The following is a 121,896-nucleotide window of genomic DNA, read 5'->3' on the forward strand; positions in this document are numbered from 1 at the left end:
TGTGAACTCATATGAGCTGAGATGCATTATTTGATATGTTATTCTAAATCCGTTATTAAAATTAAATCTTATGACCTTATTTTATTGGATGGATAAGTGCTTGTTGATGTCTAAAAGATCAGATTTTTGCTGTACGATATGATTTGTGTCAAGATGTTTTGCTCTCATTATTGCTTAGCAGTGTTTGTTGTATATATCATTGTTCACGTGAATTATGACTGTATTATGAGTTCTCTCAGAAGTCGTATTGGTTATATTGGCTTTTCACATTTAGTGCACAGCTAATGAGGCCAACCTCTACTTGTTCACATAAACCGAGTTTGAGGGATTGTTCAACATTTCATCAGTTTTTGAATGTAATGAATATTTAATTTTTAATATTAGTATCAAACTTTCTTGAATATTTACTATAAAACAACTTATTTTGAGACTCTCTTCTCTTTTGACTTGCTGAGAACTGACCATTCTCAAGTATAAAAATTGACATTAAACCAATTTTACTTTAATTCTTAGAAATATAGTTTGTGTTCTGCAGAAGAAGAAAAATATATATATAGGTTTGGAACAACATGGGGGATATTAATGATGACAATATATATTTTTCCGGGGGGGGGGGGGGGGGGGGGGGTATTATTTTAAGGTGATGACTAAAAATGTGTAACAATTATTTTGTTGAGTGTCTCTCATCAGACAGATGCCACAATGGCAGTCCAGTACAAGTGTGTGAATCTGACTAAAAATGTATGACTAATTAATGTATTTGTCTCATTATGATCAATAGCAATATGTTATGCACATCTCTGCTGGGGCTCAATTATCAGAAATAAAAGGGCTCTCTGTAATGACCATTCTTTTTTTTTTTTTTTTTTTTATGTTGGCTGGAATAAAAAAAAATAAAAAAACACAGCTGAAATCAATGGTATAGATTGGCCATAAATAATATGAAAAGACGTTTCAAATGGGAACATTTATGTTTATACAGTCATACATTTATGACTATTATTGAGAAATTAAAATCTATGTAACTCTTCATTTTATTGTCCTCGTTAAACATGTACTAACTTTAGTAATAAAACTAAATTAAGAATAATTACATGCAACTAACCCTAATCCTAAACCTTCTGTAAGTATGTTAATTAATACTATTCAGTACTTTAATAATTTTACTGTAATATGGACATCATATGACCCCTTTAAAATAAAATTTAACCAAATTCTGTCAGTATTAACTTACCCATGTTTTTTTAAACCTGATTTTTTTTCTCCATGTGGCAAAATAATAAACTGTCAAATGCCAAAAAAGCACCATAAAAGTGGTCCAAATTATATGTGTGGTACATTTAAAGTTTTCTGAAGCCAAGTGCTTCCATTATAAGTGTTGTGTCAAGTTTAACATGCAAGAGCCAATGCCATTTAATGTCACTTTTATGGAAAAGAGCGACCAGGATGTTCATATATGATGCTTCAAAAATTGAAAAGTTGTGCAACTTTTGAATGACATCAGTAAATAATCAGAGTCAGAGACATCAGAGTCAGTAAATAATGACAGATTTTTCATTTTTGCTGAATTATTCTTTGTAAGCTCCATTCTGTTCCTAGAAACCATATTAATGTGTGCACAAGGAGCACATGGTCTCTGCACCTGGGTGCTTTCAAAGGGCTCTAAATGAGGTGTCTCATACCGACACTGTTGAAAGATATTCATTTCTCTTCTTCATCATTGACCACACTTCACACACACACACACACACACACACACACACACATATGTTAACATGAAGACTATCTAGAGTGCCCACAGCTTTTTACTAGCAGTTCAAAGCAAAGGCAGGGATATAAATATACAGAGAGGACTGTTGACAGAAATCAGCCCGATAGGAGGAGATACATACCAGCTAATTAAACTGTATTTGTACTTCAGTATGTTGGTTTATTAACATTAGAACATTAGATCAGTTAATGAAATATGGTATTTTATTGTGAATTTAAGTTAAATCTGTAAAACCTAAAATGTTGCTACCATATTTGTAACGTTGTAAAGTTCTGGCAGCCACAGATTTTTTTATTTACAGTAAATTACATATACCACTGACAGTGATCACTTTTAACAAAGACAAACAATAATTAACCATTTTCCCCTTTCGAAAACAACTGCCAAGCAGAATTTACATAAATACCATGGTTATAGATTACTATAAGGCCTTTAATCATTTGACCTTAAAACAATGAATACAGATTTTAATCAATAGAAACATATACAGATAACAATGTATTTTGATTTTAGCCTACATATAGACACTTGGCAGGAAAATATTGACTTGAGCATGTGATGTGTAGTGAGGGCTGTGTTTTTTTATGAGAGAGAGAGAGCATAAAAGAAAATGATGCTGAGTTTGAGTGATGATTTCATTGAAAATTCTGATTAAAATTATATTTCAGTGTCACACAGTGGGCAGTGATGATTATTATTAAAGCGATTGTTCACCAAAAAATTTAAATTGTCTCATCATTTACTCAACCTCTGTTGTTCCAAACCTGTATGAAATATGTCTAACCAAATAGTCACTATGGAAGTCAATGGGCACCTGTTTGCTGGTTACCAACATTCTTCAACGTCTCTCCGTACAGTATGTTCCAAAGAAACTCATATAGATTTGATACAACATGAGGCTGAGTAAATGATGACAGAATTTCATTTTTTTTGGGTAAACAATCCCTTTAAGATCTTAAAGAAGAGTGTTTTTTTAAATCTTTATAGACTGACATCATCATTGAATGTATCCTTTTGTCTTTTCTATTTGTCTTATTTTGTGTGACTGTCAAACAGTCACACAAACACATCAACAATCAGAATATGAACCTCAACAATGGTGACCATAAAAAAACATGCTGCAATGCATGCTGGGTACTACTGTAGTACAAAACTCATCCATGGCTCCCAGCATACTCTGCAGCATTTTTTTTATGGTCACCATTGTTGAGGTTCATATTCTGATTGTTGATGTGTTTGTGTGACTGTTTGACACCATAGAAGACCACACTATTTGAAAAGTCATTCAGATTAACTGATTATCACAGAACCACTGGCTTTTAGAATCACTTTTACTATAATCAATCAAATTACACAATGCCTATTTCATCAGAGATTAGACTCCGTACAATTCAATAATTGATTATTACCATCGCCAATATATAGTATAACAACCTACACCTAGGTACAGGTTAGCACCTGATGGCATTTCTTCTGGGCTTTTGAGTTACAACAAATGTGTTTTAGAAACACATGGTTATAACAGCCAGAGAAAACACAAAGACTGAAGTCAAAGGTCAAGAGCCCAACTAAAGCAAACACTGATCTCTAACATGGTAACTTCAAATGAAACAATAAATCAACATCTAAACCTTAGTTCATTCTCAATAAGATCTTCTGTAGACGTCTGACAGAAATAAAGTCAGTCTGGTTATTAATAAGTGCAGCTGGTGATGCTGTTTGTGGGGTTGTTTAATCAGATCTTGAGTGATTTAATGTATTTTATTTCAGTTGATTTCATCTAAGACTGTGTCTGAAGTCAGTTGTAGTAGTTCTTGTGTTTCTCTTTTCTTCTGTGATTCTGTTTGTTAACAGCAGCTGTTCATCACTAATACTCAATCAGCACTCAGTTAATCACTTAATTACTTGAATGCAAAGTTTTAAAACTTACATGGTTTAAATCAAGGCAATCTGTTTACTCAAACGGTTTGAGTTAAGTTAACTTGTCGGGTTTTACAGTGTATAGAGCCATATATATATATATATATATATATATATATATATATATATATATATATATATATATATATATATATATATATATATATATATTAATGTCTTGGATGATGCACAGATGGTCTGCCAAGCTTTGAAGTGAAATGGACAGCATTAAACACTGGGGAGAAAAGAAAAAGAATAACAAGAAAGAAAAATTGAGAAGAGGGAGAGTGACTTTTTTTTCCCAATCCAATCTCTGTATGTGCAGGACAATGGAAGAATGTTTAGTTTTGTATCTAAATTGTAAAATAATCATCTATAAAACATGTAGACAACATCCACTACAACTCTAGCAATAGAGTCAAAGAAAGTAACAGTTAAATCAGGTCTGAAAGCTGTGTAGTGTTGCTTTAATGTCTGCAAAACTAAAAAGAGCCAGAATGTTTTATACTTTTGTAATTTGTTAGTTTGTCCTCATCTAGATATATGAACTTCACTGCCACCAAAACAGCACAACCAGCATCTCTTCTTTCAGATCTATTTAGGTTGCTCTCACTAGGGGTGGAGGCTATACCGGTTTGAAAGTGACTACTGGTATTATGTTGTTCCATGATATAGATTTTATACCATGGATACCGTTATTCTAGATGGCACGATTGAAGAGTTATATTGGGTTACCCTTACGAAAGGAAAATATATTTACCAATATATTTCTTAAAATGTATTGTGATATATTGTAATATATTATTTTACTTTTTTATTTTCTGATATATTATATATTTGAATACATTTAATAATATATTGATGATATATATATATTATAGAATATATTGCAAAATATACAAATGATTGCCGCTTTCAATATATTGCAATATATTGGAAAAATTAAATATTAAATCCCATATATAAGAATATATGCCTAATATATTACATGATATTTTCCAATATACTGCAATATATTTTTGTTTCATAAGGGTAAACAAGGGGAAGTCATGGCCTAGTGGTTAGAGAGTTTTATTTCTAACCCTAAGGTTGTGAGTTTGATTCTTAGGCTGGCAATACCACGACTGAGGTTCCCTTGAGCAAGGCACCGAACCCCCAACTGCTCCCCAGGCGCCGCAGCATAAATGGCTGCCCACTGCTCCGTGTGTGTGTGTGTGTGTGTGTGTGTGTGTGTGTGTGTGTGTGTGTGTGTGTGTGTGTGTGTGTGTGTGTGTGTTCACTGCTCTGTGTGTGCGCACTTTGGATGGGTTAAATACAGAGCACTTATAACTCACACAAAGGACCATTTCAAATATTCATAAGAGAATCATGAAAAAAAATGTTGCTCAAAAATATCAAGCAGCACAACTGTTTCCAACATTGATAATAATCACAAATGTTTTTTTAAGCAACAAGTAAGCATATTAGAATGAATTCTGAAGGATCACGTGACACTGAAGACTGGAGTAATGATGCTGATAATTCAGCTTTGATCACACGAATACAGTAGCCTATGTGTTAAAACATTCAAATAGATAATTTAACCTGACAATATTTCACAATATAACAGTGTTTAATGTATTTTTAATAAATAAATGTAGTATTGGTGAACATGAGAGACTTTCCAAAAAAAAAAGAAAAAAGAGAGGGTTCTTAAAAATATTTTTCCCTACAAAAGGGGGGCCCGGCAGAAAAAGTTTTGGAACCACTGGCCAACTCAAACATACAACATTTAATTAAATTTATTGAATACAGGACTACCTCATGTTGCACGTTTGCACTAAAAAAAAAAAAAAAAAAACAATAGCAAAAATAAAAAAAACGCTTTTCAGGTCTATGTCCAATCCCCCACTTTTTCTACTTATATAAGGTTAAAATATTTTGCCTGTAATTATTATTTTTCTTTTTTGCAATATAATATCGATATCGCCTGGACAGTGTAAAATATTGTGATATTAATTTTAGCTCATATCGCCCACCCCTACTGCTCACCTCCTCTAAATGTCTTTTAAGTTAGATTCTGTCAGTTCTGATCAAACATATATTTGACTCTTTGTACAAGATAGAAAAGATTTCAGACTTGGTGGCACTATCTGTCAAAGTGTAGCTCAGACTTTTAGAATGAAGTGAACTTCTCCTGACCTTCTGGGATTATAAAGATAATTATGACGCATGCATTGGGGCTGTTTTCAAAGAAAAAGGTATAGTGAAGTTTTGGGATCCAAATTGAACTGGTCCTCTTTTTCCTTGACCCTGAGTGCACACCTGGATGGTTCAGGGAGGCCAGAGTAACAAGTGCCCTCCGGGGAAGTTTATAAAGTATGTCTGGGGAAGCCGCCAAGGCTGAAGCAAACAGAAGGCCAAAGCCAGTATGTGCTTCACAGTCAGTTTAAAAATCCTTGTGTTGCATCCGATCTGTGGAGAAGACAGAGTGAAAGGTTTAAGTGGATGACAGGGATGGATGTTGACAGGAAATTTCTCTTGCATTTGTGCAAAAGCATTTAATCTTGACATACAGGCCAGCTTCCATTTGGATCATTCCTGTTATGTAAGACCTTTGGGGCCCTGTACATTTTAGAAAGTGTAATATGAATGTGTTGTAGTAGTATATTGAAGTATATCTATAATAGACTATCTGAAATTTGCTCAGGTCAAGTCAGGGGTTTAAACTAAATTCTTAGTTTGATTATTTACACAGTTTGTGAAAACAGACATGAGAAGTTGGTTAGTTTCTCCAACAATGCATCATACTTATACAACCTGGGTAGTTGTACTGTTTTAAAGCCAGATTGCTTTTCTTACACCTGATATTTTTTCTGAAAAAAAGAAAAAGAAAACAAAGAATGTAGCTAACCTTCCAGATATTATAATGCAGTATTATTATTATTATTATTATTAAGGACTCTATGTCCTTGTGAGGCTGATAACGTACCACAGCATGCGTTTTGGAAGGCCTATGCTTGTGTGCCCTACTGATTTATCGCATGAGCCTGCAAAAATTCTCACCAACTTCAGGCTTATGATGTTCATGAGATGATGGTAAAACACAATTTAGAGTTCAGTAGTTCTAACAAGGCATGATCCTTGTGGGTTTCAAAACATTTTTGTATAATTTATTCCACGGATATGAATTATTAACTTTTATGAGAATAGAGAGAGAGAGAGAGAGAGAGAGAGAGAGAGAGAGAGAGCAAATTGTCTGCTATCAATTATGCATTGTGAATTATTGAAATCACAGTTATCAGTGTTGCCCCACCAAGCAGACGACTTCTGTTTATGTCAGTATCTTATTTCCCCAGTGAAATGACCCTCATTGTTATGTAAAAATGCAATTTAAGCAATACACTAAATGGTCCACTTCTTAACAGCATGTAGATGGTTTTTAAACATCTGTGTTATGAAATCACTTATTTATATGTAAACACTGCTTTAATAAAGTTCATTCAAAAACAGTTCATCTTTAAAATGGTTTACGCATTGTTTTACTTATCCAGATAAATATTTTGCAAAAACCGGCATTCAAATTTATATAAAAAAAACATTTCTATAGCCTTGCATTCAGAACATTTTCACTATCAATTTTTCATTTTCATTTTTATCTGCTTTCACCATTTTGTTGGTATTTGTATGTGAGTGTGTGTCAGATAAACAAAGGCTGTAAATTTGTGAAAGTCATTTAACTTTCTGGAAATCCTTCAAGTTGGTAAGCGAGCACATAGAGCCGATAAAAGAGATTTTAAAACTCTTTCTCTCTCAGCTCTCAGCAAGCAGCGTGTATCTCTTATAGTCAAACTGCCAAAGAAGAAAGTATGGAATTACAGAAAGAGGCTTTAAAGGAAAGCTGAAAGCTGATGTGTAGGTAGGTTTCAAGTAATCAAAAACGTACAAATAATAATAATAATAATAATAATAATAATAATTGACTTGGCAGTGGAAAGTTTCTTTTATTTAGTCCCAGTGAACTTATTGAGTGGCACAAGTGCTACTTGTGTTTAATTAACAAAAATCAAGTGAATTACTTTCTATAAAAGACATTTACAATTATTAACATTTTCCTCCAAATATTACACTTTTCTTCTCTAAATTTGGGGAATGTGATTGTATATCGTTCATTTTTAACAATTTTTTTGCACACAAAATCGTGTCACATAAAGATGTGGACTTATATGTCTTTACTAATATTGTGAAATATCATGATGACTGTTTATGTGTCCCGATGAACCTGATCTACGGATGACTCTCTCTAGGTCTCTTATGTACCGGTTTTAGGTGTCCTTTTATGAACCTGACTCCAGCAACCCCTAAAACCTTTATTTATTGCTTGCACCGAGGCAGTCATGGAATACAAGGCAGAATACCAGATTCTGCATTATAAAATCATTTCCAGAGGGTTTCCAGATGAAAGAGACTGCCTACATTATATGCTTATGGGACTGAATTCAATTCCTGACAAAGAGAGAGCAGAGAAAGAGAGAGCGTGGGAACACATTCAAACAAAAATGATGTGATGACTGTCAGTCACAGAGAGCGGAAATGATTGCAAATATTTATACGCACTTTCAGATAAGCCTTTTCAATGCCATGATTAGCTTGCATGTTCATTGCATTTCAATGCCATTTCAGGCAATTTAAGATTTTTCAGCTGACCAGATGCCTTTATGGTAGTCAGTAAAGGGTTTGGGAATGTGCACACTATTATGTTGCCAATCTGCCTTGTCATGGTGTTTTTTTTCTGCAACTCTAGTATGATCAGTCAAATGTCATCTAAACGAAATTGCTAAACTAAATTGTTTTTTTTTTTTTCATTGAATTTAGAATATTTAGAATATTCACTTAGTGGTCAAGTACTGTAAGTTAATGCTGGAATCAAACCCGTGACCTTGCCATTACTAGCCACTACACAGAAACACTTCAGAGAACGCTGTAAGTGGAGCAACATGAAGTCATTTAAATAGTCTTGATTTATAAATTGGGTTATTTTCTGTACTAATCAAGCTTAAAAGCTTAAATTGCACAAATACATTTTACTAATAAAGTGGTTTTGTCATCCTCTTCAGATATTTTATGTGTTTTTGTATAATGTCATATTTAGCTGTCAACCTTCTGTGTCTTGGTGACGTATTAAAGAGTTCATGACATGTGAAATATTTATTATTATTATTATTATTATTATATTTTGACATAAAATAGGATGATAAATGAAAATAAATAAAATAATAAATGACTGCCTCCAGTGCAAGACATTGATGAAATCCACGTTAAGATCCCTTTAAACAAACTCAGTCGCGTATGTGAATGTAAACAGACACAAAGACAGATATGTCAAAATACCAGATCTTATCAGTAATGAAAGTTACCACAGCAGGAAGTGATGCAATTCATATTGTAGTGAATAATGATCACAGATTGATCTTGAAATATCAGTAATCAAGATGTTATATCAAGAGGATAGATCCTCACATAAAAAAAAATATAGATCCCAGGTATTTTTTAAACCAAATATTAGTAAAACATAAGCATTTTATGATTGGCACTTTTGTCATATTTGATTTTTAGGAGAAAAAATTAATAAATAAATAAATAAATAATAATACTAATAATAATAATAATAATAATAATAACAACAACAAAGTATGAAGCTCCACTTCTAAACCTAATTCTCAGTGAGGCATAAGCAGATTGTATAAAAGAGTAAGAATGAGTTTGAATTTACCACTGATTAACTTTTTTTTTCAGTTGTTAATAAATAAAAGACAAAAGGGATATTTAATTTTCTTCCCGTGTAATGCCATTGCAAACCTGTATGACTCTTTCTTCTGTGGAACATAAAAGAAGATATTTTGAAAATTGTTGGTAACCAAATAATGACTCTTCATTTTATTATTAATTTGTTGTGTTTTGCAGAGGAAAGAAATGCATACAGGTTTGGAACAACATGAGGGTGAGTAAATGATGACAATTTTTGGGTGGACTATCCCTTTAAGTCTACTCCCTATCTTCATAATGTGCTATCGGAATTTTCGTAAATATGATTTTCCTAATAAGAAATTGAATGGGAATGGCCTCTCAGATATAAGAAACTCAGAGATTATTTGATACCCGAGTTTCCGTGTTGGGCGATCCATAAACTTTAAACATGATGGAGGGCACATGAAGCGATTGCAGCTATCAATGCTCTTCTTTATCTTTTTTTTTCTTTTTTCCACAACAATTACATCACTTTGTCTTTTCACTAAAGTAGTGTATTTATAGGCTATTTATATGAACAGACATCTGAAGTGTGAAAGTGTGAACAGTGAAATAAACATGCATTTGACTGAAATTACAGAATCGTCTAGCACAGTAAATGTTTATATGGATGTCAACCAATGGGATCATACATTTTATTCTTTCCGACAACAAATTCACAATTCTGCACAGAGGTAACCTATTAATCGCAAGCAGATGTGTTTGTACCAATAGGCTTGTGTTTGTGTAAGAACATAAGATAAAGAAAGGGGTGGTGTAATCTAAGAGGCAGGCTGTCTTTAAACAAATGTGAACAACATCATATCATAATGACAGCTCATATGTGATGGTCTCACAGTAGAGACCAAGCCAGATGCCTTGAGCAGTCTCTGTGTCAGGTTTATGGAGAGCTCCACCTGTTTCCTCCCTCTCCCCAACATGGCACTGACATTTTGTGATATTTCAGCCAAATGTCACGAGACAGACTCCGATGAACAAGCGTACAGAATTTCCCACCGAAAGAGATACACATGCAGTGTTACTTAAATGAAAGTTCACATTTGATTCATGTGCTTGGCCACTGATACATGACGCCAAAGATGGCAGGAGATAGGGTCGTTATGCTAGCAAGGTTGGAGAGCAGAAAAAATCAGGCTAATAAGGTCACACTGTTTGATGCTAGCTGGTTCCCACGACCCTGTGTCAAGGATGGGAAGTGCCACAAACGCGAGAAGAGAGCCATCTTAAGGAACTATGACCGGAATGCTCACAACCATTAAATGTGTAGCACATGATCCTGACCAGGTTGTCACTGATCACAACCGGGGTTTCCTTATTTAACCTGCTGGATTCTGTCTTTGTAATGTGAAAATTGCTGAAAAATTCAGTAAGAATGAACACGGTGCTATATATTAGCAGACAAAAGGGATAGTTCAACCAAAAATGAAAATTACCCCATGATTTACTCACCCTCAAGCCATCCTAGGTGTACATAATGAATACAATCAGAGTTATATTTAAAAATGTCCTGGCTCTTCCAAGCTTTCTCTTCTGATGTTCATGAGAGAGTGGCGTCCAAGCGGATGACGTAGGACATAGACATAACGTAAGCTCGGGTGAGAATATGCTAGTCTCCCGAGATTACCATTTATAAAGTTTTAAGTATGGATACTTTTATTACACAGATGCATTGATTCACTTCAGAAGGGATTTATTTACCCCCCAGTAGCTGTGATCACTATTAATGATGGATGGATGCAGTTTATTTTGCACCTATTCACTGCCATTATAACGCTTGGAAGAGCTAGGTCTTTTTTTAATATAACTCAATTTGTATTCGTCATGTACACCTGAGAAGGCTTGGGTGAGTAAATCAGGGGGTAATTTTCATTTTTGTGTGAACTATCCCTTTAAAATAGTTATGAATTGCCATGAAATTGCTTATATTGGGATGCCAGTTGGTCAGCTATATGATGAATCAGTTCAAATAAAATAAAAAAAATACACATCTTCTAAGAAATAATAATAAAACATTATGCCAAACTACAGTACTTCACTACAGTTTTCTTTTTAAAAATCTATTTAATTGGGTTTTTTTTATTATAATTATATCAGGACAGTTGTGTCACACTGATTTTTTACAGCTTAAAAGAAACCTAAATTAATTTAAATTTTTACTATCTGTCATTGACAGTAGTATTCTGATGCCCATTGTAAGTTTAAGTAACATAACCAATAGCCATTCAATTGAAAAAAAAATTGCTGGGTATTCAACAAAAAAACAGATTTTTTGTTGAACATTATGTCTATGTTGGTCTACAGGCAAGACCAGAATTCATGCAGGTTTAAAATAGTATTTTCAGTGCTTAGGTTCTCATCATTTTCAAGATAACTGATAAAACCAGGAAGATAATTGTTTCTTATGTTTTCATTACTTTCTCTCTTTAGGCTCAAATACTTTCAGAACTTTAAAAGGAACTGCGGAAAAGCCTTCTTGAAGCAAACACCTCTCTTCACATCTCTCCTTCTTTTAATTTGTCTGCTTCAAAAAGCAATCCAATTATGAAGCTTTTGATGAGTTTAATAACAGTTAATTTTGCCGGGCCTATTCTCAAAGGCCTGGTTATGAGAGATGGACATTAAAGGGATTTCAAGAGTATGAAAAGTCTAGAGCAGGGATCAGCAACCTTTTTGGCATGACGTGCCATTTTTTATTTTTATGGTTAACCACTGTGCCAAGTGTGCACAGCCCCCCCCCCCCCACACCCCGATATAATTCTGTATTTAAACGGTACATACACAATTTTTTATTATACGATAAAAAAAAAGTTTTTTTTAACGTTTAATCAAAGTTAATGCACTGCTTTAATTGATGAACGTGCACACACAGACACACACACACACAACACACACACCACTCGCACACAGAGATCTGAGATCGTGCTGTGCAAAAAGTAGCATTCAGAAGCTCATAAACCTATGAGTGTTGTCACGCTACTTTTATTAATCGATACTGAATCGCTACATTATATTTCTCAACAACAAAGGGGCAAAATCGCTTCATTGTCTGCAGAGAGAGACAATTTACCCCCCCCCCCCCCCCCCCACACACTTTCTTTCTCTCAAAATGGCCATATTTCAGAAAATTTTTCATCACTGGATATAGCTTTAGGTCATTTAACATTTCTATGGTAAAACGTATTATTAAAAGTTGACTAATGTTAATTGATTTGCAGCTTCATCTTACCTCACTCTCTTTAACGTTAAACTGACGCTTCGCGCTCTGCTTCTGTGAACAGTAAACCCCGCCTACTTTGATCTGATTGGCCATCTCAGTGATTTTGACATTGACGAGTGCTGTTAGGCCGAGGCTTTGATCTGAAGCACCTAGTATGTGCAGTGTTTGCACGTGCATCCATGCAAGTTAATTCTCACACTTTAATAGTATTTGTAGCTCCTAACAGGCTGTGTGACTATGAGAAGTTATTACATCAAACTGTACGTCATTATACAGTTTTCCTTATTGCTTGCGTGCCAGCGATTATCCCTCTGCGTGCCACTGTTGGCACGCGTGCCGTAGGTTGCCAACCCCTGGTCTAGAAGATGTCAGTTTTGATCCTCCAGTCGAGGGGGAATGGATCCCAGCACAGGATAAGTTCTGGTTGAGTTAACTTTCTGGTTTGGATTAGTGGAATGGTATAATTATAAGTATTTACAATCTGTCACTGTTCAGTTGCTGTTACTGTTCGTCTGGCTTCTATTATCTGTATCTGACTCCTGGAACATAAATGCCAATGTCTATGTGACAGTATAAGGAATAAAATATGCTTTGAATGTAATAATGCTTGGATAGGCAGAAGAGTGTTAAATTATGGTGTGTTGTTCAAATGTTTCATTTTAGAAATATATTTTAAAACTAAATTGGGTAATAGCATGTGCTGTGAGTTACTTTCAATGAAGTGTATGAATCAGATTGTACAAATTCATACTAATTATTCCCCAATTCATTCCTCAAAATATCAAAAGGTTTAAGTATTTCCATGAGATTGTGTTGACCACAGTTTGGAGTTTATATAAAGGCAATCAGACCTAAATTTTGGCTATGAACAGCTATTGGTCACACTTAGCATATTCTAATGTATTTCTCATGGCTGAATTGCCTTTAGAAAGCAATTCTTCTCATCACTTGCAAAGCATCCACAGGTGATAACTGCCAAGAAATTTGTAGACAACTCCATATTAGACAAAGAGAGATGACAATGGTTATCTTTGACTCTTCCCTTTATATTTTTCCTGCAATTAGCAGCACTATGCATTGCAAACCCCTCTGTGTGTCCTTTGTCCTGAAATATCCTCCCAGCTTTGAGACCTTTACAATGTTCTGTTCTTCCACAGCGTGGGGTGAAGAAGAGGACGATGATGACATTATCCAAGCATTATTTCTTTTAAACGACTGCTGCTCTGCACTTGCTCAACAATCAGATAAGGACACAATGCTCTGAATGTCACATGCATCATCTCAAAGCCGTCCATCATCTCAGTCCATAAGTGGCCACATGCACATGCCATTGCTTTCAGTGACAGCCAATCGTCTTGCATGTCACAACATAAGAACGTAATAGAGGAGGAAGTACAGGACGTTAGACATTTCTCACCATCCTTATGAATGAATGAATGTACGTCCTTTAAATTTGTATTTTTAGTAAGATTCCTACCTATATAATGTTTGGGCAAAGGTGGTGAAACCATCCTGCCTTTTGAAATATCAGTTAAGGAAAAATCACATATAAGTTCAAGTTCAAGTCTGCTTTATTGTCAATTTCCACATGTACAGTACATACATACAGAGAATCGAAATTGCGTTACTCTCAGACCCCCGGTGCATACAGATAACATTAACATTAAAGCCTAAATATCTAGATCAAATATAAAATGTAGATACAACTATACAATAAGGGAATGTAAAAAAGGCATATGATAAAATTAAAAATAAAGTTAAATAAAGCAGCGCAAGGCAAATGACAGATATAGTGCAAATCAATGAAGTGAACAACAGCGCAGATAAAAGATTTTTAGTGCAAAAAAACCCCTTATTAAAAATACCTTAAGTCTGATTAAAGTGACAAGTGACAAAGGGCTCCAGAGCAGTTATTTTTATTTTGAATGAGGTAGTGAGCAGACCAATGCTGCACAAAGTGACTAGTGCATGCCATCATATAATTAGTGTGTGTGTGGGGGGGGGGGGTGCCTGGGGCAGAAGAGGGGAGGGGGAGCAAGTTCGGGAGGGAGTTTAGCTTCCTGACAGCCTGGTGGATGAAGCTGCCCTTCAGTCTACTGGTCAGAACTTGGTGCTGCTCACTCTCTCCACAGTCGCACCATTGATGGTCAGAGGAACGTGCTGAGTGTGTGCTCTCCTGAAGTCAACAAAAATCTCCTTTGTCTTCTCCATGTTCAGAAAGAGATTGTTGTCACTGCACCACTTGGCCAGGCGGCTCACCTCACTCCTGTAGTTTGTCTCATCTTTGTTGCTAATGAGACCCACCACAGTCGTGTCATCTGCAAACTTAATAAAGAGGTTGGAGTTGTGTGATGGTGTGCAGTCATGTGTCAACAGAGTGAAGAGGAAGGGGGTCAGCACACATCATTGGGGTGGCCCAGTGTTGAGTGTGATGGTGCTGGATGTGTTGCTGCCGACCCGCACTGCCTGAGGTCTTACAGTCAGAAAGTCCAACAGCCAGTTGCTCAGCGAAGTGTTGAGCCCCAGCTGGATCAGTTTGTAGATGAGCTGTTGAGGGATGATTGTGTTGAATGCTGAGCTGAAGTCTATGAACAGCATTCTGACATATGAGTCCTTTTTGTCCAGATGTGTGAGTGCTGAGTGGAGGGTAGTGGCGATGGCATCATTGGTCGACCGGTTGGACCGATATGCAAACTGGAAGGGGTCCAGGGAGGGGGGAGGGCAGACTTGATGTGGTGCATGACTAGCCGTTCAAAGCACTTCATGAGGATAGGGGTAAGTGCAACAGGACGGTAGTCATTTAAGCAGGATGGAGATGGCTTCTTCGGAACTGGAATGATGGTGGAAGTTTTGAAACATGTGGGAACAACAGCCTGACTCAGTGAGATGTTGAAAATGTCTGTGAAGACATCAGTGAATTCTGCTGCACAGTCTTTCAGTACACGCCCAGGGATGCTGTCAGGACCTGGAGCTTTGCGTGCATTGATCCTGCTGAAAGATCTCCTCACACTGTCTGAGGTCAGCATCATCACCTGGTCGCCGGGAGGAGGTGGAGTCTTCTGTGCAGTGGTGCTGCTTTGTTGCTCAAAGTGAGCGAAGAAGGTGTTCAGCTCGTTCTGCAGAGAGATGTTGTTGTCACAGGTCCGTGGTGGGGGCTTGTAGTCCGTAATGGTCTGTATCCCCTGCCACAGGTTCCTAGTGTCTCTGCTGTCACTGAATTGATGAGCTATCCTACTGGAGTGCTGTCTCTTAGCCTCTCTGATGCTGCGGGACAGGTTGGCCCTAGCTGTTCTCAGGCCCACCTCTTCTCCAGCTCTGAAGGCAGCGTTCCATGTCTTCAGGAGTCTGTAGACCTCTGGTTGGCCCGGACAGTGATGGTTTTTGTGACTGTTACATCATCCATACACTTGTTGATGTAGGCAGTGACAGTCTCTGAGTACTCCTGGAGGTCAGTGGTGTTATTGCATGTGGCAGCCTGCTTAAACATGTCCCAGTCAGTTGTGTTGAAGCAGTCTTGAAGAACCTCTGATGATCCTTCTGGCCACACTTTAATCTGTTTGTAAACTGGTTTGGGGACTTTAATGAGTGGTCTGTATGCAGGCAGTGATGTGGTCTGAGGCTCCGAGGTGGGGGAGGGGGAGGGCTTTGTAAGCTCCTCTCTGTGTGGTGTAAAGTGAAGTGAAGTGAAGTGACATTCAGCTAAGTATGGTGACCCATACTCAGAATTTGTGCTCTGCATTTAACCCATCCGAAATGCACACACACAGAGCAGTGAACACACACACACACTGTGAGCACACACCCGGAGCAGTGGGCAGCCATTTATGCTGCGGCGCCCGGGGAGCAGTTGGGGGTTCGATGCCTTGCTCAAGGGCACCTAAGTCGTGGTATTGAAGGTGGAGAGAGAACTGTACATGCACTCCCCCCACCCACAATTCCTGCCGGCCCGGGACTCGAACTCACAACCTTTCGATTGGGAGTCCGACTCTCTAACCATTAGGCCACGACTTCCCTCAAACAAACAAAGTCCAAAATGTTATTACCTCATGTTGGAAAGTTAATGTGTTGGTGTATTTTTGGAAACACACTCTTTAGGTCAGCATGGTTGAAATCCCCAGCTACGATGAGAAAAGCTTCGGGGAGTGCTGTCTGCTGCTCACTGATGTGCTGGTACAGTTCATTTAGTGCTCATTCCTGTTGCTGATGTTGTTGAACGGGGGAATGTACACCGAAATGAGCAGTATAGCAGTATATTCCCTCGGCAGATAGAACGGCCGGCACTTAATAATCATAAACTCCACCAGGGGTGAGCAGTGTTTGCAGATCACAACAGTATCGCGGCACCACGCGTCATTGATGTAAACACAAACCCGCCGCAGGTTTTTCCTCCCGCGTCAGCTGGTCGAGCTGAATAGCGACGTCTGAAACGCTGTTGCTGAGCCATGTTTACATGAACACAAAAACACAACAGTCTCTTACAGTCCTCTGAGTTGAGCGTAGTAATCGAATGTAGTCCAGTTTACTGTCCAACGAGGGAATGTTAGCCAGTACGATGGTGGGGATAAATGGCTTGTGTGGGTTAGCCGTTAGCCTAGCCCGGATACCTCTGCGCTTACCCCTCTTCTGCTTCCTCTCACACCGCTTGTGGCACCTCCGCTGTGGGCGAGATGCAGTAGTGGGGGTCGGTGATGGTGAAGGCCTCCGTAGCAGACCGAGATCCCGCAGCTGTTCCGCATGCGCGGAGTTTAACTGTAAAAATGCGGTTCTGCCGACATCGAGCAGAAACTCGCGACTGTATTTGCGCTTACAGACAGGTAGACGCGACAATGACGTACAAAAACACTGCGACATCTTAATGTCTGGATGGATACGACAATCCCTTAATGCACTTAACAAAAGATTTCTATCTGAGATGGCCAGCAGAGCCGAGAGAAATATTGATAATCAATATGTTTTTATTCTTTAATGAAAATCATAAAATAGTTTGACCTTATTATTAAAGTATTATTTCTGCCAATATTTGATTAGTAGTGCATTTTGGGGCTTGTTAGCATTTTTATACTTACATTCATATAATAAATCAGCTGTGAGTGTTAATAGCGTCTCATTTGATTCAATCTATGTAAAATATTATTTATGGAGATTGTAGCCTATGTAGGCAACTGAAAGCGAGTGAGATCACTAGATGCGGAATATATAAAATAATCACCAATTAACAAACCGGTGGGATTTAGTACTTACAAATTATGATATAAGAGGTGTGACCGACCCTCTGATAGATAAATGATTTTCTGGAAAGTTCACTGTTCTCCTGCAGCTAACACTGAGAGATCTATAGTCCCTGCACTATACTAGACACAACCTTGATAGATTTCTGCAAATATTTTCATCGTGAAGTGAGATGAAAGAGTGTGTGTGTAAAACTCCCCAAGCAGAAGCCACCAGATGTCTACCACTTCCTGACAGATTAACTCACTTTATGCAAACAACACATAAATATGATTTGAAACACAGCAGTTAAAAATGTTAATGAAGAGACTTTTTCGTCCAAGTATGATTTCCGAGCCTTTAGAGAATTTTAAACACGCTGATAGTTTTGCACTGCTTAAAATATAAACAAGCCATTTGTTATCTGTCAGCAAAGATGCTAAATACACTGTTTATTATCTTAACTAAATCATATATATATATATATATATATATATATATATATATATATAGAAACAATGTGCCTATTTCTCATAAACTCTAAAATGCTGATCAATTAATGTAATTTATAACATATCAACATATATGCACTGAATAGATGAAAAATGATATTAGAAGCCAGTATTTTGTTTGACCACTATTAATGCTTTAAATGAATTACAATTAAAAACACAAATGTGTAATTTTTCTTATTGAAATAGTCAACAATTTAGAGACTCGTGGGTTTAATATAAGTGATGTGACTGTGCAAAATATGAACATTCTGTCTGTTTATTCTAAATGAATGCACTTTTGTCTACAAGTTATAAACCCAATAAGAACATCAATGCTGCATTTTGTTTCTATAAATGGCATCCTCAACATTGTGACTTCTAATTAACAGTTGCTGGTTAAATGTCATTTTTAAGGTGCTCAGCAAGCCATAAAAATGTATTCCATAAATTACATATAGGGCGACCTGGGTATTTACATTTTCTGCCATTTGCAACACCACATATATAAAATGATATATTATTTTAAGGTATTTCATACCCACATTTTTATGTGTTTGGACTTTCCCTGGAATGCCATGAATAAATATGTACCCATTAACGCATTTTAAAGTTGCTGCTTTGCATGCATACTCTCTTGTCATTACTATGTAAATGAGTCTGGCCTTAGCTGGTAAACAGAAAGCCAGTAAGGAGAGGTGTGAAACAGGAGGAAATGAAATCCAGTAGTTACAGAGCTGTGTAACAACATTAAGCATGCTTTGACTTATCAGTTGCATTTCCATTCCCAGACTCGACTGGAGAAAACCTACTCTGCCATCATGGAAGGTGTTTGTATTCAGTCAAAGTTTTTGGCAGAAATTGCTGTGCACAACGTTGGTGATTATAATGAACACTAAGGCTAATGATGGTTCATCCGCAGGTTGATGGAAAAATGTAACAGCATACTTATTGAGTCAGTGAATGAATGTTTTAGCTTCACAGTCCTCAAGTTTTAGTGCAGGTTTAAGTTATATTTGCAGCTGAGTGAATGGTTGCCTTTGTCAATCAGAGTCGAGTCCTCTAACAGGCATGGAAGATTTGAATTAGATTTCAGGAGTAGAGGTGATAACTGATGATAATTGTACCTGTGGGCTTATCTAAGTGTGTTACATGAGATATTCTGTCACTCTGGAAGAAAAAGCCGATTTACGCAGATCTGAAGTACTACTGTTTTACATGTCATGTGTTGGGTTTGAATTAGTGTGGGTGGTTCATCAGTATGAAAACTTCTTCTGTGATAGCCATCTGCAGCTTTATCTGCCCCTTCGAGGATGTGATGCATCACAGTGAAGCATCAGCTTTGTACGTGTGAAATGGATTTTTGCATTTCCGCAGAAGTGTCAGTGTATTTGAATGTGAGTCTCAAAGTGTAATATTCATGTGATATACAGGTGTAAATCAATTTCATTTCATTTCTGTCTGTCTGTGTTCTGCTGTAGAAAGGTGGTCATACTGGTTTGGAGCATCATGAGGGTGAGTAAATGATGACAGCACTTTCATTTTTGGATAAACTTTTCCTTTAAGACTGAAATATAATTAATTATATAAGCTTCGCCTAAAAATGTGCAATCCCTGGTGATCTCATGAGTATTTGTATGGAAACAGGATTTTAAAAAATAAATAAAAAATCTGCCCCAGAATAAAACTTAGGTATAAACAATGACACCAGACTGTATCATTACAACAATTATATTCAATTCTGTACATCAGCACTCTTACTTGTGTAAAAAAAAAAAAAACATGTTATTCAACGTCTCCTCATGTTGTCCAGTCGGAAAGGTGACTTTTACAGCTGCTATGATCCTTTAATGCAATATTTTATTGTCCTGCTGTGCTGTGCCGGTTTCATTCTCATGAGCTCACTGACCCACTGAGGTCACACTGATGAACCATCTGGGTCTGAAACACCGTCTGCACACACACTCAGGGGTATTAAGGAGAAATCCTCATGCCATTGACTCCTTCAGTCACCTGTGCTCTGCTGATCTCGGCACACAGGAGCTACTTTTCTGTTCTCCACCATTTCTTATTGGGGAGTAAAGAAGGCTATTAGTTTTGGATGCTTACTCGATTCAAGTCGACAGGCCATGAGCAGTCCTTTTTTTTTTCTTACACTTCTCTTATAGGCTTTTATCAAATGCAATTGTACATCTCTCTCCTCGTTGCTCTTGACCCCTTTCTCTCAACCTCCCTTGCAACATATGGAGTTATTTACCTTGTAATGCATGTGTTGACTTTATTTATGTATGTGAAATATCTCATTCAGGTCAGAATTAAATAAAACAATAACATGCATTTTGTAAGATCCCTCTTAGTTTGGTAAAATAATTAACATTTTTCAGATACTGCAAAGTGTTTGTAAAATTGACCACAACTGTATATGTGTGTGCTAACATGTTTACATTTAGATCACTGAATAGACATAACAAAAAGTGTTTTAGATGTCAAAATATTGTTTTATTTCAATTTCAGTAAATAGAAACCTATCACTGGTATCCGGGCAATTTTGCAAACATATTGAATTATTAATTCCTCAAATTCAAAGTTTAAATTATGTGTTTTTTTTAGCAAATCTAGCTAATAACAAAACAGGATTAATTTGCGGGAATCACATTATTAAATCATTGCATGTGCACATACCAAAATGTGTACTTGTACCTAGGCTGATATACACATGCTGTGCAAGAGATGAAGATGAAAGCCATGACACAGAGGAAGAAAAATAGATGAAAGGGATTGTTCTGTCAACCATTATCAAACAGTGTAACTCTCTAAGTGGATTAGAGAACACTAAGTTCCATGAGTTACCATGTTAGATAAATATGGCATGCTCATGGGTGGTCCTGAGAGGACATCAAAGCCCAAAATCATCCATCAATAAAACACTTAATAGTTTGCTGATTCAGATATTCATAGAACTCTGGGGACTCTATTTTAAACAATGAGCGGGAATGTACACACATGCAAGGAGTGTGTGTAATTGTGCAATTTCAAGTTATAGTAAGTTGAAAATCTTTTAAATGAATGCAACTCGTCAATTACACCATGGTCAAATATTTTTGCATAATAACTGCTAAATTGTAGTGTGTACCTGTAAATGACCATTGTCATTATATACTTGAAAGTGCCTTCCATATCTGTGTTCTCATTGTTAAAAATAAATTATTATACAATTATATATTATACATTTAAACTAATTCATATTTCTTAGCAATTTATACTAATTAATAGTTCTTGTCTATTAATATTATTTATTTATTTATTTTATTTACCCTTATTAGATGTTTATTTTATTACAAGGTTTGTGTGTGTGTGTGTGTGTGTGTGTGTGTGTGTGTGTGTGTGTGTGTGCTGGCAGTATGGTAGACAGTTTATACACTAGACATGGTAAAAAAAATTAAATTAAATCTTTCAATTTGATTTAAAGCACTGTGGCTACTGCTGCATGTCTAAAAGAAAGAAAACATCTTACCAAAGAAATGTATTTGATTGCGGTCATGTTAAATAGCCTTACTAGAACACTGATTTGGTCTTTCAGATAATTACCCTGACTAGTGAGTCTTAAAAAAATACTTTTACACATCTCTAATTTGCAGTCATGTCAAAAAATTGTCAACAAAATCTAAATTTTGCAGAGCATAATGAGTCTTGTGGGCTAATGTGGGGTCTGAAATCTGTGACAAGACTGAAAAGCACACTATTTCCATGTCGTTTTTAGAAAAATAGAGCAGAACAAATTGCAACTAATATTATATTACACCAGTCGCATCATTAGACATATTAGAAGTTTGAGGATTTGCAGTGTTGACTATATTTTTTTCATATTTAATCTTGTCCTAATCCTCGCTGAAGCATAGTTGTGTTTCATGCCTGCTGGCACGCTGTTTCCAATGCTATGACTTGTGTAGCCAGTGAAATGGTAATCCTGCTGTCAGAATATTGCCTCTCTCTCTCTCTCTCTCTCTCTCTCTCTCTCTCTCTCTCTCTCTGTCAAGAGCTCTCAAGAAGCCCTCAATAATAACAGACAGGCCAGGCTATTCCTCACCCCAACGAAGGAGCATCTTCAGCCCTCTTCATGCGTACCAATCCCCCCTGGAACAAACCAGCACTCATGGGTATTAATCTAATGCCCACTTACAGATATCATACGCCCTCACCCAAACTCTCTGTGTGGGAGTTCATTCCTGCACTGTCACTGCTGCCTGTAAGGGCACTACGGCTATGAATAATGGGCCTCAAAAATATAATGCTGATTTATGCAAATAACAGGTGAGGAGATCCATTTCCTTGCATAATGTTCCTTGGATAAAATAGAACATGACATAGCATGCAGTGGAAGTGTGTGGAGGGGAAAATTGACCCTTTTGTCACTGAGTCATTCTTGTAACGTGTTGCACTACAAATACCATCTTTCAGGCCTTTTATAATACATGCACTTTAAGAACAGCATTGAAATGCAATTTTTCATTTCAAAACAAGACATTTTCCAGCACTCTTTCTTCTTCTTTCTTTAAAAAGCTCAGAATATTTGAATAAAAATATAGATGGAGCTATAACCGAGTATGTATGTCATAGCACATTCATTGCACACCGAATGAATGTCAAGCAGGGCCTAAAATTAACAAAAGCCAAGTGCTTAATGCAAGGAAATAAAACAATATTGGTGAGTAAATGAAAATTGTTATCGGTAACAGTGTTGGCCGGTAACTTTTGTTTTTTTTTTTAGTAGCAATGCCTGAGAATGCTTGAGAACTGAATTCTGATTATATAAATGTGTATTCTAATGTGCTGTGTGTTTAAGAGTAAAACTCTTTTCATGGCTTGCAGCAAATGCTGTGCTCGCTGTCTCTGAAAGTGGTGCAAGTTTCTAATAAAATCTCTGGTTTAATGTTTGATTTAAAAAAAAAAAATCAGTGAACCATCTCAAATCAATAACCATTTGCAGGTGTGGCAAAATGATAGTTTTAGCCCTGATTGAAACTGAGCTTTCTAATTCCAAACAACACAAAAACTAGAGCTTTTCAAATGTCAAACTTCAATTTTCCAAATTTCATGTTATATTACCAGAGCTTAGTCATTTTGTTGGAACGTGTTTACATTAAACAGTAAAGCTCTGTCTTTATTAACCTATCATAAGCATTCAGTTAAAATAAATTTGGTGAGGATGTGCCATAAATTCATTAAGTCTTTTTGAATACTGGTCTGCACAATTATACAGAATTAATTTGCATGAATGCATTTGATTTGAGAAGACGTGACCCAATATGTTTATTTAAGGGTGCTGGTTAATGTTTAAAAATATAGGATAGTTGAACTGTGTACAGTAGCCTATAGGCATGGTCATCTGGGTTTTGAATTTTCATCAAAATCAATCAATAAGATTTATTAAGATAATCAATGAGCCAGATTTGGCCACTATTTAAGTAAAGTTGTTATTTGCATTGAAAAAGAGCATTTAAGCCATTATAAGCCAGCATCCAATTTCAATTCAAACTTTATATGCTTTGACAACAGGCTGATGAGTTTCTGTAAACTCCATTTAATTTCATGGCACACTATGCAAATAAATGCCGGTGAATCAATAGACATCAGATTGAGATAGTCGGACAAAGGCTAAAAGCCATTTAGCTATATAGATAAGGAGAGTGAATCTCTCTTTTGTTTTTATTCACACCAGACATTGTGGCACCATTGTATCAACCCAGCGGCAACATCAGCTAGTGTTTATTGATTTATTAGGTGATTATGGGCTGTTTGACATTTCTTTTTATATCTAGCTGTCAATTACATCTTTGTATTCTAGAGATGAAATGGAACCCCAGTCTGATAAGATAAGGCAATGCAGGTAGTAAACATTTTAATTAAAGCGCAGTTTACTTACCATAAGTAGCAGTGATATGGAGGAACTGTCTGTTTCCCAGCTCTTTAATAGTTCTAGTATAGCATGGTTTCATGATTACCGCCAATGTGAGTCAGTGTTTCCTGGATAAATTAGAACTGAAGATCTTATATTAGATCTATAGAATGCAATGTATATTGAATAACAATGAGATGAGTTTGTTTAGCCTGGAGTTGGTTCCGCTTGTGATGTCTTTCACCTTTCCGAACTGTTTACCATCATAACTTCTTTAGTTTAGCTATTGAACAAACTGACTCACAACAAAAGTGTACTGAATTCATTTAATATTTCATTAATATTAATAGATACACCCTCTCATTTAAAAAACAAAACAAAACATAATGTTGTAATTAACATCAACTAATATTAATAAATGCTACTGAAGTACTTTTTATTGTCAGTTCTTGTTAACTAATATAATTATCTAAACAAATGGAACCTTATTGTAAATTGTTACCAATATTTAAATAAAAGTTTTAGTATTAGTGGCCAGTGCAAAACTGATTTTTCTGACTGTCTTTTCAGCAGTGGAAATGTGTGGAATGAGGCTTGATGTGTTGGTTTTTCCCACACAAACATTTGGCACATTCTCTTTTTCGTCTGTATGTTATCTCTTAATAGCCTTTACATTCTCACAGTGTGTGTGTGTGTGTGTGTGTGTGTGTGTGTGTGTGTGTGTGTGTGTGTGTGTGTGTGTGTGTGTGTGTGTGTGTGTGAGTGAGACAGCTTTTGCACCGTCTCAAATAAAAGGTTTGCTTTTTTCACCCTTGTTTCCTTATTTTTTTTTTCTTTAATATGTAGAATTTTTAATAGAATGCTTTCCACTGTGGCGTTCATGTTTTTTTTTGTTTTGTTTTTTTAGGTTAAAATAGGAGATATATAAGAGATGATACATGTGACACACATTGATTTGCCTCATTAAATATCTATTCACAAACACACTCATATTTGTGACCTATGTTACTTTATGCATGCTTGCTTATGAGACGTTGACAGTTTTAATTTGGATGAACCAAATTTTCTTCACAATTTCAAAGGCAGAAATGTATTATTCCTGTCACAGTATTTTTAATTGGTTATAATTACTGACCCCATGGAACTGAATGAATTAGGCAGTGTTATGTTTAGCTGGCATAATGAGGAATCGTAGATATAAACCGGGACTTTCTGAGCCAGTGTTCACGTGTTCATTAAATCACACAAAGACTTAATTAGAAATAGAAATAATTTGCTTTCATGGTCTATGCCATACTTTGGTGTTTTGTCTTGCTTTCATTTAGGCCAGAGAGTTGATGTCAAGGAGGTCAATACTACTTGGAGAATGCTATTTGTTATTACTCCTTTTTCATCTCTAAGGCAGCTGCTGAGCTGGAATATAACCTTTGGCCAAAATGTTGGTCAAAATGTCTCTTAAAATCCATTGATAGAGATCTAAGGAAGCACCAGAGACAATTTGAGAGAGTGAAGCCATGTTAACTGGCTTACTATGATTGCTTCTTACAAACAGTCTGACTATTATCAGGACTACTGTTTGTGCACATGTCTTTGATGCTTCAGGTCTCTGTGTGTGTGAATGTCATCTGATAGCTTCCCCAGGTTTCAAAGGGTCAAGTATGACCATAGATACTTAAAGCAACAAAATCAGTGGCTCTTAATCATTTATAATTAATATTTAACCGATAATAAATAATTAATATCTTTAACACTGAGTATATACTGTATATATATATATAATATATAAGCTATATATTATATATAAGCTACTGTGAGTCGTAATAGAGTGCAGTTCATACCAGTATAATAAAACTACAGTTTTAATAAATAAAAGATTCTTATCAGTGTTGGGAGAGCTAAAAATATGTACATGTAGGATGTTTTAATATTAGCAATGATTACTTAGCAGCTTATATATGATAAAAAATAATAATAAAAAAAGTTTTAGGTAGCCATATATTGCCAGATAATACAGATAAAATCTCTCTCTCCCTCTCTCTCCCTCTCTCTCTCTCTCTCTCTCTCTCTCTCTCTCTCTCTCTCTCTTTCTATGTTACCTGAAATGCAATATAGTAATAAAGTTGTTTGCCAAGATAAGATTAAAAATGAAAATTTATACAGTGAAAAAAAGCTGAACAGCAAACCCAAGCCAGGAGTCCAATTTCAGATTGTCAGAAGTAGTGTCCCTCAATTTATTTACCATTTTTTAATGTGCTTAACTGCAGTGATGGCTACCTATTTAAAATATGGCCAAACTGACTGATGTTTGGAACGTAATTGTAAAAAGAAACCTGTCAGTCAATGTTCATACAGGCGAAGAGCTCATACTAGACAGCTGTGAGAGGGAGATAAGGAACCTAACAGTACAGTTTAGAAAGAGACAAAAAAATAGACTCACTTCAACTTTTTAAAATGTGAAAAAAAGTAAGAAATATGTAAGACCCAGAATGCTGCTGATAACAAATGTGGTGTATTATTTAGCTTCTCTGTTTGTTTATGGTTGGGGGAGAGGAATTTAGGTGACCAAAGCCAAGTACACAACCAAATTCTCAAACCTTTAACATGTCTTTTAATAATATTTTATTCTGATTGTGAAAATGTTGACCTTTTCCACTGTCCATACCTATTATAATTCTGTAATAAAAAAATCCCAGTAGTGCTCAGTGCAAATTAAGATTTTGAACAATGTGGCTACAGTGCTTGCCGTTAGTTTTTTGTTTTTTGTTTTTTATAGCATGAACCAAAAAGGTCATTTGGAAGGAGAAAAAGATAATTGCCAAAACCTATTAAAATATTTTAGCATGCACATTTTCAAACGATTAGAAGTAACTGAAGGTTGTTTAAAAACGTACAAAGTTTCAGATGCAGCTGTCCAATAATTTAAAACATGGAACATTCAAATGACTTTGTCCTCCATTGGTTTCAACACAAAGAAAGGTAAAAATATTTCTCTTACCAACATAACATGAATAGTTTACACATCTGATTATAAATACGGTTCTTTTGAAACTAAATGAATCACTGTTTCCAAAAAAAAATTAAGCAGCACACATGTTTTCAGCATTGATAATAAAAATAAAAAAGATTTAATATTTTTTTTCAACCATCAATATACTATTTATAGTTCTAGCAAATCATACATTATGTCTAAATTTATCAAATTATATCACTATTATGAAACAGTCCATCCAATATCAAGTTTTCAATTAAAGGATGGAGATTTTAACAGATTTTCTTTTCAATATATTGTGGTTGAAGTCTAGCATTGAGCTGATTGGATTGTGTTAGAAAATTCTGAGATGAAGTGCGCTGCTCTGATCTTTCAGCCACAGTCACAGTACACAGTCAAGGATACTGCAGTGGTGTCTACTTTTGATCTTCGACATACGTGGGATTTGTTTTGTATTACCAGCTACACAGCTGGATTTACAGATCACGTTGCTCCCACAACCCATTCTCACTGACCTCTGCCTGATAACACCAGGGAAAATTTATATTTTCCAGTGTTTTCTTATGGTATTACCACCCAGAACCTTGCCTCTCCACAAGGTGAATTAAGGCAGATTCATACAAAAATGTATGTATTCCAGTGATGATTTAAAGAAAAAACTAAACGTGGGAGTGTTTGGGTCAATATTAATTGTCCAAGGTACAGTCTACACAATTAATGCTGATGGATTCCAAATCTACAACCCAATTTTTGCCTGAGATGGATTCAAGCCCACTTCTCTTGCACTAAAGTGCCATCCTGCAGCATATAAGAGTAAGTGGAACCCAATTTGTGTTAGAGAGCCTTATAACTCTTGTACAATCTTTCTCTTCTCGTAACCCTCTTCAGTGGGTTTCTCTGAACTGATACAGGAAAATGTGACACAAATCTGAAATGCTAAGTAATGCTTTTGCTTAAAAAATAAGCATGGAATCAAGGTCTGTGGTTCTGTGAAGGTCAAATGTCTTTCTTTCACTCATGTATTGGTGCATACCTGTTATGCTGCTATAAAAAAGAAGCATTTCTGCTGCAATTTTTAGTTTGTCTTGTTTTTTACCCCTTCAATCAATAAAAACAAACATTTATTCTGCAGACTTGTGTTCCTCACCTTGACCTTTGCCAAATGTTTTGAGGGACAGGCCGTAGCAGAATAATCATTACTTTGTCTCAGTGTGTTGTTGAGGGACTATTGGTCTGAATGAATTGATAAGGTCAAGCCCTGTTCAGGCATACACTTCTTTTTTAACCAAGGGATGGTAAACAAATATCCCGGTAACACTTTAGATTACAGCCCACAATTAACAGTGGAAGTAAACATAATTTACAGTGTACCTTTTGGTAATTACAGTGCCGCTAGATAGTACCTCCTTGTAGTGAGTTACTATAGGGAACAATATGCAAAGTTTGGGGAATAAAGGGGTAGCAACCTAGAAAATGACAAATTATTTATACTGTAAGAATTTTAAACTAAGGCATATATATTCTAATATTACGTGGTATGTATGACCTACTATGCTACACAATAATCTTATGTTTGGGAGTGATTTAGCAAGAAGATACACTTTTTGTGATATTATATTGGTATTGTATTATATATGGTATTGTGTATTATAATGAATCAACAGGATTTTAGCGTTTTTATCCACTCTTCTCAAGTACCATTTTGACTTATTCATTTCACGTCTTTATCGCTCAAGGTTGTAAGAAAACACTCCAACAAAACCCTCCATTTTTAAAAGTACACACTCCGGTCAGTTTCAAAAAATTTCTCTCCTTTTCACCTCAATTTTTGCAGGAATACCAGGCTGACTTGCTCAAAGAGCTAGATGAAGGTGAGGAAGATAAAGAGTAAATGTTTCAGAACTTAGGAGAACTGCTGATTTAGCTCTCCTCTCCACCAAGGAGACTGTCCGTGTGATTGGGCAGTCCATGGCAGCTCTGGTGGCAGTGGAGAGACATTTATGGTTGACCCTCTCAGACAGGGTCTTTCTCATGGACGCCCCGCTTGCACCTTCTAGTCTGTTCGGCAACGGCATCAGTTCCGTCATCGACAGATACCAGGAGGCTCGTAAACAGGCGGCGGCGTTCCAGCGGTTTCTCTCTCGCCGTTCTCTAGCTCTGGGGAATGCTGGGCGGGAGCAGCCCCGGCCATGTACCAGCTCCTCATACAGGGAGGTGCAAAAAGTGAGCGGAGGCTTCCAAGACGAGGCCCAATCTGAGGGTCGTACTTCAGTCCAGGAAGCCCTCGACAAAGCGGCCCTGACAATCAACATCTAGGACCGCTGAGGGTGGCCCCTACTGGGGAAGAGCGGAGTGCACTGCAATACACAGTGTCGGCTCTCCTCGGAGCCCTCAAGAGCACTCAGTTCAGTCATTTCCTGCCAGTCCTCCGTTTCAGGGCACCGAGCTAGCAGCTCAGAGTACATCAGAGACCAGTCTCGAGAGACTGATTCCCTTAGTAGACTATTTAGCAGCATGGAAACTACTGCCAATGTGTCTCGTTGGGTCCTGCAGACTGTAGAAAAAGGCTATCACATTCAATTTGGCGCTCTGCCACTACCTTTCAACAGGGTCTTTCCTACACTGGTGGGCCCCGAGCAGGCTCTGATGTTTGAACAAAAAGTAAACACCCTGTTGAAGAAGGAGGCCATTGAGGTTGTCCCTTCTCATGACAGAGAGTCCGGGTTCTACAGCCAATACTTTATAGTTCCAAAGAAGGACAGAGGGTTGCATACGATTTTACATCTGTGTCAGTTAAACCGCTCAGTCATGCGACTGCAGTGATCAGGTCAGATCAGGTTTGTCACGATAGATCTAAAAAATGCTTACTTTCATGTCTCCATCCTTCCCAATCACAGGAAGTTTCTAATGTTTGCTTTCAGGGGCGAAGCATACCAGTATTGAGTTCTTCCTTTTGGCCTAGCACTCTTACCACGAAGTGTGTAGATGCTGCTCTGGCTCCCCTACAACTCCATGGCATCTGCATACTAAATTATATCAACAATTGGTTGATTTTGGCTCAATCAGAGCATATGGTGGTTCAACATCAAGATGTCGTTCTCGCCCATATGAGAAAGTTGGTATTTAGATTAAATGGCAAGAAAAGTGTGCTTTCTCCATTACAGAGGACCACTTATCTGGGCATGGTGTGGGATTCGACCATGATGCAGGCATGTCCCCTGCTCGGATCGAATCAATCATCACTGCAGTCATGAGAGTCAAAGAAGGCTGGTCGATCACTGTCAAGCAGTTTCAGAAACTATTGGGGTTAATGGTAGCTGCATCCATTGTGATACCTCTTGGCATGCTGTACATGAGACCCCTACAGTGGTGGCTCAAGACCAAGGTTTTCTTCCCGAGCGGAAACCCACTTTGCATGATCAAGGTCACACGGCGATGCCTACTTGCCTTAAACATTTGGAGGAAGCCTTGTCTTGTCTCAGGGCCCTGTACTGGGAGCTCCTTTTCGCCGTGTAATGCTAGCGATGGACGCGTCCCTCAAGGGTTGGGGGCTGCAGTCATGAGTGGCCAACCTGCCTACGCTCTGTGGAGTGGTCGCCATCTCACATGGCACATACAACTGCCTGGAGATGTTAGCCGTATTTCGAGCATTGAATAATTTTCTCCCAGACCTAAGAGATTGCCATGTGTTGGTGTGCACCGACAACACAGCGGTGGTCTCTTATATCAACCATCAAGGAGGTCTGCCCTCACACAGTTTGTACAAACTAGCATACCAGATCCTTTTGTGGTCCCAGGGTAAGCTCCTTTCACTAAGAGCAGTACCTATTCCTGGGCATGTAAATATGGGAGCAGACATCCTGTTGAGGCAGGGGCCGAGGCCCGGGGAATGGAGGCTTCACCCCGATTTGGTGAAGCAGATTTGGAGAAATGGATCCTGGATGCCATGGTGCAGACTTTGCAGAGGCTTCATCTGTATGCTTTTCCCCCGATTGCTCTGCTCCAGGGAGTTCTGGAGAGAGTACGCCGGGATGGGGTCCATCTTCTATTAGTAGCCCAATTCTGGCCAGGCCAAGTATGGTTCTCTGACCTGATTTCTCTCCTCGATGGCAATCCATGGGAGATTCTCATCAGGAGGGATTTCCTCTCACAGACAGAGGGCACAATATTCCACCCCCACCTGGAGCTAAGGAAGTTATGGGTGTGGCCCCTGAGGGGGCACATCTCGTAGCTTCTGGTCTTTCAACCAAGGTTGTTGAAACCATCCTCCAATCCAGAGCTCCCTCAACGAGGAAACTGTATGCCTTGAAGTGGAAACTTTTCACCTCTTGGTGCGGAGATCGCCAACTTGACCCAGTTAACTGCCCAGTTGGTACAGTGCTGGAATTCCTGAAGACCCATTTCTCCACAGGGTTAACCCACTCCACCTTGACGGTCTACGTGTCGGCCATTGTGGCCTACCATGCCCCTCTTGGTGACCAGTCAGTGGGCAGTACCCTCTGGTTTCACGTTTCCTCTGCATTGCCCCAAGTACGATCTCGTGTCCCCATGTGGGACCTGGCTGTGGTGCTAGAAGCTCTTTGTAAGCCTCCTTTCGAACCTATTGAAGAAGTTGCTGATCGCTATCTCACGATTAAGAACTGCCTTTCTTCTAACTATTACTTCTCTAAAAGGAGTTGGGGATCTTAAGGCCCTCTCAGTGGCCACTTCCTACTTAAACTTTGCACCCGGCATGGTCAAGTGTTTCTCTACCCTCAAGCGGGATATGTCCCGAAGGTTCCCTCAGTTATACCACAGTCTATTGTGCTACAGGCCTTCTCCCGTCAGGGAGCCAGACCAGCAGAAGCTAAACTTTATGTGTTTACAGTATGATGCATACGTTCACAGAGCTGCCCTTTGGAGAAAGGTGGACCAACTGCTTGGTGGATTGTGGATGCGATTACTAATGCCTATGAGTCCTCTGATCTCCCCTCACCATTTGGAGTCAAGGCTCACTCGACCCGAAGTATTGCGTCCTCTTAGGCCTTCTTGTCAGGTGTGTCTATGCAGGACATCTGCAACACAGCTGGATGGTCCACGCCCCTCACGTTTGTCAGATTTTATAGTCTAGAGCCAGGGGCGGACTGGCCATCGGGAGCACAGGGACATTTCCCAGTGGCCTGGCGGTCATTCTGGACTGCCGGCTGCCGCTGTGCAGTCGATCAGGCTGACGTGCAATAGGCTGGTATGCAACTGCGAATTGATTGACGGACTTATGAATCTACGAATCAGGCGATATCGGAGTGAAAATGACAGTACCACATGACCAAACATCAGCGAAGCACTGCCTAATTGGCTTATCCAGAGGCAGGCTTTATCTTAGAAAATCGCACAAAAAATGGAGCGTAGCCTAAAGTGAGTGAGTGAAGTGACATTCAGCCAAGTATGGTGACCCATACTCAAAATTTGTGCTCTGCATTTAACCCATCCGAAATGCACACAATCAGAGCAGTGAACACACACACACACACACACACACTGTGAGCACACACCCGGAGCAGTGGGCAGCCATTTATGCTGCGGCGCCCGGGGAGCAGTGGGGGGTTCGATGCCTTGCTCAAGGGCACCTAAGTCATGGTATTGAAGGTGGAGAGAGAACTGTACATGCACTCCCCCACCTACAATTCCTGCCGGCCCGGGACTCAAACTCACAACCTTTCGATTGGGAGACCGATTCTCTAACCATTAGGCCACGACTTCCCTAAACGCAAAGGAGGAGCAGAGACGGAATGTATAAAAATGAGAAAAGCCCTGGCCACAGACGCAGAAAGTTGCTGCAAAATCCCAGCCATATTCGCCAGTAAGGGAGAAGGTCGGTCAGAATTACATTAATATTTACTAGGGAAAACTAAAAAACCGAACCGCTCGGTTCTCCACACACGGTTCGGCACGTGCTGGGACCCGCTGTTCAACTTAAATTTGACAAAGCATCTGTAATATGGTTTAAATAAATAACACGTAAAACAAACAGGGTTCAGATAATATATGTTTCTGGTGATGCATGTGCATTCTGGATTCCCACACATTACAACAACAGCGATGAAAAAAAAAAACGAAATACGAACACAGGATCAGTGAATTCTTTTAAAGGGACAATCTTTATATTAATCGTACAGCAACAACAAAGAAATCACTCACTGTTCTTGATTGAAAAGCTTTTGTAACTTTAATAAAGAATAATCTTTCATTTATAGTCCAAAATGCAATGCTGTTTTACATTTGATTACTTTATTCAATTTCTGTAAATAAAAACGCAAGACTTACATAAAAAACCTGAAAGTCAGTTTGTTTTTTTGTATTGTATTTTTTTGTATATTGTATTTATTTGTGCTGTTGCTTGTAGTTAGAATATTCTTAATAATATATATATATATATATATATATATAGAAAGTATAGTTTTTCCATAAACATAGCACATACAACATACCGAAACCGTGACTCTAAAACCGTGAAACAAACCGAACTGTGAAAAAGTTGAACTGTTCCACCCTAATATTTACATAATCATTTGGCAGACAGACACTTTACTTCAAAGCGACTTACAATAGATAAAATGTATAAAAAATTTAAAAACATTATATATATATATATATATATATATTACAAATGTATATAATGATAGATGTTTTAAAAGAGCATCTTAATGACAAACTAGCATACTGTTTTACATATGGGGATACAGTGGTGCCAAGGTGACGAAGGAAGCAACAGTAGCACTAGTGCTGCTAGTACTCCTGCTGTTGAACAAGAGAGGGTGGACAGTTCAGCTTTTGATTCAGAGCAGGAACCTTCAAGTAAAGTTTAAGCTATAAGCAAAACTAAACATGCTGGCTATACTCTTAGAAAAATATGTGCTTTTATGATTTATACGGTCATCAGTAGTAGGACTGTGATCATTGAGACATAGAATTGATGGCTGTATAATTAATATACATCATTGAAAGTGCTTATTTCATATTGCAGAGAAACTCAGTGTGCCGAGTGAGAGAGAGGGGGATTAAGGGAAAGATGATAGAGACAGCGAATGCCTTGATACTTCTTGATACTTCATTTGATTATTTTACCCGTCCACAGTCTAATAATTTTGATTTATTATTTAAGTATCACCCAATTCAAACAACTGAAAGAGCCAAAGAGTTTAGCAGTCTGGTGGACACATGAATTGGGTGGTGGTGACTGCAGCAACAGAGGTGGCCTGGGGTGGAGTCAAATTCCCGGCCTGATTTACTGTCCCAGTCCGCCACTGTCTAGAGCTGCGGGCCACTCCGGGCTCTCCTGTTCTCTCTCCTTAGTTGTGCTCCTCATATACACACTAAGCAGGGATTTGCAAGTCTGGTGGTGTGGCCATTCTCGTTTCCATAGCTTTTTCGGACGCAGCTTGAGTTCCTGAAGGGGAACGTCCCAGGTTATGTAACCATGGTTCCCTGAAGGGAACGAGATGCTGCATCTCAAGGCCATACTTCTGGCATCCCTTCCAGAGCTTGCTTCATTCCTAGAAGCTGATGCTTGTTCCACCTCATGTGTTTTATAGCTTCCTGGTCGCTACATCACCCACCTATGATGTCTCGCCCATTCATTGGACTGATTACGCATGTTATTCAGAGCTGGTCACACTGAAGGGCGTTCCCATAGCGTTTTCAGATCCCCTTTGGGGAACCATGGTTACACACAGTACGTAACCTGGGACGATTTTTAGCATAAAAGAAAAATGTATTTTGGCTATTGCTAAAAATATACCCCATGCAGCGACTTAAGACTGGTTTTGTTGTCCATGGTCACAAATGTGAAATCAAACTCACAATTAATGTTTGTCTAGCAATAGCACTAACTTGATTTTGATTAACTTAAGAATTGTAATAGAATTAAACTTTAATCTGAGAACTACAGAATGAAAAAGCACTGATATGAAATGTTTAAAGCAGAGGCTATAAATAAGCCCTGCACTTAGAGACTGAGATAATGTGAAAGAGCAGAGATGAGTGTGTCGGGGCAAAGATTACAGCTGCGCTCCCTGCACTGTGATCTTTAATGTCTCTAATGAGCTTTGTTCTCCTGTTTAGTAAAAGACTCACACTTTCACATTAAGCTTTCAGGTCAACCACAGTATCTCCAAGGCCAAGGATCTCCTGATCACATATACATGCAAAAAGAATATTCATTATCTTTGGTGTATATGTGTGCTCCATTGCATGTGTGCGTGTGACAGAGAGAGAGACAGGAAGGGAGAGAGAGAGAAAGTCTTTGTCTTAGTAGTTTAAGGAGTAGGTTTTTTGATTAAAAATCACCAGGTTAGAAATGGGAACTTTTCCACCCTGATGTGCTTTGAATTTCAAGTGTGAAATCCAACAGCAATTCCATTTGCCAAAGTATAACAAGAACAGCCCTGTCCACAACCTAGTGAGCTGCCTCACTCCTTACAATCTAATAAAAATGTACCTACATTATAAAATTGACCCAAGATCGGCTAAAAGCATATACTGTATTAGACACTAGTTCATGCATTCATTGGATCAACGCCCCTGAGTAGCAAAGCATCAGAATTCAAAATTCAGTTTTGTTTGCTGAAATCATGTGATTTAGCAGTCCGCACAACTGATATGAAAAAGAAGATTTGCAAGGTTTCAAAGCCTCGTAAAGCAGTGTTTCAAACACAACCATCACTATGCTCCAGGAACCTGTTGATGATGGCATAAAATGCTTTCTGCGTTGGCAAGTTTTTGAACAGCATGTGAGATTGATTGGTTTAACAGCTGCCTTTTGGCAGGGTTCGAAATGAGGGGGGTCTGGGGGGGTCCCGGACCCTCCATAAGTCATTAGGGACCCCCATAAGAATTCATTTTTGGATTTTGGGGGGTCCCCGACAAATATATTTTAACATTAAAAATGATTGTGAAAATTATAGGTTTTAGTGACGTTTTGTATTTATAATTGTAATTAATTGATTTCCTAGCGCGAGGCAGCCGAGTGAGTTCCTATACAGCATCACAGATTGTTGTGATGCTCCTGCAGACACGTACTAGATGAACGCGGCAAAAAGAGACATCATAAAGAGTGAAATCCTGAATGAAAATCCTGTAAGTGCTTAGATTGTGTTTATATCTCCATAATTGCATAATAGTAAGATATTAGGAGTTCGAGTTCCTATATCAAAAGTTGCATTAATTAGAGATACCCAGTGTAATGTAGAAGAGTACGTTTGTCAATGTTTCTTGCTAGCTGTAACTTATTGTCACGCTGTCTAGTCTCTGTTTCCCTGGGTGTCCACTAGTGGGCTCACTTCCCCTTAGGCACTTCACCGTAGGCACTAGTATTCCATTAGTCTGGTCCTGTCATCACAGTAATTGCACTCCTGCTAATTGCACCAGGTGCATTCACTTAATTGTCATTAGCCTCCCTATAACTACCTGTCTTTTCATGTTGTCTGGATGGAGTCCTTACCCTTCGTGTTATCAGCCTTCTCGTCCTCTGAGATTCTCCTTTGTCTTCTCGTCCTCCGAGATCCCTCGTTTTCCGAGTTCCCTTTCCTGTCCCTTTCCTTTGTTTGTTTTGGACTGCTTGTTTGGTTTTGACCTTGGATTGTTTTCGATTACGATTTTGGATTACCCCATATTAAAAATACATCTGCAATTGGATCTACTCTCTCCTGTGTCTCACTGAACACGATCATCACAGAAGGACTCCATCCTTAAGATCCAGCAGTATGTTTATTTGATACTTCCTCCCCAGCCACTGAGCGGGATAGAGGAAATGGTTTTGAGGGTACCCGCCTGGTCGTGTTTCGTGGGACCAGGGGAGGTCGCTCAGGAGTGAGTGGTCGAGGGGAGGTCCGGCATCACTCTCCACTATTTCCCCCCGTCGACCCTGGGTTCGGATGGGAGCCGCCGTCTCACCATTGTGGATGGAGAGGAGAGAGGAAGCACAAGTCTGCCGAGCCAGCGCCGCTGCACAAGATGGCCGCCAGCCCAGCGCCGCTGCGCAGAATGGCCGCCGACCCAGCGCCATTGCACAGGATGGCCGCCAACCCAGCACCATGAGGCAAGATGGAAGCCAGCCCAGCATCACAGCACAAGATGGCCGCCAGCCCAGCGCCACGGCACAAGATGGCCACCAGCCCAGAGCCACTGCGCAGAATGGCCGCTGGCCCAACACCACTGCCCATGATGGTCGCAGTTCCAGCGACACTGCACAAGATGGCCGTCAGCCCAGCGCTGCAAGGCAAGATGGACGCCAGCACAGCGCCACAGCACAAAGTGGTCACCAGCCCAGCGCCACGATGCAAGATGGCCGCCAGCCCAGCGCCAACGCCCAGAATGGCCGCTGAGACATTTTTGGATTATTTCTCCATGCTGTCCAAAATCCTAGAGATTCCCAGGAGTGTTCACGTCACGTCTGCCGATCCAGAGACTGTTCACGTCACGTCTGCTGAGCCAGTGCCACAGTACAAGATGGCCACCAACCCAGTGCCACTGCACAAGGCGGCCGCCAGCCCGGAGCCACTGTAGAGGATGGCAGCTACAGTAGACTTTCCTGAGTTGAGTCAGGTTCCTGTTGACCCTCCAGAGTTGAGTCAGGTTCCCGTTGACCCTCCAGAGTTGAGTCAGGTTTCCGTTGACCCTCCAGAGTTGAGTCAGGTTCCGGTTGACCTTCCAGAGTCGAGTCATGTTCCCGTTGACCCTCCAGAGTTGAGTCAGGTTTCCGTTGACCCTCCAGAGTTAAGTCAGATTCCGGTTGACCCTCCAGATTCGAGTCATATTCTCATTAATCCTCCAGAGTCGAGTCAGGTTCCAGTTGACCTTCCTGAGTCGAGTCAGGTTCTAGTTGACCCTCCAGAGTAGAGTCAGGGTTAGTCACCGTTGACCTTCCAGAGTCAGGGCTAGTTCCTGTTGACCTTCCAGTGTCGAGTCAGGTGCCAGTTGACTTTCCAGAGTTGAGTTAGGTTCCGGTTGACCTTCCAGAGTCAAGTCAGGTGCTCGTGGACCCTCCAGAGTCAGGGTTAGGCACCGTCGACCTTCCAGAGTCAGGGTTAGTCACCGTCGACCTTCCAGAGTCAGGGTTAGTCACCGTCGACCTTCCAGAATCAGGGCTAGTCACCATTGACCTTCCTGAGTCAGGACTAGTTACCATTGACCCACCAGAGTCAGGGTTAGTCACCGTTAACCTTCCAGAGTCATAACTAGTCACCATTGGCCTTCCAGAGTCAGGGCTAGTCACCGTTGACCCTCCAGAGTCTGGACTAGTTACCGTTGACCTTCCAGAGTCAAGTCAGGTCACTGGTGATCTTCAAGGACAGAGTCAAGTCACTGGTGATCTTCAAGAACAGAGTCAAGTCACTGGTGATCTTCAAGGACAGAGTCAAGTCACCGGGGTTCTTCATGGGAGAATTCAAGTCACCAGTGATCTTCATGAACAAAGGCAAGTCACCATTGATCTTCATGAACAAAGCCAAGTCACCATGATCTTCATGAACAAATACAAGTCACCAATGATCTTCATGCACAAATGCAAGTCACCAATAATCTTCATGAGCAGAGTCAAGTCAGCACCGATCTTCTGGAATCCAGTATAAACACCATGGGATTACCAGAGTCTCGTCACTTCTCTGATGAACTACCAGCACCGTTCCACGTCTCTGCTGAACTACCAGAACCGTTCCACATCTCTGCTGAACTACCAGAATCCCTCCTCGCCTCTGCGGAACTTCCAGAGGCTTGTCACGTCTCAGTTGAACTCTCTGAGTGCCCGACTGTTCCTGTTGTGGCCACGGAGGCTACCCTTAACATGTTCATGTTCTTTGTTTCAGACTTGTCCTACCCGACTTGCTCTTCTGTCAGTCCGATCCCACTGTGGTGGTCTTCGGCGCCGCCCTGGTGGGCTTCGGTTTCGACCACACGGACGTGGTGGTCTTCTGCTCCGCCCTGGGGGGCTCCGGTCCGACCACACGGACATGGTGGTCTTCTGCTCCGCCCTGGGGGGTTCCCGTCCCGACCACACGGTTGTGGTGGTCTTCTGCTCCTCCCTGGGGGGCTGCTGTTCTGACCGCACGGATGTGGTGGTCTTCTGCTCCGCCCCGGTGGGCGCCATGCTATGTCCTTCCTGGACTTGTGTTTTTGTGATAGTTTTTTTTCGTTCTTCTGCCTGTTTTCTACCTTTGGACCTGGCCCTCCGTCCCTTCCCCTGATCCTCCGCCGGTCCACCTCCCTCCTGGGTTTCTTGTCTGTGTCTTTCTTTCTGTTTCCATCTTGGACCTGGCCCTATGTCACTCCGCCTGATGCTCCGCCGGTCCAACTCCCTCCTGGACTCCTTGTTTTGTGTTGTACTTCTCTTGTCTCTGTTTCCCCATTTTACCTGGTAGTCTTGTCTCTGTTTCCACATTTTACCTGGTCGTCTTGTCTCCGTTTCCCCATTTTTACCTGGTCCTCTTGTCTCTGTTTTCCCCATTTTACCTGGCCCTTCTTCCCTCCCCATGGTCCACCGCCGCTCCACCTCCCTCCTGGTCTCTTTGTGTTTTTGGTCTTCCCTTGGGTTCGGGTGGAGCATCTGGCAGCTGCTCCGTGGAGGAGGGGGTAATGTCACGCTGTCTAGTCTCTGTTTCCCTGGGTGTCCACTAGTGGGCATACTTCCCCTTAGATACTACACCGTAGGCACTAGTGTTCCACTAGTCTGGTCCTGTCATCACAGTAATTGCACTCCTGCTAATTGCACAAGGTGCATTCACTTAATTGTCATTAGCCTCCCTATAACTACCTGTCTTTTCATGTTGTCTGGAGGGAGTCCTTACCCTTCATGTTATCAGCCTTCTCGTCCTCCGAGATTCTCCTTTGTCTTCTCGTCCTCCGAGATCCCTCGTTTTCCGAGTTCCCTTTCCTGTCCCTTTCCTTTGTTTGTTTTGGACTGCTTGTTTGGTTTTGACCTTGGATTGTTTTCGATCACAATTTTGGATTACCCCATATTAAAAATACATCTGCAATTGGATCTACACTCTCCTGTGTCTCACTGAACACGATCATCACACTTATGTGTATGAAGCCAAGATCTGCCAGCTAAAAGCAAGACCTAGCAGCTAGACTAGTTATTTAAAGCTAGCTTAGCAACCTTACGTTACTTGTCCAGTCAGTGATAACGAAAGATAACCAGGACTTAATTCAAGTCGGTGAGTTGATTAAAGTGAATGTGATTTGAGCATGACAGCACATGAGAGCTTGGTAAGCAATCTAGGAAGCTAATATTATTTTTCTTAATTTAGCATCCTGCACATGGAGAGAATAAGAGGAAAAGGAAAGATCACCGACTTTTTTTCAAGTGTAAATTGTGCTTATGTGATAACATGGCTGTTGTTGGGGGAAATTGTAGATATCAGGGATGCAAAAATAGCACGCTTTTCGGCGCCTCCCGCCTAGTGTTTCTTTTACTCTCTATGTTATCTGCAACTGCATCAAATTCTGCTTTAAAAAAATTCCTGTCAATACAGAACGAAATATGCTGTAGTCTATTTTGCCGTCAATACTGCCGATTTTGTCTTTGCTGTATCTGTAGGCTATATATTGATGTTAAACATCCAAATGTAGACTGGTCTGTCTGTCGGCGCACAGAGCCACACAGTCGCAGACAGAAGTTCGTGAACACCGAATTCCCTTGTCTTTCTTATCGGTGATTGAACGAAAAAAAAAATGAACGATGTGTTCGAAAAAAGAAGTCAAAGTGCCCGTCTCAACGTGTTTCCCCGTAAACGCAGTCAGAGAAAGAAAACGGATGCGTGTCATTATTCGCGGTATTAGATACATGCATTCATCTTAAAGGGACAGCAACCCAATATACCTGCAGCTGTTTGTGTCACCAAAGTTAATCAAACAACAAAAGAGAAAAAGAAAATACACTTTTGTAGCTAAAGATGAACTGTATTATTTATATGAATCATATTTAATGTATACATTGAATGCAGTGTTAATTTACATTTATTTGATTTCTGTTACTTAATACAGTTAATATACCTGAAAAACCAAAAGCACTGCTTTATTTCACATGTATTTTTGTTCTATTGCATTTATATATGCTTGTACTTTGTTTATTATTTTCTATGCAGAGGCACTAGGCCTGCCCTACAAAATTACTCCAATCATCCTAGAACTTTACAAAAAGAGTTACTCAAATCATCAGGTGAAATTGTTTTTGGGAAGTATTGGAAGGAGTAGTAAAGCAAGAAGAAGTGATAGATAGTTTTTCAGAATTTCATTTTACTCTGTGTCTATATGGGTGGGCCGGGGATGTAAGTATCTAGATATTTGCAGCGGGGCGAGGACTTCGATTACCTCTCTCTTTTTTGATCATACATTTGTTTGCTAATTAGTAAAATTTTAGGGGACCAAGTCATTTCGAACCCTGCCTTTTGGTATTGTGAAGGAAACAACAGTGGTCTTTCATAAAGCATATCAAAGAGTCCTGTAACCAGTGTCATTACCTTTTCATTGCTTTGCTCTGTGGTTGTGTTTGTTTGTGTGTGAGAAAGTCTACCATTTAATGTACATCAAAAGTGCTTTGACTTGCTATGTGAATGTTGACAGTGAAGATGACTTCAAGACTGTGGAACAACATGGGAAGTTGGAGTCGTGCTTTTTAGTTCTGAGAGGTTGTGGTTTATTGATTAAGGAGATCATGTTTTATTCACAGGAAGAAGAGGGAGAGCATGAGTGAGTATATGGCATGTGTGTGTTCTGGAAGAGGATTTTTGCTAGTGGGAGATTATATGGTTATATACAGGCATGGCGCTAAAAGAACTGAAACAGCATGTGTGTTAGTGGTCAAGGTCTGTCTGTTTGCATCAAGTGACAAAAAACTAAATACAGTACTATACAGTTTGTCTGCAAATACCTCAAAATGGATGTAAGTTTCATAAATGTTTAAATGCATACATTTCATAAATGCTTGTTTAATGCAATTTGCATAATCCCCTGGAAGTCATCATACCATTAGAAATATGAGATAGAAATTACATTTGCTTTAAACATTTTAAGGGATTTTATTCAGAAGTATTAGCCAGACAAAAAAAGTTATATTTTAGTACACTGTTACCTAATAAGACAAATATGTTAAATTTGTGCTGTCAGCAGATTATAGAGCTATATTATTGGCAGGGGTGTTTTAAAAAAAAAAGAGGCTAGTGCAGTGGTCCTCAGCCAGGGGGCCAGGACCTCAGCAAACTTCCAAGGGGCCAAATGCAGGATGCCTTAAAATTAAATTATATAAATTGAATGATTTATATATTTATATTAAAATGTATATTAATAATTATTCTTTGGATGAAGAACAAAGTCACAAATAAAGTTATATTTGTCTTTAGATGGCTGCCATAAGACACAATGCATCCTGAAATTCTGGAGATTAAAGTTCATTCTAAAGACAACTTTATTAATTATTATTTGTAACACCACTTAGAAATATTTGACTTCAATCATCACAATTTTATAAGTTTTTATTCAGAAAATGTAAATATAGTCACCATACATTGAATGAATTACATTTTTATGTATTTTTTAAAAGTTAGTTTGGGGAAACAGCTAACATAGCTAACAGTGGTACTTTGGTGATTCATAAAATGCAAGTCAGCAGCTGTCCCTACTTGAAAATTAAAAAAAAGCATATTGAGGAACACAAAATGAATACCTGTTGCTCCTTACAATATATTGAAGTCTTATGAAGCGAAACGATCAGTCTGTGCAGTAAATAAAGACACACACCACACCCAGACACACATATTAAAAAACCTTTTTTCATGCCAGAAAAAGGTTAATTTACATAGTGTTGTGACACCTTTTTATGAATTAATCTGTGATATATGTTACACAAATGTTTAGCTGAAAAATCTACTTAAAAACTCGAAAATACCCTAATGATTAAATAAATCTGATAGGGTCCCCAAATTAGTCTTAGATGGCAAAACTGCACCGTGTGCACTAGGCTTAACACATTAAACTACTGGCTACTGTTCGTTCACAGATAAAAATTCGATGGTAAAGATTGTTGCATGTGGTGAGTTTTGACTATAATTAATGCAAAGCTGAATTTTCGAAGGACTGGAATAAAACAGTGTTTGTAAGTCTGCACGTGTGGAATCCCTAGCGAGAGGGATCAGTACAGACTAACTGCTTAAGTGGCTCTTCGGGGGTTGGAGAAGACACAGATTCCCCCTTATAAAATCTCATAGTGTCTTCTGTAAGAGTCTTGTGAGACATGTGGAGCACTACTGGTATGGAAACATAATTTTGAGGGGTCAAATGATCTGATGAGTTCAGTCCCACCCAGAGGATTAACGATGGTTGTGTTCCTCTCCCCGATGTTCATGCATTTCCTCTTTCATAATTAAACCTTTGAGATCATGCCAGAAGATGAAGCACAGGAGTGGGACTGTTGTTTAGAGAGGATTTAGAGAACACAAAAGCTATACACAAATCATTTGACGCATTGCATCTGTTTGGGAGAGAGAGAGATTGTTTTGATGATGGAAGTGGTTTATAAAAAAATCCCCACATGGTATTAAAATGTGAGTGTGTGCAAGATACATTCCTAAAGCATGATCCTACTATTCCAAGCATGGGCTTCTTTTGTGGATAATCCAACACAGTTTCCATGAGGTTATGACTAAGAGGAAATGCTATTAAATGGCAAGAATTGTGGAGTTTTAATGATTGTACTTGAGTTAAGTTACACTTACTTAACGTCCCCTTTTAAGACAGCTTAACAAACAGGGATCTCAGCAGTCTATTATGTTTCACAAAATGTATGTACTCTTTAATATGTGCTTAATCTTAAATATTATCTCCAGTAAGTATCGATTTAAATCCAAAGTAAGTGTGGATTTCTTGTGGACATGATATTTATAAGAAAAAAAAATGTCTTTGCTGTATAAATACTTGATGTTTGCAGTTGCATGAACCTTTATCCACTGAAAATGTCTTTCAATTTGTCCATGAAGGTTGAGGTATACTGTATATACTGTCAGATATACTTGTATATTTAATGCATTTTAGATTTGTTGGATGTGTTTTGCCATTTTAATCACTTTTTAGGTTTATTTATTTATTCCATTCATTTAAATAACCTGGTGCTTTGACAAATACATTTTTTTAAAGATTCCATATGTTCACTTTATTGATAGTCAAATATGAGAAGGATAGATAGATAGATAGATAGATAGATAGATAGATAGATAGATAGATAGATAGATAGATAGATAGATAGATAGATAGATAGATAGATAGATAGATAGATAGATAGATAGATAGATAGATACTAAATAAGACTAAATACATTAAATAGGGATAATAAATGGGTAACCTTAAATTGAATAAAAACCTAAAAATAAAAAAATAAAACCTTATATTAAAAAAAAAAATTACAATAATTTACATCTAAAAGAAAGAGTTCTTTGCAGGAAGTTTGGTAAGTTTTAATTTTGTGTGACTAATTTGCATTGACAGTTCCTTCCCTAAATTATTCTTAAGGGAGGCTTTCCTTTGACAAGCACTGTTTCTGCTTTGCAAAAGAGCTTTAAACATTAAAAAATAAACCCACCACAGACTCAGTCACAAAGTAAGCTTTTCATGTCTTATTTTCTCAATTTCTGTCAGGCTTATTTTTGGGCAGGTGTGGAATCTGTGGATAACGCTGTTTAGATGCAATTCTCGGGTTCCTGGCAATACACCGTGGCATGAATAAACTAGTAATCTTGCATATTATTATGAGTAATCTTGCATATTATTATTTATTGTTATGCTTTTTGCTGCTTGTATTTTTGCTGTTGTCATTGTATGTATTGTTCCCTTCAGTTATTTGTCATGCGGTTATTATCTTTGTTTACATAATATAATTTTTGCTGGCGTTGTTGTCTTCACAATTATTCAGGTTTGTCCATGTGCATCTGAATGTATTAGGAGTTTATACACTCATGTACTCTGAAAGCAAGTGGCACGTTGTGAAGAAACAAAGCTGTTCCAAATATTCTAAGAACATTTTTCTAATGTTCCCATTAAGCTATGGAAACATAATTTCTGAATTTCTTTTCTTAAAGTTTTACAAATCTTTAACGGACGTTCTACTGAGGTTACTGTAAGAGCATTGGTTCAACTTTGAGAGAATCTTGCCGCAACATTAGCCAAAGTTATGAGACCTATAGCTGGGTTGGACCTGTTTAAAAAATAAATAAATATGAATATACATGCAAAAAGGGTTAATAGGGTTAAATATTATAAATTTGTTTGCTTTAATATAACATCATGACAGCAAAGTTTGGAAAAGTACACTACCTAATTTTTATATTTTTTTTTACACAAAATGACCTCAGTGACATGCAGTATTACTATTATATATATATGTAAGTAAATTATTTATCTTTCCACCTTGTTTTGTTCAGACTACTGTGAGAGTGTTGCTTCTCATGTTATTGTTTTCAAACTAATTATGAGCAGGTTAGCATCTCTACGTACATACAGTATTGTGGAGATTGAGTTGGGATGAATTGTAATTCTGACAGCAGCAGTTGCTGCCATTCCCTCTAGAGATGTACCGCTCTCAGCTTTAACAGCAGATTAACAATGACCAGTCCAGTCTCAGCAGAGACGCTCTGCTAAATCACAAACACCTCAGTGCCAGGGACATGCCAGAACTGAGCAGGCATGAGCGGGTAGGCCAGATGGTTCAGGCATTGTCCTGTCTATTATTATGATGGAAACAAGGCCCCAATGAGACATTCCTGGGACATTTTGCAACTAGCAATTTTTTTTGTTCTAATGGACCACTATCTCACCTAAATTTAAGAAGCATTGATAAAGCAAAATAGTGTGGAATCCCTATTTAATGTCTAATATGACTAGGTTATAGTGATTCTGGTAGTACTGTCTTGTTCCTTGAAGAATTTCCAGACTGATTTATGCTCATTAGTTTCATATTGCCATATTGTTTACTACCAGCATAAAGTCTAGTCCAGATTGCAGTTTACTCTGCTCTAAAACCAGCCACTTATACAGAAAGAACCATCTGAGTGATCTGTGAAGTGTCCAACATTTAACATTCATTTAATTTGAAGGAGTCATTTAGTAGCAGGTGAATATGAAATCTGTGACACCACTGATTTCTTATTGAATAGCTCATTACAATGACTCATGTCTCATAAGAGTAATTTGTTTTCAAATCTGTCTACACAGCTTGTGCATTATGCCGACAAACACTGCAGAAAACACTACTGCGGCCTACAACACTGTATATTTTATGTAACTGTGTGCCTTTCCAGTTTGTTTTGACGTGTTGAAATTAACATACCATATTCCATGCATCTCAATATCGCTAATGAAAAAAGACTCAACAATCAGACTTATCTGCTCCAGAGAATAGCATTAGCTTTACGAAGGAGTGGCCCCTGCTGGTTAGTGAATGTGATACACAACCACCTACAGCCTATTAACATTATTGTAAGCTTGGTGCTGAAATCACAGTCTCACTGTGAGGCAGTGGTCCCCACTGGTTAGTGCGAGTGAAGTGTGGTAGCACACGTGGTGACGCTGAATGATTTACAGCCTGTCAGTCCCCTAGCAACTGTAGCTGTGACTCTCATCCAACAGCATCTTTAATGAATGGAGAAAGTGTTAAAAATACATAGGTTGTCAATTATTGAACATCTTCTCTCTCTCTTTCTTTCTAACATGCGTGGACACTTTTGCTTGAGTTTATTGGCCTGCTTCCTCCATCTTTCTGTCATTTTCCTTTTCTGCCCTCTTTTTCAAACCAATGTGGCTCATATTCCCTCATGCCTCCAATCTTTATTTCATATGTATGTTACTAAAGGACTCTTGTAAACTGGACCAAGCTGTTTATTTTAAAATATTTAAACAGTAAAAGTTTGTACAGTGTATAATTTGTAAAAAAAAAAAAAAAAAAGGAAAGTTAGTACAATAATTAAAAAATAAATGGAAATAGAAATATGAACACAAAATAAGAAGCTTTTCAGAATGCAAATTTTCAACATATAATATGCCGTGTCTACGACTGTTAAACTCTAAAAAGATACATCATTTATTTAAAAAAAAAGCACAAAAGTGTCCTTGAACAGACTACTTTGCAATAGAATATTTTTATGCCCCATACATCAACTGAATCCAAGTCTGCTGAATGTCTTTATATGATGAACAGATTAGGCTTTTATGCACATATACACTTCATCACATGGTAAATGGAAGCTGAAACGTGCTTTGTTTCACATGCAAGAATACATTTTCTTTGTTCTCACATATCAAGCAAGCAGAATTGAGCTTCCATTTACCATATAGTTAGGGGAAAGGTGACAAATGTGTACTTCTGACATTCCAAATGCCTCTTCACTATTTAATCCTGCCACCAACTCTGCTGGTGCCTTCAAACCTCTTCAAATATTCTGCATATTTAAGCATCACGTTTAGCATCGTTGACATCAAATGAGAATGTTTTCATGAATCTTCAACCTTCTGTGTTCCAAAACTATGTTCGTCAGAAAGTAAACGATGACACACTTTCATTTTTATATTTACTTTTTTTTTTGGTGAACTGTCCTTTTAAGTACTTAAGTCAAAGCCTATCAGCACTGTTTTTATTCAGATTTAGAGTATTCATTGAATTTATGAAGTTTCCCATTGAATGATTCTCATATTATTCAAGTACATCAAAAGCACTCCAAAAGTGTTTTGTTAACCGTAACATGATGTACTGAAATAAAAAAGGAACTGCATTAGTACAACAAAGCACTCCAGCTGAACTCAGCAACCTCCTCCGAAACCCTCTCACCTCTGGATTTTTTCCACACATGCAAATCGCTGCTTCTATAGCACCTGGGTATTTAATAACTAGGGCACTAGCAGTCTCTTGAAATACCTTATTGTACTCTGACCAGTTCAGGTCTTTCCAACACCTTTTCCCCTGCTAACTGTTAAAAAGCCATGAAGAAATAAGCAGCCTTTGGATAAACAATAAAATATGTAATTTCTCATGCTTTCCACAACAGAACCATGAAACATTTTTTTATTTTTTTTTTATATTCTTGCCACATTCTGCACAGTTTCATTTCTGATGATTTGATGAATTTGGTTATGGCTGTTAAGTGTGACAAATGGCTGAAGGTGAGGCTGAGTATACTGTTTATTACTATTTATTGTGTGACTACCCAAGATAATCATAAAACAATATCTGCTATGTTGTAGTCATCATAAAAGATTAATGATCGAAGAGTGGGACATATATTAATGATGTGCAGGATGGCACATGTATGTAGTATTGCTCAGTATTGCTCAATATTATATATAGTGTTGCAAATCCTAGTGCATTACCCGATAAGGAAATGCTCTGTTAATGCCAAGTGCAAGTACATACTGCCCCCTAAAGGCTCACTGAGCTTTACTTTTACAGAGATTGAGTGCTGTAGGCAAAAAGACAGATGTGAGTTATGATGCAAACTCCCTTGTGCTGGATGACACAAACGAGAGCTGTGCTCTGACTGAATGTGTGCTTTGCTCTGTCACCACCAGAACTAGAACAGAGAGACAAAGTTAGACATATAGCATCCCAATGAAGAAGAGTGAGACTTGAGATGTTGAGACAGAGTCACGCTTTCTCTTTTGCTGGCATAATTGTAAAAAAAAACAAAGTTAAATGCTTTGAAAAACTTAAATGCCGATGTTAATAGAGGGAGGTTGCAGAAAATAAACAAATAAAAACAAAAAAACAAATACAACCTCAGAAGGCAATCATTACTTTGACGACTATACAAGAGTCGTCTGATTAGGGAATTTCATTATTTCATTTTAATGTGCATTAACTTTTAGTTAAATGTTTGTATAAATTTGTGTGGTGTACGGACGTACTGACAATACGTCAAAACATACATTGCATCAGTTGAAAACTGCACATAATAACAGTGGAGATTTTAGCCATTTTTAGCAATCAAGGTCATATCAGCCAGTCAAGGTTATCTACGTATTATTCCACCTACTAATGACTGATTAATATGTTTTTAAAGACATGCAACACACTTTAATAGTTTCAAACTATTTATTTATATATAAAAGTTTCAAATAATTTATTTAATTTTATTAATGCCACATTATTTATTTATTTATTTATTTATTTATTTATTTATTTATGTATTTATTTAACTTAACTCACCAGTCCAGGGGTCTTTGAAGTGGATCAAAAAATGTTAATCAAAGTTGTCCTAAGACTAGAATAAAATTTGTTTTAGGTTTTAGGACAACTTTGATGAAAGGTTTGATCAACTTTAAATGTTGATTAGTGTAGATACATATGTATATGTGTAATTGCCTGTTTGTCTACAGAACAAATAAAAACATGAGAAGTGACAGAAATAGAGTTAACATCTGCTTATCACACAAAAGATTAGGTGTTTCTTGTGATATAGTGGAACTTGTGCATTGTGTGTTTGTTTTGGTGTGTGGTCTTTACAACTAAATCTGTTAATGACACTTGGAAGAAAAGTGAAATCTTTCAGTCAAACTTGTGACTTCCTTTGCAACTTTCTCACTATGTTAATGACAGATATGCAGCAGATTATTTATTTATTGTAAGATGTCTTGTAACTCTGCATGTGAATGGGAGACACAGAGGGAGTAGTCAATCATAAACACATAGAGCAGTCTATGAGCAAGTGCATTTTTGTGGATCTTTAAAATTATGTGTTTGGCTACTATTGATAACTCGTAATTGTAAGGAGACTTGTGGTACTTTAACCTCTAAAAAGACTCTGAGTGCTTAATTCAATATTTATTAACTCGACCCATTTTGGGATAAGGATTCATTATTTGATTACCATAATTTGTGTACCACCCCACCCAATAAAGGTTGGCTTTTAAGCTGTGTTAGTTGAAAGATATTTTTGTTTACGTTGGTGCTGAAATTGAACTTATCAAACGGCACAGTGTAAACATTATGGTAATCTGAATACTTAAAGACTGTTAAATTGTTAATGGTACGTTCCCTTAATTTATAAGTGAAAAGCTATAATGAAGTAATGGGGAATTTACTGTAAAATACCGTTTTTGGAAGTGAAAAAGAACAAGTCATCGTGTGTTGAACACATTATGGTTTATCATTAATAGACACACACACACACACATTTTGTCAGTGTATCGTAAAGGTACAAAACCGATGTTAGTATTAATTCAGTTGGTAAATTGTTACCACATATTTTACATTAAAGTTCTGGCAACTTCAGCTGCTATTTCTACTGTAAATTTCACAGATGTTGGAAGGTATGTGGCTCATGAAGTTAAGGCTGAAAAATTCTCTTGTAAAAGGAAATACTGAGAGAAGGACAATAGAATAGAAAAGATGTAGCCAGAGAAACCTGGCCTGTTACCTCCTCCAGAAGTGTTGAGAGGGAAATTTCACGGCTAGTTATTCATGCTGCGATCTCTTCCCCTCCAAATCACAGTGAGAAATTGGCTGAGCCCTAAAGTGACTCTAGCTTGTAGTCTGTTTGAGGGTAGAGACCCATGACAGAGGAGAAAGCTCAGCGGGAGTCTCTCAAAGGTCTTCAATATATACAGCCTTTCCATCAGTTTCCTGTGCCTGAAGCTATTGTCCAAACAGCTCTGTTACTAAAACCCAAACCGGTGAGACTTTCCCATAGGCCAAAGAGTAGATTTGACAAACTCTGTTGCTAACTTGCTTTATTTAAACAAAGCAAGCTAAATTTTATTTTATAGAAACATTTGAACCAAGTAGGCCATATTTTTTACTGTAGATTCTGCTATAAATAGTTTTATTGGAACTGCCAGGAATAAAATCCCAAATGTGCATTTTTCTGCAATCATTTGTCAAATTACTTGTCAGCAAGACCTAAAGCTATAGCTCATCCTGAAGGCTTCAATGCACAGCTCAATCACAGGGTCAGTGTCATGAGAGACAACTTGTTAACCTCACGAAATGTGACATCATATCCTGGATTTAGCCTGAGGGTGGAGGTGGCACTCTAAGGATTTGGTTACATGTAGCAGAGGCTCTCATAAATTCATACATACATCGATGCAAGACCCTCATAAGACTGTATCCAGTGTGTATGGGCATGAGAGGGAGTCTGACATCCATTTATGCAGCAAAAAGTATGGAAGGCCTGTGTTATGATCACTTACATGGTAAGCACACACCTCTGTGTCAAACACCTGCTCTTCACCGTCAATCATTCTTCTCCGGCTCAAATCATTTCTCATCAACACATCAGCACTCAGAGAGACACACAGACCCTGAGCTACCGAGCTGCTCCTGCCTGCGAAATCACTTACTGTCTGCACTACGGAGGTGCTGCGGCCGTCCCATTATCAGCTGCATTCCCTGGTGTTCACTCCCCTTCTTCCCCTCCTTCCTTATTTCTTCTGTCAGTACTTGTCAAATATTGGAATGCACAGCTCCCATCGGAGGTTTTCGGTATGAGAGCCTGTCACCCCCCGTCTTGTGCTCAGCAGTTTTCTTTAACACCTCATGGGGGCGGGGTTATCTTCTCAACACTCCCGTGACTCTGTCTGCAGAGAATTGTACTAACTGTACAAGCAACGACGGTACACTGCTGTACACTGCCACACCATAAACAGAAAAATAATGAGACATGCAAAGAAGCAAGGTATGTGAAGTTGGCAAGGCATAGTCAACCTTAAATCTCTGAAAAATACATATAAATAAAAATATTATAATATAATGAATAACTAATACTGATTTGTTAATCAGATTATTTGCATATATAAAACTGATAAGAACCCCCTCCAAATTAAGACTTTTTTTAATGATCTATTACTATAACTAATCTATTTATTTATATATTACTATAAATATCTAATTATTGCATGTGCAGTTTAAAGTGGGGATGTTTTATATACACATTTATTTCAAATTTGCTTCCATTCTGGAAAAACACATTGTTCAGCTAAATTCATTGCAGTCACCAAATTAAATTTGGCTCAGTTCCTAATAGTTTCCGTTACGAAAGTGAGAAACAACATGCGCTGGCTCTAAAACAAGTCACGTATTGATCTTAATTTGTGTTTTTAGTTGTGATTGGGAAGCAGCTTCCAAACTTAAAATCTGTGATTTTAGTTGCTTTTGGTTATTCTAGCTAAAAATAACAGCTGCCCTCAGATTAGACATTCATGAATAAATGCATTTTCTCCCTAACATTGGCATATTTATGTGTGTTTAATTGCATTTGGCTCATCTATGAAATTCATCAATCAGCCCTCAATCCCAGAAGTATGTGATATGAAATCTGTTGTGTTTGCTTGTCAGCACTCAGTTACACGGCAGAGTTGTTTTGAGCCAATCACGTGAGCCCTAAAACATCATGTGACCAATGACTCTGGAGAAGCAAGAAAATTATGGCATGACCTTTCATTAGTGACAATCCTGAGCTGTGAAAGTCAGCAAACAGGAAAAATATCTTATATTTTAATAGACAAATATTATATTTAATAAATTAAAAACACATACAAAAATACACACAAAAAGACTAATATATGTTTATATTTTAAGGAAGGAATAATTCTATGAAGAGTTGGTCTGACTTACATAATTACTATATGTCAGCCATTCTGTTCCAGTTGGCACTGTATCATGCCTTATATTACTTTGAAAGTCAACCAGTCACTATCTATAGCCAACCACTTGACTGATGACTGGCACCTTGGGAGGAAATGAAAGACTACGCTCATTAAACTATATATTAAGCTATCTTTCCCTCGCTCTTCCTCCTCGCCATCCCCAATTGCTTTGTGTCTCATACCACATTGATGCTTGCTAAGGATGATAAATTTTCTATTCCACTTGAGAGGCGGAGGTAATGGGGTAGGCCGAACATGGAGACAAAAGGCCTTTCAACAAGGACGAGAGAAAGACATCGACGAACACAGATACAAACATCTCATTAAACAATCCCATCAGCACAGCCACACGTCCTGTCTTCTTTAGTCTTATCACTTATGATTAAGCGTATCTGCTGCAAGTCTTTTAGAAGATTATAATCTGATATGGCTGATATGCATAATATTTAGCATTTTATGTAAGCCACCATCTTAGAAAGAAAATAAGTTGTCGTTGATTGACTTTTTAGGTTATTTTCTATTTATGTGTGTATCAGTGTCGTTCTGGGATATCTGGAATCAATTAAGTCTTCTTATGCCTAGTCTACCACATAGCTTTCTTTCGCTGTTCCTTTAGTCACCCCGTTCAACTCATTCACCTTTTTGCATTTAAAGTCTTCCCAGAATGCAGTTTGTCTAGTTTATTGTACTTCCTTGCTGTGTCACACTATGATTTCTTGCAAGCTCTGACCAGTTCTTCAACAGACCACCCTTTAATGGTTGTCATTAGCAGAGTTTGATCCTCAGTGGACTGTCCCTGTGTAACTGATTTGTTTGGAGTTAAAAGCAGGAAAAAAACATTGCGCTAGTGAATTACAGTATGCGCAACGTGACAGCTCGCATATAAAACATAAACCTGTAGAAAAGGAAAATTCCAAACTTGAGCACAAAAAAATATGATTGTTTGTACACACATTAACATGACGATTTGATTTGACGCACCGATTTGATTGTTATTTTGGCAGTAGCAGGAGGATCCTTCAAAAATAATAATACACAAACATCTGTTATATGCTACAAATTTTATTTAACAGTAAGCTCTATTAAATTCATGTGCTGTAATGAGCAGCACACATCTCAAATCAAATACTGGCCTATAAACATCGCTATGTAGAGAAGAAATCATACAAGCAAAATGCATGTCCTGCAGTAAGAACATGTTAAAAAAAGAAACAGTAAGTACAATAAGTAACAACAAAAACAAAGGAATAACTCTATATTTTAGGATATAGTAGCTATATATAATATAACTTACTTTATATTTTAACATATAACAACATTTGATGATTGACTTATTAATATTATCAACTGACTACCACAAACAAACAAACAAAAACTGTTTGTGTACAGTAATTTAAGTTTTGTAAGTTTTGTCCAGCTTTTACCACCATACATTTAAACTGATTGATTTAATGGGACCTTTAAAAGGATGTACTGAAACAAATGACACAGTGTGAGTCCACATTGTGCGTGTGTTTGTACTCAAGCACTTCATTATTACAATGGTCTGCTGAGGTTTAAAATAAGAGGGCTTTGCCATGTTAAGAGCTTTTTTTGTTTAAACAGTGGCTCACTCATGGCAGACGCTATGTCTGCTGGACACACACACACACACATTCAACTGATGTCTGTTTTTTACACAGAGCTAGTGATACTATAACCTAACTTTAAACCACCCCCTAACAGAAAACATTCTGTATTTAAAAAAAATAATAATAATAACAAAAATACCTTACTTTGTACTGATTTCACAAAGTATAATGCAGGTTTTTGTAAATAATGTCAGACTTTGCACTTCTATGTACACATTTGTCACATTTGTAGGAACACACAAAAGTTTATAATTTTATTTGTTATAATATATTATATATACATGATCCAGAATTAAAGCTGGCAAGTGCAGAATGAGATTGGCCAATAAACTGTCTTATTGTATTATTGTATATACTATATACTATACTGTATTATTACATTAAAAATTAATAAACCGAAAATAAAAAACTATTTACTATACCTATATGATATCTTGGAACATAACATACAACTTAAATTTGACCCTCTTTATATATATATATATATATATATATATATATATATATATATATATATATATATATATATATATATATATATATATATATATATATATATATATATATATATATATATATGAAGAGTTCAGATGCAAAAGCCTCTAAATGCCATCTGAAATTTTCATCAAAAATTAGGATTTTTTTCAGGCTCCTATATTTATGTTCAGTTATTTCACTTTAATAGCCTGGAAAAGGACCTGCACATTGCCATTGCCAGATCATTCATACTATATAGCAATTAGTATGAAAATATATTTAAAGAAGCAAATATATGACAATTTTTTAATAATTGTGATTGCAAAGAAATTACAAATAACTTTTTTTTTTTCAAAAAGAAAGCTACTTATTTTTCAAGCTATCACAGTCAATGCACGTTATATATTTCTCCGACCGATGTGTGTCGCGCTTCAGCCCAGTCGCGCGTCTTCGGTGCGGTTCTTTGACTCCTTTCGGCCACCGTACACACACAGAGCTGTTACAGGAAATCGTTTTCAAGGCGTTAATAACAACGTTTTATAATCCTACATGAACGTTATAAATTAAGTCTCTTTAACTGTGTGTGATCATGACCGAGTACTCACACGTCAAGTCCACCAAGCTGGTCCTAAAAGGATCAAACGATAAAAAGTAAGCCTTTCATTCTGTATTATGTTCGAACAGAAGTTTCTGAAAATGTATTGTTTCTCATGAATGTTTACAGTTAAGTCACTGTAATAATTGATGCAACAGTTAATATCAGAAGTATTTCCGCTAACATATATGGCCTGCGACTTCCAAATTGTGCAGAAAGAAGAAAAGGAACAAGGACAAAAAGAGAAAACGAGATGATGATGAAGACAAGCTGGATATCATTGGTATGTTGTCCCTTTGTCCATGGAGTTAAGATAGATAGATAGATAGATAGATAGATAGATAGACAGACATAGGTATATAGATAGATAGACATATATATATATAGATAGATAGATAGATAGATAGATCTTTGTAAATGCTCTGTGATCTGCTATATTTTTGTTGAAAGTGTTTATGATGCATGATATGAGCCTGTGTGTGTGTGTGTGTGTGTGTGTGTGTGTGTCCTCAGGAGGCTGGTGGACAGTGAAGAGTTATGGTGAGATCACAGGCACAGTGGCCATTGAGATGCACAAAAAGTCCTTCATTCATGCGCTGGACACTGGACTCTTCACTGTAGGAGCTCCACATAAAGGTTCTGATTCTGCTTCATTAAACTCCTGATGTTGTGGCTGCAAGGAAGCTTGGTTTATGTTGGCAAAACAGATCTTTTAGCTTTGCTCTAAACGATTCTCAGATATATCTTACTTTGTGTCTTATTTTGAATCATTTTAAAATAACAAACAGGGTGGCATTACCTCCATTCCTTTAAGAAAATATATCTTTTTTGAGAATTAAAAGAATATTCTTTAGGCTAGTGGTTCATATGTTTTCAAATGATTATAAACCAATTACGGTACTTTATATTTAAGTAGGTTCAAAAATTCACATTCAGAATCAGTTAAGCACATGTGTGCATCATATTTCTTACTGTTTCCTTAAAAAGTTTTTGGCAAGTTAGTAGTAAGTTTACAGTAAATTTCATTAAAATGTCCATGGTCAAATCTATATATATATATATATATATATATATATATATATATATATATAAGGGATGGGACGATAACCGGTTTTATCGATAACCGTGATAAAATGTGCTGAAGGTTAGTAATATCGTTTAAAAATGAATTATCATTAAAACCGTGTTTGATTATCGCGGTTTTAATAACTCACTATTAAATCATGTCCAGCCAGCAACAGTCTGACGCAAGCGCAGCGCACAATGTTTTTTTGTTTTTTTTTCGAGAAGGAATGGCGAAAGTCAGTGACTTTTCTATGCTTTTCTATGCTTCTACACTTTTCATTGTAAGGAAGGAAATGCCACAGAATTTAATCTTTCTTTAAATTAAGTGCATAGAGTTGCTTGTTTTATTAGTTGTTTGTTGATTATTAAATATAAAACTTGCTGAAATGTTTTCAGTGTGAGCATCAACTATTTTTGAACACTTTCATCTCGTTTCAACAAAACCGTGATAATATTGATAATCGTGATATTTTAGTCACTATAATCGTGATATTAAATTTTCATACCGTCCCATCCCTAATATATATATATATATATATAAAGCTATAATTTACATTATAAATGGCCTCAATTAACACATTTACATAATAAAACAAATTCAAGTAAGAACTTACAAAATGTGCAAAAATGGTTGTGCGTGTAGGATGGCCTTTTTTAAACATTGACACTGTTTGTGATGAGCAAGTGCATTAATATAGTGATGAGTTGGTTTAAATGAACTTGAAGATTTATTGGAAATGAAATTATTCTTAAGTCCTATCATGTCATAAAATACACTTTACAAGCTCATTGAGGCAACAAGCAAATCTCTGCAATTATACTGCATTGTATTTTTTTCAGCCATTGCATTTTAAATTGAAAAGGTTCCTCTAATAGCACGGAACAAATAAGTCTCGAAAGTAGAGATGGCTAGGTGCTGCTGTTTCTCTTTTGCTCTCAGTGTGGGATTTAAAATCCTGAATAATGTTATGGTTGGTCAGTCGCCATTACCGCAGCCATTCATGCAAAGCACAGAGCAATTTCATAGTTCAGTTACCAGAAGTTGTTTACGATTGTTTTTGTTTCCAGCCTCATTTTCTGCTTTTCACTGACCGCTGATTGTAAGGATCGGTCTCTACATTTGTGCACGATCTCTAAAATTAATTTAATTTAGCGGTTGAGACCTGATATTAGTAAATGAAAGACTGTAACTGTTGTTGACACCCATGACAATTCATGACTAGTGCATCTGTGTGATTCCCACACCTCTCCAGGCGGAAAAAATGGACACACACATGCTACTCTGTAACTTTTTAAGCATATCATTTGAAGGCTCTTGCAGAATTCAGTATCTTAGATAATTCATGATTTTGTGATAGAATAGAATAACAGCATTACTCTTTCTTTTGTTCAGTCATTCATGATCGAAAAACAAATAACTGTTAAAATACAAAGACTCCGCAGTATAATGAGTTGGGTTACAAGACATTTTCTTTTTTTTTCAGCATTGTTTCATGTTCCTTTAAACGTTCAGCCGCAAACTTTGATGACATGGAAATGCTTCAGTTATAAATGTGTGGCAACTCTGAATTCTTTTCTGGAATGGAAATGCTAGCTTCATCTCCAGTAATATTGCAATTATATACAGTAAATATAGACTACCATTCAAACATTTGGGGTCAGTGAGGTTTATTTATTTTGAAGAAATAAATAAATAAGAAATTAATACTTTTACTCATTAAGGATGCTTTTACTTTAACCCAAATTGACATTAAAAACATTTACAATGACTAATTACTGTAGTTTTGACCTTTCTATTCATAAAGTGTCCTGAGAAATTTTTCCACAAAACTAGAAATCACTTGTTTTCAACATTGATAACAATGAGAAATGTTTTATTAAATCAGCATTTTAGAATGATCATGAAGACTTCTGTATTAAATCATATTAGCAAACTTATTATTATTATTATTATTTTGTTTTACTATAATTATCAACTGAATGCAGCCTCGGTGAGCATAGAGGGGAAAAAAAATTAATTAATTAAAAAATAAATAAATAAAAATCTAAATTCTGAGAAAATTACCTTAAAAGTTGTCCAAATGAAGTTCTTACCAATGCTTATTTCTAATCATAAATTAGGTTTTGATATATTTACAGTAGGAAATGTACAAAATATCTTCATGGACAAGATTTTTACTTAATATCCTAATGTTTTTCGACATAAAAATCTTTTTTATAATTTTGACCCATACAATGTTTTTTTTTTTTTGGCTTTTGCTAAAAATATACCCCAGCGACTTAAGACTTAAAAAAAGATATGTTTTGTGTTTGCAGACGATGAAGGCCCAGATCCTCCAGAACAGTTCACTGCCATCAAAGTCTCTGACTCCAGGTAAAGATCATGACCATATCTATAACTAGTGTCATGAGCAGTGATGGGATAGAAATGTGTAAAATGCATAAACACCTTTTAATGTTCTCTAGCTAATTAAGTTATTTTGATCTTGTGACTCATTTTTTTCTTTTTTGTTTTGCTGGTGTGTAGGATAGCGCTGAAGTCAGGCTATGGGAAGTATTTAGGTATAAACTCAGACGGTGTTGTGGTGGGTCGATCAGATGCCATCGGCTCCAGAGAGCAGTGGGAGCCAGTGTTTCAGGAAGTGAGTGAATCTGCCAATCAGATCAATTCACCTGTCACAATGAATATACTTCAATTTGTGTAAATGTAAATAAATCTGGGACATTAGGCTGGAAAGTTTTGAATTCAGTTTTGAACATTTCTTTTATTTTTATTGTTTCCTGTTCGTCATAGGGTAAAATGGCCTTACTTGCTGCAAACAGTTGTTTCATCTCATACAGTGAGAGCGGAGACATAGTGGCCAAAAACAAGACGGCGGGAGAGGAGGAGATGATCAAGGTGAATCTCTCCTGAACTCACAGTCCACACCAAGATTCATTTATTTGTTGTTGTCTGAAGGAAATGATTCAAGGCTTTTTTCTTTTTTTTTTTACATCCATATCTTTGCCCCTAAAAGCTCAACAAACATTTGAGAAATAATTCCATGAGAGTAGCCAGATTTGGCCACTACAGTGCACAATGTATTTTATCTGAACACATCTGCTGTTGATCTACAAATTATATCTTTTTCTTCCCGGAAGGAAAGCTATAAACATTTTTTTTATGCTTATCTGTTGCCCACAGATCCGTTCATGCACCGAAAGAGAGGTGAAGAGAAAAGACGATATTGCAGATGAAGACAGGGGTGATGTCAAGAACTGTGAGGTCAACTATGTGTGAGTGCTTGCATTTATTACCTGCAGTAAGATAGAGAAGCTGTGCTGTTTATTGAGCATGCAGTGAAGTGAATGTTTGCCTACAGGAAGAAGTTCCAGAGTTTTCAGGATCGGAAGCTGAGGGTGAATGAGGAAGACAGCGGTACGCTGAAAAAAGCCAGAACAGACGGAAAATTCCATGAGACTCTGCTGGACAGGTAAGACGTCTGACTTCAGGAGGAAAAACCTCTTACTGTCATCATACTGAATAATAAATGACTGTAGCCTGCTGATCATCCTGAGAAGGATGAAAAAGTGTCCGATTATCTTGATATACCCTATTGGGTGATTTATGCTGTTTAAAACAACATCCTGAATATGCAAATATTTCTACATTTGCAGTGGGAAGTGATGTATTATCATATATGTTTATAAGAAATCATGTTTTTTGTTTCTTTTTTTAGGAGAGCCAAGATGAAGGCAGACAGATACTGCAAGTGAAACCAGCAGAAATGTTTCTTTTTTCTTCCTCATCATTATAATTTTACATTGTCATGGATCTGCCATTTTTTTTATAATAAACCTATTCACTTTACACAGGAAAACAGTGTTGTTATTGTTTTTAAATAGCCTATCAATTACGTTGTTATTAGTAAACAGTAATTTGTTTAATATTGGGTTGTACATTTGCTTAATTCAACACATTAAATGGATTTTAAACTCAAAATCTCAATTTCATTATTGTTATCCAATTTTCTGTTTCATACAAAAAAAAAAGATTTATTAATCTATGGAAAACGTGGTTATCCTTAATGTTTTTGACATTAGTCATTTAGTGTTGATGTAGTGTCATTTTATAGGGTTATAATATTCATTTGACCCTCTAACTCTAGCACTCTATTCTAATTCTTTTTTTTTTTTTATAAGAACTTGCCCCATTTTAGACTTGCACTCTATTCATTTACAACTGCTTGTTACCTTAAAAATTTTTTTTTTTTTTTTTTTTTTCTTAATTGATTTTATTATTTATTATACATTTAACAAAAGCAAAAAATGCTTCTAACACTAGCCTGCTCTAATATTTTTCTATTGGTATTCACGTAAAATGAATTTGTACTTCCACTCTTACATTTGAAATAATATAACTAAGATATAAGATAATTAAATGTAATATCATAGACTTTTTTACTAATTTTCTAAAGCTCTCTAAGTTTTCTATTTACGCACTTTGTGTAATTAAAAACTACTTAAAATATGGTTGTTGTTGCACTTCCCTCTATAACCGTTAGATGGCGCGAGACAGTCGCCTGTTTATCGGTCGATTTGACCTGCTCTGGTGAGAAGGGTCTGTCTGCAGACTGCAAGACGGGGGCGTAACTTGAAGTAGGAGGCGTAACTTGAAGTTGTTCAAATCACACAGAACCACGCGAGATGTCAAAACGAGACTTTGTCGGGATGTGTTCGAAACCGCATACCCTTTATTTAGGCACTTAATTTCAATAAGTACTAACTTAACGAGCGCTAAAAGAGTACATACTCTACAGCCTAAATGTGTATGTATGAAGTATGAATGCAAATTGTATATCGTCATCCGCTATGTTGATCATGTGACCTACAAAGTTAAAACAAGCACAAAAACTTAAAAGATATAAGTGACAGGTTTAATTAATGTATTTGTAAGTATCTTGATAATGAAGAACATTGTCCATGTTGTGGTCTTGTTGCAGAAACGGCTGCCTTTTTATTTTGTGATTGTAGTATATATGGAATAAAATCCATAAGTATAGCCTGTTGATTTTAATTTTTAATATTTTTAACTCCACTAATGTGATCAAGTCTTTTCCTTAAAGCATTTTTTTATTATTTGAAAACCCAAAATCGTTATCTCTTGAATTTTTCAATTATTTTGTTAAAAATGTTTTTCTTGTATAGTATCTCATACTATGATGAACACATGATTTTTTTTATTTACTGTTTTATGGCATTATGATCGTTTATTGTTAGATACAACCGTCTTACCATGATCTTTTATGAAATAAGTTGGCAATAATAATAAAAAAGAGGGTCAGGTGCACTAACTCCTCACAGCGACTCTGCAATAATTGATTTTCTACTCTAAAAATGTAAGTATTACTACTCGAAAATTAACATTACCCCATAATGAATTGCATCTTTTGCCCACCCCAACACTTACCATGCAATAATAATGATAAATGCCAACCAATAATTATATAGTTTTTCTCTTAAAATTACATTTTAGTAAAAGAAGCTAAATTTATTTTATTTTGTGACATAGCTATACATGACTATATACAAGTTAAACAAATGCAGTCAATGTGAATACATCCATTTTCAGTCAAGCAATTAATACATGAATGGATAAAATATTTATATTTTATTTACTGATAACAAAAACATGTCTAAATGATTAAAACAATGTATAAAAGTTAGCATCACAATAAATGCATACATGTACAAGTCAACAACACATGATACACAGCTTCATTCAAACTTATTGTTCTAACAATCAAGTATTTACAGATGGTGAACCCAAAATCGTCCTGCCATCTGAACACAGCTAATACAGTTCTGATGCTGCACTTCACAGTCTCACTCTTCTCAATGGGGATGTCGTTGAGCAACAGGATGAGGAAGACCTTGATGATGGCTCTCTGATCCACACAACCTTGAAGCTAGAGCAGGGGAACATGTGCAGGACAATCTGACTGCTGTGTCTGCTCCAAACTTTCGTGTGCCTGCACCCCATGAGCACGACTACCTGAAAAACATTTACACAGAGTTTACAAGTACATGCATTGATTTATTACTTTTGTAGTGGGCTAAACCACTGAAGTAGTTCAAATTTATAAATAAATTATACATTTATCCAAAGTGACTTACAGTGCATTCAGACTAACAGTTTTTACCTAACATGTGTTCCCTGGTATTCGAACCCACAACCTTGCACTGCTAACGCAATGCTCTACCACTTGAGCTACAGGAACACCAGTATGTTTCATGTCTGTTAGATGTGCTCATCTACAATACTTATCAAACATTACCAGTCAGATCATAAATAGACATTTAGTAATAGTCTTCAAGAAGTATATATGGTTTATGTAAATCCACTATTGAGTCGTGTACTTAATGGAGCTCCCCTGTTAGTTATGCATTATAAAACATGTTTACAGCAAAATCATAAATATGCTATATTATGTAGGTCACAGACAGGGTTTAGATTAAGCCTGTGAAACCTGGGGATAGTGTCTTTAGAACTTTTGCTTATATGTTGCTTACTTAACTCCAAAAACAATACCACTGTATGAAAATGACTTATACACTTCAATTTAAATAATTATTTCGGGAAAAAAAATATTCTCACCGTTGTCTCTCACAGCAAGCTGTCATATTCGTCTTCTTTCCAGATTAACGGCTGTTGGTGTCCAGTTTATTGGTGCATTACCGCCCTCTTCTGTTCCGGAGTGTAGATCAGATGATGAGTTTTCCTACTAAAACGTACACATCTCTCACATTGTCCCCTAAAATTAATATCTACACACACATCATGCATCAAATCCTGCCTAAAACCCCTTCCTCCCTTAAAACGTAATCAATATTCTACTCTATGCCCTAATTAAAGCCGCCATATTGCCAACAACTTATCGTTTTGAGATCTCGCGTGGTTCTGTGTGATTTGGACAACTTCAAGTTACGCCTCCTACTTCAAGTTACGCCCACTTCAAGTTACGCCCCCGTCTTGCAGTCTGCAGACGTACACGTTAGGCTCTGGTAAAACTGCATTCTTTCTCTGCGAATATTAGTTTTCCTAACAAACCTATATAATAATAATAATAATAATAATAATAATAAATAAATAAAAGATAATGTAGGACCGACTTGTGGTACAGCTTAGTAAAATAAAACGAGGACCAACCCAAACCCAAGACAAAAAGTGCGAAGTCATCTTTTATTGTTATGGTGTCTCGTGGGTTTGTGGAGATCGCGAACCGTCACGAGTATCGTCGGTACTTTCGCGTTCACAGCTGCTTCTGAAGAACACCGGGTCCTGCGCGCGTCTCATCATGATCCCCAAATCAAACCTCTGCTGTTTTATTCTCTCTTCTGTGTTTATGTGCTTGTCTGCGCAATATGTCCCACCGGTAAGTCACAAACTAGAGTTTGTATTCTTATTTATGAAAACAAATGCTTCTTTACAGGTTTCCTCGTATCAATTTAAGTTAAAGCAGGACTGCAGTAGTTTGTTAAAAATAACCTAAATCACCAGTGCTGTTGGCATAGAAAAGCTTGACTGAATAGCCAACACAGTTTACTTAATTAAATGACTAATGTTCACATTTCAGTTCACAGAAGAGTGCAGAAGTGACATGTATCCTCCAAACGGCCCAACGTGAGTATGACAAGTGAAATTATGGATTATACAACCATAAAAACTCAGAGACCATAGACTGAATCACAGGAGAAAATAAAATTATAGTAATATTTCCAAATGTTTTTATTTTAACAGCTTATTGTCTTTGTTTTACAAATAAATTATGAATTTTTCTTTTTTAACATCAAAGTCAGGTGTTTTGTAACAACCGGGCGGCTGTTTCATTGTTATGCAATTCCGAAAGATGTATATCATATTATCATTGTATATATTATATTTTAATATTATATTATTATAACATTTATATTACATATTACAGTGTCCCATGTAATTTTTTAGTGCAAAAAGGTTCATTTAAAACTGTATTCAATTAGTTAATTTATTTATTTATTTTTATTTTCTTTATTTTTTTGGACCAACTTAAAATAAACATTTAAAGTGTTTTCATCATAGTTAATCTACAAATCTACAAAAACATAATTTTCTCTTAATAAGAATGATTCAAAAAGTGAATTTGAATTTGTTGAAGGGAGAGAATAAGAAAATGTGTGTAATCTCTGGATCTTTTAGATTTAATGGTGATGTGTCCTGGTACACAGTTAATCTGGATTTACCACCAAGCAAAAGATGGACAGATGTCATTACAGACAAAAAGAACGATGTGAGTATAAATGTTCTGTCTATGAATGTACTTATAGCAACAAAAGTATTGGCAGTTGTTTTGCCCTGACAAACTGTTCACTTCATTATTAGTTGCCTTGTTAGAAGGCTAGTTTATGTATTGGTGAATTTCTATGTAAACTATGAACCGAAATGTAAGTGAAATCCTTGAATTCCACGAAACTAAAACCAGATGTTCTTGAGCAACTCTCGGTGAACATTTCTCAAGAGCTCGTGTGCTTTGTCTTTAGATGGTGAGTATGATTCAGGCCATCAGAGATCTAGCAGACGCCTTTGTTCCCAGTGGAAAGCTCATCGATCTCGTAGATAAGGATTTGGTGAGTTATTAAAGAATCTCATCAGTCTAATTATGTATGATGCTTAATAATGATTTACTTAAGTATACTACAATCTTAAATCTGGCAGACATACCGTATACAGTACCTGTTACCGTTCATCAACATTAATAATTTTAACTAATAACTCTGCCTGTCATGTGTTTGTCCCCAGCCCTTGATGGTGGACACCCTGCCTTACCCGTTCAATGAGGAGATCAGAGGAATCGCGTCAGTGTCTGGTGTTTCTTTGGGTATGAATGCATTCAAACAATACTATTATGTTGAACACTTGAATAAAATCTGTATTTAAATCACACGATCACCTGTTCTCTGTGACTCAGGTGAGGTGGTGCTCTTCAACATATTTTATGAGGTGTTCACCGTGTGCACGTCTCTGGTTGCAGAGGATGTCAATGGTGAGGATATCGTCAGAGATAACATTATTGTCATTTTTTTTGTTACATTATTTTCATTATATCTGTTATAAAATATAATATATCCATTAAATGACATAGTGTACCAGTTTAGGTTCAGTAAGGTTATGTACGTGTATATATATATATATATATATATATATATATATATATATATATATATATATATATATATATATATATATATATGTAGAAATCAATACTTTTATTTAGTAAGTTACATTAAACTGATCATGTGACAGTAAAAACTTTTCTAATGCTACAAAATATTTCTATTACAAATATATATATTTTTTCTTTCTATTAAAGGCAGGGTAGGTAATACATGTATAAACAACTTTCTTCCAAATTTGTTTAAACTTTCTATATATATATCAATGCATAATTAAAATGTAAGTACTCTGATAAAAAGAGTATAAAAATCGAGTGACTCTAGACCGTTTAATCTGTATTAAACACAGCTCATTATTTCCATTTCGAGACGAAACATAGGATTGGCTTAGGCGACTGTCACTCTCTCGCAACCATGGCAACCACCCTTTTGCCACACATGACCTGCCCACTTGCGCGTGCACGTTTGATTTGAGGAAACAGCACGTTTGATTCAACAGGCACGGATCCTAGGAATACCAAAACAATGGCAGAGAAACAGCAAGCAAAATTCACAGTACCGGCCTATGCAGTTAGTGAAGGCAAACCAGGCAAAAAAAGGAAGACAGTAACAGTACAAGAAAAGGCAATGAACAAAAAGTCTTTGGATAAACAAAGAAATAAAACGCGAGTTAATATCGGTGTGGCTTTCCAGCGATGGCGAGAACTGAGGGAACTCAAGGGGCTGAAAAGTGACTCCTTGATGGCTTTATTTCTGCTGGACAGGTAAATCTTTCTTTTTGTATTTTGATCATAAATATTTTTTTCATGAAGCATGTGTCATTAGCACACGTAGCTGCGTAATATAGCTAACATAACATTACTTAGCGAGCCATAGTAGAGGCTTTGGAAGGAGCCCAGAAGGGAGGGGGTGGAGTGAATGGAAATAATGAGCTGTCTTTAAAACAGTCGTGAGAGGTCTACAGTCACTCGATTTTTATACTTTCTTTTTCAGAGTACTTACATTTTAATTATGTATTGATATATAAATAAAGTTTAAACAAATTTGGAAAAAAAGTTTTTTTTTACCTAACCTGCCTTTAATCAAAGAATCTTGAGAAAAAAATTATGTTAAATAATCCATTGCTAATGTTCATTGTTGTTTTTACACTAATTTTGATCAAATAAATACCATCTTGGTGAGCATAAGATACTTTTTTAACCAACCCTAAGCTTTTGAATGGCATTCTAAAAAAAAATAACAATTAAAAACTAAGCCAATAACTATGATATGAGAATGTTCTGTTTGAAGTTGTGCCATGTAGGACACTTTATTTATTATTTATTTTTTTTATTGTAGGCAATCTAATCCATGCAAGGAACCTGGACTTTGGTCTTTTCATGGGGTGAGTTTAATGTTGTTTTGACATTTGTTGTTAACCTACTTCCCTAATTTAGTTTTTTTGAGTGAATGTTTATATATATATATATATATATTGAAATCAAAACATGAAGACTTTATATTGTTGTGTGGTCTGCTCTGCTTACAGATGGGATTTGAAGAACAGGCCGTGGATCATCACTGAGAAGCTGAAGCCACTGGTTGTTAACATTGACTTCAGACGCAACAACCAGACTGTCTTTAAATCAACTAACTTTGCAGGATACGTGGGCATGCTGACCGGGATTCATCCAGTAAGGACAGAACTCACATCCTTATAAAAGCAATCTGAAATTATTATAAGAGAATGGATTATAAATCATGGTGACAAGATTCAGAATGACCTCTTGTCTCGGACATTGTTTTTAGTTTGGCTTCTGCTATTTAACAGGAAGCAGAATTGTGAACGCATGGATTGTTGGTCAGTAATCACGTCGCTTCTGTCTCTCAGTGTCTCTCTGTCTTCTGTTTTCTTTGTAGCACTCATTCACCCTCACTATGAATGAATATATACTTATTTTATTTGCTCAGATCTTTGGTAGATGCATGTTAGTTTTATTGTGACTTGTGATGTGAATTACAGGGATTCTGGAGTGGATCTTGGGGAAGAGAGATGGCATGTGGATGAGTTTTTTGACTCGTTCTGTCCTGGAGAATGCAACTAGGTTGGCTACAGATAAATATAATATTTGTGCATTACAATGCTTTACAAATGTAATTTTAAAAATTAAGTATTACTTCAAATACACATTCTGGTGCATCGTTTTCTAAAATAATTCCTGCAATAGAGTATAAAGAATTATTATGCATTTAGAATCACTTTTTTAATTCATCATAGGCTTTACAAGTTTCACCTACACAATACGGTCAAAAGTTTGATTTTTTAAAAATGTTTTTGAAAGGAGTCTCTTATGCTCACCCAGGCTGCATTTATTTGATAAAAAATACAGTAAAGCAGTACTATTCTATTACGGTGTCCACAAAATATTAAGCAGCAAAAACATTAAGAACCATAATTAATAGCATATTAGAATGACTTCTGAAGACTGGTTTAATTGCTGTTGAAATTGCATAATAGTTTAAAAATATAGTAAAATAGAAAATAGTTTATTTTTAAAATTGTAATCATAATTCACAATATTACTGTTGGTGAGAATGATACTTCTTTCCCCCCCCAAAAAAAAAAGTGTACAAATTTTGACCGGTGATGAATTTTTTTTTTTTTTGTTATGCCTATTACTTTATTTATTGATATTGAAATATGAAACAAGAGAATCATATCTCTTTGGTTTATAAAGATGATGATGATTTGGATGTTGTGTTCTTTTAGCTATGAAAGTGCCAAGGCTCTTTTGACTGACACGAAGCTGCTGGCTCCAGCGTACTTCATCCTCGGAGGAAACCAGCCGGGTCAAGCCTGCATTATCACCAGATCCAGAACACACAGCATCAGTCCACTGGAGTGAGCGAGCGAGCGAGCATTGCTATTGTCTACACATAGTTAAAAGAACACATGGGAAGTTGTCAGTATTTCAGTTTAACATGACACTTTGTGCGTTTTTCAGGCTTGATGTGAAGAATGGCAGGTGGTATGTTTTGGAGACGAACTATGACCACTGGAAAGAGCCTCTGTTTCTGGATGACCGCAGAACTCCTGCTATGAAATGCATGAATCAGACCACACAGGCTGTGAGTGTGGACACTGCAAACATAGAATATTTTTTTAAATACCAGTTTAGGTCTAAGTTTTACTTTTTTTTTTTTTCTTTCAGGATATCTCCATAAAGACGGTCTATGATGTGCTGTCCACCAAGCCAGTCTTAAATCAAGTAGGTTCATCATCTTTTAGTGTTTCATATTCTGACTTGTTTAACACTTTATCTTTATGGTGCTGTACAGTTGACCACATACACTACTCTTATGGAGGTGTCTAAGGGAACATTGGGGTCTTATATCCGTGACTGTCCTAACCCCTGCATGCCGTGGTGAGGGACTCCACCTGGACAAGCTGCATTACCGTGACGGTCTTCTGTAATTCATATTTTAGCGGTTTAAAATTGTTAATCTTACATTTAAAAAGGTTTGCAGTGTCTGCTTTTGAAATGAACATGGGCATTGTTGGGTTTAATCAAGCTTAAACTGTCAAACAGGTACAGTAGGGCAGCCTACTTAACACTCGTCTAAAGATGCATATATTGAAACAAAAATAACTGCACTGAGAGTTTATATTATGTGTGACAGATTATAGAAAATATTTTTTCAGTCAAATTTTTGTGAATGTGACTGACATGTTAGTGTTGTTTTTTATTTGTATTTTTTGTAACCACATACTAGAACACGGAAATGTGCACAGTGGAACAACTTGATAATTAACCTCATCAGCCCTGTTAACTAACAAATGCATGAGGGGAAAATGATCAACCAAAAGAAACAAATGTACATAAGTTGTACTCTTAAGCAGTAGACAACTTTACACAACTAACATCAATAAATCATGGAGATACAGTATTTGCTGCATAAATAATGCACTGAATCAGTGAATACTTACCAAAGCAGGTTTTCTGCAAATGGGATAGAGAGCAATCACTACAGGAAATGGTAAAAATCAACGTTTTATTTATTTTAAATCTCAAGTCTAAACATCAGCAAATTACACAGGTAAAATGGGGTGAGAACCCAAGCATTGGACAACATGCCTTTAAAAAAAAAAAGTGAAATTGAAAGCAAGAGAAAACATTTAAAAGAGTGCAATAAGAGGATAGGACAACGTATCAGTGCTAATATGCGATTCTGCTCTTTTCCATTACACAGTTCACTGTGCAGTCTAGGGACATGTCGAATACATTTAAATAGGGATGTTGTTTCGGATGAAGAAACATCTATTGTCCTTTATGTACTGCATTAGCAAAAAAATGCTAGCGGTCCGGGAGGGAATCCTAGAAAGAAATGCATAAAAGCCAAACATAGGAACACAAAAATGATTTGCATCCCTTAAACCGAAGCCTTTGAAGAAGCTTTTACAGAGATTTCTGGCTGAACAAAGAGAAACACAGAAAATGTACTTACAGACTACAGAACAGCTTAAAGACAAGCCCCTTCAAAACATCATCTCCTACATTCAGAATAAAACTACTTACAAGTGTAGAGACTTCTTTAACATCTCTTGAACTGTTAGACCACACATGCTGACAGGCTAATTCACCAAGACTTAGCTTAGCTGTTTTTTCCAAGAATCTCAAGCTATTAAGCTCATTATACAGTAATGTTGCATGAATGATGGTTTGCAGTGCAAGACGGATAGAAAGATCATTCTCATGCACTCTTGGCTTCAGTGGTTTCTGGGAAAAAAAAAATATATATATATATGATTTACACTAATATGAGTAAAACAATTGTTCTTCCATCATAGGGATCTGTTGACATGCAAATAATTGTAATTCTGCTCTGAATTTCAATATCCAATACATACAAAACCAATACATAAATTCTTAAATTAAGACACACACAAAGTTTTGTTCTGTTGAACACAAATTATCACCATATATACAGTGTTGGGGTAGTTACTCAAAAAATGTAATTAGTTACTAGTTACTTCTGTAAATTGTTATGAGATTATTTTACTATGTAGTTACTGCATTTGAAAAGTAACTTCACTACTTATTACTTTACTTTTTTTAGGGCCCTATAAAATCCATTTTATTTTTCCTTTTTAATGGTTACATTTAATTGTATTCATCAATAAGCATGTCTAATTAAGACTTCATTAAGAGATTTAATTCATAACACTTTTCACAGCAATTTATTAAAAGTTTAACAAAAATGGCGTTTAGGTCCCTATGAAATGTTTTATTTTTTCAGCATGTGTAATTATTTAAATTTTTTAAATGCAAATATATTTTCAATCTGAGTATGAACAACAAAAACTATGCAGCATATAGTAAAAACAATTACACAAATTGTCTTCAACAATACAGTGCAAAAACAGTGCAAATGATTCACACAAACTACATACAAAATATTCAGAGTGCAACAGAAAAAAAAATAGTGCAACTATCTTTATGAACTGTATAATTATATAATGATTTACTTCGTATACATAATATAAATGATCGATCCATTGGCTGTAATCTGTGTCAGAATCGATTTTACCGGGACATCGCCTAACGACCCAAGACATAAATTCCAGTGCTTTATCAGATATGTACCACTGTTTCATCCTTGTTTTTGATTTGTTTTATGTCAAAGTACTCTGTCGAGTGTTTTTGGTGCTTTTTCTGAGAGTTTTCTCATGCAAATGTTATTGTGTGTTTGTATTCATGCACTCACAATAGACTCATTGGTTTCTTCTGACGAATCAATGTTGTCAAAATGCGATGACGTAATCACGTACACTACGGTGCCTCTGAATATCCATAATGAGATACATAGTCTTTCGGTCTTTGAGGGTTAAGCGCTAAGATCAATCGTTATCGGGAAACCTGGCCCAGAAGTTTACACACAGGCAAACACGGCATGTGTAACGCAGGAAAGCGCGTTCCTATAGTCTAGTAAAGTAGTGTAGTTACCAATATTATTAGTGTAATGCGTTACTTTACTTCGTTACCCAAAAAAGTAATATCGTTACTGTAATCCATTACTTTGTAACTCGTTACCCCCAACACTGCATATACACTCATTTTACATTTTGAAAATTAAAATGAAGTCTGAACCGATAGCATATGGTTTGAGGTCATATTTAATAGTTACCAGGCTCTTTGAGTGCTTGAGGATTTCCCACCAATCCTGTAAGCTCTTCTTTATTTTCATTGAGAATTTCAGCTGTTAAGTTATCATATTGCTGCTCTTCTGAGATCCTCTTACAAAGCTCTTCCTGTACAAAGTACAAGCAGAGAACATGTTTAAAAGCAGCATTCTTTGGAGATGTCATACAGTTTATAAACGAATATGTAAACATGACTACTCAAGCTTTTACCTCACACAGAAGAGACATTTGAAGAGGAAGGCCCTCCACTTTAACAAAATCTTCCTCATCTGATCTCTGGCTGGTATTTCCAGATCCTGCCTCCTATATTATAAAAAGTCAAACATAATACCTTTTTTTAAAAATCAGATAATTTGGTCAGTCTAAATAAACAAATAAAAGATGTTTGATGAGAAAAGATGATCTGGGGTTTGCAATGAGAGTGAGACATACATCAGTGTTGATCATGACTGGAGACTCTGTGTCAGGACTGGCTGAATCTGAGCTCTGTGGTGTTTCCTGGGCTGGTGAAACCGTATAGTCCTCCTTTTCTCTTTCATCTCCTGAACCAGTTTTTGCCTCCTTTCTGCCCTCCTCTGGAAGCTGAACCAAGTCTTTGGACTCAGATTTTATGCTTTCCACTATTTGAAAAAATGGGAGACAAAATGCAGTGAGTTGAGTGTAAATACCACAATAAATGTTAAAGGGTTAGTTCACCCTACAATGAAAATTCGTCCATCTTCTACTCACCCTTGAAGCATCCTAGGTGTATGTGACTTTCCTCTTTCAGAATAATCCAATCAGAGTTATATTAAATATTGTACCCCCACTGAAAGGCTTGGAAGAGAAAGGACAATTTTTTATATAACTCCTATTGGATTATTCTGAAAGTGGGAAGTCGCATACACCTAGGATGCTTCGAGGGTGAGTAGAAGATGGATGAATTTTCATTCTCAGGTGAACTAACCCTTTAAGGCTATAATAAAGAGGCATACATTGGCTGCTTTCTGAGTTTTTGATGTCTGATTTGGTTTCCTGGGGGGCTTCGTTTTGTAAGGCAGAGCCCTGGAACAACACAACAGGTCATTATTAGTGTTTGTCATTTGAGCTGATTCTGATTATTTGCTATGAATGCCAACACACCTGTCTGTGTTCACTAGTGTTGTCCATGCTGGCTTGTAATGATGTTTGCACCTCAACAGGTCCAGCCTCAAACTCCTCCATCTCCTCCACTTCATTTTCATCTTCTCCACTGCCGTAGTTACATAGAGCCTGTGTCTCTGCTTTCGACAGGCCTAAAAAACAAAAATAAACATTCCATTCACTCAACACACAAGTCAAACCGATTCTTATCAAAGTCAAATACATTATAGAACGGTCTAAGCCTGTAGACGATAAGACGGACAACCTCCAGCAAACACTCTTAATGGGTACTGTTGAACAGTCAGAACAGTAAAAACTAAATGCACCATAGATGGCGTTTTAGTGACACCAATCAAAAGGAAGAACATGTAATCACTTGAAATATACAAATTTTTACATATGGATTTATTCAGCAAGGAAACATAAAAACGACTAAAAGTCAAGACTTTCTAAAAGACCATGGTGACACTGAAGACTGGAGTAACAGCCACCAAAGGAATAAAATCCATTTCGAAATGAACAAATGAACAAAAAAAAAAGAAATGTATTTTACATTGTAATATTTCACAGTACAGCATAAGTGACTTCTTTCAAAACCCTATAATAAATTTTTTTTTTTAACAGTACTGTATATTTATTTCCAAAGCCAAGCTATTTTTTTCCAGTTTCTTTTACTGTCTGTATGTTTCGAATAAACTCACTTATAGAAAGAGGCAGCTCGTCTCCCTCCTCTTCTTCCACCTCAGATGCTTCACTGCTCTGTGCATCTTTTTCCTTGTTCTCTTCCTTCTCATGAAGCATCCCTCCCTGCTCAGTCTCATCCTGATCCTAAGGATGAAAAATTCAATGTTCAACATTCAAAACATTTAGACTCGCAATAACAAATATAAATTAATTACTAAAACCCCCATGCTTAAACTACAAGTGAAGACTGTGGGACTTTAGATTCAGAAGCAGTGTAACTGCTAAATGTATTTATGTGAATGCTGCAAGTGTATCAACAATTATAACTTACTCTGTCTTCATCAAAATATGATGGGGAGATTGTCTTTTCTCTCTCTATAGTTTTCGCCTCCTAAAAAAAACCAAAAAAAACAAATGCATCAAGCATTCCCTTCAAACACAGAAGCATCATTACATACATGATGATGATTAATCACTCAAGCCTACCTCGGTGTGAGGTGAGTGTTTTGGAGATGTGTGGTCAGAGCATCTCTTGGTTCGGAGTTTGTTTTTAGAGGTGTTCTGATCTAAATCCTGCATCAGTCTGAAGAAAGCAAGCTCATTAAAGAGGATCTCAGAGATCTCCACCAGCAGGTCCTCACCGCAGTCCTGCAGCGTCCGCCCAACAAACTTACTCAAGGAGTCCTGTGCACAAAACCAAGAACTTGTAGGCTGTGATCCAACTAGTGGCCTTCCTACATAGACTACATTTTAGGGCATCACATGCTCAAATATTCTAGCACACTATGATTCTCAAAACGATTTCATCTAAATAATTAATAACTAACTAATCTTAAAAAAAAAAAATAATAATAATAATTATTGATGAAAACAAATAAAAAAAAAAGAACAGAAGAAGCTAATTACATTAGGACAAACAAATTAAAACATTAGAAATGTACTTACCTGCAGGATGCCGCCAAGCTGTCGGTGGAAGAACTGAACAAACTCTTTGCTTTCATCATTTTGCTGAGTGAGTTTGAGCACCATGCATTTCACAGATGTGAGCAGCTGGTGTGAACACACCTCCCCAACATGCTCCTGACAGAAAGACATTAGCAAGACAGCATGTCTACAAACTGCAGTTTTGAAGGTTAATTTATTTTTAAATTTAAAGAGATAAGTAAAGCAAGCTCACCTTTAGGAATGGAATAACTTCTGTCATTATGGCTTTAATCTGTCTGTCAAGCTGTTGTGTGTCAATCTGAGGACAATGTGCATCTGTAGACAAATGTACAGCACCTACAATAAGACAATGAGACAAACAGAAAATTGATGAAAACAAAAGTACATCTACTTATAGGGATATAAAACCCAATCATTCATTATATACGTTTAAAGCAAGCAAAGCTTTGGCCAGTGCTAATTATAAACATTCAACCCCCATAATCCTTAACAGCAAACTCTCAGAAAACCTAATGAATGGGAAATTTATCAAAATGTCTTCTTTTCTAGGTATAACATCAAAGATCATATTCTATAGGACACAAAGTTGTAGCCTGTGAAAATCAAGACACTGCCGCAAGCGTGATACACAGTCATTAGATTGTAAAAAGCCTGGATTATTCCTTCAAGAAAGAAGCTGAATCATAAGAAGATGCAATGCAGTAAAGTGTCAAGAGATAAGTCTCTAACCAGGCATTCGCTAGCTGTTTGGTTTCTATTTATATGCGGCCATGTTAGAAAATCTACATTATCAAAAGCTTATTTGTCAAAAATAATAATAAAAAAAAAACTTTTTATTGAACTTTAAATTAGTTAAATGTATTTTATCAGAGTAAATTTCAACATGCGGCATGACTGTCACAAGCAAGTAACATGACTGAAATGAATAATGGGGTTCAAAACAGAAAAAGCAAAGGGAAATAGAACAAATGTTAGACACAGTTAGAAGGGCTCTACTCTGCAGTCTAAGAGTGTTCACAGCAGTACCTTGAGTGAGTGCTGAGGCGGCAGCAGCAGCAGCTCCAGGGCTGTGCTCAGGGTTATCGGTGTTAAACTCAGCCCTCAGCTTCATGCGCTCATACTCCCTCATCCTGGCCATTGCCTTATCTAAATGAATTACTGTGTTACCTGGAGGAGCAGGAAGGAAATAAATGGAGAGAGAAACATAACAGTATTCAAGAGGAGCATGATAAGATTCAGACCAGCACAGCCCCAGCCCAGCAAAGCAAGCATTATTGTGGTAGCGTGACGCATACAGCTCTGTCTTCTTACCCAGGTCATCACTAGCAAAGGGTTCAAGGTTGGAAGAGGTGGACAGCAGGCTCTCGTTGTCCATCAAGTCTCTATCTGCTACCCTCTTCAATACAGAGTTGGATTTAACTGTTACAATCTTCTCAGATGCATCCTGGACACATCAGCAAAAATTAGCGTGTTAAAATTAAAGAGAGAGAAAAAACAAAAACCAATGAGGGAGCAAATGTCTCACATTGTCACTGGTAGCCAAGCTCTCACTAGGTGTGAGCTCTGACTGGGAGCCTGTGGCCCATACGGCCGGACCCAAAGATGATGCCTGCTCATCAGCCACACTCTTCTCTGTCAGGTGCCTCGTTACAATGTCCTGCCAGTCAGAGCCAACAATGAAATATGGTTATTACTTTAAAAACAAAAGGGCAGTCATCACAAAACAATCCTTACAAATACTAAATTCTATTGATCTGTTGATAAAGTAGTAAAAGTAGCCCATTGCTATTAAAGCCAAAGGCTGTGAAGAAGATGTGATTAATGAAAAGTTTTTACAATTTCAACTATTAAGTATACAGACTCTTTTATTATAGGGCTTTGAAAAAGGTATCAAAGAGGTCATAAATGTGAGAAATCAACAAACCTATTGAAAAAAAAAACAAATCAATATAGTAATTGTTAATATTTATAAAACAATAAACGTGTATATTATCAAAAACACAAACACACACATACATACATTATATATATATATACATACTAGGGCTGTGCGATTAATCGAAATAAAATTGAGATCCAGTCATAAAAACAGAATTTACAGTTAAACGCGGAATGGCACGGAATTTGCCAAATTTTGAATGAATTAATCAAAAATAGGTCATTGCACTTACATCAAATCACGATATGGACTAATATCTGTAAATATTAAGCCGGAACAGTCTATTTAAATATGAATCTTGCATGTTCTGCGTGTCTGTGTTAATGAATGGAGCAGAAGCGCGACTTCATTCATCCACAGCGTCTGCTGTCTCACTAAATAAGGACGTGAACACATGAACAACATCTTCAGAACTGCTCTGACAGTCACTTTATGAGCATTTGACCGTTTGATTGGAGTAAAACTAGCGTCACGTCACATACACAAAACTGTAAAGGTACGCCAACCCGTCAAAATAAAAGTCTGGTTAAAGACTATTGTTCAGCAGAATGTACATTGCCTACCACAAAAAAAGGTTTAATTACACAACATTTCTTCCATGTTTTATTTTTAATAGTAAATCCCCTTTGTTTACCAAAAAGTTAATTTTCAATAATTAAAACATGAATTAAATTTATGTTTTATGTGTTTAATGTTTAATGTGCATCTCAGAAAATGCTTTATTTAAAACGCCAACTGAATGGGACTTAAATGCACTTAATTCATCTGTCAACTTTCTTGTCATTGTTCACAGTACAAGTACAGACAGAGAAACAATGGGTAATAATTCAATGTTTATTTTTGATGTATACATTGCATTCTATGCATTTAAAAAATAAAAATATTTTTTTTTCTAAAAAAGGAAACTTAGTTGTTCATTTTAAGAGACCTGTGACGGTCAAGGAGGGACCGCACATTCAACATGGACGTTAATACGCACAAACACACACAGAGACTGTTTGTTGATACATTAGTTTATTGTAATTATTGATCAGAGAGTAAATAAAATACCTGCAACCCTCAGGCCTCAGGCCACACTCTCCACTGCAGAAACAAACAGACTACCTTCCATTACAAAGACATTCACATTAATACGGGTGGCCAACACCATTACCACATGTGGAGGGACAAACTCACAGTAAACACTTTACACATGTTCCCTTAAATAAACGGAGTCTGAAAGAAACATATTGGCATGATGTTCTACTTAATAAATCTACTTTGTTATTAACTCGTTCACATTAAACAGGAAATAAGAGCAGCAACTCGGCCACGTTGCCCCTGAAACCCCCACGCTCAATTAATACATGGTAGATTCCCACCCTAAGCGGAACCAATAATTCCTGCCATTGTTTCTTACCAGGACTCTAAAAATCACGGGACAAACGCTACACAGGAACAATACACATAGTTTACAGTTATTTCATTCACTCTCTGATCAATAATTACAATAAACTCTTGTATCACCAAACAGTCTCGGTGTGTGTTTGTGCGTATGTGTGCGTATTAACGTCCATGTTGAACGTGCAGTCCCTCTGTGACCGTGACAAGACCCAGGAGTCTTATTTTCTCTTGCAAAATTAATATTGCACTTTAATTAAGCAAAAACACATTTTATCCGATTACTCGGTGGAATTTTTGGTAGATTACTAAAATATTCGATAGCTACAGCCCTAGTTCACACTGCACGCAGTAAAAAGATGAGAACAGAAAAGGTTACAAATAGAAAGGCGCGTGAGCACAGAGAGTTGTGAATGCACAGGACACAGGTTGAGCGAGAGGAGACACGTTGTAAGGCAGCATATATCTGAGCCTTATACAGTCTATGATCTGAGCACGCGCATCTGGTTTTGTTAACAGAGCAAAGGATATCTGCGTGCGAGTCAGTGATGCGCAGGTTGATCCAAAATGAGCGGGTGCCTGCGGTCGCCCCCGGCTGCCCGCGGTTACGAGTCATCCAATAATATTTTTTATGATATTCGGGTCGCAGTCGGTCGGGTCCTTTGAAATAAAAATGCCAATTAAACCTGTCATTTATATAGTACTAGAAATGTTTTTTAAATACATAGGCCTACACTTTATTGGCTGAATAACTGGCATGAAAATGACGCACGAGCTCAGTCTGAACGAAGACTGCATGGGGAGCAACGTCGCTGTTTTTGGTAAAACATGTTTTTGACGACTTCATTAAGTTTTGTTTTATAGAAAACTCTTTTTAAAAGATTTTCGTTTTGTATAAATTGTATCTTAATTTTGATTAATGTTTTATCAATCAGTTGCCCATATTTAATAAATAAGAAGCAAACATATAGCCTAGCAGACAATGTAATAAGGCGCCGGCACGATCTCTTGCATTGCATGTGAACTAAACTCAGCGTGTGCCTCACAGATTTGAGAAATATAGGCTATACATTACAGAAAGCTTGAAATGTCTCTGGCGTTCATGGCGAGTCTGCATCGTCAACTTCATCTTTGCAGCAACACAGAAAACACCAGTTTATTTCTAAACAATAAAATGACTCCTTGCATATTTTCGAACCAGCAGGCCATTCTGGGTTGAGTGAGACCCCACGGAATGAGCAAGCGGATCAGGATATTCAGAAATGCGCTCTCTGCTCACGAGCTCTGATCGGAACAAACCCGAGCCTCTGCTGACCTTGCATTATTTTAATGTGCTTTCGCGTTACAATAATGAAATCTCGTTGCTGCTTCTGAACCGCGTACACATAACTTACTCTATACGCACTGCAGATTGAGTACGTGTGACCCTTGGGTAATAAATATAATGGGCAACTCATATAACACCTGAGGCACTGCTACAGTGAGCTTTATGACCAATGCATGGCAAAAAAAAGAAGAAGAAAAAAAATCCCTGAACACGGTTTTATTTTATTTTTTTATTTGTTTTCCATATGTCTAGACATTTTGTTTGACATCTTTTCTTAGTGATTATTTTGACTTATGTCTGTTCTAGAGACATTTGATAAAGCTCTCATTGGTTTTCTTTTTGAAATATGTTTAAAATTTATACTGAATGCATTTATGACTGTAAAGCATGTCTGTATGTGTCAAAATCGTGATTAAAATCGAAATCGCAAAATTGATAAAAAAATCGTGATAGGTTTTTTTTTGTCCATATCGCACAGCCCTAATACATACATATATATATATATATATATATATATATTTCATGCCACCTGCATATTTGTTTTGTACAAGTTGATCATTCTTTTGACATTCTCAGGTTTGGGCAACACATTTTTTCATTTTTTCCAGAGTCCATTTTGTAGACTTTTTTTCCATATTGAATGCAGAAATCGTGGAAAACCATCCAGTCTCTACAGGGGCAGTTATGTCTGTAAAAGTGTGCAGTTTTGATTGTTGTGTACTGTACCTGTAGTGAGTAGAGTGCCCTCTGGCGCAGGTAGTCTGTATTGAGCAGCTGAAGCTCATGGAAAAGCTCGATGAGGAAGTGAGGGCGAGACTCATTCTGAGAGATCAGAGTTGCCACCTCAGAGTAGATCGTCTCTCTCAGCGCCTCAAACAGAGAGAAATCACTGCTCACGTCTAGAGAGGAGAATACACACAGAACAAAATGAAAATTTACAGACAATCTACTGAAACTCTTCAAGCATGTTGAGAGTAGATCAAACAACTGCTGTATGTAAAAACTAATAATTGTGGAAGACATTTTACATAGCAAGACCTTGAGTACTGAACTTCACACAATGCTTAAAAACACTGTGCTCACTTTTCAATTAAGACAATTTAAGAGATGTTTTTGTGTTAAACCACGCTCAGAGGCGTCAACTTCAACTCAAAGGCAAAGGTATAAAATATCCTTAACAAAAAGACAATGGGTGTGAATGGTGTTAACAATAACAGCAAATTTCCTCCCCTTTTTCTCCCTCAATTTCCCAATGTTCTAAAATAACGATAGATGAAAATAGAAATGAACTTTATAAAACTCAGTGGAGTTGTTTCTAAATTTATATGTGACCCTGGACCACAAAACCAGTCATAAGGGTACATTTTTTTCGAAATTTGAGATTTATTCATCACCTGAAAGCTGAATAAATAAGTTTATTAGGATAGGGGAATATCAATAACTATTTGAAAATCTGGAATCCGAGGGTGCAAAAAATCTAAATACTGAGAAAATCACTTTTAAAGTTTTCCAAATTAAGTTCTTAGCATTGCATATTACTAATCAATAATAAAGTTTTGATATATTTACAACTGGAAATTTACAAAAGATCTTTACTTAATAACCTAATGATTTCTGGCATAAAAGAAAAATCGATAATTTTGACCCATATAATGTTATTTTGGCTATTGCTAAAAATATAACTCATTGACTTAAGACTTGTTTTGTTGTCCAGCGTCACATATTAGTTCTTAGTACCTATGCATGTGGATGCAGTTTAAAAACAGCTGGTGAACTTGGAGTTACCTGGGACTTCAGTGCATGCAATTCTGTTAGAGAGAAAAGGTGTTCTCCAAGCATATGCTGTGAAGAAACCACAAACAAAACCCAAAATGAAATGTGAACAAAAACAGAAAAAATTAAAATAAATGAAACTGGTGAGTAACACTATAAAACAATACAAGGGAATGGAGACATAAGAGGTTTAAATTATGTTTAAATGAAATAAGAACGGAGGAAAGTGCGTTTTCTTGCTATAATGTTGTAGCAAATGCTTCTCTGGTTGAAGAACATAACATAGACTATATAACAAGGCTGTTCTCATTGTTCTACACATTGATCTGTTTAGTTTTATCCAGTGTTATCTGTAGCAGAATCAATGAAAAGGCATACCAGATGAAAGGTCATTTGGCTTGCTGTTCTTAGCCTTGCTGTCCAGTTTCTCCTGGGTGAGTTTGTCTAGCAGACCCTGGTTGAGATCTTTGTATTTGAACTGAGAGGAGCGCTCTCTGTCCTGGTCAAAGTGAGAGTCACTTGAAATACTGTCACTGTCCACAGATGCTGAAAAAAAAAAAAAACTGAACTCCATTTGACTGAATTGTGGGATTTCTAACCTAAATATTAAGCTATTTAAGCTATTAAGCTGTATTTAATACACACACCTGTGTTCTTCCGTCCCCTGCCTCTCCTGCGGCGGGTCTTTGTGTTGGGGGTCTTGTCTCTAGAGGCCAGGCTGGCCTGTGCTGCAGCCTTGCGCCCTGCTCTGAAGGTCTTGGTGACAGTGGTTGGATCTGCCCTATCTGGAAGGCTGCTCATTGACTCCTGGGAGTCAGGTATGTAAGAAAGATCCTGGGTAGTGGAAGGGTGAGGGATAGGAGAGGAGGAAGGAGAGTTCTGCTCTATCTGACTTGGATGGTCTGAGGTAAGGGTGGTTCTCTGACCAGAGCGATTCAGAGAGGAGTTGAACCAGCAAGAGTTATTAGCGTTGGCCACAGTATCAGGCTGAGATGGAAACCTACAAAGGGAGGTAAATAAATTACAGAAGGCATGGTTCTGTTCCTTTTTGTAGTTGGTTATTCTTGCATTTTCACCTGACTGTGTTTAATATAATCATGATTATATCACCTTAATACAAAATACAGTAAAAGCATTTCTACCGTTTCTCTGTGTTGTTGAGTGGAGGTCTCTGCAGAGGAGGAGGGAAACTCATGTATTCCGTTTTGAGGGATATGTTTGGATCATGTTGTTGATCTGAACCGGCCTGGTTCTGCTGGAAATCTCCTGCTGAGGAGGGAAACATTGGACTGAAATTAAAGCCTAAAGGCAGAAAAGAAGAGAGAAAGAAAAAGGTTAGAAGTTAATTCAAATATATATATATATTTTTTTTGCTGTCATTGTTTTTTTATTAGGTTATTTCACTATTTTAATGAGTTACAGACAGATAAAAAAGACTTGCCAGTAGGGAAAGGAGAGAAGTTTGGGAGTCCAGGCATACTTAGCGTATTGACAGGTGGGTAGTTTACGAATAGAGAAGATGATGCAGAATCACATGCAACATTCTGATTTTGCTGTTGTCCTGTCAATGACGGATTCTGCTGCTGCCGCAACAGATCATTCAGAACCTGTTTCAATCTGCACCCCCCCCCCCCCCCAAAAAAAAAAGTTATAACAGTTATAAAATTATAACAAATGAAACCATACCTGCACTACCATTCAAAATTTTGGGGTCAGTAATAAATACATTCTCAAAAGAGAATGTTCTTTATATCCTATTTTTAAACATATTAAAATAGAAAATAGTTTTTTATTACTGTTTTTACTTTATTCTTTAATTAAATAAATGCAGACTTTTGTAAGTTAAAAAGAATCTGACCCCAAACTTTTCCACTGTAGTGCATCTACATTAAATGCCTAATTTCTTACACTTAATATCTGACATAAACACATTCTTCTGATTGATATTTAGATTGTTAAAGTCTAAAGACATACCGATTGACATTGTTCTGCTGCCAAGCCAGTTGTGTATAACACTGGTTTAGTTGGTGCATGATGAGAGGGATTTGAGGAGAGGTCACATTATTGGGCACAACACCACAGGGACCTGTGAGCAGATCCTGCAGCATGTATGAAAGAGTCTAGAGATGAGAGTGGGGAATAAAAAGGCTGTTAGTAAGGAAAAAAACACAGTGGAAAAAAATTGATAAATAAAAAAAAATTTATATTAGGGATGCACTGATTCTAAATTTCTATACCAATAGCCCATTGTTCAAATGTTATTTTGCTGATAGCGATAGTATTGTTTTCTCTAGAACAAATCTCTCTCAACTAATGCTGTAAACTATACAGGAAACCCTGTGATTTGGTAAGTTAATATATTCTTTACAATTGCAAATAAGGCAGTTTCCTTAAAAACTTGTCTTTGTGACAGATTTATTCAAACATACATATATATAACTAACAGTAAATAAGCTTAGTGTTTGTATAGCTAACTAACCAACAGTGAACACTGGATAACTTATCTGATGTAAATGCAATGTTAAGTAACGAAGATAAGCTGTTTTATTGATGTCTTTCCACGGTTGAAACACTGATCGAGTGATTGCATGAGACATGATACATTTCGGAAGGTTGTTCTGAATCTTTCAACATACCTTCTGATGTTCATTTACATCACATGCTATCAGTTGTATAAGAGACTCGCGCTGCCACTTGAACCGAGGCACCACATTTAAGAGCGTCAATACGGCATTTATTATTTGAATTTTGTTAAATCAGGCATGTGATCAGCTAGAGACAAAAAAGCTGGAAAATCTGACCATGCCCCTGTCACTTATTTAAAAATATATATTTTTTAGCACATTAAAAGATATGTCTTATATTGTAATAATACAATACAAATAGAACCTGCATCAATTAGGGTGCTATTTTTTTTTTTTTTTTATGAGACCGTGTTAATGTGTCAAATTTCTCAGCCCTAAATTCTTCAAAAGAGACAACTGCAGTCTTACACATTTCTTCAACCACTTTTTGATAGTCAAAATATATTCGGCTGTGATCTTTAGCTGTTTTTAATCACTCAGCCGATACATCGATGCATCCCTAATGTTGCACACTCTCTGACCTGTTGATCCTGTAGCAAAGTTTGGCACATAGTAGTGCTGAAGTTGAGCTGTTTCTGAAGGTGTGTGATCTGCTCCTGCCAGTGTGCTGTTGCATCACCCTCAGAGGGAGACAGATCAGCCGCCCATCGTAGATTCTCCTGCCGTTTGGATTTATTGGAACTTCCTCTCTCATTCTGTGGATGCTGACGAGGACGACCTCTTGATCCACCGGGGGAAGGACTTCTGTTAATTTCCCTTTGAATTTTCAGACTTTAGAATTGAAAAGACAGTTGATAATTGATGGGTTTGATGTAGTTACATTGTATAGCTAATTGTGTGCCTGTATATTTACCCATCTCTGTTATTCCTGCTATAGTTGCGTTGTTTTTGTGTGCAAGTATGCATCTCATTGGTGGAACTGGACTCCTCTCCCTCATCATGTTCAATGTCAATATTTTCCTCAGCCCCCACCTCAGAGGAGTAATCATCATCATCATCATCACCAAGGGGACACTGTGTCGAACCACCCCAGGTGGCCACAGTTCTGATGGAAAATTATAATTAGCACCTTACAAATTAAATCCTTTTAGCATATTTATAAAACAAATTTTTAAAACTCTAAGCCATGAGTTGTCAAAGCCATGTGTCACCTTTCATCACGGCTGTACGACTGGGTCTCATGTGTATCACTCCTGAAAGGAGAATCGTTGATTGTGTTTCTCCTCTGCTGCTCTGCCATCAGACTCTCCAAATGTTTCCGCCTCTGTCTCAACTCCTCACGCAACATCTGATGCCTTCGCATCTCTGACCAGAGCTAATACAAATAAAACATAGACAAAACATTTAAACTTGGGCTTCTTTCCCTTTCTGCAAACAGATCCCAATAACTTACTCACCCTCATGTAGATATTTTTAAAGAAACCCAAAGGATTTTTGTCCCTCTAATGAAATCTAAATGTATATATAGTACATGGAAGATCAAATGTACTTGATTGACATTCAAAAAACAGTGAGGTTTGCTCTTGCATGTCACGCAAGTAAGACTGAGCTGCCATTGATTATATCTGATGTGCACTGATCAATAATTTTATGCAAGTATATTTGAAAGTGAAAAAAAGTGAAAGTCGTGACATTTGCCAAGTATGGTAACCCATAATCGGAATTTGTGCTCTGCATTTAACCCATCCAAGTGCACACACACAGCAGTGAGTAGGGAACACACACACACACACACACACAGACCATGAACACACCCAAAGGAGTGTGCAGCTATTTTTTCCAGCGTTCGGGGGGCAATTGGGGGTTCTGTGCCATGCTCAAGGGCACTTCAGCTATGGGTATTGAGGAGTGGAAGAGAGTGCTGCTCATTCACTCCCCCTCCACCTACAACTCCTGTGACCCTTCGGGTTACAAGTTCAACTCTGTAACCATTAGGCCACAACTGCCCCAAACTAATTTAATCTGTTCATCATATAAAGCAACTGTGTCTTCAGAAGTTTTATTTTTAAAGTGTTTTATTCAAATTGATTATTTTGATTGATTATTTTTGATTGATTTTTTTCTTTATGAACATTTCAAATCTTAAACATTTTGGTGAAATGGACTTTCAGTCGAGGGGCAGAAATCTCTCAGGTATCATTAAAAATGTTTTACTTTGTGTTTCAAAGACAAACAAAAGTCTCATAGGTTTTGAATGACATGAGGGTAAGTAAAATATGACAATTTCCATTTTTGGGTGAATTATACCTCGAAAACTCCACCTGATATATAAAAGGAAGCAAAACTGGTATTTCGATTAAACACTTACCTCATTGTCAGTGACAGTAACTGGAGGAGGCTCAGTAGTGGGTTTGAGGCCACTAGTGTTGGCTTTAGTTGAGGAAGAGGAGTGTAACGGTACAGTAGCAGGGGTAGAGGCTGCTGCAGGAATCTTCCTCATCTGACCGCTGACACTACTACTCAAAGACGACTGACAGAACACAATGTGATAAAAAAAATTAAGACTCCATCTCAGTAGTTGTTTGTGTGTCTATGATAGTAAGCAACTGTAAATTGTGTGTAAAAAAAGTGCAGATGTGTGAAGTACCTGAAGGTCAGGACAGACCCATTGTAAGTCTTGTATCTTGCCCTGAATCTCCATCAGTCTCTGTCTCTCTTCATGGAGCTGATTTAGCTCTTGCTGCTGCTGCTTGAGTTTCTCCTCATACAATTTTTCTCTGAAAAACAGATATTATACATACACAGTACATTTGTAAAAACATGATATTAAACAAAGCATGTTTACAAACAACACATCATGAACTATAAATGCAAGCAGAGATCTAATTTCCATATGAGGAACATAAACAAACCTGGACTTCTCAGAAAGGACGATGTCTCTCTGGATTTTGGGAGCTGTTGCTCGGGTGTTATTGGGTTGTTGCTTCAAACCCTCATCCTCATTAGCTGTAGTACCATCTGTATCATCACTCTACAATAACAATAACAGATCCAGAGAACATGTCTTTAACAGGCTGACAAAAGAAAGCATAATAACGAAAAAGCAGTCGGAAGAATCTGAAAAACTGTTTGCTTATACAAGCTACACTCACAACATATTTGCATTGACATATAAATGTATGCAATTAGCAGATGCTTTTATCCAAAACAACTTACAAAAGGGCCAGGAATGTTCATTGTATACATTGCCAGGTTTAATAAGAGACAACTGGATTAGGAAGCAAGCTAGAGAAGACTTCTTTTTTGTGTTTGTGTAAGTGCATTGATTTAAGTGTATAGGGAGGTTAAGTGCTTGCAGAAAAGGTGTGTTTTAGCTGCTTCTTGACAGATGTGATGTTCTCAGCAGTTTGGTTTAAGATTGGCAGCTCTGCATTATGAATGACCATAACCTCAAATTACCCTCGTTACTCCAGACTCTCACCTGCACCATGGCCACAAGTTCTTGAAGTTGTCTGAGTTTCTGTTTGGCAGTTTGAAGACGTTGGACTTTCTCAGCATAATCTGCATCACCAACTAGACTGCTTCTACGACTGGACCCTGAACCGTCACTGCCTCTGCCTCCTCCTCCTCCTCCTCCTCTTGCCCCATCATCATCCTCCTGTGCCTCATCATCATCCTCATCTTTAACACCATCGTAAGGCCTGTCCCGGCTGAACTGGCATTCTAATATGATAATGCAAAAAAAAAAATTTGAATTGTGAAGAGCCACTTTGAGTCTTTAAACCACTCTCTCTGAAAACTGTATGCCTTCTATTCGGCTGTTGATCAACATTCACCACCTGATTGCTATCACCAGCACCATTATTTGTAACTTTAGGTGGTTCACAAAAAAAGATTTTTAAGGGTTTCTTTTTCTCTCTCTTCTTCAGCCCTTTACATTCCTTGCGGTAGTTAGTTCCCTGTCACCTGACAGAGGAAAGCAGTGACTGGGGGAATGACAGCTAATATTATTCATATATATATATATATGTGAATATGTATGTGTAAAATAATTATCAGTCTGGCGACTAAACAAAAAAAATGCACTAGCCAATGGATCACCAAGGTTTGCGTAAAGGGTTGTTTACAGGAGTTCCATGAATCATTTTATTCTCCCAAATCCCACACATACGTGACTGTCTACCCGCCTGCACCCGTACTAGCCCATCAAGTGTTGTCCCATGCTGGACTCTGTTGGGTCCCGTGGGTCTCACGGTAGTCCAGCGGGAGTGCAGGTCTCTAGTTGATAATTTTGTTAGCACAGAATGTTTTTATTTTTATTTTAGATTAATAACTTTGTAAGAAGACTGACTATGTTGACAGAAACTGCACAATGGTGAATATTTATAGATTTGAAAGATTGCAAGGTCTGACCTATGACTGAAGGGACGTTGAGACTGTGGAGATTGGCTGCGGAGCGGTTATTGATTTCACATTCTGTGTTCAGACGGCCATCTCTATTATTGGAGGCACCATGAGCTTTTGTCAAACTGTTCATGTCTATCCAGTTACTTGGAGTCTGTGGTTGGGCTGGATTTCTACAAAAATAAAAAAGGATAGTTAGTTATTTTCACTTTCCTTCAATTCTCAGGACAATTCTCACAGAAACAGAGGCAACATTGTATCCTTTAAATCACACAGATTTGAGAAGATGATAAATAGTCACGATTGAATCACCCACACTGAAATGCGACTGGAAATGGTTTGGCATGTTACCTGACCTAATTTTACATTTAAAAGAGGAGACTATTTCATACGAACGTAAAGAGTTGAGAATAAAAATACGCACGTAACGGTAAATAGGAAACGTGCGGCTCTTAAAGTGACAGTTTAAAGTGACAGTTATTTTCCTGCTGCCGCTGTGTGCAGTTATTAACCAAACAACAAAAGACAAATTTAAAAATCACACACTACTCTTGAGTGAAGGATTTTTGTAGCTTTAATAAGAAACAAAAGTTTAATTCTTACAGTGAAGACATTTTACATTTGATTATTAATTTCTGTAGTAGGCAGTAAACTGCTTGAGACTTCGCTTAAAAAAAAACATTAAAATCACAGTTTGTTTCATTTGTATCTTTTTATTCTATTGTATTTGTCCTTTGCCTTTTTTTATTACTGACAGTTTAATTATTTTCAATAATTTTGAAGACTTTTTGTTTGTTTGAAATTCTGCTGGTCTCTACAATGTAGATATCATACATATTTGATATATATAACTATCTTTAAATAAATCACTCATAAAATGTTTTGGTCATATGGCCCCCTCATATGTTAATCATGATTACAATATTGGCTCAAATAATCTTGATTATGATTTTTGCCATAATCGAGCAGCCTTAGTGTACACACAATTTTTATACTGAAGTGACTATTCTGTACCTGATATTGGTGACTGGTTCATGGTTCTCCTGCTCTGAATCAAACATGGCCTCAAAGAGTGAACCGTCCTCTGTTTCCTCATCGTCCTCCTTCACATTCTCGTTTACTGTGTCCACCACCATATCTGATGTCTGTTCATAATACTGAACAAGCTCTCTTAATTCATTCAAACGCTTGTGCACCTCCTTCAGTTTCCTGCATTGAGTGACAAAACAGACTTCAAACACACTGCACTGCTAAAAGTTAACAATTAAACACATCAGTTTGGTACAAGCGTTAAAGACAGAAAGTTAGATCAAATGGGATGAACAGAGTAACCTGAGTTTATCAGCAGGATGGTTATCATTTATCTGTGTGTAAGAGGAGGAAGAGTCCTGCCTCACTGGACGTGGCCCATTTCCCTCTCTACCCAATACAGACGGACGCTGTGACAGGCCCATGCGTGCACCACGCTGACTGACACTCTGACCTGAAAAAACATAAACACATCATTTAATCAATAACCATACTTTTCCCTCAACTGCATCTATGCATCTAACACAACACCAAATATATTGCAAAAAATTTAAATTTGAATCTTTCTAAAGAGAAGGGGCTGGATGTGGTGTGTAAGGGGGGCTTACAGGAACTGTTGTTAAGGGTCTGGTCTCTAAGGGAGTGGAGTTCCTGAAGGATCTTGTCCATGGTCTGCTTTTTGTCCTGTAGCTCCTGTAGTTTGGTGAGTTTAGTGCTGGTGGAAGTTGATGCAGTAGTTAGTGGGGCAGAGGAGGGCAACTGACTCCTGGAATTATGGGTAGTGCGTGATCGGTACACCTCTCTTGAAAGAGAGAGACATTCTGCCTGTCGTCGGTTGTCAGGGACCGTCTGGGACTGAAAGAGAAACAGACATTTAGTAGTTAGTTTTATTTAGGAAAAACAAAAAAAACAAAAAACCTCCCACACTTTTTCAGTGATCATTTTCCAGGATTTTGAGGACTTTTCAGGACATTGTCAATTTAATTATGGCAAAAATAAAAGACAAGGATCAAGCTCTAAGTAACATAATTCTCTCTCCAGAAGTATTTAAAAACATACAGTTTATGGCCATGATTTAACTAAAAACATAAGCTCTTTAATATGAGCTCTTAATTATACATTACAACAAATGGTTTTCAGAACCAGTTTCAGTACCATAGCAAAAAAAAAAAAAAAGGAAACTACTGTATAACTAACTATTTGAAAATAAAAATTAATTAAATCAGTTCATTATTAATTCTACTAATAAAAAAAAAATGAGTGGATTCTGACTAACCTTAAACACCTGATTTCACAGAAAGGGATATAAACATCACAATCCAGACAAAGATGCTGTATACATGCAGCATGAGCATATTTTTAATCTAAATTAAATTAAATTAAATTTATACATTTAGCAGACGCTTTTATCCAAAGCGACTTAGTGCATTCAGGCTATCAATTTTTACCTATCATGTGCTCCCGGGGAATCGAACCCCCAACTTTATGCTTGATAAAGCAGTACTCTACCAATTGAGCTACAGGAACTCTATAATTAAATTAGAGATTGTATAATTCATTTTTTTTAAAACAAAACAGAATGCTCTGACTTTAGTTTTGTGAAACTATACTACGTAAAACATCTGCACAAAACAAATACACCAGAAGCTGTGAATGAGATGCAAATTGACCATATGCACGGCTACTTCCTGGTTTTAAAAAAGCCAGCTCAGTCATTTCCACTCAACTGTCAAAATCAGCTGTGGATCGCCTTTTGCACAGTTTCTCGACATAATCCATTCACAATTTGAATAATTTTTTTGTTCGTCTAAGAGGACCAAATGTCCATGAATACTGTTTAAGGAAGGTCACTACTTTAACCCTATGGAGTCGATTAACGCGGATACGCGTTATGAGTCATTTTCTCCTGATAACCCCGAAAAGAACTTAAATTACACTTTCAGTTTTAATCGTACAGATAAGAGCAATACATCAATCGAATCTGTAAAGGGTCTACTTTTTTTTGGATACAGACATAATAACAAAACTTTGTGCACTTATAAAATAAAGATAACAAACAAGGTGTGCTGTTTGCAGCCTTTGTCTGCGCTGATCTTCATTTACAAAGAAAAAGCAGCGAGACTGTTCTTCAAGTTTTTATTTTACTGTTTGCTTCGCGATGAGAGGAATAAGACATAATTCACCCCAAAAAGATGTGATGTGGTTGAGGATTTGAGAAATGGATTTCCTCAGGAAAAAAAGAATGGAGCACTTTATTCAGCAGAGATCATAAACATGAGTAAGTCTCTTTTTATTTATTTATATACTTGTACTAGTTCACATAATGTGTAAACATTTTACTAATTAGACTCTTTCCAAAGACTTTTTCCAAACTATAATTCCTGACTAAATGTATAATCAAGTGAAACATTATGAAGTTTCAATAACAATATACACTACTATACCATTCAAAAGCTTGATGTAAATAATATAAATGTAACAAATAAATGTAACTGTAACAAATGTAACAAAAAATGGTGTTCTTTTAATTTATCCCTCCTAAAAAACCTGAAAGAATATTCTCAGCTCTTTTCAACATTAATAATAATAATAATAATGATAATAATAATAACAATACTTTTTTTGTAGAAAATAAGATTGTTAAAATGATTTCTGAAGGATTGTGTGACTGGAGTAATGATGCAACAATTAGTTTGAAAGTCAGCTTTGATTGTTCCTGATAAACTGTTTAACTGCTCCCCCAAGTGGATATTAAATTATGTTGTGGGATAATTAAATATATTCTAAATAAACTACAAACAGAAAATTATATAGATTTATTTTGTCTTCACATTCTTTCTTGTAACTCCTTCTTCTCAGTGGCACAGATGACTGAGAGGCTCATTATGCAGCTCATTATGCAGGCCTTTGTCTTCTCAGGTGTAAATCACAATGATTTTCATGATAGTTAACGCCCACTCGCATATGACTTTTACCAACAAAAAGTGTCTTAGAAAATTTAAATCAATATATTGTTTTCTGTGAGTAAAGTGAGTAAACAAGATGATTTTCACATAATTTAGAAAGAAAAATTCTAGGCTACAAGCTCCAGTTCTCAAAAGTCCCGGGAACCATTGTTCTTTATGTGTTTTATTGCCTTATTCAATTGATTTAACATTTTTTGTTTTTCACTAACCACGCATAACATTTTTTTTCTCAAAATCACAATCATGTACGTACAATAATTTCACATATTATTATAGCCCAGTTTGTGCTGATTACAGTGAGATTAGACTTTACCCATTTAGATATTTATAAGAAACTGAAAAAAGCACAAATGTCAGGGCATGACAAAACTTCTCCAGGCCCCAAAAATACCCTTAGACTCCAGAGGGTTAATATGCATTATACAAAGTCTTGTAGTCAAGCTTGTTGGTGCATTGTTACATCGATAATCGCTGGGTATTATTCAATTAGTAGTTTCATGTTAAACTGTTTAATACATTAGAGAAAGGTTTATCCTAACCCAAGCCAATTGATGTTTGTATGATTGCTGAAACACATTAATATAACATAACAGAATGACGGCACTCATTAACAGTCCATCTATTATCAACTGCTAAGGCTGTAGGAGCCTAGGACATTTCTATTTTTAGAACATGAACATTCATAGCTTTTTATTTTTTTTAAGTTTACAGATTAATTAAGATTAGAACAGATTAATTCAGATATGAATATTAGTCTTAAAACACATTATGTGCTAAAACTGAATATTTATAACAATTACCTATTTTATATTTTTATTTAAAAAAATGATAATGTCCACAGTTCTAGTTATTGGCCGCACTACCCTCTGGCACTGTCCCCCTTACCCCACTGGCCTGTACTCACACTGCACTTCACGCTGCGGGCCGGTGTTCTGTCCATCTCTGCTACCATGTCAGATTTTGCTACCTCCCACGGAAAAAGTAGGTAGGTACTTATATGGGCTTTTAATTGAAACAAGGGAACTAATATAGAGCCTTACACGGCCCGGCCCGGGGCTAATCAGATTTCTCTGCCCGTGTCGCTGTCCTCATTACACAGCTGCTGTTGCTGCCATTATAATAGTTTAGTTTTGGTTTTTAATGGCAAAGTTGTCATATTTCGTTTTGATTCTTTATTAATTTAATTCAGAAATACTATTGGAACATTTTATGTTTGTTAAATTCAAGTCTGTTTGTTTTTTAAATAGCCTACAAAGCGGCCAGCGCAAGATCGTCGTGAGTTGAGCATTTTTGTCAGTTTTTCCTTCTCAAAAAAAAAAAAAAAAAAAGATTAGCGTCATATTTTAGGAATTAAGCCAAAATTACGACAATGAAATCATGTTTCATTGCATGAAATAAAATGGAATATATTACAACTGTATACTCTGTCAATATAATTTTATAAAAAAAAAAAGTTTCATATTATAAATTCTAGTCTTTTATTTGTTATATTGCAAAGAAAATAAATTATACATAAATTTATAAAGAAATATTTGTCTGGTTAGGTGCGTATGTACCTGTGAATCATGGAGCTGGTTATGAAAACGCTGGATAAGATCGTTGAGTTCATCATTGAGCTCTGAGGTAATGCTTCTGCCAGACACACTTCCAGTAGTCTCTGTAACAACTGTAACACATGAACAATGTTAATAAAAATGGGAACAAGTCTAATTTCAAGTAGCATGAAGTAAGTTTGTTCCCCGCACCAGTGTCATCCATCACTGCTATGGCTTGTTCAGCGCTTTGCTGCATGGCCAGTAGTGCTGCCTGACGGCCTTGTAGTGCTCTCAGTTGTTCCTGCTGTTCCAGCATCTTTTTCAGTAGATCATGCTGCTTTCGCATATTCTCTAGCTCTTCTTTCTGCTCTCCACATAACCCATGGCCCTGAGAAGGAAAGATAAAGACATTATTAGATGAAATTACTACTATCAACCTGTGGAACTATGCAATAGCAACAACATGCTGAGGCTGCAGGTTGTTATAGAGACATTACAGTCAGCTAAGGCCTAGGCCAACAACAAGGATCACCACCAGCCAAGCTGTCATTTTCAAGTATGTATGCAAAGATGTATCTTACATTAGCTCATCTTGTAAACTGATTTTATGCCTTGGAAATAATTTGGTTTTCTGTGAAGTATTGAACATTGTTGGTGTGAATTGTGCTGATTCGAAACTGTTACAAATGGCTTGTTTCAACCAAGCGGTACGATACAGTACAGTACAGTTCAGTACAGTACGATTCCGTACGGGTAACCCTGATTAGGCTTGCATTTCCACTACCAATAGTACCTTTACTTGGTAGGCGTGGTCTATGACAGAAAGTATCGATCGACAATGAACAGCGACAATAAGAAAAACTTTGCCTTTTTTTGTTATACGTAAGTTTTACTGAATGATAATAGCTATTATAAAAGTATAAGTACAAAATATAAGAGGCTCATATAAGTGGAAATAAAGACAAAAGCAAACAGTTCAGTCAAACGTATGCTGCAGCGTTGTACTATGGTGAGGTTAAAATTAAATATATAAAGTTAAACATAACTTTGTGGTCAGCCAAAACAATATGACCAGGAATAAATAATGGATTCACGAGGCCTCGAATGCCTGTTAAATATAGCCAACCTAAAATGATCCTTGTATCTCATGTTTAATCAATATAGAGACATCAGAGCTAGCGAAAAATGTCAGAAGGACTAGCCGAGCTAAGGCTGCTCTCAGCAAATACATAAGCACTGAACGCCCGTGATCGCCTAGAGCTCCGAAATCGGCATAGCAAATTTTCAAATAGGCACTATATTTATAAATAAGCCGCAGATTTAAGTTTTAAACAATTACATTCTCACCTGAAAAACTCTTAAAACAATATTTTTTGACAATAACAGTTATATTTAGAAAATTACGTGGGTGTTTGGGCAATGACCTTTCACAAGTCCACAAGAACAGACAAGAACGCATATTGAGAAATGCTTTTGTCTGTGTTAAAATATAAAATATAAAAAAAAAACAGGTTTCTTTTTTTGTGTGTGTGCACACTCTGCTGTAAATAAGCCCAACATTCATGGAAAGCAAATTGGAACGAGTGAAGGAGAAGCTTATATCACGCAAAAGTGAAGATTCTAGTCAACCAATCAACGTTCTGCAATGAGTTTAGCTCCAACCCTTTTGGTACCCTTTGCTGTGCTAGGTAACCCAACGGAAGGGTACCAAAAAGTGGTACGGTACAGTTAGCTTTTTTGATATCATTCATAACTTCTAACAGTGGAAACGGAAATAATTGCGTACCGTATAGTACTGTACTGAACCGTACCGCTCAGTGGAAATGAGCCAAAAGATGACATTACCACACAATTGTGAGGACCCTCTACTCACACTCTACTTTTTTGGCTGATTTGCAGTATATGGTAGCCTATATATCTAAGTATTTTGTATTTGGATTAAATAATATAAGTGAATATAAGCATGTAAGCATATATTTGTGCAAAAAAAGGGTTAAAATCACATTACATTGTAACACTGTAACATTGTATGGTTGCACGGTGCATCAATACTTCAAAAGTGTCGCGATTCTCGGAAATTAAAAATGTCACAATTCCTAAATTAATTAGTATTGATACTTCAAAGAATGACTGCGTTCCAGGTTATTAAGAGATGTATTTCATGTTGGTGTATGCAACGCACGCTTCTTGTGCCTCCCCATGGGCGTCTATGTTTTTTCTCCTCAAAACGCAGCAAAGAAGCTGCAGCTGTCCTGTGACAAACATTACAGCGAGATGGCTTCTTCCAGCTGCGGCATCCTTCTCACTGGCCGCGGCGCTTAACGGGAATCGACGGCCTGGCATCCTGGCCGCAGGGCCGTATAAACAGGTGCGGTTCTTGTCCGGACCGCGGGTCTGGCAGCTCACGTCTCTAATGGCGCTGGAGTCCCTCAGTGCACCCTTCCTGGACCCACGAGGACACCAGTGTGCATGCACGGGGAAGAGACTGGTCTCTGGAGGAGAGGCGCGTTGGGCTTTTAAACAGCGGCGGTGATGAGGCTCCATTCACATCAGGGGTCTCATTTATAAAACTATGCGTAGGATCTTTACTAAAAGTTTACGTGCGCCCAAAAGCCAAAAATGGCGTACGCCAAAAAATATTCCGATTTATAAAACCGTGCGTACGCACACCTGTAAGCAATGTTCCCTTTATAAATCACAGATCACCCGCAGATGTGCGTACGTGAACCAGCCTCATATCCCGCCCTGTACACGCCCATTTTTAACCATAAATAGTCAATGCAAATCACCTCATGATTGCTGATCAGCATGTAAATGAGAGTGGAATCCCATATATACCTGGAAAACTGGCATGCGACCCGCCAATTAATTAATCCAAGAAAGTGAAAACGTGCATTTCTGTTAGCCTAATTTTAATAATGGCGACAGGTGAGAAAAGAGGAAAAAAACGTAATTTCTCAGATACTGAGATTGAAACACTTGTAGGGGAGGTGGAGGCTCGGAAAACTGTGTTATTTGGTGGCCACAGCAGTGGGGTCACTAATAAAAAGAAGCAGTGCGAGTGGCAAAGTATTGCTTCTGCCGTCAATTGTGTCAGTGGGACAGAACGGACAGTTGCAGAATTAAAGAAAAAATGGTCCGACCTGAAGGTATACAAATTTTTTTTTTACCAACATATTACATTTGTGTTTTATTAGGCTATATACCTATATAAATAGCAATATTGATTTTCAAAAAGTTTTATTTACATGTGCTTACAGTATGCAAAATATGTGTGTATTAAGTATACCATTTAAAACGACAGATATTATGGCACTCAGGGACGGCTGTGATATACCAGACCTATAGGGTGAGATGATAGATTCCAATAGAATTATTTCATATACAAAAAGGTCTTAGAGACAAATTTGAGGATTACTTATAGTTTTTTTATATTATTAATTTACCTGTCTGCCAATTCCCGCTGGAAACAGCCGGTTGCCAAGAACCCCAGAGTGGTGAGGACTTGTATTTGGACTGGGATGGACTGGGATGGCATGGTTCCGGCGTGTTGCCCTCTCTAATACTGGACCCAATTCAGCACATAGATCCAAGAGCACAGCTCTAGGGAATCTAAATCGGCTTATTAGCCAGTCATCATCATGGGCCAGGAAATCATCATGGTCCCTGAAAACTCGTTCTCTCCTTATTCTGCCATTAGCGTAATCCTCCAACAGTGCCAGGAGTGCCATCATGAAGCATTACATACCCGGGTCACCGGAGAATTTATATGTTTCTAGCAAATAGACTGATCGTTAACACCTTGACAAAATCACTTAATTAATTTGTGGGCGAAAATTTAAGACGAAAATGTTATAGTGAACACATGCTTCTTGACGGTTTTGTAATGAACACCGTAATAGTTAGGACCGATGATGAGTAGCGATTGTGCTTCATGACTGTATTTGCAGACTTTGACATTTTATGATATAGGCTATGTACATTAAGGAAAATATTTCCTTTTTACACTGTGTTCTGCAGTTCTCTAATAAAAGGGTATTTCATGCTATTCTGTAGGCTATCACATGTATCGCGCCATGTCCTCCTGTGCTCCCGTTGTGGACAATGTGACTGTAAGGCAGCGCTGATTATTATTTTATTTTACTTTTAATACATTTTGAATTACGTTTGGATTTTACTAGATGTATATAGCCTAAAACAATCGGCACAAATAACACTGTTGGATTTAATCTTCATGATAATGTGGATATAACGTATGAAATGGAGTGAAAATTAAATGTCATTCATTCTTATAATCGTTCTTCTCACATTTATTTTCTACAATCTAACTTCAGTTCACGACCTCACCATCGGTGTCGCCAATTCCCTTTGTCTCCAGAATGTGCGTACGCACGGCTCAAAGTTTGCTTAAAGGTGCGCACATTCTCCCGTCAAGTTTGTTTTTTATAGATCACAACCTTTGCGTGGGAACTGGCGTACGTACGTTTCCAGCCCCGTTTTGTGCGTACGCACGCTTTATAAATGAGGCCCCAGGTGTGCCCCATCACATGCCGCCAGCCCTGACTTATCCAGCGTCCCTCCTCTCTCACGCACCCACTCCTGTCGGGAGCCTGGTGAAGGGCGGTGATTTAGGATGGAGTGCCGATGATAATTAGGGGGTAGGCAGCTGACTTTTCAAAATATGTTCATTTGATTAGTGTGTTATATGATTAGAATGTTGTCCCGGTTTTAAAATAAAGCACAGCAATGATATTTGAGAGTGTATTTTTCCTTTTCAGAAAAAGTATCGAAATCGCAATTCTTGACTTGGTATCGGTATCGAAACAATAATTTTAGTATCGTGACAACACTATAACATTGTAATCTTAAAACAAAGACAATCCTTTTAAATCAGTAGTTACTAAACTAAAAATTTAAATAAAAAAATCACAGACTTAGTAAAAAGGCTATTTTGATTACCCTATTACACCTTACAGTTAGAGCTATCATACAAATACGCTTACTTGTAGGTTTAAAAATGTGTCATTTATTGTGCAGCTACAAATATTTCAGCAAAATGTATATTTTAGTCAGAGTTACTGTGCTCCTATTTCATTGAGCTGTCTGTTTGTCTGTTTGGCGCGCATGTGTGCTGCAGCACTTGTTCTCAATGAAGTCTGTTTAGCGCTATTTCTGACAGGAAAATGGAAATATTTTTTCTTGCCCTTTTTTTTTTTTACATAAACAGATAAAAAATATACCTGTGAAATGCAAGTTATACATTAAGGAAAACAGCACATCTCAAACACATTAAACAGTGCGTCTCTGTCAGCCTCACACGCAGCCTTTCTCTCAGAGCATCTGACGGGGCGAGCACGAGGTGCTTTGTACTGAAACTGTAAACCGGGGGTGGCAAATGTCGGTCCTGGAGAACCACAGCCCTGCAGAGTTTACTTCAACCCTAATTAAACACACCTGAACAAGCTAATCAAGGTCTGAAGGGTAACTGGAAAGCTACAGGCAGCTGAGTTTTATGGTCAGAGAGAATCTTCACTTCCAGCATTATTGGATTTGCGACACAAGACACGAATCACAGTAGTAGAGGTGGCGCAACTAGTTTATAATCCCACTCACTTTGAAGCAGTACTAACTGCAGTGGAAAAGAAACCCAAGCCGAGCCATAACAAAGTGGAAAAGTGCCATGAAGCTCTCTTTTCCTTGTGAGGTGTGGTTGCTTTATCCTCAGATGAACTCTAATACCAAGGACATTTACTTTCCTGAACACGTTATTAGACTATCGGCGACCTGCAGTAGATAATTAGCCAGTGAGCATCTAAGAACGGTATCGTCTCTGAATAAAGGATAAAAAGAAAGTAAAAGGCAGCATCTACCAAGAATAACCTGTTGAGCTGCATAAGCTTCAAATATCATCATCAAGCAGTTCCATGGAAGTGAGTCAACATCAAATTTCTTCCAGCAGTCTATATCTCACCAAAGCATATTCTAATATGATATATAATCTGTACATACAAGTCAATGCTGTGTTGCATTAATGTCACAATTAGCCATTCATTCATACAAAAAATTAGCCAATTCTATAAAACTAATTCAATTACATTCAATGACAAAAAAAGGGTCAAATGAGCTAAATATATAAACATAAAACAAATCTCCCATCTGTTTAGAGGGTCAGGAGCATAAGCTTACAAAGCATGAGCTCTAGACTTCACCTTGCATGCTCATTACATTCTGATCAATGTTCAGTTCAGGCATCAAGAGCAGAGGAGGGGCCTTTGTGAGTACTCACAGTGGCACTGGAGGCTTCGGAGCGCGGCTCCAGGTTCAAAGATGTGCTCTCGGCCACTGAGCCTGAACCCACTGCAGAGTCCACCTTGGCACCTTCATCATCATCCTCATTTTCCCTCGCCTGTAAAGCGTAGGCAGGAGGGGCAGGGCTCAGAACAGACCCAATTCAGAAGGTGCAGACACTTGCTAATACTGCTACATTTGTGTATTTATACAGAGATTAAAGGCAACAGCTTAATACAAAGGGCCTGGAAAATACGCATTTTATATTGAGCTTTACATTAAAAAAAAAAACATATGCACAGCTACTGCAAGTGAGGTCACACTGAAGAACAAAAACAAGCTGAGGGGAAGAAAGATGACATGCCCTAGATTTGGGCTCTACATTTATCAAGCCTATGCCACTAGGAACAAAGCCTAACACTGCATATATGGGGAATGATTCAGGTTATTAACAGACTGCTGATCAGTTTTGTGCAATCTGACAATAGATCTGTAATCAATTAATCAAAATGAATCTCAGTCTTTTGTAGTTAACGTGTTAATGCTTTATTTTAAAGGAGAGAAAATTATAATAAAATGTGCAATTATTGTTTTCAACAATTTTGTGTGGATGGCACTCTTTCAGCAGCAATGCACTGTACTCGTTTGACTAAATGCTTCTATACAAATGCAGTTTTAAAACATCAGATTCCATATTTCTCAAACTGAATTATTCTGAAACAAATGCAAACATTGAAATATGTAAACCTGCAATTTTCCCCACACTTGGATTTAATCTTGTTTTTGCAGCTAATTTGCTGTTGCAGTGCTCTTATGGCATTCTTAATCATTCGTGGACAAATTAAGATGATTCCCTCATGATTGATATTTCATACTTGTTGAGTTTAAATGTCCTCTTTTTTCAGAATACCACAAATGCCTCTACCTGACAGATTTCACTGAAATAGAGGTCTTCAGAAATCACACCTGTCTCTGTGACAACATCATATAAATAATACGCCATTAAATTTAGTCAAACTCATTAACTTTGACAGTCATATTATGGATATTTAGGCAGCAGAGACTAGAACTTGAACAGTCTTGCAGGTTAGCAGATCACGCTTATTCACAAATAAAGTTTACACCTTAAAAAGCAAAGACATTACATTAGAACTATTTGAAGTTTAAGATAATTTGCATAAGTATGTTAGATGTATAATTATAATACCATCAGCCATTGAAAAGCATACAGTGCCTGAAATTGTATTAAATTATATTCCTCTGAACAATTCATACAGCCTAAAAGAAAAGTCATGGTGTATAAATGTCATTAAAGTGCATATAAAAAACATGTTGAAATACTGACCAGCATCTTCTGAAGAAAACGCAGGTAAGACTTCTCCTGTTCTTTCAGGTGAGTGATGAGGAGAGAGAGACGTTCCACATTTGCAGGCACATCGTTCTTTTCCACCAGGTCGTCTCTCATGGATGTGGCCTTCCCAATGTATTCACGAATTTGGACCAGTTTACTGACCACCTGAATGGAGAAATAAGCTGAGTGAGTGAACAGAGATGCTCAAGCAGAGAAAGAAAAAAAATGAACAAATAAAGACAAGCAGACTGAGAAATAGATGGAAAAGATAGAAGGAAATGCAACGAGAAACAGAGAAGAGAAGAGAAAGAGACCAAGGAAGAGCTCTCACACGGACAGTGGCATATTTTTAAACTGGCCTAAATCTGAGCACTCACTGACACATCTGTGCTCCAGTTTTTGCTCAGCAACAACAGGGGAGAATGTTCTAATGAGCGAAGCGAAGATCTTACTTTTATTATTAAAAAAGCAGATCATTCTAAAGCCTTTTACAAACAGTCTCCTTGCTATTCCGAATAGGCAGCGTTATAATAGTTAGTTTTAATAATTCTTGCAACTTGATGGTTTCAGACTAATAAGGGAGAAAACACTTGTTAGGGGTTTAAAAAAATCTAGATTGTTAATGGTGCATCAAAATAGCCAGACTAAAATATTTCTCATTAGAAAACTATTTTGGAACAAATGAGAAATCATGGCTCCAGACTGTGACCCCTTTATCTGCCGGTGCGACTAAATTTTGTAAGCGATTGCACTGGTGCAACCACTGCGTTGTGAAACATCCAACGGCAAAATTTCAAATGTTAATACATTATTAATTTCAGGGTTTGTACAAACTTTTTCAGGAGGGAATATTAAGCACTTTCCATTGACTTTCAAGCTTTTAACACAGCTATTTCCAGCAAAACATACTTTGTAGTAAACAAACACTTGTTTGTTTACCAAAGTACCAATATAAGCAGTACATGGCAGCAGAGGAGCACTTATTGGCTTATGCCGCATTCCAGGCAACCCGTATATTTCCAACCTTCTAGCCGTGAAAGTGCACTGGAACAGCAGTCAAACCCGTTACTTCCCAACCGTGAACTCGTACTAGATCGATGTACTCAGAGTTCCGAGCTCTGACATCACATAGCCCACGAAACAACAATGGCAGCCCCTACAGATAATATTGCATACGGATGCAGTGTTTATAAGTGGTACACGTAAAAAAAAAATAGATTTTAGGACAATATAACGTTGCAATAAAACTAATAATCTAGCTACAATTCCATGCGCTCAGGAAGTTTGGCACGACTTGCCTGGAACGCTACAAAATCATGAGTCATGGTTTGAAGCCATGACTTATGGGCTCAAAAACGCAACATTATTAGTCATTAATTTGTACTTTTTGTTTTATATTTTGAAATTATAAAATCAGTATTATAGAATATCAAATTTCATGTTTTGCTATTTTTTGTGTATGAAGTAAGAAAAGTGCCTTGAAAAACAAACTTTTCTTCAATTAGCGACTGAATCACACAAAAAGAGTGTTCTTTTTATAATCATTGAAGTTGTCAGTCAGTTCTGTATAATATGACATAATATGACATAATATATGACTGTATAATATGTACATTTAACAAGAGTAGAAAATATTTTCTATGTAAAAATTTGGTTTTGCACGGTTTATGCATGCTTCCCATCTTTTCTGTCTACCATCTTTGCTTTACTGTCAAATGTATATTACCAAGAAATGTTATTAGAAACTGCACTTATCGACGCAAAACAATAGTAATTTGTTTTATTAAAATGATCTTTATTTTTAATTCCCAGAAGAGAGTCTGGAGTCCTGCAAATGCACATGTACACACATAGAGACATTATAAAGATACTAAACTCTTTATTACCTGACTGCTGTCAATGCTAAGCTCTGCTTTTTCATCCTCTGATGTGAACTGATGGGTACTGTCCAGACTAAAAGGCTCTTTAAACACAGCAGGAACTGGGGCAAACAACTCTTTCCCAGGACTCTGTTTCTTGGGTTCCTTGCCCCGAGGTGTTGAAGAGGTGGATGCAGTGGGCTCTTTGCCTTTGTTAGTGTTGAGGTGAATTGGCAGGAAGTTGAAAGGTTTCTTGGCCTCGGTAGACAGCTGTCTCTGATTGTTGGCTGCAGTGACACGGCCTTGAGAATCACTGCCAATACTTCTCTGTTGGGATGAAAAGTGATATTTTGGTTTACCAAAGAATGTCTCTGACATTTAAATTTACTTTAAAGCTGGCTTGAATTTGAAAGTGATCTATTTGATAGTGACTATTTGAGTGTAAAGGGCTAGCTTCTGAGGATTTGCTTCAGAACCATTTCCTAAATCCATGCACTGTCAGTCTTGAAACAGTAACAAGTTGAAATCTTCAGTCAGATAAAGCAAGTCAAATGAAGCGTGTTAAAAACCTAATCCTAATTATAAAGCACCACTCACCTCATCCAGATCGGTGAAGTTTATGACCTGCCGGAGTCTATCGAGCTCAGCCTGGTCAGGCACAGACATTTGAGTACTGTACTTCACATGAGGGAAGGAATGGGGTGTACGTGCCCTCCGTCGTCCTGCTCCAGGAGTGGACTCTGGAGAAATGTCATTGGTTAGCCGGCTCTCTGACATAGCAGAAAACTTCTTCCTGTTCTTCTCAGAGGAGCGGTTGGCCTTCTTCTGCTGCACTCCCCAATCCTGAAAGAATGGCAAATCAACATTTGCAAACCATAAATGATAGCACAGTTTAATAAGGTTTTGTTAAAGCTTAATTGATCAATCAACTGAGCATGAGCTGCACAACAGCTCTCATATATAGAATGCATACATATAGATTGAAGAGTCCTAAAATCTGGACTTAATTCCCAATTAGGCAAACGCAGCTGAATCTGAGGGCAGCGAGACTTTAGCTGTTGCAGTGAGGTGCGACATGACAACTGTCGTGTCAAGGCAGGAATCTCTTTGTGTCTGTCTTTTTGCATTTTATTATGTCGAGAACCATTAACCCAAGGTGACACATTCAGCATGAATAAACCTTTAATTAACTACAGACCAGCGCAAGCCAGAAGCAGCACCTCACACGGGCAAGGCTTGTATGCTCTGAGAACGGACACTGCACTAGTGATACAAAACCACAGACTGTATAAAAACATGGACGTAGTGTCCGTGACTTCACCCGTAGACTCCTGAAGTGCATTTTTGAAGCTTAAAGTGTGCAGAGCAGGCCGTTGCCATATTAGCAGCGCCGGACCATCGAAAATGGGCAAAAGGCAGGAGCTAGTTGCTGAAGACACACCCACCTAGCGCGATGGCACTGTCAGCAGCGGCAAACCACCGGTCACTCAAGTGACCACGCTAGTGCTGGGCGGTTTGACCAAAAATGTATATACCATTTTTTTTCTAAATTATACCGGTTTATGACGTTTTTTTTTTTCATGCATAATCAGGCTTACAATGCATTTTCTACTGGTTGATATTACAAGACGTGCTTGCGGCTAAGGTGCTGGAACAAATTGCTCGTGTTGCCGCCTTTGGCGACAATTTTAGCCCGACAGCACTTGCATAAAATAGATATTATATATGCATAATCTGCCTGCAGTGCATATGCAGTCCGCAGCACGGATTCATTGTGCTTTCACACAGGACGTGTTTTCAGTCCGCTACTGATCCGCTTCGGTTTAGTCCACAAACACAACATTTGTTCATTGTTTTGATATCATATCATGTAAAAAAAAAAATATATATATATATATATATATATATATATATATATATATATATATATATATATAAATATATATATACAGTACAGACCAAAAGTTTGGACACACCCCCTTATTCAAAGATTTTTCTTTATTTTCATGACTATGAAAATTGTAGAGTCACACTGAAGGCATCAAAACTATGAATTAACACATGTGGAATTATATACATAACAAAAAAGTGTGAAACAACTGAAAATATGTCATATTCTAGGTTCTTCAAAGTAGCCACCTTTTGCTTTGATTACTGCTTTGCACACTCTTGGCATTCTCTTGATGAGCTTCAAGAGGTAGTCACCTGAAATGGTCTTCCAACAGTCTTGAAGGAGTTCCCCGAGAGATGCTTTGCACTTGTTGGCCTTTTTGCCTTCTGTCTGCGGTCCAGCTCACCCCTAAACCATCTCGATTGGGTTCAGGTCCGGTGACTGTGGAGGCCAGGTCATCTGGCGCAGCACCCCATCACTCTCCTTCTTGGTCAAATAGCCCTTACACAGACTGAAGGTGTGTTTGGGGTCATTGTCCTGTTGAAAAATAAATGATGGTCCAACTAAACGCAAACCGGATGGAATAGCATGACGCTGCAAGATACTGTGGTAGCCATGCTGGTTCAGTATGCCTTCAATTTTGAATAAATCCCCAACAGTGTCACCAGCAAAGCACCCCCACACCATCACACCACCTCCTCCATGCTTCACGGTGGGAACCAGGCATGTAGAGTCCATCCAAATTTGGACTCATCAGACCAAAGCACAGATTACCACTGGTCTGATGTCCATTCCTTGTGTTTTTTAGCCCAAACAAGTCTCTTCTGCTTGTTGCCTTTAGCAGTGGTTTCCTAGCCTATATTCTACCATGAAGGCCTGATTCACACAGTCTCCTCTTAACAGTTGTTCTAGAGATGTGTCTGCTGCTAGAACTCCGTGTGCCATTGACCTGGTCTCTAATCTGAGCTGCTGTTAACCTGCGATTTCTGAGGCTGGTGATTCGGATGAACTTATCCTCCGCAGCAGAGGTGACTCTTGGTCTTCCTTTTCTTGGGGCGGTCTGCATGTGAGCCAGTTTCTTTGTAGCGCTTGATGGTTTTTGTGACTGCACTTGGGGACACTTTCAAAGTTTTCCCAATTTTTCGGACTGACTGACCTTCATTTCTTAAAGTAATGATGGCCACTCGTTTTCCTGTACTTAGCTGCTTTTTTCTTGCCATAATACAAACTCTAACAGTTTATTCAGTAGGACAATCAGCTGTGTATCCACCTGACTTCTGCACAACACAACTGATGGTCCCAACCCCATTTAGAAGGCAAAACTTGTGTTAATTCATAGTTTTGATGCCTTCAGTGTGACTCTACAATTTTCATAGTCATGAAAATAAAGAAAACTCTTTGAATGAGAAGGTGTGTCCAAACTTTTGGTCTGTACTGTATATTAGGGTTGCACGATGTGTCGTTTAAGCATCGATATCGCAATGTACGAATCCACGATAGTCACATCCCAGGATGTGCGATGTAGGCTGTCATAGTTGATCCGTTATTCATTAACTTTACGGGCCAGCTGCTCCCCGGCCCTTGACGAATGTGATTCGTGGATTAACTGCACAGCTTAACCATCATAGAGTGAAAGTTTTGACAGGGCAGAGAGGGAGAGAGAGAGCGCGAGAGCGACAGAGGGAGGGAGGGAGAGAGGGAGAGACAGAGGGAGAGAGAGGGAGAGACAGAGGGAGAGAGAGGGAGAGACAGAGGGAGAGAGAGAGAGAGAGAGAGAGAGAGAGAGAGAGAGCGAGCCCCGGCCGCATGCTCACCGTCTTCAAACAACACGAGCGCTGTTTTGCCCTCTCTCCCTCGCGCATATTAATCAATTGACACGATGGTGTCGATGTTTAAATCATTTAAAATGAGAATGTAAGTGTGCTCACCCCATTTTTGTTTGTAAGAAAAAATTTGATTAGATTTCATATCGCAATATATATCGCAGAAAAATAAAATATCGCAATGTAATTTTTTCCAAATATCGTGCAGCCCTACTGTATATATATATATTTTTTCCAGCATTGTGAGTCTTTTATCACAGAACAGTAACAATCTTTCATATAGATATTAGTTTAATCTCAATAAATATAAACAACGCATTATTCATGCATATTACTTCTAGGTTTGTATAATAAGCTGCTCAAGCAAGCGGCAAAACATGTAAACAACAATTAGCCGACTTTTCTTGTTAAAATATTTAAAATTAAAACACCACAGACAGAAACAGTCTCGTGCATTTTGCATTTAAATCTTTATCACAAGCAATCCCACGGGTCTTAATGAACTTTGTTTTTCTGCTTCCATAAAAGTAAACATATATATATATTGTTTTCCTTGTTTATCTAAAAGTGCTCTTTTTCTTGTTTTAAACCTAGCCAAAAACCCATGTGACTGCGTTTCCACGCCTGCAGCAAAGCAAAAATAGACTCAGTACATTAACGATCGCTGCACTGCTGCAGACGACGCACCGCGGCGTTATAATGTAACACCAGAGCACTGCTGTGTGTACCCTCACCACGCCTCGCAGTCACTGCTTACTGCAACATTGTAAAGGGTCGGTCTGAAACCGTGTCTCGCAGCATAACGTTCGTTCCGAACGCTGAGTAATTAAATACACCGGTATGGCGGTATATTCAAAATTAACATCGTAACGAAAATATACAATTCAATACAACCTTTTTTTCCACCGGGCCGCATTATGGTCCAAGTACAAGTTTCGCGGGCCGCACGCATATAATTTACACATTACGTCACCTATACAAACCAACCTGATTTATAATATTATAGCCTAAATATTATGATATCTAATCGATATCGGCCAGCGCTGATGCGGACTTCTTCCATTTATACTTCCGAATGCGCATGCTGATGGTCCGCTCTGAAACAAACGTGAACAAACAATTGCCCAGAATTATTGCACATCGCTGTCTTTATATTTTTTATTGACTGATTGCACAGGTTCGATTGGCAATGGGTTTCCTCACACTGCCTGAACATGTGCAATTGTGCACCTGTCCGCGCGGATGTCTGCTCAGTGCCTCGGCACACACTCTCCGATGGCGATTTTTACGTCACGCCTATCTAGCGGTCCATAGCGGACTCGCGGACGCAGAAAGTATAAGAGGCTTTAAGATGCAATCTGTGAGACGCGCACAGGAGCATGACTTGACGCGCGACATTGCAGAAAATGTGCGTTCACAAATGTAGCCTATGTTGATCCAAATATGGAAAGCACTTTCGAATTTAATAATATGAGGTTCTCTCAAGAGATGTTTTGCCACATTTCTTCAATTAAGGATCATTGCTGCGTAGTATATGGTGTTTCCATTTGCTTGAACTTCTTCAAGTCAGTTGCGGGGCAAACAGAAAATCCTTCTTCACTACTGCGACTATTCTTTTTTTATGTGTTCAGTCGCTGACATTCTCCACATTTATTTTTTTCTCCCTTTTACCTAACTAATGGCTGTTGATGACTATTTGAATTTAATTCTGCCAAAGTGCGTGCTTTTATGTGTTCGTGATGTTATGCGAGTAAGTCTGCTCATGTCTGAAAATAATTTAACAAAAACAAAATAATTTCACATAAAAACATTAGGCTATAGCTTATATTTCTTTAGTAGCCTAAATTTGGTTCAATTAATGTAAAAAATAAAAATTAATTGTAAAACAAAGTTGTTTTGTGTGTGTGTGTGTGTGTGTTAGTGTGGTGGACCGCATTTGAATTTGTGACGGGCTGCGGGTTAAGAACCACTGCTTTAATTACGAATGAATGAATGACAGGTTCGTTGGTAACATCGCACAAAGCACATAAGAGGGTGACATCTAGTGGAGAAGATTTGTAATTAGATTAACACTAATCTTACCCAGCCCTATTTAGCATATAATTTCAGTTATTTAAATCATTAAATATTTATGCATTAAAAATGTCATATTCCAAACATTAATCTTCACATGAACTTATGAATTTAGTTGCACTCATGCCACCTTTGAGCCTCATTAAACATCTGGAAATGTACCTACAAGCCACTTTTTGTTCGTCTGTACCTCCTCTGTAATATAAATTATTTAATACTAATTTAATTTGATTGGTAGCTGCTGCTTCTTCTTCTTCTTACTATATTGTTTTAAATATAATTTTTTAAAAGATTATAAACACACATTTTTTTATTTGATAGATGAAAATGATGCCATTATAAAGGTACAAACAAAAATACTTCAGTAAGTCACTTTAAGGAGTCAAATGTAACCTCGTATTAGGAAGGCTAATTTTTTATCACAATTTTTGATTATTGTTTTTTAATTAGAAAGATGAGCCTCACTGAAATTATATGCTAAAAATGAAGCTAAATCTGCCAGCAGGTGGGCAAGTCACTGATTTTATCAGTGAATCATTCATTAAATTGGTTCAAATGGCTGAATCATTCAGGAATGAAGCAAGTGACTGTCTTAATGAATTTACGGAAATCCATCTTAGCGACGGAACACTTTAATCCCTGTGTATTTGTTTCTAAAACTCCCTTTTTATTTTAACATATAACAGAATTATCACACTTTATTATTTAGTTCATCATTTTATAAAAAAATTAAGTGCAACAATATTACCACTACGATTAATTTATTGTTTTATAGTTGTATTTAATGGGTCACACTTTGTGCAGTGTGAGGACCAAAGAAAAATCTCTAAGTTCTCTCATGAGAAGTGAAATGAAATACAGCCAAGTACTGTGATCCATACTCAGAATTCACGCTCTGCATTTAACCCATCCAAAGTGCACACACACAGCAGTGAACACACACACACACACCGTGAACACACACCCGGAGCAATGGGCAGCCATTTAGGGAGCGCCCAGGGAGCAGTTGGGGGTTCAGTGCCTTGCTCAAGGGCATCTCAGTGGTGATATTGCAAGCCCGAGATTTGAACCCACCAACCTAGGAGTCAAACTCTCTAACCACTAGGCCATGACTTCCCTTTTTCAGCCAGCTGAACCAGGCTGAAAAACATGTGCACCCCTGTTTATAACCTAACTTTTCACTTAAAAATTAGGGATGGGCGTTTTCTGCAAATATCACAGTCGAATATTTGAGCTCACAAAAAACAAATATTTGAATATTCGTTTATTTAAATTAAGTTTAATGAGACAGACGTTATTTTTCAGCAACATTTGTTTCCGTCATTTTGAACAAGCTTATACACAATAAACTTGAACATTACACATCATGTTTTGTAGCTGAAAACCTTTGACAATGCATGCAAACAAACAAAAGTACTGATTAAAAAAAAAAAAAAAAAAAAAAAAAGGTGAACAAAGAAAAAACGTAACGCAGCCTGCAGCAATTAGGCTATTGTAGAACGTAGCCTACAATTAACTTTTAAACTGTCAGCAAATCTTGCTTTTTTTTCTGTTGTTTTACATGTTCTTGTTAAGAAATACGGGCATGTAAACATGATCAGGGGAAAGTCGACTCTTTAGTCTGTTAACAATAAGGCCGGCCGCGGAGAAAACGCGCTCTGATGGCACAGACGTTGGCGGGACTCACAAATAACGGTGTGCTAAGTGAATAAGTTTTGTGAAGCGCTTCGTGTTTTCGTTTCACCACTGAATGGAATCCTCATCTGGTGGAATACATGGCTCCAGCAAGAACTGTTCCCACTCCTCTCGGCTGGACTCTCTGTAATCATCGCTGAAGAACTGGCTCAGCCTTTTCCGACGAGTGGGCATTACATCCTCTTCATCGTTGGTGACGCACCACTCGCATCAAGGAAAATGTTCTGATAATGTTCAAAAAAGTTTTTTTCTCTTACTTCTCTCATGTTTTCATCGAGAAACCTGAGATGTTTGTGCCGAGGGTCTAGGGCAGACGCGAGAAGAGGAGTTTTCACTGCATTCTCCAAGTTAGCGGTGTTTATTCGTTGCTTGAGAGATGCCGCAACAATGTTCTTGAATTTAATCACTTTCTGTGATTCTCCACGGCATATTTGAAGTACTGTAGAAGATCGCAGTTCAATTAATTATCTTTTGCTTGCATACATCTTCAAATATGCCATAGAGAATCACAGAAAGTGACCAAATTAGGTTTTATTGTGAATTTTTTTTTTTTTTTTTTTGCAAAATTCGAATATCATTTTTATTTATCGAATAATTAGAGCAGAACGAATATTTGAATGTTTGACTCTCCATGCACACCCCTATTAAAAATGTATAAAAGTTTTGTTCACTTGTGAAGATCATCTTGATGAACTAAACGTGTACGCATCACAACCTTTTATTGATAACCATGCTAAATTTCTGCAATAATCTAAAAGACAAAGGAAAAATCCTACTGGCTTTTTGTTGAGAGATTTAGGGTGATGCTATCTTCCGGGTTGGACTACAAACAAATGTCATTCCTGCAGCATGCTATTGTTCCTGTCATATTGGGAGTTACATCAGTGCGATTGATTCATACCATATTATTGAGTCGGTCATCTAAGCTTCCATTGGAGGTGGTCCAGTTGTGCAGCTCCTGCTCATCTGTGCCGTCTTCAAACGGTGTTCCGCCCGTCGCCATCATGAACTATCAAAACCTGCAGAAAACAACCAAATCAGCACTTACACAGACCTAACTGAAAGAAATGCACAACCCTTATTCAAACTCAAATACACTGCAGGGCTCGAAATTGCAACCGCTTTAGTCACACAATATGCTCCCAAAATATAATCTGTGCGACCCCAAAATATTTTTGGGAGCATTTTGCGAGTGCACATAATTGTTGTGGTGTAACCGGTCTTCATTTCCTTGCTAAACGTTTGCGAATTACTACACAGTATGTGCCTGCTGTGAGCTGATAGCTCCACCATTCCATCCAATGTTACATAACCAATTAATAGGGATGCACCGAAATGAACATGTTTGGCCCAGGCTGCACAAAATGAAATACTGGGCCAAAGGCCGAATACAGAACACAGTTTTTCCTAACCACCAGCATTAGCGACCTCTTCTTCTAATCGGGGACACGTAATGCAGCACTAAACAGTCTCTCGGTGTCGGTGCTTCGTACTTATAATGATTTCTGTGTCTTTATCTGATAGTTTTAAATACTTTCACACTGCCAACACATTTGCTGCATTAGAGTGTGCGTCTATTTGATCGCATTAGTCATTGTTCGGTACATATTATTCTGCCTTTTTTTGCTTATTCACGAATAAATTTGGTTGCCGAATATTCTGTGCATCCCTACGAATTAAGCTTCATCTTTACATTCTTAACTTTAACACATATTTTAGAATGGTTATATTAGCCGTCAATCAGGCCATCCTTAAAAATATTCTTGTTTGCCGTAACCCGACCGACCCTGTCAATTTAGCACCGACTCAATTTTTTATTTTTTTTTGCTTTTAGTCCGACCGACTTGCCGATTGTAAATTTGCGTTAAGACCGACCAATTATTTTTAGAGCTGAAACAACGAATCGATTTAATCGATTAAAATCGATTATTAAAATAGTTGTCAACTAATTTAGTCATCGATTCGTTGCTAAATAACTTTTATTTGCCGTAAGCGGCTCATTTCGCGCATATTTCAAATCTGCGGTGACCAAAGTGTGGCAGTAATGAGCCACCGGAGGTTTTACTCAGCCAGTACAGCAGGAGTAGCAGCGAATAGCCAATAGCTGGCCTCGTTTTATGTCACGTGCTTCCCGAACAGCATCTCTGCAGCATTCAGCAGGATGTGGGAGTACTTTACTTTGAGCCTTCAAAAAAGAAGAGTAACCTGTAAACTCTGCACTACTGAACTGTTTAAGGGGACGTTCACATATCGCGTCTTTTGCGCGCTCAAGTTCGTTATTTCCAACACCGCACCGCATCGAGTTAAAAACATTTCAACTTTTCAGAATGCCGCAAGCGCACCGCGGGTCATGTGACAAGAACTAACCAATCAGCTTCAACCTTTCCCGTAACAACGTTAAAAGCTCAGTCAAGATGAAAGGAACAGCTGATCATAGTTGTATATGGATTTCCATTTTGAAATAAATTTAGTAGCAGAGCTACTGCAAGCGATTTTTTGAGCTGCAAATCCATTTATCCTTTGCTGAAATTTCTCGTTTTCAAGGAGAGAGCACGTCATGGTTGCTTAGCAAAGGCAGACGCCTAAGGGGCGCTTCTGCCCGAGCGCTTTGGAAAGAAGGAGAAAGCTGTGCGCCTAGCGTTTTCCACGCGTTTTTAGGCGCGATTTGTGAGCGGCTTCTAAGACTTTCATTTGTGCAGATTCTCCAGTACAATGTTGTTTGCAAATGTTTAGTCGTAAAAGCTGATAACATTGCTTTTTAACAGTTAACATTTTAAGCTTTACAAACATGTTCTGTGATCAGTTTGTCGTTTACCAGTTCAAAATTCAGTCGTGCAGCCTAATTATGACTGAATGAGAGAGGTAAATGTTTAAAGATATTTGAAATGCACTTTTTTTCTAAGTATTCACTGCTCTTTTTCACACAGCAGGTTTTTTGTGTGTGTCCAATTTTTTTTTCTGGACAACCTTCTGATTGATTTTACTGTAAATTGTGAGTTCCATTCAGGTTTCATGCCATTGGCACTTTTTTTCGAAGGATTGTTTACAATTTCACAGCAAAAGCTATTAAGCTGTTTCCCAGTAAATAATAAAATACAACGCACTGCAATTTTATTCTGTTTTATCCTTATTCTTCGTGAAAATATGTTCTGAAAGCTTCCTTAATAAGCTTTGTCCGGGATGTTAAACTACTTTAGGAGCTCTAAGGACTGCCATGGTGAAAACATTATTTGAAATCTCCTTGTGAAATTTACTAGAGTATGGGTCAGTGTTTTGATTGCAGAAAAGTTCGACAAAGGATTACTAACACAATAAAACAACTCCAGGTATATTTTTGATGAGGATATGACAGTGCAAAATGGTTAAAATCTCTTAAAAATCTATGCTGAAGGATAAAGACCATTTATTAATAATTTACTTGGGGAAAAAATGGAAAAAACTAAAATATAAGTACATAAACCGATTAATCGATTAATCGTAAAAATAATCGACAGATTAATCGTTTATCAAAATAATCGTTAGTTGCAGCCCTAATTATTTTTTTACTCTTCAAACAACTAATACAAACGCAATAAAATACTATTAATTATATTTAAGTAAGTATTGTAAATATATAAATTGCCTTGGCCCACATACAAATGAAGGCTATCTTCTTTAATTAAAAAAAAAACCCTTGACGTCATCTGTGTTTACACGGATGTCACACTGTGGCCTGTGCATTCGCTTCGTCTCAGACTCTCACTCACTGTCAGAGTCAACGGTTCGTGCTTGGTAATGATGGCTGCGGCTGCAGTAAACTAAATGTTCGTGGTCACTGTTCAAAGTCATACGGGTTCGGGCACCATAATACTTCTAAAAGAATTAATTAAAACAGCTCGACACCGCTTTAACTTGGCACAAAGTTCTGGAAAAACTGTGCCCAGATCTTTTCCCATCCCTTCTCCTCTCTAGTCTAAAACCGTGACCGTGTCGACTGTCACTTTATGTTCGAAAATCTATTGCACGAATCAAGCACAAATCAACCAACACAAGTTTTGAAAACGAAAATAAGAAAATGATTTTAACGACCTTTTCTCGGAGCGCGTCCAGGTTTTTTTTTTTTTTTTAAACAGGCGTCACACAGCAACTGCAGCTTCGGACAAACACGCATATCAGCAAATAATACTTCTGCACAATGTTTCTCTTTTTACAACAGAAATGTGAATTCAGCCGGTATTCAGTCTCATACAGTTTCGGGCTTGAATCGCCTAGGGCTGTCAAAATAGCTGAAAAAAACTAAATTCGAATTTTTTACTTAAATATGATCGAAATTCGAATTGTATTCGAATTTTAAATGCATAATTTCAGTTAGGGTGAAGAAAAGCTTTTAGCTTCTCTTCTGAGGCTCAAGATAGCGTATCGAGCAAAATATTACAGCATGTTTATTCAAAGCATTAGAATACATGACTGTGAAAAAAACAATATTTAAAATAATGTTTATGAACCAATTATTATTAATTAAGTTGCTTAAAGAACTATAAACAAAACAGCATCATGTATGCATGCATTGTTAAATAAATAAAAAGGGCGGAAAACCAGTCACACAGGATACATTTTTTCATTTAAAAACATGAGATGCGCGAAATATGCGTTCTGTGTGAACGGCTTGGTTTCAGTTTTGATGTAAACAAGATCTTCTCCACATTGATTTTTTTTTTTTTTTAAGTGGCTTCAACTGGATAGGCTAACATAACCTTATAATGCAATGATACATATATTGTCATCGCATCTGGTGCGCGTACACGAGGTGAAAGATGAGAAAGCAGATACTGCGTGTCGAGCTCGTCCGCCTTTGAAAGTTGTGTAGACACAGCTGTGCGCACGGCCAGATGGAATGGAACACGTACCGGGGCTCATAAGGGGGCTCACACCTAAAATTCATATGCGCATTCGAATGTGGATTATTATTTTAAATTCGACGAATATTCGAAAAAAGATTTTTTTGATAGCCTAAGAAAATTGCCTATGCAATTTTCTTTGTTGTTGTTGAAATTTAATCGTAAACACAGCCATGTTGAAGCCTGCAGTAAATGTTTTGCATTATGGCAGTCCACTCTGCTTATTGTTTTTCGAAAATTTAGCACTCCTGTTTGTCATTTTGCACGTAACTTCACGCCAATAAATCATCAGAAATAATGGTCTTTACCAATATATTGAATCTTTACATTCCTCCTCCATGTTGTCCGTGGATTTACCTATATTTGGTGTTATTTGCCGTATAAAACTTTAGACATGCAAAATCGATTTTATAATCGATTCAATGAACACTCGTCACTCAAATCAAACAGGATTTTTTTCACAAAAGTGACAACCCAAGAAAGCAAAGTAAACGTTCTCTCATTTGTAGGTTGCATTGATACGTAGCGGTGGATGCAAGTAAAACAGTACCTCATTTTTTTTCTCACCTGAAATTCATGCAATAAACATGTTTTTGACAAAGATTTAAATTTGTTTGTGGTCTATATAGCCTGCATCAAAATGAGGTTTGCAATGATGCGCCCGAAGGCACGGGTTGAACACCCAGTCAGTGACGTCACGATATGCTAATTTGTTTAAATTCATACCGACGTCATCACCATCACAAAAATTTACTTTTTTTTTTTTCCATTGAAACTTGAAAAAAAAAAAAAAAAAGACCGACCTACCGACCCTTTTTTTTTTTTTTTTAATTACTGTTACTGCAAACCAAAATATTTTTAAGGATGGCCTCACTACCTTTCGCTGCACTCCATTGTCACGTGACAGGGAGCGAACTCGGAACCGACCTTTTTTTTTTGTTTTATTCCAGCCGATCTGTGTTCTGGACTTACATAAACTGCACTGAAATCATTTTTCAAAATATAAATTGTGTGGAAATATTACGAAGTCTGTAAACGGCTGTTAACTGAGGCCAGAGACACTGAAGATGCACACAAAGAAAAGAAAATACTGTAGAAGGCAGAACAAACTTGCTTATTTACAATTTTCTTTTCTTTGTGTGCATCTTCAGTGTCTCTGTGGCACTGCTGAGGTGTTATGGAGGCCCAGGATGCTTCGATAGCAGCCTTAAGCTCATCCAGAGTGTTGGGTCTTGCGTCTCTCAACTTTCTCTTCACAATATCCCACAGATTCTCTATGGGGTTCAGGTCAGGAGATTTGGCAGGCCAATTGAGCACAGTAATACCATGGTCAGTTGGTCATGGTCAACCATTTACCAGTGGTTTTGGCACTGTGAGCAGGTGCCAGGTCGTGCTGAAAAATGAAATCTTCATCTCCATAAAGCTTTTCAGCAGATGGAAGCATGAAGTGCTCCAAAATCTCCTGATAGCTAGCTGCATTGACCCTGCCCTTGATAAAACACAGTGGACCAACACCAGCAGCTGACATGGCACCCCAGACCATCACTGACTGTGGGTACTTGACACTGGACTTCAGGTATTTTGGCATTTCCTTCTCCCCAGTCTTCCTCCAGACTCTGGCACCTTGATTTCCGTATGACATGCGAAATTTGTCCAAAGGTCCAGTGCTGCTTCTCTGTAGCCCAGGTCAGGCGCTTCTGCCGCTGTTTCTGGTTCAAAAGTGGCTTGACCTGGGCAATGCGGCACCTGTAGCCCATTTCCTGTACACGCCTGTGCACGGTGGCTCTGGATGTTTCTACTCCAGACTCAGTCCACTGCTTCCGCAGGTCCCCCAAGGTCTGGAATCGGTCCTTCTCCACAATCTTCCTCGGGGTCCGGTCACCTCTTCTCGTTGTGCAGCGTTTTTTGCCACACTTTTTCCTTCCCACAGACTTCCCAATGAGGTGCCTTGATACAGCACTCTGGGAACAGCCTGTTCGTTCAGAAATTTCTTTCTGTGTCTTACCCTCTTGCTTGAGGGTGTCAATGATGGCCTTCTGGTCAGCAGTCTTACCCATGATTGCGGTTTTGAGTATTGAACCAGGCTGGGAGTTTTTAAAAGCCTTAAAATTTTTTGAGATAGGAATTTTAGGTTTTCATGAGCTGTATGCCAAAATAATCAGTATGAAAACAATGAAGACCTGAAATATTTCAGATGGTGTGCAATGAATCAAAAATATATGAAAGTTTAATTTTTATCATTACATTATGGAAAATAATGAACTATATCACAATATGCTAATTTTTTGAGAAGGACCTGTATATATAATATTTAAAATCCCCATTTTTTATATTAGAATGATGAACAAGTTGTTTAAATCACTGATTCACCGACTCACTCATAAACCTTCTATACTTGTTTCATTACTGGATGAATCAGCGTTTTTGAACGATTCTCTTGAATGAAAAATTCATTCATTGACAAATACATTTTTAAGACTTGTCGCCACCTAGTGGTGAAACAATGCAATCGACACAAACGTTATTTGAAGCGCAGTACTTTCAAAAGGGGATTTGCTCTATTTTGATCGCTGCCGCCATATATACATCAATGTTTAAATCTGAACTATAAACTTTATTCCAGTATTTCTGTGATAATATAAATGACTGTAAGACAGAAACAATACTGTGTAATTGAAAAGACAGTTTGTGAAGATGTTTAACCAAACATGGTAAGAGCTTTCTCCGTGTCAGCTGCAGCGCGAGGGAATCTGTCAAAGGTTTAACAGACTCGGGGAATCGTTGCCGTTTAGAAATATGAGATCGAGAGGGTGTCTGAATCGAGATCGCAATCTTTTAACGATTAATCGTGCAGCTCTAATATATATATATATATATATATATATTTTTTTTTTTTTTTTTTTTTTTTTTAAGCTATCAGAATCAGCTTACTTGCTTCTAAAACATTAGTGATCGGAATTTGCCACTAAGGATCGATGCATCACTAAAAAGAAATGACAGGCCAAGTGTGTGTCAAAAAGTTCAGGATCAGGTTAAAGCTTTTAATTATCATCAGGATGTTACCAGTCCTTCCGGTCAATTGGCAGTTGTGATGCTCCATAATATTCAGTGAATGCTCCTAAATATTTGTTGGTGCTCGTAACTTCTTGACGTTTGGGAGCACCAGTTCTACCAAGTAAAAATAATTATTTCGACTCAAGCACCTTGTGGCCACACAGCTTAGATGTGACAGTTCCATTTAAGGGGCTGAGTATTGTTTTGACCAGCTGCCAAGCAACATTTAACACCCCACACTGAGCATGACAACATTAAACTGAATGAACTGTAACATGAGGTAATGATAAACGTTCCCCACAGTATTACAAATTCTTATAATGTCCTTAAAAAGTATTGAGCCAATACCATAGTGTAGTAATGGTAATACGATGGTATTTTGCTATATCATAACTTACTAGTCCACTTAACGTTACATGATTCTCCTATGCCTAAGGTCTAACGAACCAAGGAAGTTAACGTTATTGGTGTAACGTTAAGTCTAAGGAACCATTCGGTTCATTTCCAAAAACAAGACGGTCCAATTTGCAACTGTAATCTAAATATAACTTACTTTTCAAAGCTGAAGTCTGTGCGCTTTGTTCTTCGAGAAATGTGAACCTACGTCTGGTATTGATCTTAAATTGCTCGTTGGGGAGAGGAGGTTCCGTTAAAACGGTTAACCCGCTCAACCCAATCAGTTTCCCGGTTAACTGTCAACACTAGCTTCTCTCTCACAAAGGCGCTTTCACCAGTGCAGATAAAACGTGCTGAATACGTTGAGAGTAGTTTAAGATATTATGAACTAATGATTAGTTGTTATAAACTGCGTACAACCTCTGCCACCGGCCATAAAATCTTAGTGCGTGGTAACTGACGGAAACTTATGAGGCGCGTGAAGGTTTTTTGGTGCGTCACCATGGTAACCTCTGGCACGAGCAGACAAGAGCCACCGAAATCTAGCTCCCCGCGAAAACTCCCGGCTTAGAAACAAACCTCGGCATAGTCACAACAACATAGCCAAATATATAAAGCCTGGTTAATATATTTATGATAAAAAAAAGATATTACAAGCTAAATCCCACATTAGTTCAAATAATAGTCTGTTATTTTATTTTAACATACGGGCTTGGTGTTCCTAAACTTGTCCACCTGACACAAAGGCATCTGATCGCTGCATCACTCTCACATAATACGAACAATTTCTTCCACCTTCGAATTCTCCAGATTTCAAATGGTGTCACAAATAGGCAAAACATTCATAATTAAGTGGTAATTTCCTCTGGGATATGAAATATGTTAATATTTGGAGAAATAACTTTGAATGTTTTTAGTGAGGGAGCTAGCAAGCTAACAGAAGTTGAGAGAGAAACAACTGCACGAGCACAGCCAGCAAGCTGTTTTACCGAGTAGCCAGGAAACTTACCTTGAACGCAGATACGGTCTATAACTGGAACATGAAAATAATTCCCATATGAAGTTTATTCAAATCCCAGATAAAGTGTCAATGCGTAGTGTACCTTCCACTCAGAGTAACCGAATCTCCAGTCGCGGCCATCTTTACCATAGACTGTATTACCCCATATCCAAGCAAACAGGCGTATGGATACCGCTCTCATTTTCATTAAACCGTCATTTAATGTGGATTCTCTTCTATTTATTGCATATTTTGACATTAAAAGCTGTACAATCTATTTTAATATGATACCATTTAAAAAAAAGCTAAGCTAGTTTACAAACTGAAGCTATACATGAGTGGCACTATTTCACTTCTCGGAAGCATTTGGAACACTTGGAGAAGTTGTGCGCAGTGTCTTAAACGTACAGATGCAGATAAATGCCAATAGTATCCAGCTGTAGACCCGCAGCACCAGCAGTTTTAGAACCGCAGTTTCAGAATGTGACTGATGGAATCATGGCGATGAGTGAATCCTAATAATCCTTTTAGTATCCTTGTAGTTGTGCAGCACAGCGTTACTTGGAGGATGATGAGAACAAAATGACAAAGTGAATGTGCTTACTATAGGGCTATGGTTTGGTTTAGGATTAATTGCTTGTAATAATGCATAATTTACTGTTAGTACTATATTATGTAGGCCTATATGTAACATGTAATAAGCATACTGTTAAATATAGTGTTACCATGATTCTAGGCTTAAGTTTAGAAACATTAAATCTTTGATTTGGCTACCTAGACCTTTACCAGTGTGAATGATATCTTTTTTGAAAAGGCATCTTTATAGATTTTTATATGTTTATCCGAGCAGCTGAGTCTTTAGCCATCTTCAAGAATCGGCTTAAAACCCATCTCTTCCATCTTTATTTGACCCTCTAACTTTAACACTCACTATTCTAATTCTATTCTTAAAAAAAATCTAACTACCTTTCTAATCTTTTTGTATTCTATTTTCTTTTCATTTATTATGCAATTGTATGTGTATGTGTGTGTGTGTGTGTGTGTGTGTGTGTGTGTGTGTGTGTGTGTGTGTGTGTGTGTGTATGTGTAAAGACCTCTAACATTAGCTTGCTCTATTCTTTTTTTTATTCTATCTGTTTTCTTTTTATTTATTATATTATTTAAAATCCCATGCTATGTGTTAACCTAACTGAGAGTTGTTATAGCACTTATATATCATTGCTCTTTTTGTTGTTTTTGATTGCTTCCACTGTCCTCATCTGTAAGTCGCTTTGGATAAAAGCGTCTGCTAAATGAATAAATGTAAATGTTTACTGAAATAGCTGAACTTTGGGTAGTTTGCACAACCACTTAAAATACAGCAAAATATTTTAATGACCCATAGTAGGCTGCTGATATCATGCAGCGAGAAGAATATCTGCATTTTCTCAGTGCAATAAGCAGATACTTTAAATCTAATGCAGTCTGTGAGCAGTGGCCATATGAATATTGACACGTGCACACACACATATGCTCACGTATGCATCTGCTCTATCTAACGTGCACATACATGCCCTATATAATCTGTCATTCCTGCACTATCAAGCTCTTTAAACGCACCGTAAGAAATATGTAAACTCTATAGCTTGAAAGTTACTATATGTGATTAGTAATAACAGGGTTACTGCTGGTTTTATGAAAGTAAGTGTAAGACTTTTAAAAAATGTAATTAATTAACTGAATGGAACAGAATGCGTCATTATGGTGTCTTGTAACACCGCAAAGTTTGAAAGCAGTCTCCAGTTGATTTCAATTACTTTGTAATTCATAAAAAAAAATAAAAAAAAAATCCCAAATAAATGTTTATACTTGCAGAGAGTTTTGAAGTTTCCGTACAAAAAAAAAATG

General features: G+C 37.4%; 3 protein-coding genes across 10 annotated transcripts; 2 read left to right on the forward strand and 1 right to left on the reverse strand.

The window, feature by feature from the left end:
• Positions 1–55,479: 55,479 nt before the first annotated feature.
• On the forward strand, positions 55,480–60,685 carry frg1 (FSHD region gene 1). The gene is made up of 9 exons (XM_059551481.1): positions 55,480–55,694; positions 55,854–55,921; positions 56,152–56,274; positions 59,020–59,077; positions 59,231–59,345; positions 59,498–59,602; positions 59,888–59,979; positions 60,066–60,176; positions 60,423–60,685. The coding sequence occupies exons 1-9, from the start codon at positions 55,633–55,635 to the stop codon at positions 60,457–60,459; spliced, it is 771 nt and encodes a 256-aa protein (XP_059407464.1). The 5' UTR covers positions 55,480–55,632; the 3' UTR covers positions 60,460–60,685.
• A 3,257-nt stretch (positions 60,686–63,942) lies between these two features.
• Positions 63,943–69,819, forward strand: LOC132142256 (acid ceramidase-like). The gene is given in 13 exon segments (XM_059551998.1): positions 63,943–64,118; positions 64,320–64,366; positions 64,919–65,009; positions 65,260–65,346; positions 65,519–65,597; positions 65,688–65,762; positions 67,231–67,276; positions 67,421–67,565; positions 67,792–67,976; positions 68,642–68,773; positions 68,877–69,000; positions 69,084–69,140; positions 69,211–69,819. Coding segments are annotated over 13 exon segments (1,236 nt in total). The 5' UTR covers positions 63,943–64,040; the 3' UTR covers positions 69,301–69,819.
• Positions 69,820–69,907: 88 nt separating this feature from the next.
• Positions 69,908–120,151, reverse strand: pcm1 (pericentriolar material 1). Of its 8 annotated transcripts, none has more exons than XM_059551991.1 (40): positions 120,019–120,151; positions 111,584–111,701; positions 103,798–104,043; positions 103,228–103,527; positions 101,336–101,506; positions 99,989–100,108; positions 93,913–94,090; positions 93,724–93,833; positions 89,810–90,056; positions 89,505–89,655; positions 89,187–89,381; positions 88,182–88,345; positions 87,250–87,491; positions 86,681–86,799; positions 86,416–86,545; positions 86,137–86,298; positions 84,980–85,143; positions 84,682–84,873; positions 84,350–84,584; positions 83,218–83,363; positions 82,685–82,860; positions 82,386–82,545; positions 81,891–82,243; positions 81,622–81,789; positions 81,256–81,312; positions 80,197–80,369; positions 76,350–76,481; positions 76,136–76,268; positions 75,851–75,991; positions 75,057–75,160; positions 74,825–74,959; positions 74,366–74,563; positions 74,211–74,270; positions 73,897–74,023; positions 73,196–73,347; positions 73,048–73,117; positions 72,506–72,693; positions 72,284–72,376; positions 72,058–72,181; positions 69,908–70,649 (listed from the first exon to the last, which is right to left on the reverse strand). In XM_059551991.1, the coding sequence occupies exons 2-40, from the start codon at positions 111,686–111,688 to the stop codon at positions 70,624–70,626; spliced, it is 6,147 nt and encodes a 2,048-aa protein (XP_059407974.1). In that variant the 5' UTR covers positions 111,689–111,701; positions 120,019–120,151; the 3' UTR covers positions 69,908–70,623. The 8 variants fall into 8 exon arrangements, with proteins under 8 accessions (XP_059407974.1, XP_059407976.1, XP_059407975.1 ...); XM_059551993.1 differs by having other exon boundaries at positions 82,386–82,509; positions 84,350–84,599; XM_059551992.1 differs by having other exon boundaries at positions 82,386–82,512; positions 84,350–84,599.
• Positions 120,152–121,896: the final 1,745 nt, after the last annotated feature.

Source organism: Carassius carassius, chromosome 6 (assembly GCF_963082965.1).
Source record: "Carassius carassius chromosome 6, fCarCar2.1, whole genome shotgun sequence".
Lineage (NCBI taxonomy): Eukaryota > Metazoa > Chordata > Actinopteri > Cypriniformes > Cyprinidae > Carassius > Carassius carassius.

Excerpts from the sequence above, each read along its gene's own strand:
- frg1 (XM_059551481.1), top strand. The coding sequence starts at position 55,633 with ATGACCGAGTACTCACACGTCAAGTCCACCAAGCTGGTCCTAAAAGGA. Across the intron at positions 55,922-56,151 it reads AGACAAGCTGGATATCATTG|GAGGCTGGTGGACAGTGAAG; the intron begins GTATGTTGTCCC and ends GTGTGTCCTCAG. Across the intron at positions 60,177-60,422 it reads CATGAGACTCTGCTGGACAG|GAGAGCCAAGATGAAGGCAG; the intron begins GTAAGACGTCTG and ends TTCTTTTTTTAG.
- pcm1 (XM_059551989.1), bottom strand. The coding sequence starts at position 111,688 with ATGATGGCGACGGGCGGAACACCGTTTGAAGACGGCACAGATGAGCAG. Across the intron at positions 76,482-80,196 it reads GGGCACTCTACTCACTACAG|GACATTGTAACGAGGCACCT; the intron begins GTACAGTACACA and ends TCTGACTGGCAG. Across the intron at positions 74,024-74,210 it reads CATATTTTGATGAAGACAGA|GATCAGGATGAGACTGAGCA; the intron begins GTAAGTTATAAT and ends TTTCATCCTTAG.